Raw genomic sequence first — 106,268 nt, 5'->3', positions numbered from 1 at the left:
TGCACTCGTACTTCCGCTATTTGTATTGATAGAAGCTTTTACTTGCCTGTTCATCACTTAGCATCATGCAGGGGGTCGTACCTACCCAGATACCTGGACCCGAGCCTTTGTTTTTCCTGGTGCTGCGCATTTGCTTTCCTCAACACTCCTGACCTTTTGATGGCCAAGTAATGACATGGGGAGGCAGCTCTTACTCACAAGAGTGACTTGAGTGACTCACGGATCACATCTGTTTCCAAAACCAGCAAAAACAATGCAGATCCAACTCTCTAAAAAACACTGGAACAAGGTGGTCGAAGCCTTACCGTTGTTATTCAGTTCTGTTTGTAAGAACCGTGTACTTGTTTGAGTCAAGAGATCAGTCTGTCAGTGTCTAAGATGAAGATCCCTTTAAAAGGAAAGCATAATGGCAGTTGCATTTTCTCTTCTTCAGAGATGAATGTGTGTTTTACATTAATGGAACTTGCTGAGTGGTAAATGCTGTGCATGCGATTCTGTGTAAATGAGCTATGTGGAATAAGCTCTCTTCATGAACACGATGCTCAGCAATGTGCCCAACATTAGCAGAGCTTACACAGGTCATTTGAAGTATGACGGTTGTTAAACAGTATGTTGTCCGGCTGCAGCAAATTTATACTTTCATACATCAAAACACGCTGCATCATGACTTTTTTTTGTTTAAAGTGGGGCCTGTTGGGGCTTTATATGTCCCACAGTGTTTGTTCATTTGCGTTTGGTTGGAAGGGAGAAACCTCGTTGTGAATGCTTTTTTTCAACGTCAAGCTGAGGTTTCTGATTGCTAACTAGGAAAAAAGAAAGAAAGAAATCTGGCTCTTAATTGCTACTGTGCAAGCTGCAGAGGCCCCACCGCAAAACAGCTTCTCTCAGCATGTTCTGATGGGAAGTGGGTAACATTAACTTCACTGGCTCCGTTTGAAATTATTCCTACTTTTTTTATTTTCAGGTGAAAATCACATTAATCATGAATTTTAGTTGTTTTTTCTTTCATGAACTGAATTGTTAGGTAACTCCCAATCCTCCGGTTTTCCATCATAACAACTTTATGAGCCTTTACTTTGATCCTGCATTAACATATCACTTCTTCATGTCTCTTTCTGCCTCTCTTTTTTTTTTTTTTTTGCTTTCTGTGTACAACTCTGTCAAATATTTGCATAACTGTCATCTTGAAGACAACATATTCGACATGCTCCTGAAATGCCAGGGTAAGCCCAGTAATGCAATGCAAATCCAGAGGTTAAGACTGAGTTTTATATTCTTTCCTTTCATCAGCAGGGAAAAGCAATGCCCTGTACTTAGATGTGTTTTTGTTTTTTTGTTTTTGTTTTTCTAATCGTAATTCATGTCTGCTTGTCTGTGCGGTCGTTGCTGTTCCATTTTCAATAACATCGAAAGTGACCACATGCTCTGCCTTTCTCTTGTGAGGTCAGAAATTGAATGAATCACTTACATGACATCCCATCTGTTTTGCATAAAACAAATTGTTGTACAAAAGTTAAGAGTCAGATAATAACCTCGGTCGGCCAGCTGATTGAGAAGTAGAAGTGTAAGATTTTTTTTTTTCCCACTTCATTTTTTCATATCAATAGCAACAATCAGATCACTAACCAATATCTAGAGACCGAGGGCATAAGGTGATGAACTCCTCCTTCACATATGACAGTGTGGAAGGCGTTTCTCTTTATGCCCCCCCTCCCCCTCTTCTCCCCTCCCTTCCCTCCTCAGCCAGAGAGAGACTTTTTACAAGCTGTTGCTTGCAGGCTTCCAGCACAAGGCGTGGGTGACAGCAGGGAAGGTTGAATCCGCAGCTGCCTCACTGAGCATGAGGGCGCAAGAATGTCCAGTGGAACGGTTTGGAGGATCGGACACGTTTACGCACAAATGAAGAAGTGACTTACTCCCAGAAAGTTTCCACAGTGGGGGGGGAGACTTGGAAATCGGATCTGGGCTTCACTTTTACACTTGGGCACCGAAGTCTTTCCCCCACAAGGTGGTCTTTATTAACCACCAGACATGCGACTAAACTTTTCCAAAAGTTGGATATTCCGAGGCTGGATAATATTTATCCTTGTCACCATCTACGCACAGGTAAATAGAGTTTATTCTATACATGTATTCTTTTATGACTGATATGTTTAGCATCCAAAAGATTTCATGTTATCCGTGTGGTCTCCATGTCATTATTTGGGGTGCGCAATCCGGGGGAACATGAGAAATCGTGGCTTGTAAGAAATCACGTTGGTTTGTTTTTCTAAAGATGAAGGGCATGTAATGGTCTACCAACACAATGTGTCATCGTGTTGCGTTCAGTGGTGAGAAATAGTCAGAAAGAGAAAGAGAGAGCGGAGGATGGATGGAGGGGGGGGGGGGTTATGCACGGATGCTGAATGGAAACAGTCGTGTTTGGTGCGCGTCCACCTCTCCTGTTCTGACCGCAAATACGCTGCTGGCAGTTCTTGACGAACATTCCTCCCGGACAGAAGGGCCAAACATCGGATCATCGGGTCCAACAGAGTTTGCGATAAAGGGGGTGGGGGTAAATAATAGTCACTGACATGTTTTTCTGTCGTCGGTTTAGATGGGGGTGGGGGTGGTGGGGGGGATAACTCCATCCAGGGTCGTTTAGAAGTTGCTGTTGTGGGACTGCCGGGCACCGAGCGTGCGTCTTTACCGGCTTTACGGTAAACCGGCGCCTCATGACCCGGCCGGGAACAGATGCTCCTTCCTCCCTGCTTTACCTCTCAACCCCTCCCGATCCCCACAAGATAATATTCATAGATAAGGATTATTTGGAGTCCAACTGTTGCGCTTATCTATTTACTTATTTAAAGCGCAAAGGGTCCAACATGATTCTTTTATCATCCAAACAAGCTCCAGGTGAGGGAACGCTGAGGGAAAGAGCGCAAGGGAGATTTGTTTTCTATGTTTTGAACGGTGACACTGCAAATCCTTTGGCTGGTTTCTTCTCACCGTGGTCTTGCAATGACTGACTCACTGCTTCCCCCCCCTAAGAATTCCCCCTTCATTTTCTTGGTTTTCACCACTTCACCCGATTCATTCCAAATTCATTTCGAGCAGTCTGTGTGGCATTGAGCAACACACGATTACTTCAAGATGTTGAGGGTTTAAGATATCATGAGCAAACAAACTCTGGTTAAGCTGCTTCTTTCTTATGGTTGTCCGGCTTCTCAATCAATCAATTTTTTCCATGTGCGTTTCCATTGTTTAACCATTCGACCTTGAACTGTCTTAAAATGTTCTCATCTCAGGCTCTCCTCCTTGTTTCTCCATCAATTCACTCGGTGTTATGTCTAAGTCAGAAATACACATCCTCTGCACATCCTGCACATCCAAACTGGACTTATCTACGCTGACGATAAAGAAATGTATGCCCATTGCAACTCATCGAAAAACAAATATGCATCTTGTAGGCAAATCACAGCGTCTCAAACATCTTTAGACCGCAGAGTGTGAGAACACTAGTGCTCCTTCCAGCTCTTCCAGTGGTTCTCCTCCTGCAACCTCAGTTGTCATGAATCAAAAGACAACATAGGATCGACAAAAGAAATGCAAAAATGTTGTTAATCATTCACAGATACTTTGAAAGGCATACATCTTTTAGGAGATTTTTTTAAAGAAACCCTAGCATGCAAAATAATAGAACTGACCATTTGTTCAAATGACATAAAACGTAAACTTGTTTTATATGTGACAAAGAAGAAGTGCAAAATTCTTAGTCATTGGGCAATAGGCTTTTACAGCATCTTATCCTGGATTCATCAAGTCCCCGGAGGCCCTAAAGTCAAAGTTTGCTTCTCTTGGCTCTGCGCCTCTGCTGTGGCCGTTATGCAAATTCTCCCCTACATTGACAGCCAATGGAATGCACTGTGCTGCTCACTCCGGTGTGATACTATCACAAAAATGTTCAAGTTTTTTTTTTTTTTTCATTTTCTTCCCTTTTCTTCCTTTTTTCTTAAACAAAACAGCAAAGAAAATATAATTCAAGAAACACCAGCCAATCAGTAAAATGATTTTTTCCTTTCACAGGAACATTTTCCTCAATGCCTAGTGATTAGCAGAGTAACAAAATCCATAGCTGACACCTGTAGTTTGTGTAAGACATCATACTTTCAATCTGACTGCAAATATAGTCAGTGCTGAGGTTGTATGTTATATGAAAGCCTATAATCATACAGGGTGGATCAACTCTTTTCCTTGCATATATATTTAGTGAGTCAAAACATACTGCCGTATATAACTGAAAGCCAGCTCTGAGATGAGGTTGTAAGAAAATACCCAACATTCTTTTGGCCTCCTGTGGCTTGTGTTTGATGATCCTTCTATCTGTCCGTCAGTGCATCCATCTCAATCTCTGACCAAAGACACGTTTGCTTGTGCTCGGAACCCTGTCTTCTCCCGCACATGGATCTCATTAGTGCTGCGGCATGAGCAATGAGAGCTTTGCGTATCGCCCCCACTGCTTACTGTTCATATGTGTGAGAAGCTGAGTGGAGGTAATTAAACCCCTGCCAGTTTCGAGCTGCTCCTGCCAGAGGCCAGAAGGACAAGCATCGAAACTCAACCGTGCAAATGCTTGAGAAAAAGGCAGAAAGAGACAAAAATCATAATTAAGAGAAGGTGCTCAAGTTAACGGTGTCCCTTGATACTTTAATTTGTAACTTACACTTGGCACTGCCATGTAGGACGAAAAGAGAGCTGGTCAATAAAGGTGTGTGTTTGTGCGTGTGTTTGTGCGTGTGTGTGGGACACACAGGTGGTTGGTGAGCAGCAGTAGGACAGAATGAGAACAGAAAGCAGAACACTTGCTAGAATTGACAAAATATTATTGTACTGTTAATAAAATCTATTGTAGAGTAATGAATGCCAAATTGAAATTTGCATATAATCAGGTTATTGAACCAAAGTAGACAAAAAGTTTAAGAAATTAAAAAAACAAAACTCTGACCCCATCACTTTTTATGGCTGTCAGTTACATTTCGAGGTGTGCTTAAACACAATTTCATATGACTTGGGGATACATTAAATCATAACATGAAGAATTGCTGTAATTATCATGTAACATTTTCAAGCCCTGACTTCATGACTGAAATTGTGTTCGAATTTGTGGGAAAATGAGGTTCTCCGAAGGGCTGGGTGTGTAAAAGAGGTCTTTTAAAGGTCAGAGTGCAGTTAAGCTGTAGGTTGTATTTTTCTACATTAAAATACAGATGTTGTGGCTTTGGCATTGTTTCTGTCATAACAGCTGTTTTTCTTGTTCAGCAATGTGGCAAGAGCTTCACCAGACTCTGACCTAAGGTGCCCAGGGTGTGTGTGTGTGTGTGTGCGTGTGCGTGTGTGCGTGTGTGTGTGTGTGTGTGTGTGTGTTAGCATGCGTTAGCGTGTGTGCGTGTGTGTTTGCGTGTGTGCACGTTACTTGTCAGTTGATTTCGATCCAATTTAGTTTTCCCCTGTAGTCTTCCATCCTGCTCCACAGGATCCACAGACAAGAGAGATCTGTCAAGTGTCTATGAAATTCATAATTTACTCATTGGAAATTGTAAAAAAAATGCGTGACCCTAGCAATAAAACCTCAACTCTACCCTCTTAGTGTCCGTCCATCCATGCGTCCATCCATCATCTGCCGTTATTCTGCACTCAGGGTCGGGGGGATGCTGGAGCCTATCCCAGTTATCATCGGGCACATACAGACAAACATCCATTCACACATTCACTCGTTCACTCGTTCCAGGCAATTTTTCCCAATATTTTCCCGATTAATCGGCTACATGTTTTTGAGCTGTGGGAGGAAACTGGAGAACCCGGAGGAACCCCATGCAGACATGGGGAGAACATGCAAACCCTTGAGTGGTTCTTGAATGAAATAAAAATAGATTTCTGTTGTTTAAGCTTCTATGAACACAGAAGAGATGTTAGAATATAGCACATTATGGTTAGAAATTGAATAGATTGACTTGTTACACAACACAACATACAGTAAGGGCTCACAGTCAGTTTTCAACACCGCACATGTACGTTGTCCCATGCTCAAAATCTTTACTTTAGTATTTTGAAGCACCCACATGTAGACTTCCCGCTTTAACATTCCTGCATAGCCATTGTCATATTCCAAAGTGTCCAATGTAATATAATGGGATATATTTACAGAATAATAATACCCTGAATACTGATATCATATTTCAAGGCATCTGAAGATTGTCCACCGCAAGCTGAGAATCCTGGAATATCCAACCTCACAAGGCATAATATTGTATTTTTTTGATGGACTCTAAGTTGCTAAAGAGAATACCAGAAATATACAATGGATACTCATATCTATGAGGTACACTTGGATTTAAGCATCATGTTAAAAACAATATGTGAATGAATCCATTCATTTCCCATATCAACACTGTATCCATCCAAGTGTCTAGGTCTGACTGATTCTTCTTGGGCCAGTGGAAAGTACTGTGTTACAGACCGACTTGTTGGTTTGAAGGGCAGATGCTGCCGTTGTCAGGTGCCTATGAGCGTGTGGAACACATCCCAGACTTGGAAATATCTCAATGTCCTCTTCCCCTAAGTACTCAGTGCCATCTCAAATAATCGCACCTAGTATGGAAAGATATGTTTGAAGGTGCCAATCATGATAGTATTTCATCCACATGCAGCCAGTGCAAATATTATTGTAACTCAGCTGTAGTTGGATATGAGAATGATTTTCTATTCCATGTTTTATCCCCCAAAAAACAACTTGCAAAAAAATGATTATGTATTTTCTTAATGTCCCCTAGAACACCATCTCTAAGTCTCTCCAATGTGATGAAAAACATTACTTAAAAGGATCCATATGCTGCAACAAGTGTAAACCAGGTAACACACACACACACACACACGACATGAGTCGGATATACATGTATAAATTTGAAGGCTGTTTTTAAAACATATTACCCAAATTATAGGTTTCTCTGTGTCTTCAACTAGAATCTGACATCACAAATAGTACTATTATAATTTAAACGCTTTAATATATTCATAAATGTGATATAGGGCCATTGAAGTGAGCTTGTTTTATGTGTAGTGGTTAGAGTTTAAAATAAAAATAGTAATCCATTCATCCAAAATGATCCATGATGAAAAAAGGAAGTGTGTTTAAAAATACACAAGTGTGGCACAAAGATGTGCAAGTCACACATGACTGGCCTTTACGTCAATGGTAATAGATCCATTAAATCCACCCTCCACTCTAAATGTGGGCAAACTGAGAATTGAGACTATTTCCTTCCTCTTATTGCACAGTTTTTGAGGTTTCTGTTTGTTTGCTGCCTTTTTTTTAAAAAATCCATTCCTTTTATGTCCTCCTTCTGTGGCCTGTCACTCTTTTTCCCTTTTTTTCTAACTTTAGGGCAACGTATGTTTGCTGAGTGTGATGATTCGCCGCTGACAAAATGTGTTGGATGTTCTCATGGCGAATACCAGCCCAACTGGAACGTTGAGACGAGGTGTCTGCAGCAAAAGTTCTGTGATCCAGGTCAGAACATGCAAAGATTTTTTAAAACTGAAATCAGCATTTACACCTAGAAAGTACACCTTTAATACATGATAGATTTACTTGAAAAGCATATGACCAACTTCATTTTATGCAGAATAATACCTATCATGTAGTACATGCCTGTAGATTCTCAAAGTCTTGCCTCGGTTACACAGTTTGATTTATTCAATTATTAAGCACTAAGGAACTTAAATTGGGTGCAGTGACAAGCGCTTCCACCTCACAGCGAGAGAGTCTCTGGTTCAATCCCAACAGTGGGCCTTTCTGTGTGAAGGCTCCATGTTCTCCCTGTATCTGTTTCCTCTGGGTTCTCCTGATATGATCCACAGCCACCAAATTATGCAGTAGATTCACTGGAGACCTTCTTTTGCCCTGTCAGGTGAATGAGAGAGTGAATGGTTATGTCTCTATATGTGGCCCTGTGAGTTTCTGGCAATTGGTTCAGGGTGTACGCCAACTCTTGCCCAATAACATCCGGGATAGACTCCAGCCCCTGGCAATTCCAAGTGCAGGATAAGCAATATAGATAATGAATGAATGAATGGTCATATATCTATTATATATCCCAGTAATCATTTATTTTGCATACATGACCCTTTTTTTTGATGTTTCTCATCTACCCAGTCTATCCTGAGCAGGAAAAAAAAATGCCTTCCCACATATATAACAGAATACTTGTATTTTAAAAATATTCAGATCATCACAAAACATGCGGTTGTTGGTGTGTGAGAATGCACCATGACTTTTCTTGTGAAATCAAAGATGCATCAAAGTATGATCTTTATGACAGAACAAGTCTAAAAGTTGACACAGAGATGCTAAAGACGCATACAGTATTATTTGGCTTGCATCAAGAGGCAAGTCTTATTTTGAATGTTAAACTCCCGATGATCACTGACATTTTCTTAGAGAAATTATATTAATTATAAACTAATTAATAAAGGTATTTGATAAAGCATGTTTCTACACTAAATCATTCCTTCTATGACCCCAAGGGAAGGGTTTCATGTCACGGCCTGATAATCGGGAGAAGGAGGAACCGTGTCGCTGTCTTCCAAACTTCCAGTGCTCTCCAATCAACTGTGAGTACTGTGAGCGGCTTCCCACCTGCAACGCCGGACATGGGCTGGAGGTGGATCCAGGTGAGACCAATACAATATCCTTATTTTCACATCATAAAAAAAAGTTATTGACGCAAACATTTGTTTTCCTCTCCAATCAAAATCCTAATACATCCATAACTGTGTTGGCAGGTTCAGTGTTCCAAAAAGGTTAATCTACTGCAATTTAAGAAAACACTTGCAAAACTCCACAAGCATATTCTTCAGTTTGGCAAATCCCGTGCAAACTTAAAAACATGTGCCGCCGACAATTTCAGTACAAATCCATTAGGAATAGCGGTGTAATTGATCATAACACAGTGGAAGTGTTTCCAGAGGACACATGTCTTGTTTGTGCAGAACAATTACTCCAATTTAAGCTTGCTTTCCACTGATGGACAGCTGACTCCAATCACAACCTGAGTCAAGCAATGTGGGAACAGCTAGTCCATCTCAACAGTTTAGCTTTTTCCTCTGGAAAAAATCCGCTGAGTTGTGGTCAATTTGCAAAGTTTTTTTTGTTTTTGAAACGTTCTATTTTATGCATTGTATTTCCTTGAAGCTGCGAGTGTGCTGTCGAAGTATAGAAGATATTTTTTTGTTGTTGATTGTTTTAGATTGAGATTAACCTTCCACAATGACTGCAGTTTAGGGACGAGGGCTGAGATATGTGTTACACAAGTTTGGTATATCATTTTATGGAATGGACTGTGGCTCTGTATAATTCCTCTGACACACTGCGGTGAATGTAATTAATTCCAGACTCACCAAATAGAAGGAAGATTTGTGTTCCATGTAAGAAAGGATTCTTCTCTAATGAAAACGGTGCCAGTGAATGCAAAAAATGGACGAGGTAAGTCACAGTCAAAGTTGTGATTTCTATGCATTATATTCCACTCTGCTTTCCACTGCCACATCTAAACTGACTGTTCAAAGATGAAATAAGAAAATACATTTGCATTTTTTCTCCATTTTCCCTACAACTTCACAGCCCCAGACAAGTATTCAAGCAATGATATTTTGGTTGGCATATATAATATACTACACAAGAATTTTCTTCTTCTCCAGTTGTAAGGCTGAAGGCAGGAGTGAAACCCAGTCGGGAAGTGCGGAGGCGGACGCAGTGTGTGGGCCTCCTATCTCTGGTAAATCACCCAAATGTGCATTGAAAACTAGCATTTACACAGAAGAAATAGATATGAAATGTTTCAATGAATAGGAAACAAATGAAAATGTCTTATTTTGTGTACCTTAGTAATAAAGCGAACTTTGTGTTTGTGAAAGGTGCAGCCTCGTCCTGGGTTATAGTTTCGGTCCTTTCAGTCATCACTGTCCTCTGTCTCCTCATCCTGCTCCTCTTCTGCTACAAGGACAAGCTGAAATTACTCTCTGGTAGGGTAGAGCCCTTTATTCATCTCTTATAAGATGATTCCTAATGTCGTCTTATATTAATTTCAAGTTACCATGCATTAAACGTTCCTTTCAAATTTTATCCATTTTTCAAGGGGAAGTAAATTGGAGATTTCTTCATGACAGAATATTAACATTTTTGTGATTGCTATAATAATTGTAATCACAATTATTATAGCATTATTGCAATTATTGCCATATTATTATTGTTGCCATAATAATATGGCAACAATTAATCAGTCACATTTACACATTTTACATTTGATGAATATTGTATGACCAAAAGATCAAATCAACGTATTTTTTCTAAAACCACCAATAAGCCTCTTTGTGAAATGCCCTCCCTTGGAATGAAATATGTATATTACAAAATGTTTCTTTCTAGTAAATCTGCGATCCTGTGTTCAGAATCTCAAGAGGACTAGGATACAGCAGGTGAGATGACATCTTGTCGACATTTTATTGAATATCTTTGAAAATATTGCATGGTGTGCTCAAGTGTGTATTAAAATGATTTCTCCATGTTTTTTAACAGGAGACTTTGGCCCCTCTTTACCACAGTGTAGCAGGTGGCGGATTAGGAGGTCCTGGAGGTCCCAAATGTTCACCGTGTGAGGCGACTAAACTCATTTGCCAAGCCCCCCCAAACCTTACTGATGAGCACCCCTGTTCCTACCCCAACTCTAACCAGGAGATGAGGGTCTCTCTACCACTGTCAAGGGAAGTGAGAGAGACAAACAATACACAAGGAGAGAAAGTAATGGAAGAACAGTGCAAAGGAATTGGAGGACCTGAGGAAGTGTCTGAAGAAGAAGTTGTGAGCATGTCTCCATTGATGCCGGGCTCTTGTGTGTGTGGTATCCCAGTCCATGAGCCGCTGGAAGTTGGAGAGAATGAGGACTGTAGCCAGGCTGTCAACCCTGCAACTCCTGGAAAGTGTTTCTGTGGAGGTTTAGATGGAGAGAGGAATGGAGATGAGAGTGAAAAAGTAGACAGCGGTGGGGAAATGGGTGGAGGTGACAGGGAAAAATGTGTTTTGTCCAAAAGTGAAGCAAGCGTCCTGGCTCTTGTCTCTATGTCTCCACCTCTGCTTCATACCTCCTCAGCAAACAATCCATCCAGCCCGCAACCTGAACTCTCCCTGCCAGTGTCTCAAGCAAATGCCGGGCCAGAGGTCAAAAGTTGTCTAAAGGACAGGTCACTGGGAAAGCAGGAAGGATTGTACAGACTGGCAAATGCAGACACAGAGAATTGTGGACCAAGTGGAGCCTCTGCAATGACCTCAGTAAGTCCGCTGATGACCTCCTCATCATCATCAGTTGGAGAGGTCTATCTAGAAAAGCCCTCTGGCTCTTCCGCCCAAGAACAGGGCCAGAGTCTCTGTTGGGGTGACAGTGGAGTAAATAAGCTCTTATCTAGGAGCTCAGAACTCGAGTGCCCCCCCGAAAGTCTTCAGAGTCAGTTGGTAGAACCAACTCTTACCTCAGGTAGGTGAAAATCAATAACTACAATTGGTGACACTCTTTTCTGTCAGGAACAAATCTGTCATCTATATCTGTCAAATATAGATTTCAACAGAAGTGAAAGTTTTTAAATTGATAACCAAATAAAGTTGTAAAATATCCATCCATTTTCCCACAATTATCCAAAGTCGGGTTGTGGGGGCAGCAGCCGGAGCAGTGAAGCCCAGACCTCCCTCTCCCCCGCCACATGGTCCGGTTCCTCTGAGGGGACCCCAAGGTTTTTCCAGGCCAGCCTGGAGACATAGTCTGTCAGGCGTATCCTGGGTCTTCCCTGCGGTCTCCTTCCAGATGGACATGCCCGGTATACCTCCCCTGGGAGGCATCCAGGAGGCATCCTTGCCAGATGCCCGAGTCCTCTCTACCGCATACCTCTCTATGCGGAGGAGCAGCGGCTCTACTCAGAGCTCCTCTCGGCTGACCAAACTTCTCACCCTGTCTGTAAGGGAGAGTCCAGCCATCCTGGAGAGAAATCTCATTTCAGCTGCTCTTATCTGTGATTTTGTTCTTTCGGTCACCACTCACAGCTCATGATCATAGGCGAAGATGGGAATGTAGATTGACTGGTAAATTGAGAGCTTCGCCTTCTGGCTCAGCTCCCTCTTCACCAGAACACACAACAAATCTGCCTGTCCATCTCCCACTCCATCCTTCTCTCACTTGTGGACAAGACCCCGAAGTACTTGAATTCCTCCACTTGTGGCAGGACCTCTTCCCCAACCTGGAGTGGACATTGCACCCATTTTGGGTTAAGCACCATGGTCTCGGATTTGGAGATGCTGATCCTCATCCTGGCCACTTAACACTTGGCTGCGAACCCTTCCAGTGAGAGCTGGAGATCATGGCCCAAAGAAGCCAACAGAACCACATCATCTGCAAAAAGCAGAGACTCGCTCCTGTGGCCACCAAACCGGATCCACACCATGCCCTGGCTGCACCTAGAAATTCTGTCCATAAAAGTTATGGACAGAATCGGTGACAAACGGCAGCCTTGGCAGAGTCCAACTCTCACCGGAAACGGGTCCGACTAACAATCGGCAATGCGGACCAGGCTTTGACACCGATCATATAGGGACTGAACCGCCTGTATAATGGGATGCGTAGCCCCATACTCCCGGAGCACCCCCAACAGGATTGCTCACGGGACAGGGTGGAATGCGGCACTGTCCCCAGCATCCATGCCATGCGGCAGAGGCATTTCAGCCTGGACAGCCCTACAACATCCAGAGCCTTGAGGAACCCAGGGTGGACCTCATCCACCCCTGGGGCTCCGCTTTTGAAGAGCTTTTTGACTGCTTCAGTAACTTCAGCCACGAAATTAGGTCTGCCCACTCCAGAGGCCCACGGCTATGCTTCATCATTGGAAGGCATTTCAATGGCGTTGAGGAGGTCTCAGAAGTATTCCTGCCACTGATCAACAACATCTCGAGTTGACGTCAGCAGTGCCCCACTCCCACTGCACAGTGTTGACGAAGCACTGCTTCTGCCTCCTGAGCTGTTGGATGGTGGAACAGAATCTCCTCAACGCCCACCAGACGTCGTTCTCCATGGTCTCCCCAAACTCCTCCCAGGCCCAAATTTTTGCCTCAGTAAACACCGAAGCTGCATGTCGCTTGACCTCCGGAGCCCCACAGGCCAGAAAGGCCTGATAGGACTCAATCAGGATGCCATCCCTCACCACTGGAGTCCACCAGCGGATTTGAGGGTTGCCACCCCGGCAGGCGCCAGTCTGCTGCTTCGAAATGGAAGCGTGGAAAATGGCCCATTCAGACCCAATGTCCCCTTCTCCCTCAGGACATGGTTGTACCTCTGCTGGAGATGGGATTCGAAACTCCCTCTGACAGGCGACTCGGCCAGATGTTCCCAGCAGACCTCACGTTGTGTGTGGGTCTGTCGTCTCCCAACATCGGAGCCAGCTCACCACTAGATGGTGATCATTTGACAGCTCCGCTCCTCTCTTCACCCAAATGTCCAGGACATATGGCCGCAAATCCGACAACATGACCACAAGGTCAATCAAAGAACTGTGGCCAATGGTGTGGGTGCCAAGTGCACATATGGACACCATTTTGCCTGAACATTATGTTTGTTATGAACAAGTCCCATAACAAATCACCACTCGGGTTCAGATTGGGGTCAGGGGCGTTCCTCCCAAACACGTCCTTCCAAGTTGCACTATCACTTCTCCCAGTAGGATGAGGGAGTCCCCAGTAGGAGCACTTTCTACCAGCCCCTCTGGGGACCAGAAGAAGGGTGGGTGAACTGAACTGTTGTTGGGTGCATAGCCACAAAAAACAGTCAGAACCCGTCCCCCAACCTGAAGGCAGAGGGAGGCTACCCTCTTGTCCACTGGGTTGAACCCCAACGTACAGACGCAGAATCAAGGGGCAATTATTATTATGGGGCAACTCCAGAGTAAAAAAAGAAAAAAGAATCATTCCCCTTTCGAGAGGCCTCGTTCCAGACCCCACACTGTGTGTTGAGGTGAGTCCGACTATATCTAATTGGAATCTCTCAGACTTGCGCACCACCTTGGGCTCCTTCGGGCTCCTTCGCCAGAGAGGTGACATCCCATGTCCCAAGAGCCACCTTCTGCAACCGAGGATCAGACCTCGGCTCACACTGCACAGACCCGCTTGGCCCTTCCTGTGAGTGGTGAGCCTAGGAGAAGAGGGACCCATGCCAGTCCTTTGGGCTGTGGCCACCCGAGCCCCATGGGTGAAGGCCGGGCCACCAGGCGCTCACCATAGAGCCCTGCCCCCAGGCCTGGCTCCGGCCAGGCACTGGTGACCTGTGTTTTGGCAAGGGAAGACAGGATCCAATGTTTTTCTTCTTTATGGGGGTCTTCTGAGCTGCGCTGCACACAAAGTTTTAAATTAGTAAAATTACTATTATTCGTGTGAATTTATGGAAATATTTAACTTGCCAATGCATAATAATTAGTTTCAGTTAAAAGTTCCCTGTTTTATACTTTATACTGACCTTTACTGAAGAGTAAAATGTATTTAATTTGTCCAGAAAAATTCACTTTTCATTTTTTTGACTTTTTTCTGGAAAAAACTCTTCCGCCTCCTCTCTAATCCATTCGATATATTTGGAAAATGGTCTCTGTTTGCAGATTAATTAAGCTTTTTAACCATTAAAGGAGTAACTTGAAGATGTGACCAAGCTGAATATTTCCTTGACATTCTGAACATGACTCAAACCTATTGTAAATAAAAGGCAAAAACACAATGGTTTTTGGTTTTGAGTTCAGTGCCACAGAGCCAGTGGGTCAAACTCAGAGTTAACTTGTTTCACTTGCAGTTTTCTGTTTTCACAGAGGAGGTGAAACAAGCCACCAAGAATAACACAATGAAATTCATGTTGGTTTTGATGGGAAGCTCTGCTTCACATGGCTGAACTTGTATTGTTCTTACAGCCAAAGAAACTTACCCTTGCATTCTGCTTTAAATGCAGAGTGGTTATGGTTACTTTCAAAAGAAGTAATATCAGTGCACTGGGATGGGAACAGCAGCAAACTCAAACTGGGGGATTATTAGGTAATGGGATGAAACAATGTATAAAATCAGTTTAACTACACAATGAGGAATATGTTTGCAACCTTGTCTCCAAGAAATATACATTATAACTGTAGGTAATGATAGCTGGACCACACAGGAAATTCAAAGAAGCAGAATATTTTTGTCTGATCAACTAATGAAATGCCACAAACTCACTCAAATGGACACTTGTGTATCTTTGTGTGTGTGTGTGTGTGTGTGTGTGTGTGTGTGTGTGTGTGTGTGTGTGTGTGTGTGTGTGTGTGTGTGTGTGTGTGTGTGTGTGTGTGTGTCAGTATGAACTATGCCATCTACAAAGCTCCTGTTTACCAAGCGTTCCATTAGGTTGCACAAAAATGCCACAACTTTAATTGAAGCAAGATGTGCACAACTTGAGTAATACATTCAGATCCCTACCAAACCACCAAAAACACACCAACACACACTTGCATACTTTTAAGAGCTTTTATAGAATTCTCACTGAGGATTGGTTACTTTAATTACATGCTTGAAACAAACACCATTTCCCATCACGTGATATAATGATATATGATTAAATAGGCTTCCCGCACAGGCCACTGAAAAGTTGAGCAGCGGTCCAAGGTGTCACCTGCCTACCTAATATGTACGCATATTGTATTTCACATATTAATGCTGCGTTTTTTATGTTTTTATCCAGTGAGAAATAAAAAAAACAGTTGGGTAATAAGAAGCGATGAACAAAATCAAAATGCAGATTCCACCGAGGTTTTAGTGGTGAGGTTACATATTTTTCGACATATTCCAGTAAAGCTTTAAGGATGGGAAAATCAGTGTGTTTGTAGCTCAGTGGTGTTTCACAAGCCTCTGGTGTGCTTTTCATAGACTGTGTATGTGTGTTAGTGCTGTACAGTTCCTGCCCTGTGCGTGCGTGTGCGCGCGCTCGCTTGCCTGCTTCTTTGCTTGCTTGTGCGCGTGCATGAACAGACGAAGCATGAGCTGTGAGTCACTGAGGGTCGGCTTTTTCTTTAGACTGGAAAGTTAGACAGAAGGCTGGATAAAATAAGATCTGGAGGCTTAATGTGGTGAAAGATGGCTCTGAAACAGAAACAATCAATTTGATTCTTTTTATCGGCTTTGATCCACAAGTGAATGTTAAGAAGACAAAGTTACCGTAAATGTTTTTGAATAGGTCACAGAAAATTCTCTACTTAGTTAACATGTTTTTTGGCAGAAAGAAGCTATAATGACTTGAACAGTACTTTTGACTGCATTAATTCAAAATCTATTTTCAATTGGAAAAGGTTGCACGTTTATTCGGTTTTCTTAACAGATATGTTCTTTTTCTCCCCACCAAAATTATCTTCTTAAGGTCAGGTGTCTGGAAACCGTAACACGACCTTCATCTCCAGTGGTCAGGTGATGAACTTCAGCGGTGATGTCATCGTAGTCTACGTCAGCCAGACATCGCTTGGTAGTGATGGAGGTGGTGTTGACAACGAATTCGGGAGTCCGGTCCAAGAACAGGCCAACGAGACGGCTCCGTTTTTTCAGAGCTCCCTGAGGTCGCCAGGGGACTCTATCAACCAGAACACCTTGGAAGAAGATACACTGCCGGTCCAAGAAGCTATGGAGCAGTTTTCGTGCGGAAAGTGAAAGCAGTAGCTGTTTCTTTATTTCAGTAATTCTCCATTTCCTCCCTAACCATCTCTAAGACACTGCGAAATTATAACCTTTCCCTATAATGGACCCGGCACTTCACAACTTTCAAAAATACTTTAAAATGTATTTTGAATGTTTTATCAGCCGAAAAATGAACAGCTTACAGAAGTGAAACTGTCATTCCATTTGTCTATCAGTTTAATGTCCATTCTTTTTTTCCCATAACCCACCTTTGTCACTTAAATTCATCTCTGGCATCCCTTTATTTCCAGTGGAAATCTGCAGGCATTTTTTCAATGGAAACTCCCTCGCTTTCAGTCAATGATGGGGAATTTTGGGGGGAATTGGATATGGAACTAGGGTTCTCGCTGGAACAATATCATGCTTGTACAATTGGATGGAAACTGGACACGGGTTCTTATGCAAAAGCGCTTCGACACTTCTCATTTCCATTTTATAGCCATAATATGAATGAAAGGCTGAAGTTTGCACACTTTGCCACATAAAATCAACCAAACATTTCATTTTTAACTAAACTGAGTTTGACTTTTGGATCATTAGAAAATCTCATACAAAACAAAATATCCTCAGAGTGGAAATCAGTGTGTGATATCCCAAATGATCATGCCATGATAGAAAATATTCTAATTGTGCGTCTACAAATTCAATTTGGATTTGGCAGAGCACAGTCAAATTTTGTTTAAAGAAATGACTATGATTTTCTGGCATTCCCTACAGAGACAATTATTTACTTTGCATGGTCCGAGAAAAAAAATCTATGTTAAAATAAAAAGACACACCCACCTTTGGTACGATGTTTGTTTATCCTGCATGAAGACTTTTTTTTTTTTTCTTTTTTAAAAATCTCTTCATACTGCACCATGTGTGCAGTTTTTGTGTTGGAAAAATGCTATGCATTTGATAAGCTATTTCACTGTTGGTTTATTTTATTTCAGACTGTTTTGACATGCAAGCCTTAATGAAGAAAAATGTCGTACTGTCTATGATCATTTAAAAAAATAATATTACACATTGCGTTGTGTATGTATCATTACTGATTATGAGTATGTGATCAGTGTTTGTATACAGTAAAGACAAGACAAATTTTAAAGGGAACCTTAAGTTACAGCCTCCTCATTTGTATGTAGCTTTACAATAATGCACATATCACTGTAAAGTACTGCCATGAGTGACTTAAATACTATTTTGATTGAAAATTAAAGATGTTTTGCATCTAATCCTTTCAAAGACGGCTGACATCCAGCATTTTGCGGTTTCCCTCTATTGGCGTTGCTATTCTGGGGTTGGCAAACTGCAATGACAGGGCCATTTATCTTAAGATGATCTATAATCTTTGCGAAGGAGAGCTAATTGCACATGTGGCAGCCTTTCTAAGTTCTTTGTCCTCATCTCACCAGACAGGCAGGCTTTCATAAAGCTTGGGGATGGTGAGCAGCTGTGATGAGAAATGAATCTCCGGCAGTCAGACCAGTGAGCGTCAGAGAGAGACCACATGAGAGAAGCTGGCAGCGCTTATTTAAGCCTGGTTTGGGTCAGCAGGAGTGTGTTTATGTGTGTGCATGTGTGTGTGTGTGCTCATGTGTAAGTGCGCGTCTCGTCTCAGCCTATTTTATGCCTGTTTGTGAAAACAGGAAGTTATGACTAGTTTGGTTTTCTTCAGACCTGACTGGCTCACCAACACATAACCTGACTTTAGAGCTCTGTTTCCATGTGAGAAAGCATAGCCTCCGTCAAGTCCTTTAACGCCACAGCTCTACAGTTCACCCTAGTGGTAAATGCATTTAAAACTCTGTGTCATGTCATTTTTTTCTATTATAAGTTAGACAAAATACCAAAAAGGAACTTGTTTGGCAATCTCATCCATTTAACAATATTATTAATACTAATGAAGTCATTTCAAGTCCCTAATGTTTACATAATACATTTCCCTTACTTTGTAAAGTATGTGTTACAAGTTTGCTGGTCCCTTGATCCAGATTGTCTCAAAATCGAGCTCTTTCCTGGTATTATTTAAACATATCCATCTATTAACTGCTCATTTATTCAGTTAGACAAAAAACTACTTGATTCAATTTTCATTTTTTTCCAATTTGAAGTTTAGCTATTGCAAATCAGAGGCATCAATGTCATATAAAAACTAAGCATTGTTTCTGAGAAAGCATTTTCAAATAAAAAAAAATTGGTTTACTGTACTACATTTGAATAATGTAACTGTCATCAGAGAATTATAAACTACTGTATGCGTTGCAAGTGTTGGCAAATGCCGTCATTCAGTATTAGAAACATTTGGTAATTTGTAGTGACTAATGCTGTATATGAACTACTTCCTAAATATGTCATACTTTGTTTTTTTTGTCAGGATTTTCATACATTTGGATGCCCTTTTAAAACAAAAATATGTTGTCAAAGATCAAATATCAAGTTTAAAAGTTGATATGAGTTAGGAGTCTTCAGGGTTGCCAGAGATTAGGGTGGCTGTAAGCGCCTTGATTGATTTACTTATGTTTTACCTTACAGTTCCTTTGTGGCTCACACTGTGGGCTAAAATAATTTCCCCCTCGCTAAACGATGGCACTCTAATTGGAAAAAAACTCCATAAGTATAAGCTGATCTTTTTGTGGAAACCACCAGAAATTCCAGAAAACGGTAAAATGCTGAAATCACAGTTGCCTCACCTGTGGAGGCAGGTTTAGAGTTTCACCACAGGAACTCTGCTCAACAGAGATTAATCGCCTGCATTGAAACAGGAGTTAATACGAGCCTCCAACAAGAAGCACTACTAAAAAAGTGCTGCATATGATCTTGTCTTTTTGTTTGTGGTAGCAATTAGAAAAAAAATACACCCTCATAGTCACCTAAATGAATTTACACCAAATCCTGATGCAAATGATGCAGAAAAACTCATTTGTAGGTTAATACTCATGAATGGTCTGAATCTCACATCCTGCAGGATGGGTTCTGGGAGACTGGAGCCAGTACACTATTTCTATCTATTTCATACTCATCAAAGTGCTTTGTTGACCTCCTTGTGTCCTGTGGATAAGAGACGCACAGTTCTCTTCCTCCTCTGATTTATTTTGCCCTTTTTTCTTTAATGCACCGCCTGTCCATATTTAGTTGAGTCAGTGAGCCTTTGTAAGTTTGAGTACTGACATGAATCACTCTCTGTGATTTTGGCAAGCGCATAGTAATGGAGCAGCACACATAAGATCACCATAATTCATTGGTTACGATAACAGACTTAAAACAGAAGAGGATTTGTATTTCTTAATGACTTCCTGACTCACCCGCCCTTTTAGTATCAAGCTATATTTCCTCTTCGTGTCATTTCTCTGTCTTCTCTTCATCACCTCCAACACTTTCACCTCTAATTTCTGGAATTTATCACAACTCCATCTAAAGACATAAAAGATGCAAACAGTCAGGTAGGACAGATCTCCTATGGGTAACTACCGTCGAAAATGGTTAAAGAGACGAATGGAGTTTTTTTGGACATACTGCTTGTGAGATATGGTAAATGCAAATAGAAATAGTGGGAAAAGTATTTATTAACAAACAAGAGCCTTTAAATAATCAGACTTTCATTATCAACTGCAAAGGTCGCTTCGGATATAAAGCACGGGCTTCACTGAAGCTGACAACTCTATACAAAGCATTTTGAAATTAATGTGTAATAATGGCATTCTCTTTTTGAACTTAGAATATATATATATGTACCATATATAAATACGTTTTTTTTTTTCTTTTTACCTCTTTATTGAACTTTTTTACTTGTGTTGTTGTGCAGTTGAAAAAAAATTGTCCCATCCCTTATCAGGTCCCTGATTATAACCAAGTGGTCTTCAAATACCCGCGTGGATGGGAAGACAGCTATAGTTACGGGTGCCAACACAGGAATAGGCAAAGAAACAGCAAAGGACCTGGCTGGCAGAGGCAAGCAAACACAGCTGCACGGTTTGAGACTGAACAAATTCAGTAGTGCCAAAAATAGTGTTGACTAAGGGTTTTATTTTCATTTTGAAAATAGAAATGTTTTGGAGCAAATACATAAAGATGTCTAACACACTTTCAACCCAAGCTTAATTGGTTTGATTAATTCTATATTTTTCCCCTGGTTGCCTTTTTGTATGTCAGTTATTTTGGATAACTTTAAAAGAACCAGGAAAAGCCTTCAAAAGTAAAGTGATTTTTTTTTTGGAACAAAAAATAAATAAATAGAATCAAGAAAAAAATGTCTCAAAGGCAGTCAGTGGGTTTAATTTCTAGAAATACAAAAACACCATCAACTTGTAAAAAAGAGAAAATGTCTTTAAACAAAACTTTGTGGTAAGTTGACATTTCCATGTGATGTGCAGAAACTCAGTGTCTGAGAAACTTCTTGAAACTACTGGAATAATGGATAAATAGCAGAGCTGTTTCACATTGTCTCTTGTATTATTTTGTACACATTTACATTATGTATGAAATTATCAATTCAAATATAATACATTTTTGTAGCTTGGCTACTATTGTAATGTGATCCACTTCGTATTGGACGGCAACATGACATAGTATAGTGAAATAAAACATAAGTTCTAAATAGAAGTCCGAAATAGTCCAAACTAGAAAGAGAAAAACATAACATTCCCGAGTTTCAGAACCAATGAATATTCCATCATAAGCATTGCAAGGATGAAAACAAGTTTGAAAATGAGCTCATCATCTCTGTGACTCAATTGCCTTGTATATGTTGGCTAACACACACCCACCATTAAATCTCTCAAGGTGCTCGGGTGGTCTTAGCATGCCGAGACATGGCAAGAGGAGAGCAAGCCGCTCGAGACATCATGAGGGAGGTGCCCGGAGCCAAGGTAGTTGCCCGGCATCTCGATCTGGCGGACACCAAATCGATCTGCCAGTTTGCTGAGAACATCTATAATAGTGGGTCTCAAACACACTGTTAATAACACTTAACGTCAGTTTTGACTTACATCCCTATAATGATGTGATTTCTTTCCCAAGCGGAGAGGTCCCTTCACTTTCTGATCAACAACGCCGGTGTGGCTCTTTGTCCTTATTCGACTACGGCCGATGGATATGAGTTGCAGTTTGGAGTCAATCATTTAGGTATGACAGGAGAATTGTACGAAATCCTAACGGGGTTCTATCCTAATTTTGATGTCATAGTCAAGGTGACTTTATTTGTGTAATCACTTGATTTTCCTTTTTTTTTTTCACCTTTGGAACTCAGGACATTTCTTCCTGACCTTCCTGCTACTGGACTTGCTAAAGCATTCCGCTCCATCCCGGATCATCAATGTATCTTCAATGGCTCACACGATGGGCAAGATCCAGTTCGATGACCTCAATAGTGAGAAGTCTTACCATCCTGTTAAAGCCTACGCACAGAGCAAGCTGGCTAATGTTCTTTTTACCAGGGAGCTGGCGAAAAGAACTGAGGGTATGTTGTTTGACGTGGCACTAAATCAATTCAGTTTCTGTGCTTTTCTGTCTCCTCGGCTGTGCATGGAAAATGGATCTGCATCTTTTCTAGTGTGAGAGTCTCATGTTTTAACCACAACTGCTGCAAGCAAAATAGCAAGCGCAAAAAAACAACTTTTCTTTTCCCGTGTACAGACGGATAATAGTTCTGTAAAAAGCAGTCACTATGCTGTCCATTCCACAATGTGCCAATCTCACAATTTGTCTGCAGTTAATCTGCCAACACTCACACGGGAACACACAGTTAAAAAAAAAGCATTTAAGAACAGATAGATAATGCAACAAATTGGTTAGATGGTTGGTTGAAATGCTCACATTTTCATATTGATGAAGGCATTAACTATGGGATATGGTTGTGAAGCATTGCCATTTCTATATTTGGCTGACCATCACATTCTGGTTTTTATTTCTTCTTTTCCTTGCTCTTATCGTGAAGATGGACACATATTTGTAACAATTTCTGAGTCACATTAGAGCTCTCTCCATCTCTGAGAAGAAGAGAGAGAAAGAGAGCGACAGATATAGAAGGGGGGGTCTACGTAGCAAAAGTAATCGACACTGATCAGTGTAATAAGTAAAGAAATTAATAAAAAAAAGTAAAAAGTAACAACAATAATCCTAAAAACACCAAGTGTAATTGAGCCCGCTGTGGCCTCAGCAGGTAAACTGCTGTTAAAACAGTTATTGCAAATGGCTGAGTGAAGTGTCAGAAGCATTTTCACAGCTCACTGAATGTTATTATAAACTTACACGAAAATTTTGAGATGCATTATGGAAATACAGATTGATAAATTAAAGCTCAATTTTATAGTGTAGCCCAAAATAGATATCATCAAAGTTGCACACTTCATGATCTACCAACATGCATTTCATATTATCTTTTTAAAAATTTGTTGCAGATTTATTTCGATATGCAATAACAAATGTATTACTGTGTCATGTCTCCTGATTAGTCAAAATTATATCATTTTTGAGATGCTGTATGACGTAACTTATCAGTGTTTCAACTTGGATTGTTTCACTTGAGCTTGTCTGCCCTGCAAAATGCAATCTGTTATATTGCCTCCAGCTTTAGGTGTGACTGCTTATGCTGTGGATCCCGGCATGGTGAACACTGAAATAACACGGCACATAAGACGCCCTTTTGCAGGGTTCATCAAAAACTTCAATTATCTGCTTAAAACATCAGCAGAGGGAGCCTATACCGTCATCTACTGTGCCGTGACTCCTGAGCAACTGATGCTTAATGGGGGATACTACAAGTGAGTTTGGTGTTCAGTTGCATGTAGTATTAGTATGTATTATAAGCACTTTGCTTTGTGTTGACTTTTGGAGGCCTTTGGTATCACTTAGGTCAATTGACATTACAGGTGGTCCAAAAGCAATATAGAAATGAAAATCGGTCTCAAACTATTCATCATCCTTCGAGCACTACAAATAACAATAAGATTTTACGACGTTAGGTCAGGAAAAACTGTAATCTGTGGTACTTGTGTCCCCTAAAATGTTTTCACATACAACAGTAATATCCAAGCTCCAAATGCAAAGTGTTGAGAAGAAAAGTCCAGAATCGGTCTGAGAATGTTTTAAGCTGCCTGGAAGAAACTGCGGAAGACACCAGACACAAGCCAATAACCCTTAATATTCACTGTTAGCCTACTCGTAGCTGAATACATTTGGCACATGCTGCGCCATATTCATCCCTATGGTGGAACGGCAGATCCTGGTATAAAAAAAAATGTAACTATTGCGGTATATCACACTTTCAACCATTGCTTTGATTGCTTTTTGTGAGAAAACCACCAATTCACTCACTCATTCGGGGCAATTTTTCCCAATTTTCTTCCACTTAACCTGCTGCATGTTTTTGGACCGTGGGAGGAAACCGGAGAACCCGGAGAAACACACACAGACACGGGGAGAACGTGCAAACGCCGCACTGTTAGGCCGAAGCGTTAACCACTGCACCACCGTGCCGCCCCAACATAAAGACTTATCATTATTAATTATTATGTAAGATAAAGGTAATATAAACTTTGAAAAAACATTTCAGTGATCCTGGGAGTTGTATTTAAAACTTCCAATGAGCTGATGTTTTTCATATGCAAGCCTTTTCCTCAGTGAGGTCTGCATTCAATCACTGCAACCCACAACTATGTCCGGGAAGTAGTTCAGCCTGTTTTTGCTTCTGAAATCACAAATCTATTATGATTTCACAAAACTTTATCACAGTCACAAAGAGGTTTGTCAACATGAACATAAGAACATTTCAGGTTATTGGCATGTGAATTCGATCGCTATCATTTACTGTGCAAAAAAGCAGAAAGTAGGTATTTAACTCCTCGGTGCAGCACAAAGAAAGGAACGACATCTGATTTCTGAACAACCGAATAAGTGACTACATGTGAGTAACTTTCTGTGTGTCTCATTGTGTATGCGAGTCTAATTGAGCCAAACATTGTGTGCAAACTGTGTTTCTTTTCTTTTGAAATGTTACTCACAGAAAATAATGACCTTTCGGGCTGGAAAAAAAGACCCTTGTAACTTTCTTTTACAAAATAAATTAAAAACAGGTCAGTTTGTCCTGACCACTGCAAAAGAATTAAGCAATTCAGGGACAGTTAAAGATTTCCCTGATTTATATTTCACCAGTCATAATGAAGGAAGGAGTCTTTAAACCAACAGCACTAAATCAAATTTTATTTTGATTCCCTTTTTTTTCTCAGGGACTGTGCCAGAACAAAGAGCGCCAGAGCAGGTCAAGATGACGGAACGGCCTTGAAGCTTTGGGCTGTTAGCTGCCACCTGCTTGGCATCCGTTGGAGATAAACTCACACCACAACATGCTCATCAGCATCATGTGCACCCGATTCACAAATAGTCCCCAGTGCTGATGCTTATTAATGCTGATAACAATAGCTCTATTGTGTGTAATACTCCCCGTGTGTGGAACATGACTGAAATCTGCACGTAAGAAACAAAGGATGTAAAAAAAAAAAAAAAGATGCAATCCAAAGATGGAAATGGTAAAGCTGATAAAATTCAATGATTAAATAAAGTGGGCGAAAGCTACTGATGGAAAAATAACAAAGAAACAAAAAAATCGCTGTTTCATGTTTAAGACTCGGAGCAAAAAACTGATTTTCCATCGTATTTTTATACTTTATGATGGTGAAGGAGAGCTGGGGTATTTAAAAAGATTTATATTGTGGGAGAGTTATGACTACTAATCACACAGTTTTCATCATCATCATTCATTCACACTCAAGTTCGAAGAAATGTGCGAACATTGATCGCATCTCTAATCTATCTCATTTGATAAGTCGTTCATGCCTTATGTTGTTGCCTCCAGCGTGAGCTTACGATTCTGACGGTTGTACCAACACTCTAAATGGTGCAGTATGGAAAGTGCTATTTATAATTTATGAACGTATGACATTTTGATCTGGACTTCCAAGAAAATACCCGAGGCTAAAGCACATGGGAGAGATTTGTCTCAGATGTCCTCTCTCACGCATCCATTCATCCATCCATCTTCCACCGCTTATCCTGAGTTGGGTCGAAGGGGCAGCAGCCGGAGCAGTGAGGCCCAGACCTCCCTCTTCTTGGCCACAAGAAGGTGTTAAATAGCAGCCTCGATACATAGTCTCTCCAGTGTGTCCTGAGTCTTCCTCGCGCTCTCCTCCCAGATGGACCTCCCGTGGGTGGTGTCCAGGAGGCATCTTGACCAGACGCCCGAGCCACCTCATCTGACTCCTCTCTATGTGGAGGAGCAGCGGCTCTACTCCGAGCTCCTCTCGGGTGACCCAACTTCTCACCCTATCTCTAGGGCAGAGTCCAGCCACCCTACCGAGGAAAACTCATTTCGGCCGCTTGTATGCGCAATATCGTTCTTTCAGTCACCGCCCACAGCTTGTGACCATAGGTGTTGGTGGGAACGTGGATAGACCAGTAAATTGAGAGCTTCGCCTTTTTCCTCAGCTCCCTCTTCACTACGGCAGCCTGGCACAGAGACCGCACCGCTGCAGACGCCGCACTGATCCGCCTGTCGATATCCCATTCCATCCTTCCCCCACTTGTGAACAAGACCCAGAGATACTTGAATTCCTCTACTTGGGGCAGGACCTCTTCCCTGACTCGGAGTGGGCATTCCATCCATTTCTGATTGAGCACCATGGTTTCGGATTTGGAGGTGCTGATCCTCAACCCGGTAGCTTCACACTCGGCTGCAAACCATTCCAGTGAGAGCTGGAGATCATCACCCGATGAAGCCAACAGAAAAGCAGGAACTCGATCCTACGGCCACCAAACCGCATCCCCTCGACGTCCTGGCTGCGCCTAGAAATTCTGTCCATGAAAGTTACTAACAGAGTCGGTGACAAAGGGCAGCTCTAGCAGAGTCCAACTCTCACCAGAAACGGGCCGCACTTACAACCGGCAATGCGGACCAAGTTCCGACACCGATCATTCAGGGTACCCCATACTCTCGGAGCAAACCCCACAGGATTCCCCGCTGGACAGGGTCAAATGCCTTCTCCGGATCTACAAAACACATATAGACTGGTTGGGCAAACTCCAACGCCCCCTTGAGGACACTGCCGAGGGTATAGAGCTGGTCCACTGCTCCACGACCAGAACAAAAAACATGCTGCTCTTCCTGGATATGAGGTTCAACCATCTGGCGGACCCTCTTCTCCAACTACCCTGTCGTTGGAGCACACCCTTTCATGCAAAAAGGTTTCCCAGAAGAAATGGTCTTTGGCTCAGAAAATCTTAAGAGAAGCACAAATAATCACAGATATTTATGTGATATTTATGTGCCCTTTTTTATTTTAGGTAATCAGACATGTTTATTTTACAATGTAAAACAAAGTGGGGTAAATGATAAAGGATGTATCAAGAGTGAAAGAGTTCAGTAGCACCATAGTTCGAATCCGACGGGGGACCTTTCTGTGTGTCGTTTGCATGTTCTCCCCGTGTCTGCGTGGGTTTCCTCCAGGTTCTCCGGTTTCCTCCCACAGTCCAAAAACTTGCAGCGGTTCATTTGGAAAATTGGGAAAATTGGCCATATGTGCAAATGACTGAGTGAATGGTTGTCTGTCTGTGAACCCTGCCTCTCGCCTGATGGCAGCTGGGATGGGCTCCAGCTTCCCCCCATGACACTGAGTAGAATAGGCAGTAGACAATGGATGGGAGGATGGATGGATCGATTCAGTAGGAATCATTTTCTTTTTTTTTTCTTTTGGAATTGTTCTTTGAGACTTATTTCAGTTTTCTGACGACATTTGGTTGAGGTCAGTGGTTACTGATGTACTTCTCTCCAAATATTGGGTTGGGTTTACATCGGACAAATGCATTTATAACAAAAAACCACCAACATTCAAATTTTTTAGTGTTCTAATACAGCAATTTGTCGATTGCCAATAAACAGCCTTGTCTTTGGGCACCCCAGGTTTAGGCAACTGCTTGTTTTGAAAAAGAAGGGAAAAACAATCATCATTGGAATATAAAAACAATATATGTTTACAAAACATGGATTTCAAAGATAAAAGACGCATCTTTTAAAATATACCAAAACATGATATCATCCCTTGCAATCTTTTCCCTTGAACCCGTTTCAACTCCCACGTATGTGTTTAATGCATCTGACCTGGGGTGACCTCTGGTGGCTAAAAAGTAATATTACACCCAAATAATGACAGGTAGCGTGTCAACGTCACAGTATAATTGCTCCCGCACGACTTTTGAGCCTCTCACTTCCGTATCTATCTATTTATAAAGCCTTCAAGATTTTGATATTTCTGGCAGGGGATGGGGAATGGGGGGGAGAGGGAGGTTTTAGACCAGTAACACTCAAATGAGAAAAAAAAACCCAATTATTTTGTTATTTTGACAATCCCCGGTGCAGCCTGTCTCCCAGCCTGGAACTTGCGAATCAATTATGCGTCAGCTCGCTCCTGATTGGCTGAGGCCTGATACTGCGCGCGCCAGCCCGGCGGGTGGAGAGAGATAATAAACGCGACACCCGCTGATGAGAAGTGAGACTGAACTGCGTAGTTCATTTCTTGACGAAGTGTCCTGGAGGCTGGTCCTGAGGAGGAAGCTTCTTGTTCTGGAGGAAGGATGTACTGCAGGTAAGACAAACAAACACGCATAGACCGGTAACCGGAATCCTAAAAAGATTTTAAGACAGATTAGTCGTTGTGTTACAGGGTTTTTCCATGTTCGTTTTATCTGCCTGTCCGTGTTTTGTGTTCACGTTATTTTAAGCAATGAAAAAGCAGTGGAATCTACTGATGTTTTTTTTTTTTTTTTTTTTTTTTTTTTGTTTTGTTTTTGGAAAATTGAGTTTGGAGGAAACAACTGCCTTTAATTAGTTCCATGAAAACACCTGTTACGTTACCCGGGATATGAAATACAAATGTATTCTTTTATTGTTCATTTTTCACCCCAAATTTAAATGTTGTCAAAGGGATTTCAAATATATGCACTTTGGAGGGTCTTCAAAACAAACAGCTTTTCTAGTTAAAAAGACAAATAAGAAAAACAGTACCAGCAGCAGTTTGGGCTTTTGGATTTTGTGTGGGATGATATTTCTGTTATTCTTCGTCCAGGGCCGTGTGCTGTAACCGCTGGTCATCTGAGGAGGGGCTGAATGGGAAAACAGTCATCATCACCGGAGCCAACACTGGTATCGGCAAGGAGACGGCCAGAGACCTGGCAGGGAGAGGTGCTTGTCTGTCTTATGTGTTGCCTGCCTCCTTCTGCGTCCATCTATTTCTGTCTCTGTCCAATTCAATGGTTCTCTCTGCTCGTTATACTTTTTCCTCCCTGGTTCGACTAAACTTTCAAACTCTGATTTATGCATTCCAAACATTTCTGTGGAATGAAGAGCTTCCAAAGATTAAGTGGTTTAAACCTATAAAGCATGTAAACTCCACTCTGTGCTCCCAGACCACCAGAGTCAAGTTTAATCCCTTTCCCATTTTCTCCTTGTGGGATACATTATTCTTTCCTTATGCATCACCCTAAACTCAGTAGATATAGATTTATAAGTTTTAAACTGTTAAAGCACCGTTATGACAGAATAGTATTATTACTTTGGAGAATGCATTTATTCCATAATTAAATCAAAAAGCAGACAGAAATGTCAAGTGAATGAAAAATGTCTGCAACTGAAGACAGGCGAGACATCAGGGGGACAGAGGGAGCATTGTGAGCGTCTCCTCCCCTCCCGAGTTAGACGGGCAACAAAAGAAAGATGGAAGAGTGCACCCAAATGCTCTCTCTCTCTCTCTCTCTCTCTCTCTCTCTCTCTCTTACTCTCTCTCACACACACACACCCACACACACACACGCAGTTTTGTAAAAACCTGTTTTGCATCACTGACGGAGAAGAATGGTAACTCCCCAGTTCCTGTTCTCTGCATAATGCACCGCCGAAGCAGCGTGTCACCTTTCAGTTAAAGTGAATATGTCACATGATGACAGCATGATTGCATTTGCAAAGATTCATGTGAAAACTTGGCTACTCAGGTCACACTTCTCCTCCTTGGAAAATTGCAGTAATTTGTTATCCATTTCAAGACCTTTTGAAAGTATATTTTTCACATTGATGGGGGAAATGAACATATTACTCATCCAGAACAACATGTATTATTTGATTATTGTATTTTTATGTTTTAGAATACCAGGCTTGACTTGAGTCATCATTTGCATCTTCTTACTTCTGTGGCAAAACTATACTAGCTGTGTGATATTTAACTTGGCAGAGTGCAACTCTCTATTCTCTGTGTCTGCTTACTCTTTTATTTAATGGAGTGAACTTGGCTACCAAGGAATTGTGGGAACAATTGAGTTTCCCACATGGGAACAGCGGAGAGAAACAAAGACACTGTGACAGGATACAGACGCTATGTGCCGACTGAGTAATGGTTCTCCTCTTCCATAATTGCTGGCCACTGGAGCTATTATTTGTGAGGAAGCAGTGCTGCTAGTGGAAGATCCTTTCTATTTGTGCAAGCATGTTTGTGTGTGCCAAATCCTAAGAGTTCGTCTCATTAAAAACAATGTATCATAATTGTCTTCTCAGGCGGAATAGGATGAAGTGTTTCTGTGTTGTTTATGTGAGCAAAGCTGAGAGAAAGTATTGGAGAGTAAATATTGAGGATTAAGAAATATTCAAAGTGATTTAGGTTTATTTTAATTTAATGGACATAGCAGATACATTTCTTTGTAGGGTTTTTGAGATTGCTGGTTGGAAGTTTACATGTATCTTTATGTTTATAATACTCGTACTCTGAGGCGTAGGGTACGGAATTCTGGTTATAAGGGGTGATTCCACAGCACAGCACAGGAACACTCTGGTTAAAAGTGTCTCATAATATATGAGACATAGCTAGTATCACAGCGATGGCGCTTGAAAAACATCATTACAACATTATTTCACAGGGGCACGTATCATCATGGCGTGCAGGGACCTGGAGAGAGCAGAGGAGGCCAGGTTGGACATTTTGGAGGACACAGGAAATGAAAACCTGGTCATTAGGAAACTGGATTTATCCGATACCAGGTCCATTAGAGCCTTCGCTGAGCTCATCAAGAGAGGTAAATTACAGGCCCTTAATGATGTTGTTTTTCAAATTGAAGCCTTTTTACAATATAATGCTGACGTGAAAATGACAGCCAGGAACAGATGGGAAATTGTTGCAGAGAATCCTGCAGGATTACTGAGAGATAGTTTATTAGAGATTTCAACTGTGTTCTAAACACCTAAATATGAAGAAAAACCCACTCACATTTGAGGCAGTGATAAATTAGCACATAAGATGCCGGCAGATGAGAAAATACCATCATAACTATTCCTTCATTGTGATGTGATCTGTTTTCAGAGGAGAAACAGGTGAATATTCTGATAAACAATGCTGGCATCATGATGTGTCCCTACTCCAAGACTGCGGATGGGTTTGAGATGCAGTTTGGTGTCAATCACTTGGGTAAGTCATACTGCAAAACATACATTCAACCGCTTGTAATGGAGGGTGCTTATGTGAGGACATTGCTTTGATACTCTCCACACTGTATCTGTCATTCCCTGGGGAACTTGGGATATGGAATATATATCTTTTTTCACATGTAAAATTACAAGAAAATAATCAACTTCTCACGTTTGGTTTGTACATGGTTATTAATGTTTAAAAATTCTTTAATTTGAGACCAAACTCTTAGTGCTATTCTATTAACTGGGATACAATGGAAGCCTGCTTGGAGGACGGCCAAAACTCTTGATTAATTCTGTTTCACTATTATGAATACGTAGAATCATGCATTCCCTCATGCAGGCAAGTTTATTTATCTTAAAAACAAAACAAGCAAAAGTTGCTGTGGCAGGAAACTAAAAGGGAGACTGGCAAATATCCAAAGAACTTTAAATAATAACATTTATTTGACAGATTATCTAATTTATGTAATATATCATACAGTTGTGTGTCAAACAGTAACATGTTTACATTAAGATTGAATTTTCACAAAACAGAAATATAATAATTCTCATTTTATATGTGAAGCATAATTATGCGGTACCACAAGTTGATCAATAGCACCTTAGATAATGAACTAGAATTGGTGTTTAACCTAAGCCTTGAGGGCTCTTGCAATGTTTGCCTCAGCAACATTTCCCTCTATGTCTCACTAGGTGTTGAGAACATGAAGTACTCAGTTGCCCACACACATTTGCACCGAGAAATACGTACACATACTGTCTATCTGGAAATCACAAACATCATTGTTGTGGTATATATATAGTTTAAAATAGTTTAAAGTACTTGGGGTCAGAAAGTAAAACAGGAAAGCCTGAACAATAGTTGAGGGAGCAAAAATATTTATGCAGGACCCTGAGGTGTGTGGCTTCATTTCATTTGTGCAACACAGTTGACTCTTTGTCGGCATGAAGGAAACTTTGCTCTCATTCTGTGTAATCATAAAGAATATTACTTCAATTAAATGCATTTTGAAAAAAAAATTGATCTCAAGTTATAAATGTATAATATCCTATCATATTGAGGCAAAATAAATCAAAGAAATGAAAAATATTCAGCAAAAATATAGCAAAGTAAGATGAAAAAAGTTAGTATCCATCAGTTTTGGGGGGTTTATTTTGTGATTATTTGTTCATTTATGTTTGATAACTTCTTTCTGCTCACCAATTGATTTCTTTTTATAATGAAGATCATTTCTTTGCAATGTTCACTTGGAATTTTTTCATTTGTTTTGAATCGACCCACTGACTTTGCTGAAATGGTAATCAAACAAAAATTACTCACTTTTGGTGTTTCAGTGTGTCATTTAAGTTGCATTTATTTTGCATACATTAATTTACAAAAATCATGCAATAGTATGTTTTTAACTCCCAACGTTGGGGGATGAGTCACTATCTATATCTATATCTCCTGAGAACTGAGCCTTTTATTTATCATACATATTTCCAATCACTACAACACACACAAGTACGAAAACCACAACTAGGAGCCCAACCTCCTTCTCATTTCTTGGTATTTTCTTGCTTGTAGTTTGGCAAACTCCTGCCATTGGAATCATATGGGGTGCAGTTCTATTGATAACTTGCAATTAGGAGAAAAGCAAACAAACACGATGAGAAGACCTCAATGAAATTAAATAAGCAAATAGATAAATAAATGCCACTAAACAAATTCAATTTGATGAACCTCCAAATGTTACTTTAGGATTTCATAGTTTTAATTATTTAGTCAGAAAGTATTAACAAATATTCTGAGATATTTTCTTTTGGTTTTCATGCCTTTTGCTCATTGTGGACTGCAGAGTGGTGCTGATAGTAAGTGTGACATCTTACATTACTTTGAATGTCCTCAGGTCATTTTCTGCTTACATACCTGTTGTTGGATCTCATCAAATGGTCAGCCCCATCCCGTATCGTTGTTGTGGCATCAGTGGCTCACACCTGGACAGGCCTCCGCCTGGATGATATCAACAGTGAGAGAAGTTATGACACCATGAAAGCGTATGGACAGAGCAAGCTTGCTAATGTTCTGTTTGCACGCTCTCTAGCCAAACACTTACAAGGTGATGTAAAACAACATGTTTGGTTTTACAGTGATTTCTAAATATCCTTTTAGCAATGCTATGGTAAACTAAAACGCCACTGTTTCCTGTACAAACTTTATCTTTCTGTCTTAGACCATGTACTTGGAGCATGGACTTGTTGAATGCATTGCTTGATGTAGATGTCAAGATGTTTTCTCTTGGGTTCAATTTGTGAATTATTTTATTACTTTATTGTCATTCATAAGCGTACATGTACCAGAATTTTGAGACAAGTTGTCCAGCACAGATTTCTGTATAAACTTTATATAGAATTTTTGTATTGTATTTTTGATATACTTTATATTAAAAGGTATATCAAAAATACAAGAATAAAAGTAAAAAAGGAAAACTGCAGAGACTATTTCCAAAACTAGCAGTAGATAATTCTGTATTTCTTTAAAAAAACATTGACGGCACTGAAGACAGGTGGGGTGCTGGTTATTTACAAGAATTTAGAATAGAAATGGTAATTTTAACTCCTGCAGGCAACTCAAAAGTGTGCGCAATTTTATCTATTCTTCCTGCTTTCTATATTTTAAAATTTAATGGATACATTTCACCTGAAAACCAGCATCAAAGCCAACAACTTTGTCACATTGTGTTATATTGTTAAAAGCTACAACAACCAAGACAAATATTATCAAGTGATTGTTTTATACATAAAAATTTGCAGCAAATCTTGATTCATCAGATGAAAATAAAGAAATGGATTCCTGGTTTTTAAAATATGTATGCAGGTTTCTATCCTCTGACTTGCTAATGTGTGTGTTGCAGGCACAGGAGTGAGTGTATTCTCGCTGCACCCTGGTGTAGTGCAGTCTGACCTGTGGCGACACCAGCACCAGTGTATTCAAGTAGCGGTGAAGATTTTCAGGATTTTCACCAAGACAACAGTGGAAGGAGCGCAGACCACTATCTACTGTGCTGTGCAACCGGGCTTAGAGACCCAGAGTGGGGGCTACTTCAGGTAAACAGCATTTCACTCAGTCTAGGTCTCACAAGAAATGGGGAGTTACAGCTTTATGCTCTTCAATCCAGGGAATTGCCAGGGAATTGATGTCACATGGTTCCCAAAAGAATTCAGTTGCTAAACAGAGCTGGAGGGGTGCATATGTAGAAAATTCAAAACAAGAAAAGCATGCCCATATTGAGAACCATCCATCCATCCATCCATCCATCCATCCATCCATCCATCCATCCATCCATCCATCCATCCATCCAATGAATCGATTTGTTCATTCATTCCTATTAAATATCACATATCCTGAACTGGGTTAAATTGAAAATTAAATAATAATTTTCATAATTGTTTATGTGTGGGACTATTCACATGTAAATGATAATTATACAATGGTAACACATTTCACTCTTTTCTGTCCCATCTAATTGTTCTGATGATGAGTGCATAATTTGATGCTACTGGCCATAAAGATATCCGCTTACTCACAATAGCAAAGGAAATTAATGGGCTTTTTCCATTTAGTTCTCAATGTACCAGCAACAAGAGCCAACCAATTCATTTCTATTTTCTTGAGAGGAAGCAGACATTTTTCAGCAGACATCTTTTAAAAAAAATCAACAAGTTGTGCTAAAAGGATCTTGACAGATTAATAGTGCTCTTGGCAGCTTTAAAGAAAAAGAGAAAAAACAAAACAACAGAAAAACTTGTTTCATCCATTTTTTGCTGTATTTGCCCATGAACTTGATCACTGATACAGAACAATGTGTGATAGTTGTTCTCTGTGTACTCAGCGACTGCGCCCCTGCAAGATGCTCAAGAACTGCATCTGATGATGATTTGGCCGAGAGACTGTGGGAGATCAGCTGCAAAATGCTTGGAATCACCTGGTAGTGAATAATATCCAATGAATCATACAACCATTTTTTTTCATGTATTTTTGTTTTCATTCAAACAGCACTGTGAAGCACTTTTATAGAGGCATTAATGTTTATGTTGCTGTTGTGTACATTATTATTTGAATTTAATCTACAGTCCAGACCTCATTTTAGTCTTAGGTTAGTCCAAAAAATATGGAACATTATAATGTAATTTATAGCTCAATCGAAAAGGTGTTAAAACTTACCAATAGTAAGTTTTATTTAGCTAAATCTCAAATCTTGTAATTGAGCATTTTTACTACCATTCTATGTAGAAATTATACTCATTTGATTTTGTATTAAAATATTTAAATATGTGCCATGTGGATTCATTTTAGTTCAATTTAGGTTCATCTAGTGTGGCTCTGAATGAAAAATGACCCTCATTTAAGAAGGTGTCTTGTAAATGCTGCTCAACCCCACTTTAACAATGTAAAATGTTGTAACACACAGGGCAACAGAGCAGAATCTTATGTAACGTAATAAGTTTAACCCTCAATTACAGAGCATTAGATGAACTGAATATGTGTTTATTCTGTTGATGTACTGTAGTTCAATATCTAATGTCAGTGATCAATAAAACACAAACCACTGGTTTTAAAATATACATTTGGTTTATTGAAATATGGTTACAAAACTGAGATTATATGTTTTCTCTATGTTAGCATTTTAAGGCTACAGACATTACAATATACAGCTGTTATATTATGTACACCATGTAAATACCCAAACTGGAACACAAATGGTATTATTTTTTGTTTATTTCATTCACATAGAGTATGATGTCTACCTTTTCATATCATATTGATGAAATGTTCCATTGGATTGGTTTTGATCTATTCAGACACAACACAGTGGGGGGGTGTTCACCTTATGTGGCATTTCGCACTCAACGACTATTGATGGGAGAAGGAATAAAGAATAAAAAGTCCCTTCACAAAGTCCTAATCTTAATCACATGAGTAAGTATTAACACCATTGGAATGTAGCATGAGCACGTGAACTGGTGGCATTAGTGTGTGCAGTACAAGTGTTGCCATGAAGTCTGAAATGTAATTGAGAATGATCACAAAAATGCATTTACTTTAATCATTTTTTTGTGTATGTAAATCGTCAACATTATTAACTTACCAAAATTAAATGTAATTCGTAATAGGCACACAGATGTAATGAAAGTCATATTTTTTCCCATTATGTTCGCCCATTCTTGCATTTTCTTCCCTTTCTATCTATTTAATTTCATAACTTTTATTGTATCGATTGTTATACTTTGTATTCTCTGTTGTAAAACTTTCTGCTTGTGCATCCAACATGATACCAAAAATTAATATCAGAAGAGTTTTCATTCACACAAATTACTTGTGGGGCAGAAAGAAACCAAACGTTATCACAATAGGACAATGTTCCTCCAGTACAGGCCGACCTGCTAATAAACCCCCGGCCAGTAGGTGTCAGTGGAGGGACAAATTCAAGTTAGAGTAAGTAAATGACGAAGACATTGCGCATGCGCCCTTAAAAGTCTACGTCAGCTCTTCGCCCACAAACCCACAGAGCTACGTGGCCTTCGTTCTTCTGTCTTCTCCACTGAGACGGTAACAGATAAAGTGAGTATCATTCTTTCATGTTTTCATTTACTTCTTGACTTAAGTTTAACAAATGATTTAACATGTGAATATTTCCTACTGTTCTTTTTTGTTAGTAGTGGTCACACTTTGTAACAAACGCTCGGCATCTCACAAGAGATCGAACTAGCTGTTAACGAAGCTAGATGTTTCCTAATGATTCAACAAGTCGACCTTACTTATTTTAAGGAACAAAAACGTTATTGTGTCATGTAAACAAGAATTGTGAGATGTTACAGTCAATGCTTGTCACTGGGGAGTCGAAAGGCTCGAAATTGTGTAGTCAACGTCAGCCCAGAAACTAGCCAAAATTTCAACTTGAATTTAACACCGTTTTATGTTCATTTTGTCTTAAGACCGAACAACATGGATCAGGTGATGCAGTTTGTTGAGCCCAGCCGGCAATTCGTCAAAGATTCAATCAGGCTCGTGAAGAGATGCACAAAACCCGACAGAAAAGGTAGGTTCACTGCAGTTGGGCAGGTCTTTGCTTTACTGTATAGGCATCAAATTGCCTCCGTCTCAATTAAAACCTTACTCGGCAAAAACATTTTTTGAATCAGATGTGTTTTTATTATGACATTATGCAATTCAATCCCCACAGAATTCCAGAAAATTGCAATGGCCACAGCAATAGGGTTTGCCATTATGGGTTTCATTGGTTTCTTTGTCAAGCTCATCCACATCCCCATTAACAACATCATCGTGTAAGTTTGCCTTTTCTCCCTGTTGACATTATATTTGCAGCTGCACTGGCTGATGTTAGTGAGGCTTCTTAGGACACGCCTTATTTTCTATGATCAATTGTTTTAACCTTCTACATTTTTAGACAAGATAGAAACAGTTGAAATTGGTATGCAATACTGAGTTATTCTGTAATTATATAGAACATGTTTGCAAGTGAAATGCACAGAGGTGTGGTGTTGTGTGTATGTTAAGTCTCCTTTGCACAATTTACTTGTTCACTGCGCATTCTATTCTAGACTGGTTAAAAAAAAACACACAAACTCAAACCAATAATTCATCACATTCTAAAATATAATCAAATCTCAGTGCAAATTTTCTCTTTAGACCAACATTAGTGCAAGAAAAACAAGCCGTTACAGATACATTTTCACCCAAATAAACAAACCTAATTTTTCTTTACTGATTGGTGAACCCTGTGTAGGCCTAACATTTTACTGGAATGACTCCTTGATATATTAAGAGGTGGTTCTACTTCATTTATATAAAGTCATGGCATTGTGTACAGTCACATTTGATGGTTAATTCAGTTTAGATGACACAATTGTTTAGTTGCACAGCAAAATGATGACTTCATATTCGGTTACAGCTTTCACTTCTTTCTTTTCCAGTGGAGGTTAAAGTCAAAAAGAATACAGTTCCAAGATCCATGGATAGAATCATCTGCAGATTTTGACTGGTTATTGGGGTCTGAAGCGATGTCATTTTTACTTTCTGTGTAAATAAACAATCAAATCTGGAAAATTATTAGTTTGTCTTCTTTCCATCCTTGCAATCACAACATTTGCTGTGACCTCTGTTTTTTAAAAAACCCTGAATTGTATGTAAAGGCACTTTCTTTCAACATTAGCCATTTTCAATATGGCTTAAATTGAGACTTTGCATTCAAACAAGATTTTCTTGACAGATCTGATAGGACTTGCATCTTCTACATTTTCTAACGTGCCAAATACTAAGCTGCCTTATAAAAGTGTCTGTTCATACTGAATACACTGGCAAGGACCACTTTCAAAATTAGGTGGCATGAAAGCACATGATCAAATAACTGTTCAACTGTAAACATTCAGCCAGTGTGAACTAAGCGAGAAAGAGATTGCTATGCTTTAACTTCTTGAGACTACAAGATATGTAGCCCAAAAGGCAATTCTCATAGTGGCTTAAACACTGGAAAGAAGACAAATCTATCCTTCCACATTCTTCTTGATGCCCATGGTCCAAACTAGGGGCTTGTCCGTGGTGATGGTGACAGGGTTGCGTGGGGAACCGTCAGCGTAGGTGTTGGAGGTACTCACCAGCTTCCCAAATTCCAGGATCTGGTTGTCTGGACAGGGCAAATAAAATCAACATCAGAAGCGGTAAATGCCAGATGAGTGATAATGTATTCCGTGTCATATCATTGTGTTAGATTATTTAATAGTTCATTATTTTCCTATTAATGTCCATATGGACTTCCTCGACAATGTTTCATTATTGCAAGCATGTTGAAGCCTCATTGGAAATAATTTAGTCTAGATGACTCAAGCAAATACATGCAAAATGACACCCACAATGAATCTTATTAATTTTTGTGTACAACCTTAAAGGTTCCAGCCTTCACCAAATACATTTCTTGATGAGACCATATAGTCAGAGAAAAAGAAAAGTTTGATGACCATTTTTGTTCTTTTTAACTTAAATTTCAATGTTACAAATTTCTGTCTTTGAAAGCAACATCAATGCAAAGTCAGTTGGCCTTGCACATTATTTCTACAAATATATTAGCAGAACACTATTATTTACCATGCAAGTCAATATAAAAACTGGAAGCTATCTAAATTCCATCTTGGAAACACCTCTGATCAACACTGCCTACTACTGGCCAAACCAGGATAATTTGTGCCTGAGGTAAAGGAGCACTGAACTCTACATCTGTAACACTGATTTACAACAACAAGTTGGAAGTAGAGTGTTAAAATGAACCTCAGAGATGACCCAATAGACTGTGTGAGGGATTTAGGTAAGTGAAATGATCATTGTTAAGTTAAATGGAAAATCACACTGCTTCAACATCCCCAATTCACATCAGCAGGTACATTTTTTGTGTGCATCTAATAAATGAAATCCTCATGAGAATGCAGCTGTAGGGTCATGTTGAAAGGAAAATGGGCATTGATTCTAATTCCCTGCTATATTTCAATTCTGGCATGTTCTGTGGCAAATTAGAAAATACATTTTTAAAAGAGGGCTATATTAGCATTTTTTCCCTCACATGTCTTAACATGTTTTCAATATCACTGGTGACCTGAGAATATTTTAGGATATTTCCAGAAGGCATTCACAAGGGTCTTCATAAAACTAGATGTACTAAACTATCAAATCTGTTGTCTGGATAGCATTTGAAATTTACAAACAGCATCAACTTGAATTATTTATTCATTTTTTTTGCCATCTTGATCTTAGTATCTAGTTTGCTTGCTTGCCGTTGAGTGGCTTCGAGCAGTGTTTAAAAGTGAGTTGAAGGATTAGTGCTATGGGTGGCAGAAACCCCAAATTTAACTAATTGGGCCAGGTGAGGTTTTTGTCTACATTTATAAATAATTCACTCCTAATACATACCCGTTTTCTGACCATTGGCTCTAATAAAAACACTGCAGCTGCTTGAACATTTTGTTATAATTATTGTTTCTAACAGAATATTGTATGCTGTAGAGGTAATGGTGTTGAAAAAAAGGAGTACTTTCGCATGCACACAATTAATATATTTATCAATTTGAAAAAAAACTGAAATAATATTGTAAGCGACAGACATTCCTTCTATATTATGCAACGCCAGTTGAGACACATCCCAAATATACATGTTTCAAAAAGTACAATTTAATAATAATGCAGTAAGGAGTAACCCTCTTTCTTTAAAAAAAAACAACACTGGATGTCAGGGGAACATTGAGATATCAGGAGAACAGAATTGACTAACATCCGTTGAAGGTTGTCTGTGGGCCTTGTCCATTTAGACTGATCTTTGACTGATCATAATCAGAGTTATTGTTCACTTTCTCTATTTCACAGTAATAAACTTAAGGCATTGTGCTTTTCTGCTAGCTATTAGAAATGGCTGTGAACTCTTATATCAGACCCAGAAAGATTTACTCCCTCTCATACAACGTTACTTGGAAATTACATCGTTAAAACTTTCTTTGACAGAAAAACAATACAATGCATCAAGAGCAATTGATGGTTATCAATATGCCAAAAACAAAACTATTACTACAATCATTTTATGTCAAAGGGAAAAATGACACACAGGAACAGAGACACGAAAGTGAAGTGAATCGTTTGTCCACAGGTACCAGCATGCACTTAAAACAGGGACAAAAAGACACTATTATCCTTCAAAGACTGCGAAACAAGCATGGCATTAGACCAGCTTGACTCTAACCAATGAAAAGAAAAACTGCATGTGAAGTTAGGCTGCTTAACCATCGACAGAGCCGGAGATGCCACTCTGAGTGTTTTTGTGTTAGTGTATGTATGTATGTGTGAACAATGTCCGACTGTCCAATTCTACACAAAGACACATATATATTGTGTTTATGATTACCATAATGCTTTGACAAAAATAAAATGGAAAAATAGATAGAACTACAATACATGTGGAGCCAATTGAACACCTGGGAAACATCAGTACAGAGAGGACACAATACAAAGAATGAATAAAAAGAACTGAACTAAAAATGAACAAAAAGGAAAACCTTTACCCATGACCTCAGGCACAACACTCCAGCGCTACTGTATATGTTTTCATTGGAATTATTCAAAAATTTCAGACCTATATAAGAGGTACATCAAAGACCTATATCATGCAATAAAAGCCTTTTATTTTTTGCTAAATGTAGTCTATAATTACAGGCTGCAAGACGCACGTGGTTTTCTCTTAGGATGTACAGTCATGGCCAAAAGTTTTGAGAATGACACTTTCACAAAGTCTGTTACTTCAGGATTTTTTGGTGTTTGCTAGATGTTTCTAAGGTTGTGTCATTCTCAAAACTTTTGGCCATGTAGCCATGGGTTGGATTTAATACTCAAAGTGGCCAGCGGAGGCAGCAGAGCACTGCAAAAGAGACGTCCTTCTCATCAAGGCAAAGACCTAACACACTTGTTTTGTCTCTCTCAGACACACTCACATTTCCTGAGGCATGTGGTCATGCAACTTCCACACCCAAGGAGTGTGCAAAGTCTTAACCAGGTGTAGAGGGCTTTCGGATAGATTCATTAGTAATCCCCTCCTCAAAAGCTGATACTGATCAATAGCAGCCCCTGTTGCACAGGGGACCAAAATGAGCATCACATCCTCCATTGATAACAATGGAGATGTTTGCTGCCTGTAATTGGATTGCAGGTATCACTCTCTAAAGGACCTATCAGCTTTACGTAGACCACATTTACACAACTAATTAACCAGGAGAAAAAAAGAGAGCCTCTCAGACATTTATAGTGCAGTGAAAAGGTAGACAGGGGGATTATGGGAGTTTGGGGCTATTTTGTAGCGTGAGAGGATTGTTTGGGATTTTTCTCAGAAGGTGCTGTAAACAAATGTTAATGATCTCTTAATATGACATTTTAAAAGTCTAAAATTACGGCGCTGACTTGAACTAACAAGATATAATCCAGTTTGCTCAAGAATTCAGATCTCAATAAGGCTTCAATTACATTCCTGGAGAGGATGCACATATTTCTGTCACACTTGTCCTAATTATTTGTCACCATTGCAATTGAGAAAAAATCTCTTTGGCACTATTTTTTTGTGGCATGCAGACATTGCTGACCTGAAAATGAGCTGGCCTTTTCGGCTAATATTAATCACTTGTAAATATGTCAAATAAACAATGTTTAATAGGTCCAATCACATTGCACATTCACATTGCCGTCCTGTCAGTCAAAGTAACCCCCGGAGCACGCTGCATAGCAGAAACCGACCCCAATCATATCTGTCCTAACACATCCTCTCCCAACCTTTTTTCACTGCGACTTGTCATGCAGAGGCAATTTGAGTTCATTTTGTCGAGCAGTAGATATTTATTCCTTTAGACCAGTATGCTCTCAAATCTCATCACGCCTCACAGGTTTGAGAGAAAATCATTTTCTACAAATCATATTTGTTCAATACTGAACTGTCCAATTACCAAAAGAATCTGAATGCAGAGATACATTTTGTCCACCTTCAGAAACACTCAGTAACTTGAACAGGAGTGCAAAGATTCGACAATTGTTTAATATGGAACAATAATAAGTAACAGATGTGGCATTTGATAGGAACTAATATGGTCTTGGACTTGATGAATTGTATTTATTTTATAGACTTGTTTTTCTTGGGTGGATTCATTGCAAGCTTGCATTTAAAGGTAGTTTGCCGACTGGCTACAGGTCCAAGGGGTACCTACTTCCTGCTCAATTTCAGCCGGGACTGGCTCCAGCTCCCTGAGTACAGGAGAAGTAATACAGGCAATGAATGGGTGAATAAATAAATAAATCTGCAAGGGGAAAAGAGGGAAATGAGGTTTTTGTTTCCTCCTGTTTTTCTACCATATTTTAGGTTAGCTGTTTGGATGCAAAACTACAAGAGAGCCTCTTGAGAGTTTTGTTTGTATATTCAAATCCTTTGGCGTGTGAACAATTTGACAACACTCGATAACACAACTGCTATCACGTAGATTAGTTTCAATTTTAGTTGAAATAAGAAATTCAAACAATAATACAAGACTGTAAGCAACACTAATAAAAAATGATGGCATGTACAACTACACATATGATTAGCAGTTTATTTGTATTCTTCTGCTTCAAAAAAAAAACAGGTACACCATGATTTCATCCAACTGCTTAACTTCCTCCTTACATCTAAAGCTAATTATTGGTCAAGATATAAGGCAGGGCATGTGCAAGCAGTGTCAGGACCATCTTCTTTGCGATTATATTAACTTCTATTAAGTGCTACACTGGCTTAGCATGAGCTTCAGATTAAAATAAATAAACACAATAACTGAAAAACCATGAACCAGTCTTTGGTGGGCATGAAGCTTCAATCTGGAAACAAAAGTATGGCTGATACAGCTGAAAATACTGTTGATTAGATAAAAGCAGGTGGTTGTTTAAGAGGGATCCTTGTGTTTGGTGTTTGACATGATGAGGACGATGGGGTAAATTTTTTTTAGTATTCAGAACAACTACTGTGTATGATTTTTCCACGCTGCTTCCTTTTCAAACCCCAGTCCACCCTCCCTAACCCCCCCCCCCCCCCCCACTGCCTTCATGTGTGATGTGCTGAGGATCAGAAAATCCATAAATAAAAGCATAAAACAGCAGTTTTTTATCCTGCTGTGACAGTACATGGAAGTTGAATATACATGTTTCATTTACCCCCATTGAGCAGCTTGGTGAGTGTTGGGAGAGGGGGAACTCCCTTGAAAAAAGACGAGTTGGAGTGCAAAAAGGTGTGGAGAAATTCTTAGATCGACAATGTCAGAGAAAAAACAAAAACAAACAAAGGTAATTGAGTTTTTTAATGCTTGAAAGAATGAAACAAAAACTTGAGGCTAAGAGTACAGATAGAAACACAAGGCCACGAAACGAACAGAGCGATATGAAATGAATAGGAGAAGTTCAGGGAGAGTTTGCATTTTTGAAAAAAAAAAAAAAAAAAAAAAAAAAAAAAGGAGCAGTCCTAAAGCAGCGATGTCTGCCTCTGGCAGGGACGAAGGATAAGACCTGACTAAACCAAGTTAGTCAGACACATCTATCTGTTTGACTACAAGATAAAGTACATTGCTTTACCCTCCTCCAAAAACAATTCCTTCCAGTCTTACGATGGCTTCCTGAATACTGAAATCTGGGGCTACAAACACTGCTTAAGCTGTGGTGCTTCATCTCAGAAGCAGAACAGCACGTTTAAGGCAGTGCTGTCAAGATATTGTTTGATTTATTATTTCTGATTCCTTTCAAAGCCATATTTTCTACTCTCTGTTTTACATTTAGAGAACGGGATCCAAATGTCTCGCTTGTGATTCAAATAGGAGTGCTCAAATTCTAAACATAAAACCTCAAAAAAAAAAATCCTTGTGACTTCAGTCAATAGAGGGCTTTATATTAGCGCCTCGGGACAGTGGAGAGGCTGTCAACAGGTGTGGATTATATATCACATGCAAGTCTTAGATGTGGGACAGAAGTACAAACACTCCCATTGTGTCCTTTGTGAAACACGTTCCTAAACCTTCTGCCATGCGGAGTAGTTTGTTTTGACGTTTATTGCTATCTGTTGAAATAAGACATTCCTTTAAGCTCTAATGGCAACTTTATAAATCCAAGTAAAAATATGGCGCATGAAGTGAAGTTCTTATTAAAGCACCGTCTCATTTGCATGCCAATGTGTTTGTGAAAGCCCACATTTCATAAACAGCATGCTCTCATTAACAATAAGGGCAAGCCTTCTAATCTTGTCACAAGTTTACTTTTAATTAAGATTTCTCAATTACTCAGAGACTCTGGTACCAATATCCATCTGTGTTCACATTTGTCTTTTATCAAGCTAAGCACCTGCCTTTGTGTGATTTGTGCAGCCTATGTATCTCATGTTGAAATAGTGTGTGCGCGTGAGTGTGCGGATGCGTGTATGAGTGTGTTTAAAGGCGGCGGGCCCTGAAATGCTGCATATGTCAGTGTATTTGTGTCTTGTGGGTTGAAAGTCCACCATCTGGTGGGTCATATGAAGGTCCTTTGCCATCCCGATTACATATAAAATAAACCACTCTAAGCATTGACATGTGTGTGAGTGTGAGCAAGGCTTTTTGAATGTATGTCAAGATTTGGTGTATTGAGGGGTAAGAAAATGTAACCGCAGATAGATACTGAAAATCTAATGATATATTATTGTTTCGAGTTGTCTATATGCCTGCCACTAATATATAGTACATGATTATATATGTGTGTGTGTGTGTGCGTGCATATGCAACACAGTGATGTTGCATCAGTAAGATTTACATCTGACAGGCTTTAGCCACAATCCTCGATTACAATGTTTATGCCATAAAACAGTGACAGAGATCCCACATCTCACACACTCATCATATATGTCATTTTATAGAAATCCTGTTTTATAAAGTATTTAGGTCTGCATGAACAGCATAGCTTGAGACTCATAATATCATTATGATTATTGTCAAAGAATACTATTGGTAGCAGAAATATACTATTGGTACAGTTATTCCAGCATGTGCTTCCACACTATCTGGAGCAGTTTGTTGTTGATGTTTGTTGATGAGAAGATGCAAACTCCACACAGAAAGGCAACCAATACTTTGTTATTCTGCATTCATAAGCTTATAGTCATTTATATGTTGTTTATTGCACATTTTTTTATATGATAACATTACTATTTAAACATACAGAAAGAATTATACTGGTACTTTGTATTTTCTAACCACAGCTATACTGGAAATGTGTCTTTAGCTGCGCATATGACAAAAACTTCCTTAATGTATTCTTTATGTATTCTTTTCAACACACTTTGTCAAACAAAGGGGAAACCGCAAGTTCTTACCCACAGTATTTGTGAGTGTTCTGTAAAAGAACCCACCAGTCTAGACTACAGGTGGCACCATAAATTTAAAGAACTGCTAGGGTTTATAACTTCCAGAAATGAATAAAAAATTACACTTGAGCATTGGGAAACTAAGATTTCAGAAACTCAATATCAAATGATAGTGCTAACATTTTGATTAATTGCCCTTTTGGTATTGGGTTCTATAAGCCAGTGAGGTGTGGAAAGCTTATTTGCATATCAAGTTGAATGTAAGTCTTGTCAGCCTTTTTGTGACACTAAACAAACATGCACACGCACTCACAAACCCACACTACAATTCAAAACATCTAGCCCCCAAATGCATAAATTAAGGTGTAAAGACACACAAACTACAATACAAATGAATAAATTCAGGCGCAGAGACACACACACGCACACACAAGTACACACTATCTTAGGAAGAGCTGGTTTAAGGATGCCATCAATTTAAATTTCTTATTCATTTTGATCCCCACTAAACTGAGAATATTATGATAAAGCAGATTTTAACACACAGAGTGTGTAGCTACAGGGTGACGCTTTTTAATCCAAAGCTCAGTCAAAAGAAAATAACTAAGGGCTTTCACAAACAACAGTTAACATATTTGTGTTCATGCACCCTGTGTTTGATGGTTAAGTATCTTTGGCCTTGCATGGATATCATCAGGCCTTTGCGCTTGAATTAGAATATTACTATTTTGAGGTAAAATATTTTAAAGTGAAAGAAATGCCCATGTTATCATGACCAGTTGTTAGTTCCTGATCCCATTCAATTCTTAGGGTAAGAAGAGATTGTAGGCAATAAAAATCATAATGGGGAATGAGTGGTATATGTCAAAGCACAAAGCCTGAGGCTGGTGCATTACTGCCACATGTTTGATTACAGTTTGAAATATATGTGTGAGTGAACTTGGATTGACTAACTGTATATTTCTCAAAAACTACCCTCCTGACAATAAAAATGAATACATACTGTGGCAGAGATAGTATTCCTAATCCATTAGTGATAACGGTTGTTCTTCAGAGAGACCAAGGCATAGTTAATCAATTATTTACATGGAAAATGCAAGTGAAATACGACCATTTGTCTTGAGTTGTTTGGCACAAGAGACGGCTATAATATCAATCATACTATGATAGATCATGAAGTGACATAAAACAGCATTTCATTTTGAAACAACTCAGACCCATACAGAATATTCCTTTTTTGAAAAAGTCACTGGAAAGAGCAAAATGTACAGGATTCAAAGCATTTATTCCTTTTCTCAGAGCCATCCTTTTTCACAGCCTCTGTTCACAGAGCATGTGTCCTTTTGTAAATGAAAGAATACGGTTTTTACAGCGCCTTTTAATGAATGCCAGGGAAAGAAAATTATCTCTAAAAAATGCCCTTCATATCACTAATGTGACTGCACAGTGCAGTTCTAAAAAGCAATAACCATAAAAGCAAAGTGGAAAATTAAAAATTAAGCCGTGACCATCTTTACAAAAAATATTTTATAAATCCAAACTTTCCAAAGAATGTCATGTAAAGTATCAAAATCACATGGTACACTTTTGGTACATCTTAAAATTTAACATAAAAGTCTAATGCTTTTTGTTGTCCTCCTTTTGAACATTCTGTTTTGAAATGATTAGTTCTATAATATTCTCTGTGCACATGTATACTGAAATCCATCTTCTCACCTACCAGAGACTATTTTTATGCTGTCAGTGGCAGAATGCGGTGCCTATGTTGTTGTTGTAGTTTATGGGAAGGTGTTACCTTAACAGAGAATTAAACTGTTCCTCAGTGTAAATGCAAACAAGTGCAATTAATTTGTGAGAACATACTGAAATCACTTTACTGCCTTTCTGATCCACAATGTCGTTACTAAACAAATACAACAAACTATTGAGGTAGTAAATACATTTTTTTTTTTTTGGCAGCTATTTAAAAATATCTACGTATTTGGCATGTGGACTATGGTTTTCAGCAGAATGTTTCCACATATGCTTATGACCTCGACTGTCTGGCTTTGTGACATTTTTTCTTACAGTGACTATAAAATGATAAATAAGAAAATAAATAAATGAAAAAAAAAATAAATAATACAGATCATTAACATCAGTGCTTAGTGGAATGAGGCATGCAAAGCTGAACGGGAGTCAGACTGTGTTTGGCATTATATCTTGCACACAACTAAACATTATAATCAGTGTGAATACATTCAGAAGACTAGAGGGAATACGGAGAATATTTGACCTCCAAATAACTCTCGGCATTAATATGGCTGAACCTCACACATGCATATAAGCACAGTTTGATAAGACAGTTGCTGTGCAACACTTGTGCATGTCGGAGGCTTCAAGAGGGTTACTCTTCTGCCATTTTCATGGCTTCAGAGGCTCAATGACATCCCTTTATGTCATATTAATATTGCAAAGGATGATTGCTGTGGGCGGTCCGCTGTCACTTATTTTATGCAGAGCAGCAAGGGCAATGGAATGCATCAACATTAACAACTTAGTATGGATTTTGGTACTGGGGCACAACCAATCAAAGATGCAGAGAACTTAACCTTACTTTCCAAAAATCAGAAGCATCAGCACCATCGTTGGAGCATCAGCAGTAGGGAGAAAACAGTCGGAGTCAGCCGCTGCTTGAGTAAGATAGGCTTGCAACTACATGCAATATTTTTTTTGCATGTCGTAAGACTCTGCAATGTATGTTGCAAACAGTTTAAAAACATATTTGCATGATATTCACAATGGAAAAACCTACAGTCATTCACATTCCATCTTTTATTCATCTTGGGGTATATGCCAGACTAGTGCACCCTGGTGGGTAACACTGCACTTCCATATTGCATTTACCGGGAAAGCTAAAACTAAAATCAGCATGTGATAGAACATCCTGGCCTGTGCAAAATGTATGTGATGAAGCAAACAAAGATAAATTTCTGCGGCTCTAAACTCATGCAGAGTGCAATTCATTCTGTGGTATAACTGAAATGAGTTTTGTGAAAGCTAAAAGTGCCTGCACACTTAATCGCAACTTACATGGATTATATGTCGATAGAATGAATATCATGTCATATTTGAAATGAATATGACAATTCTGAGACATTTTTCACAAAAATACAGATGCTTGGCTTGACATTTTAAATTGAAAAAGAGATGTTGGAGAGAAAATGTACCTATTGTTCGGCAGCAGCACCCTCTGAAGAAACAGATAAAAGTAAAATGTCTGAAAGTTGAATTATAACCTGAAAGTCCCAATAGCTCGCTAATAACAGATCATATATACTACACAGTAAAGATACACACGCAGATATAAAAAGAAAAGGATGACCTGTAGTCAACCAATCTGGTTCATTTAGGGACAAATAGAGGCTGAGTACTGTGATGCACACTATGAACTCTATCTCATCCAGTCTGAAGACAGCAATAGTAGAAAGACAGCATGCCTTACACTTAAACATGTCAGCTCAGAACTATTGGAGATGAGGTAAAGCCCCACAAAAAGCCTCAAATTATGTAAAAAACAAAAAGGCTGTCTGTTAGACCAAAGCAGAGAAGAATAAAAAATAAATTATTGCCAAAGGAAAATGTCTTATTCATCTTAATGGCATCATTTAAAAGTAGGTTTAAAAGTAGTAAGTGCTTGAGGACAGCAGAATATGGGAATACTAGAATGTTTTTTATGGAGTCTGCTATCATTATTTGGACATACAAGTGATTAAATGGTACTCAAAATGTCACCATTGTTGGAGATCCAAGAACATATGATAGCTGGAAAGACTCGAGGATACTATCATGAGCTAGTCTATTGGAAGAAGCTGTGCTCTTCATTTCATACCAAAGACAAACAGCCCTTCACCTAAGTAGCCAAATCAAAAAGCAAATTAAGAAATCCACGATGGATGACAAACATTTTTATACCTGGGCAAGTGGCTTTATTCAACCAATACGCTGGACAGCATCTGTCGTGCCAAAGAATTAACTGCAATAAAAGAGAAAAATAAAGAATATAAGTGGATAACTATCCTCCTATTTGCCATAGGATATCTTTGGCAATATCTAAACAAGTGCAACAAAAAAGAAGTTTATGCAGTGAAGAGAAGGGTGAAGCCTGGGTTCCTGGGAGTTTCTTAAAAATGGAATCCTGGGGAATCATTTATTACAAATACAAAGCAAACTAAATGCTTCCGTATGGTGTGCTTGCACGCCTGAGACAATCTGTGAGCGTATGTTTGTGTGTTCATGTGAGTGTTTGTGTGGGAACAGATGCTCCTCTTAAAAGGTCCAATGCACTTTCTGTAATCCTTCATTTCATGCTGAGTTTTGCATCCTTGTACATCAGATGTCTTATCCTCTCCCTCTCATGTCACCTTGTCATAACATTCTGAGCTCCTTGTCAGAGCTCCTCTCTTAGTTGTCCTTGTTCACATTTACTCTCAAACACTTGATCACTCCCTGTTAGTTGTGGGGCGGCATGAACAGGTGGGGCCAGTCATAATAAATGTACAGGCGGATCGCTAGTACAACACATAAAATATAGCAGGGCAAGGAAATCCAACTGTCTAACAATATGACTTTCTAAGCAACAAAGCCAATCAGAAAAAGGTCAAAATCAAATCTTACAGATGACTAATAAATTGTTTGAGGCATTGGAGGTGATATGCTGAGAAGAAACAAAAAAAAAATCTTCATAGCTCTATGACAATTCTGCCTCACAACACAATGATCATGGTGAATAAACACATTTATTTTTATGAAAACATTTTTCTTATTGGAAGCATGCCCATCTGGTGTCACAATTTAATATTTATGTTCATTGTCTGGACAGTTAATTCATTTTTGTCCAATTTCAGTATTCATTACCACTCTAAATATTCAATATTATTTTGCCTGATTGTTTATAATCCTGTTTTATTCTTGCATAGCACTTAGGAACATTGTTGGAGACAATGTATGATTAGTTTAACTAAATAGCCTTTTAAAAGTAATTATTTTCAAATGCTTATTCTTCCGAATGATAATCTAAAATTTTTGCAACGTCATTCAAAGTTGGTATATTATGTTGTTTTGTTTGTCATTCATCACAAGAATCCCTTAACAACTAACACTTTGGCAGAATTAAATACAGAAGCATACAATCTTATAATCACAAGCACATTGAATAATACACCACATCTAAAGAATGCTCAGCTCTGTGACAGGAGCAGCACATGGACTGCGGGAATGAGAATAGGAACAAAAAGCACACATTAGAAGGAAACAAATGAAATCCACCATAGGAGAAAGAACAAAGAACAAAACAAAACAGTGAAGTATATACTGTAGATGGCATCATATATATATATATATATATACACACACACACACACACATATATGTATATAAATACATATATATACATATATGTATATGTGTATATACATATATACATATATGTATATACACGCACACATATATATGTATATACATACATATGTATACATATATGTATATGTGTATATACATACACATATACATATATATACACACACGTGAGTTCAGACAGTGTCTGTCTGTCCAACCTGTGGACTCAGCGCCACATAATATCCATCCCATTTCATGCAATGTTTACACCTTCATGAACGGCATGGAGTACACCTACTTACAAAAAAGTATGTTTGCATCCTATGATGGTAACTTTCCTGCACTGCAGTCTCTTCATTATTTAGTAGTATTTGACTCTTCGAGCATCATTACTGCATTGCAGCTCTTTCATTAGACAGTGGCCTCAAAAAAGACCCCCTTGAGCCATGACCATCCAGCAACTTCCTCTTGTGATTCTACAGATGGCTGCTCGTCTTCATAATGTGATACACTTATTGAACAGAAAAATGTGTTGGGGGTATAACATCTAAAATTGAGAGCTGTAGCAACACTAGATGGTAGAATCTGGAATAGTTCCAAAAAAAAATCCCGGTATTATCAGTTTTTTATACCAAGGTATGCTTGGGGCTGCAACCCATGCATTTATCGCTTGTAAAACTACTGAATCAATAGGGTTAGTACCAACATAATATTGAGTCAAAAGGCAAAGACCAGGCAGAGACCAGATCACTCTGACTACATTACTAACTATGAATTGCTCACACACACACACACACACACACACACACACACACACACACACACACACACACAATATATATATATAACCAATTCCACAGTCTCTCTCTCTCTCTCTCTCTCTCTCTCTCTCTATATATATATATATATATATATATAAAATAAATACATACAATTCTAAGCAAAGGGGCGTGCCTTGCCTTCCCAGCTTGTCAACTCCCCAGTCCGCAGTCCCAAGTCCACAAAGCAAAGCATGTTTCATTAAGATATTATTGGTAACCCATCCTGCAACTTTGACATGAACTACAGTGGAGACTTATATATGTGTACTCACGCACGCACGAACACACACACACACACACACACACACACACACACAAGCGTATACATATACATATATATGTGTATATATATATATATATATATATATATATATATATATATATATATATATATATATATACATACTTGATTACTAGTGGGAGATTGAATCTCAATTAAAAGCATTGGTGACTTACAAACTATGTCCTTTGCTCCGTAGCATTATACAATTTATACTCTACCACTTCCTGAATGAGTTACAGTTATTCCTAAAAACTTCTACATTGACATACACGGACGCCCACACACACACGCAAAACTTACATGCAGTACTTTTGCATGCTACATAATTCATTTATGTAGAACAGCCTGTTAATGACACTTTCCAAGTTTATCACAGAAAAGTACAGAGCATGTTTCCAAAAATGTCAGTTCTTTTTACTAACATCAGAGACAGAAGGCATCTAAAGCACAAGTTACAAAAATAGAAAAAAAAAAAAAAAACATAAAGCCGGTTTTAATGTGTACAATATCTTATTCGTTGTAGCAGGATAGCAACCCTAAGAAAAATCTGAACAATAAAAAAAAAAAAAAAAGAAAACAAGAATTGAGAAGTTTTCACTCCTCATTCAGTATTTGGAATGTTTAAGTCTTGTCTGATCTAATTTTATTGTACAACAATATCAATTATTGATAAACACATATAAAAGTGGACATAATTATTTTGGCCCAAGCATGTTTGAGCTTATTCTGCAAATTCCCCAAGAGGCCCTGCAAGGGGAAAATACAGTTTCCCCAAAAACTGGCTTCTCACTCCAAATTTAAGTGTTAGATCAAAACAACATTAATCACTCCAGAATTCTACTTTATAAAGCAAGAACTTAAACGAGTTCTTGATGCAAGCAAGGAAAAAAGTCTCCTTTGGGCCACTGAGGGTGTAATGGCTGACAGCCCAAAACGCTTTCTTCAACAGAAGATCATATATTTTTCATCAGAGACAGACTTTGAACCCAAGTGTTGGGGATCATTTCATTAGACTTCTAAAGAGTCTTAGTGTCACCCTAGAGTGGCACAGAGCTGGTTTGCACAACCGGGAGCAAGCTGCACTGAGGACCAAAGAAAAAAAATTACAGCAATGAGGATATTTCAGGAGCATGGCTTCTATAAGAACGGAAAGAAAAAAAAAAAGATATTCCTTATTTCTCATCTTCTTGTCCTTTCTCTCCACCCGGGGGAAATCATTACTTCCAGCCTTCTAAATATGTATGTGATTAATTATGCGTCTTGTTATCACTGGCTAATCTGCATAGGACTCTCATGTATAAAGTCCCTCTCATTACAATTCAGAAGGCCCCCTCACAGGTGTGCTGAGTAAATATACACACTGTAGCTGATTAAATCACACGCACGCACACACACACACACAGAAATGCACACACACACGCGCGCATGCGCACACACACGCGCACACACACACACACACACACACACACACACACACACACACACACACACACACACACACACACACACACACACACTCAAAAACAAGTTAATGAACAAGACTGGGAGTACACAAACTCATTTAAACATGCATACAGACATGTTCAAACAAGGACACATAAGCGTGCTCGCTCAAGTGTATAGACTCATTCACATGCACAAGCCAACCCTTTGAATGGACACTCATGAAGGAGCAGACACATGCAGCACCACTGACAGAAGGTCCAGGTTTCCCTTGTGTGAATGGCAGTTTGGTCCGTGCCAACTCATTAAGAACACAGCTGGCCATAAGGCTTAGATTGGGGTAAGTCCACAGGGTGCCTCAGATGGGTGTACGATTGGATTTGGGGTATTCAAGAATTTGAGTTCCCTGTGATTTGGATATGTCTTCCATTTGTGAAAAACAAAGATTCACCTGACGGCAGAAAATCAAGTAAGTGCCATGTTAACTATCATTATTATGTTGAGGGTACAAGGTAGCAACACTTTGCTTTGCAAAAAGTACTCTGTTGCTTTCAAATCCATTGTGTTCACATTTTCATGTTAAGGTTCATGTTTTATTTTCCAATTTGCCAATTTGGGTTATTTTCTATTATCATTATTATCTTGGGTCTGAAATTAAGAGTATTGGAATCGATTTATTCACTTGAAGGAATAGCGCACATGATGTTTGAGACAAAAATGAACAACAGGGTTCCACTGAAAGACTAAAAAATAAAAACAATGCATAAAATTACGATAACTACTTATTTTAGGAGGTTTATTTGTGCCTGTGTGTGTGTGTTTCCGTGTGAAATTTCAAGGGTTTCAAAGTTCAGAAGCTGTAGGTTAAAAAAAGTAATAACATCAAATTTATAGTTTGAAAGTAAATAAAACAATAAATATACCTGCAATGTTTTCAGAGTTCTCTGGTGAAGCTCAGAGGACAAGCATAAAGGCATGAATAAGCATGGAGCAGAACAGAGTAGTAGAGCTGGGTTCTTAAATCATGTTTACAGTAGAGCAAGAATGTGAATTCAAGCCCACACCAAGATGCAAGGACCTTCTATGTTTACTCAGAGAAGACATCAAAAAGAGACCAAGTGAAAAAAAATTTGCTGGGTGCTGCAAGAGATTCACCCTGCCAGTTTTACATCTCGGATGACTGCCATTCAACCTTAACCATTTATCACCCAGGAGGAACACTACTGCACACAGTGATCTTTTCAAGGCTTTATTGTGGATTCATTTCTCATTCCTTTCCTGCATGTTTCCCTGTTACACTTTTGTGCTTTCGTTGTCTACTAAGTGTTGTAAGATGGGGCTCGCAAGGACGGCAACATACAAAAGATCTACCAACATTGTAGACAGATATGCACCTCCTCATGGAATAAATGTATACAATACATCAATACCAACGCTGTCTACATAACTTTTCGTGTCAGGTTCATGTTAAACTGTAAAAAACTACAAAGGTTTAAGTATGCACCAATGGAGAGATATTATCTATTTCGGCCTGAAAAGTGGGATTGTAAGTAGGAGTGGGAGTGTAAGTGGGATTTGAATAAAGTAAAAAAAAAGGAAAAAGAAAACAAAATAAAGTTATATGCAAAGATGTCAAAAGATTAAAAAAAAAAGAAGAAAAGCATACTCAAACAGATGTTTAGAAAGCACTGTTGCTTCACCATCTGTTAAAACTAAGGTGGGATAAGTATCTATTCTTATTTTCCAATAAGTGAAAACAGGAAAATGAAAAACAAATTATCAACAAGCAATGGCAAAAAATACTTGGTGAGAAAATCATGGGTTTGGCTTGATTACCTGCATATAATTATACATAATGCGAGGAAATGGAGATGATGGGGCTTCTTGAAAGTTGCAAAATTGCATACAAGCCACAAAACAATCCAACACAATGGTCCTTGAACTGCAATGTTCTACACTGAAGATAAGATATTTTCTATTTTTTACGATGTGTGCAGCCTAGTGTTCCACACTCATTATTACTATATTAAAATTCTAAGACAATAATTATATATGTACATATCTAACTGAAAATCCCAGACCATTTTCTTTAAACGTCATCCTTCATTGTACAGTGTAAGCAAAACAGAAATATGCCTCGCTAATGAGCCTGAATACATACATAGCAAGGGAAGTTGGATAGTCATTATTAGCTGTGAAGCTAAAGACAACTTACCAAGATTCCATTTGAGTCCAGTGGTGGTGGTTGTGCAAGGTCCACCCACAGGAATGAGACCACACCAGTCCCCCTCCAGGTCTGTGTTCACCAGCAGTTTGTGGATGCCCTGCAGAAAAAAACACAGGATGAGTGCAGCTACGTGTGTGTGTGTGTGTGTGTGTGTGTCCGCACTAAAATTATCACTCATTAAACCCGGAGTTCTTTTTAAAGTTCCAACATATATTCTGAATGGATGCCTTTCCACTCCGATTTATTATACATTTTACTGAGAGTCACAGGGAATCAAAAGGCTTTACTACCCATGTTCCATCTAACAAGCCTTTTTTTCACATGAGAGGCTGGTGTTATGCACAGTTGTGAATCCTTCATTTGAAGTCAATGAGCCAAATAAATTCCATTAGACTGAACAGCTCTGGTCAATAATGGTTGAAACTGTTTAACAATTGTTTCAGATGGGCAGATGAATAAATTTATTAATGGTTTAGGTGCAAGGTAATGTCATCGTCTTCTTAACTCTCCAGCCTGAAAGTCTGTTTATTCAAGATTGCCTGTCAAAGAGGGTTGACATTATTGCTGAAAAGTTGTGTCCCTACACCACCTCGTCTGGTTGAAACATTTCTTCATCTTTGTCCAGGTTGATAATACTGTGCCATGCTTGTCCTGCACAGCAAAACGTTTAGTCCAGAAACTTTCTGTGAACCATCATGATATATATATCTTTATGTACATATATACACACACACACATTTTGGCTTGCACATGCATATGTGTATGTGTGTTTGAATACATTTTGGCATGCACTGCCATGCATGTTTCAAACTGTCAGACACCCTGGTGGAAAAAAAAATGCTGACGGCTAGAACATCCATCCATCAGCTGAAAGAATCACTTCTACTCAGTGAAGCCAGTAGCACACCCAGTGAAGAGTTTGAATCACTGAAAGTCTGACACGTGAAGCAAAGTTGCAGTACTTGCTGTCTCGAGTTGGGGAGCCAGAGGGTGTGAAAAATAGCAATAATTCTAGGCCTAGCACTGTGTGGTGTAAAGGAAACATCCCTGAAGTCTTTACCAACACACTTTGTTGGTTCAAGTGACTGACAGATGCTTGAGGTAAAGAGAAGAGGAGGATCAACTGTATGTCTTCTTGTTCATGACAGGTCAAATGCATAATGCAATAAGCATCTTTAAGAGGAAGAATATATCTTCTTCTGGCCATTTAATGTTGGTAGATCAACTACACATCTTTTTTAAGCTGAGAAATGAACAATTGTAAAATTAATGTGGGTCCTTCTCTTAAGATGCTTGGTAAAATAATACTGAACTGATAGTTAATTCTTCTCAAATTCTTCTTGCGAAGAGTTTCTGAAAGGAATTCGGAAACTCTCCCCAGGTCTTTTCAATTGAAGAAGCCTCTCAGATGAGGGTTGAAAAATCTTCAAGTGAAGAAATTCAAGTCCAGTTGCCACAACAACAAGATTTTGACATGAATTCACCATGACCTGCATGATAGAGAACCTCCACAGAAATAAACTGATAGTGAACTTACATTTAAAGAACATTCATTAACTCAATCATCTATTGTCTTTACCGCTTATCCTGCAGTTACGGTTCCCTTGGTAGGGCGCCTATTCCAGCTCTCATTGGGCAAGAGGCAGGGTTCACCCTGGACCAGTCGCCGGTCAATTACGCGACCACACATTGAGACATATGACCATTCCCTCGTGCATTCACACAATGTAGGATCTCCAATTAACAGCATGTTTTTGGACAATGGGAGTAACTGAAGAACCTGGAGGAATCCGACAAAAACAAGGGGAGAGCAAGCTTCACATAGAAAGGTCCCCTGTCAAAAAATGAACCAGGAACCTTCTTGCAGTGAGGCAGAAGCGCTAACCACTGCACCATCGTAAAAGAACTCAATGTCTTAAATTTAGACAGAATATGCAAACCCCTTTCCAGAGCCAGGGCATTTTTGTGGCGTATTGCCCTGCTGACACTCAGCACTATTGATCCAGTTGTTTTGATGACCAAGCAGGTTCCTACTACTCCCTGATTGAGGGTGTATGGTTTTCTTGTGGTATCCTTCATTCTTTTACTTCTGCGCTTCTTCTTTCAAAGCCTTATCTGATTGCACTTTGTATTTTTGAGTAACTAATGGAAAGTAATAAATATCGTTCTACATTGTTTTCATAATGTGATCATTTATATATATATAATATATGTATATAATATATGTGTGACTACAAAAAAGCAGATGAGCCAATGCACTTCAGCAACAATATCACAACAGACGGAGAGCCTCTATGACGACCTAGCTGGGGACAATACTAAAAATAATAACAGGCTAATAGAATAAGTAATGGATTTAATATTTTCCAATCAGAGACTAATAGTATTTCAGTAAATCCAATCTGATATAACTTATAGAATTTATCTTTTACAGCTTACAAGGATATTGAGGACATTTGGGGACACAACACAGTGATGCAAGATTGCTGAACATTATAATACATTATCAAACTAATTTTCTATAACTTTCTTTAAATAAACTTACTGCCATCAAATCAATTTCTGGTATTTTTTTGGCTGTATTTTAAGTTTAAATGCCTGCTTTTCTAACTTCTTCCAGCTCAGAAGTGTTATTGGAGGGTTAGCATACCTCAGATATCACACTTTGTCATTTAAATCAGTTCTTGCGGTGACAAGTTTTGTTCCTCAAAAGGGCATCAGGTAAACAAACACAAATAAAATGAGGTTATGGGCCCGAGGGTATGGGTTTACAGAAAGAGTTATAACGCGTATTTGGCTGACACAGCACTATGTATTATATGTGAAGAAAGTAGGCCTCTCATGGGATGCGGTACTTATTTGATGCTAAGTGTAGTTTTTCTGTAACCAAAACAAAGTAGAGCAGACAGTAAAAGACAAAGAGAAAAGTTTTGCTTGCTCATTTTAGACCTTAAATTAGTACATTTACTGTCTCCTTGGGATCTACTGATTAAAACATCTTCTTGTAAGGCAGGGACTCAAAATATACATGTCTGCAACTCTTCTGGTGTCCCAGCCCGTGATTTCACAAACATATGGGAGTTATGTAAGGCCCTGAGATTGTTATAGATAACACAAGACCTTTGCATATTCTCAAAGATAGCATAATAATGCACTGACACTTTGTGAGGAACAAACGGATTGAATTAACACTTGGAATGTTACTCTTGGAAATAAAAAAAAAAAAAGGTTTTACTTTAAGCTCTTTTTAAAACATTCAGTTTCATGGACATTTTGTATTTACATAAAAGTCATAAAATCAAGTGTTTACTGACACATAGTCCCAGTTATTTTCTGTAACATGAGTGAAAGTTTCGAAAAGACCAAGAAATTGCTTTGGTAGGACCACCAAATATACATGATTATACACATAGTAATGTGGAATAAGAGCAGTAAGGACATTTGGTAAAAGTTGTAAACACTTCAATTACAAATGTAACGTGAACAAATAGCCCTCGGCCTTTAGAAGGTTGCGTTCACCTTCATGTACAGGCGTTTGCGTTCATCAGAGGCTGGCGAATTGAAATTGCAGTGACAAATGAGCTTAATTTACCCTAACTGAAGTAAGATTAATTAGAGGTGTCGAGGTATGAAGCAGCAAATGACAACGTGCCTTTTGAATAATGACAAGATGTAAGGGAGTGTGTGAGAGAGTGGTTTACTTAAAATATTACAAATACTATGACAGTAGACTCTTTGTTCTTAGAATCTTGCAAATAAACACCAGAGGAGAAAAGGGGTCATAAAAAGAGCAGCAGTGTGTCCCAAATGGTGGCTGCTCAGCCCACTTGTAAACCCAATCAACTGTGGAGCATGAGGAAGTGGCTGGCATTGAAGAAAAACAATTTGGTTGCATCAAAAGAGGCTCACAACCTCTCATGCAGAACAGCAAATTGGGACACCATAAGAGCAGAGAAGTGCGTGTGTTCTTGATTATTTAATACAGAAACAAGGGGGTTTATACTCAAATCAAGGTGGAAGTCTAGAAAAGAGAATGGTACATAATTACCCACAATGTTATAAAAATTGGAAGCTGACAAGGCCTTATATTCTATGCATGGCAGCTACAATGTTTCAATGAAGGCATAATATGTCACAACATACCATTAAGATGAAACATTATGTTGCTATACATATGGCCAAGCATTTTAATCATCCTTGCCAGATTAAAGGGAACAGGTCTGTTTGTCACGGACTTGAGGAAAAAAATTACATCTCCAATTTCTTTTATATTTGTCTTTGGTCAGCATTAAAAATAAATATGGCCATTCCTAGTCAACCAACATAATAATAGAGCATTTCCAAAAATATACATCATTCTTCTTTGTCTTTTTTTTTTATTCTTCCAGATACTTTGCAACTAATGATGCAAGTGAAGACTGATATACTATGAAGCTGTAATACTGGTGCATATTTACACCACTTTTGTTGTTCCATGTTTTTATAGTAAGCTATGAAACTACATAGCTGGGGCAACACCTGCAACTGCGGCTAATGTGAAATATGAATGAACAAGTATATGTCAAGTAACAAGAAAATAAAGGATATTATGGGATAGCAGTGAGCAGGGTTAGACTGTAATACACTCACCTCCCTGAGGAGATACACAAGGCTGTTCCCTTGGATGATCAGGACTGGTAAATGGGTATAAGCCAAAGCAGTGTGGAGGGTCTCAACAGATGCCATTATTTGGTCAAATCTGTCCTGTAACCCACCGAGTGTCACAATGGCGTCCACCTAAAGAGAGAGAAGTTAATGGGACGAACAACTGCTGTTTGTTGTAAAAAGCTATTCTCGTATTTCTTGCAAGGATCTTCTTGTCTGTACTGCTTATTTGTCCTGCACACAGCATTACCAGAGCCAATCCAAGCTGACACAAGGTGAAAGGCAGGATTTAACCCGGACCCGACGCCTGTCAATCAAAGGGCCGCATAATGCAGAACTAGTCAACCATTGACTCTCTTATTCAGACTTATGGGCAGTATAAAGCCTTCATTAAGGCTGTCTGAATGTTTTTGAACTACGAAAGGGAACTGGAGAACCTTAAAAAAACCCACACAGGCATAGAGGAATATACATGCACCACAAAGAAAAGCCTGAGTAAGAATTGAACAAGAACCCTTCTGACTGTGAGGTGAGTGTGCTAAACGAAGCAGCATCACTATGCCACCACAAGGATCTTCTTGTCACAGCAAATAAACTTGACAGGTTTAAGCTTATAGCAAAGTGGAGGAATAGAGAGAATGGAAGAAAGGAAGAAACCAGTCTTTCAAAATGATTCTCAACATTACACAGGTGGTGTTGGACAGTAACACTGATATTCTTTTAATTTGTTTTCTGAAGAAATATTAAAACGTACTTATGACCTTCTTTTAATCGTGTATTTTTATGCTTCTTTTTTTGTTAATTTGTGTGTGTGTGTGTGTGTGCACACGCATGCGTGTATCAATACCGAAGATTGTCTTCAATTGTTTTTTATCATTAGTTTTCAGATTATTTATGAGAACAGATTCAATTTGTACAAGAGTGTTAATAACTGTGACGCTTTTAGCATCAATACGAACAGTTATAACAGCTATATATCTGGTAAATGCAATCTAACGGGCACTAATGAAAAAGAATGCAAAATGTACATAGAACTTTGAAAAATCAGATGAAAATATTAGCAGGAAATCATATTAAGCTGGAGGAGGTACTTAGACAAAAACCATTTTCTAAAACCTTACAACTGGAAAAAAAGAGGTTTGCTGTAACTTAAATCCACAGTTCACAGTAAGTACAATACTTATGGGTCTAACCAATTATAACCTTAAAGTCCCTCAAGTCCCCATGCTGTCAAGCATCAATGCTGACAGTCTTAAACTCCAAAAAGAGTCACAAGGGCAGTGGAGCTGTCAGATTCTGACAACTAAGCATCACGAAACACAAACACAAAAAATGAAATACTACCATTCCTGTATATTTGACTTACTAAATCAGTGAATTAGCAATACATTTTCACAATTCTCTTACATCTTATTGCTGTGGCAATTACCACCTGGTAGGTAGAAGAGCTAATTATACAGTTATTCTGCATTTATCTAATAACTTATAAACTCGTGGTTTATCCTTTTTAGAAGTGCAAGGGACGAACAAGGACTGTTTTTAATAATTGCTGCTTTTAATAATGTGTGAGTATGTGTGTCCGTGTGTGGGCGGGGGGGCGCAGGGGCAGAGCTGTGAAAGTCTCAAGCTCAACTTTCAATCATATTTAGAGATGTTAATTGATAATTATGGCCGTTAGCTGCAAGAATGTGTGTAGGAGCTTAGGCCAAGGGTTGGGTCTCAAACTCAATTTACCCGGGGCCTGCTGGAGGCAGAGTCTGAGTAAGGCTGGGCCACATCAGGTTTTCCACAAGAAAAGCTTTGTAAAAAAATTCCAATCTTCTCAAATAACTTTATTTTTTAACACAAAATAAGATGAAAAATAAAACCAAATTAAGAATTAATAACAAAATAAATAAACCAATTAGTACCAGAAAAGTATAATAAATATAAAAATGATAATAATGCTAACAATAACAATAAAAAAATTAAATAATAATAATAACAAAAATAATAATGATGATAAGAAGAAGAAGAAGAAGAAGAAGAAGAAGAAGAAGAAGAAGAATGAGAAGAAGAAGAAAAGGAAGATCAAGTATAAGAATAAGAAGAATAATATTTCTCTAGTCAGCGACTATATGTGGTTTCTTCAGTCTTCTATATCTGCTGTTTTCAGATTCAAATGTCATTAATGGTTCTCCGTGCATTCAGCCGACTCATTGAAAATGTCTCAACGCAAGGAGAACGTCATCTCCGCTTCTTTTTCTTGTAATCATAGCAAGGCAGTGGGCGGAAAAAAGCCCAGTAGGAGTCTCCTTTGTTTTTACGCTTGATGTTCATGTCTTTCATGATGACATGAACACCATGGCATTTGTAAATTGTAGAAAGTACCAGGATAGCGAGCGCAAAAAAATCGACTGCTCACGGACTGTTATCCACCGTGCTGTTGTTACCGGAAAAAGAAGCGGAAATGACACTGTGCTGTTATTGATGTCGTTTGTTTTGACTACTTTTAAATCATACAGAATAATGTGTATACTTTATAATAATGTTAATTGTGTGAGGCAATGCAAATAAAAAAAACAATGACCCACAAATAACGGTGTGACCCTGCAATTGGTCTGAGTTACCGGGGACTGTTATTGCCGATGGACGGGTGTCGCTATGTGTCTGCAGACGACATTAGGCTGCATTGATTTCCTTACTTTTCTATTACTTCAATTTACATCCCGTCATAATGCATTACTCTACTTTCCGAGACAGTGTCACACTTTGGATAATTTCATTGGACTATTAGTGAAACAAAGGAGTAAGGAAGCATTTCAGAGTCCCCTTGCTTTCACAAAAACAATTATTTTTTCTTTGCTAATTTCTCCAATGTTTGGCAACTATAACCAACACAGAAGCTACTACTCAACTCATATTGTTATCCAAAGAATAAAAAAATTAAAAAGTTTATTGTTGATATTTATAGTAAACCTAACAGGTTGTGCATTAAAATCTATAACAGAAAGTATTACAGTATATACTGTCGTGCTCTATCCTGCTAGCTATCGCAGGCAATAACTTGAGCATCAACATTGTGGAAGCAGTCTCTCTTATCTTACTTGAAGCTTTGGTTTACATCTTAAGATTATGGCCACAGACAGCCTGGGTGTGTCACAAGGGCAATCTGAATGCGCATATTTTTGAGCAGAAAACTTTCATGGATCATATACTGTCCCAGTAACTGCTTCAGCCAGCTGTCATATTCAGACTTTCAGGTTTTCCCGACAGGTAAAAAAACCTCAAGATCAACAATTCACTGAGGTTGTGGCACAGGAGAATGATTTGTGCATATGTGTGAAGGGTGAGCAAAACAAACAAAACAATACAAAACAAAGCAAGCGAAACAAAAGAAACACAAAAAACCTCATATACTACCTCAGGAGACTAAGTTAAAATAAAACAAAGGTAAAGGAATTGACAAACTCATAAAGTGAAAAATTGAGACCTTTATATTTGTGATATGGAAACTGAGGTTTATTTAAGAAATTGATTTGATAAAATCTTGTATTTTGATCAATAAATGAAAAGTAATCTTTGTGTTACTTCTCGGAGTTGGAGGAAACCATAAACATGCCTTTCTACATGATTTCTATAATTTCCTACAAAGAGGTTGATCATATGCCCATCCATCTACTATTTTTGGTTATAACTTTTGGCTTCAAAGAACAGAAAATTATGCGTTGCCCCGAAAGAAATAAGAGCTGTTACAAGACAGAAATGAGAAAAAGGGTGCTGGGATCAATATATCAATGGAAACATAAAGGGGAAAAAAAGTTTCAGGAGTAAAAAAATTACACAATAAAGTGATTTAAGAACAAAGAACAACCACCCAAAGACAAAGGAAAAAGGTTTATGATTCAACATTCAACATTCAATGACATTCTAGTTTGCTTAACCCTACTGATACGCATAGTGTATCAGAGTCTGGGGTCTCCCATGGATATCAAGCAATGTATTCTGTTCGCATTACTACAAAAACAAATGGGGGAACGAGAATATCATGACTGTGGAAAAAAAGCTTAACAAGCTGACTTAGGGAAACCAGCATCTCTTCTGGGGGAACTGCTCAGAGATCAACAACACGAAATAATTAAATAATGATGTAAATCTCAAGCACTCTTGCTGGTTTGGCAAACGGACAATCGAGGAAAGACAGAAGAAAAGGGCAAGAGCTTGTTATTATTGCTTCAACCAAGGAGGAAAGATCAGCAAGAAAAGAAAGACTTACATGCCAGGACATTTCAAGAAGTACATGGACAATTCATGCACATACACACATATACACAATGGCACTGGATAAAAATAAGTAAACACACACATTATTTCATCTGCTCACATTATAAGATGTTTGCGTGCAAACACACAATGTATAACCAAACAAACAAACATACACAAACATCCACCATAATCCTTTGATACATTCTTTGGGATTTAACCCGACATATTATGAGGCAAATTCGAGCTTGAAGCTGTGAGGAGGAAAACATTGTGCGGCTAATATGATGAATCTTAAATAGCAAAAACAGAAGCACAATGATCAGTAATCTGCAAATCACCCGGTTATTATTTCATTTATGTATTTAATTCATTTAAGCAGGCGGCGTGGATGGAAATGAGTTTAGGTGAGCAGCAAAGGAAAGAATGGCGAGGAATGATATTAAATTATTAGAAGACTTACTACTTTTATAAAACCCTGTATTCACCAACAGCTGAAGAGAACAAAAGTTCAAAAGAGTTGAAGTGGATAAAGAAAAGTGGAAAACACCCTCACAAACAAACAAAAAGTCAACATCAGCAACTCTTATAGTGCTTCAGAAAGTGATTGCCAGGCTACTATCTCTCACAAACAGACGTGTGGACAAACACTCAGCACCAATTCAAAGCCAGAGTAAATATTAGCCAGACCAGGAGAAACGAGACCAAAAAAGGAAGGGTAAGAGCAAGTCTTTTCTTTAAGCCCTAAGCCTAAAAAACACAGGAAAGTGAAAAAATGTTGCAATCTGAATGCATATAAGAAGCTGTCTTTCATCATATTAAAGAAGTGACGTGATTGTGGCCCTAAGCACTGATTGGAACGACACTCAAAAAGTCAATTAACATTTCAAATAAGGGATAAAATAGAAGGATAAGGAAAGAAGGGAATAGCAACAAAAGACACATACATGCTGCTCAACACTACCCCTCATGACATTTCTCATGATATCAGTGACCATTAATGAATTTGGGATTGTACTGAAGAGTAAATTACTGTTCTCATGCGACTTAGATTCTTTGCATTCCAGCCAAAACTGTCAGTCAGACTTGAACCAAATTCATGAATTGTTGTGCTGCAGAAGCAAGTTGGACAAGGACCTTTCATGAGATGGTCATCACATAGCAATGACATGCTTTACATAAGTTGAATGGATCACAATGTAAATGAAATTGATAAATCAAATATCACATTTTTTAAAAGAAATCAAAACATTAACATTTTATGTGTAGATGTTAATGTGAAAAATATGATTCCAGTTTTGCTTTCAGCATTTTTCTTCAGGGAAAATCAACTATTCTTTTTCTTGCGGCACATTGTTTTATATTCATACACCCACAGACACCTGTAATCAGCCTGTAGTCAAGTACAGTGCAACCCCATTGACCTCTGACTAACTCATCTAGAATCAGGACTGAATGTCTTCTTTTAGGGCACAGAATCCTCATTGGTGGAAAGAATGGAAATCTTTATTTGTTCCATGTAGCGAGGGATAAGTAAATTGAATGTGTCTCCATAAAAAGAATGACAAGGGTTACTGGTATGATGATTAAAGACCCCTAAAGTTTATTTCAGGAATACTTAAAACATTTTTTATCTTTCACCTGAGTTCAAGTTTAGGATTAAGATAAGAGGCAGGCAACTTACCCTAGCTTGTGACCAAGCTTAGAATTTTGAATGCACGAATCATAGTGGGTTTAAGGAATACATTAGAGAGCTGAAATGGTGAGCTGCAAATTGTTTGGAAATAAATTGGCAAGCTTGCCCAGATATATAAGCTCCTTTTAATTTTATATGTTGCTCTACACCAAGCAGATATAGTCATTAGATCATGGCTGCATTAACAAGACAGGATACAGGAAGAGCCCAGTGCTATTGGGAGTTGAACTTTGAAAATACAAAATATAGCATCAGTCATTGGGCCTAAAAAGATTGATAGAGAAACAGAAAATCATCTGCTTTGTAAATTGACTACTTCAGCTATTGCAATGCAAATGTTACATTATTGTGGTTTATTCTGAATGGCTCGAACAGCTACAAGTCAATAATTTGATTATTAATTAATTGGAAGGGGCTAAACTGGGTGTTAGCAATATAGGAAGTGCCCACAGACCCACAATGTGGCAGACTGGACCAGGATATAGAATTGTTTTTGCCTCATGTGCTGCTGAGCAAATTGGATGGATATAAATGGATGGAGGCATCACCTCAATTCCTGCATTTAGGTTATACTGGGTGAGAGAAATGGATTAAAGCCAGGATATTTTGGATATAATTCAATAATGACATCATGTCTAATTATGTGAGAATGGGATTGTTACCTTGAGCTTTCTTTTCTCAATCTCTTCCAACATGATGAGCAGACACTTGGTGAAGTCTGTGAAATTCTGGTCAGGTGTATGTTTGATGATGCTTCCCTGTGCACACAGAGCAATAAGTTTAACATACACAAAGAACAAAGAAATCCAATCAGATTGAGGAAGACATTCACAGACATCAAAACAAAAATACCGACAGAGATACCAGATGGTGGGATAACGTTAGAGAAAAACAGAGCATGATGGAGAGAGGTATAAATCAGTGGTTGAGTCTTGTCTGGCTATCCGTGGGCTCTCGCTGAATAATGTAGATGCTTCAGTGGCCCTAAACTATAGCCGCCAGGTAAAAAACATGCTCAGGGTTTCTATCTCTGTATATTTCTCTCTCCACACACAGCCATTTCCCTTATAAAACACATGCACTTCTATTGTGAACACACAAATATGCACACGTACTGGAGTACTCTGTTCGCAAAAACCTGTTCGCTCTGCTCTATTTGATCCCATCCATTCCTTCTCGTCTCATCTCTCTATCCCAGCTTGCTCTTGTCTCGCTCCCTCCCTCGTGTATGCTATTCTGTTTGCTCCCTTCCATTTATGCAGCATTATTCACTGTTTCCAACAAATCTTTAAGGGAGCGCCTCAAACCTTTTCATTGTTCTTCTCCTAAAGCATCGCTATAACCGTCAGTTTACCCTCATTGACAAACGTATTACTTACTTTAAGAGGACGTGTGATATTTTTTGCATTAAAAAAAGGTTAATATAAAAGACAGGGTGATTGCCTAAGAGGAAACAGGTGAAAGGAGGGAGATAAGCATGTTTGGATGTATGGGGGATATGTGTATTGTGGGGTGCATCCACGGAAAATGGTGGATTTGCATTTCAAACCGTTGAAGCAAACCACTACACTGTGAACGCACAGAAAGTGACACAAGGCAAGGATCACTGCTTTGCTGTTTCCCAAGTAAGATGATGCAGATTTCCATGTGTGTGGATGGGTCTGTGTGTGTGTGAGACAGAATGAGACTGGGAGAGAGAGAAAGGTAACTTATTTGTTTCTTGTCAAGTTGCACAAGACAAGTTGGCCTGACAGAAAGATTTATTTTTAATGCTTTGGATATTTATATAAATAGCCTAAATTTGTCAACACAACCTCTCCTGCACAGCTCTAGGAAAGAAGAGTGCCAAAAATCTGACGTCATCAGATGACCTATTGGGCTTTTTGAGGATTTAGTAAGAATACTTTTATAGCTTCAGTTAAAATGTATCATTATGAGAAACAACTATGTACCATTCTGAGTTACAAAATAATTATTGCTATTCTTATTTTATTATTAATCTTAGAAGTAGCAGAAGTAGACTTAATAATAGTGCAATTGTTGCATTTTTTTCTTTTATACAATATAAAGTAAAACATTTTTTAGGAGGTGGATGTGCTTTTGGAGTAGGGACAACCTTCAGCTATTTGCAAAATGTCAGGCACATTTGGGAACACAGCAGTCTGATACGCATGGGATGTGTATATTGAAATAACATTGTTCCTGATATTTTTTATTGGGATGATAAAGACTGAGAAATCATTTGCTGTCTGCTAAACATGCAGTGATTTTATCTTGCATTGACCATTGTGTGACCTATGCTAATTCCTACCTCCTCTAACAGAAGTGCAATTCTATGATGGGATCTAAATGCCTCTGGGGAAGATGACAGTTAAAGCCATGTCAGACTTCTGACTTAGCCCCATTTTGATGATTCAGCCTGCATGTTCTTGTCACGGCAGGTGGAACTGCAGAAGAGTCTAGAATTAACCCAAGTCAACTTTGGATCAGTAACTTATCCGCTCTGGCTGTGTGATTGGAGCTTTGTGACCCTAAAAGATTGCTCACTCTCAGTAATCATGATGCTTTGTCAAAGTCAGCCACTTAGCATTTGTCCTCACATTAGGTTGCCGAGTTTGGCTTTCGGAATGCAGAAGCAACTTTTTATGGGATATTGCAGGATAACGTGTTTGTATGTGCAGGTTTCGCTACACATGGCAGACAATCGCTCTGACAATTGTGAGGGTAACAATTCTTGTGGATAAGCTTCTGTGTGTATTCATTATGCTGCACTCATATTTTCTATTTGCACCCCATGCGTTCGCCTTGTATGAAAATCAGAGATTGTTGTTAAGAAAACTGTAATGTGTTGGGGAGCAGTATACTTTCACCAAAATTGTTTCAAATTAGCACAATGCGTTATTACAACAATGCAGTCCTAAAACTATAATCTATAACTATATAAATAAACTATAAACTATAAAACTATAATCATGGTGGATAACACCACGTCCTGTGAAAGAGGAGGTGTACTGAAATTTACAGAAGTCAGAAAAAGATGGAAGGTATAAATCTGGGGGAGCTGCGGCAGCCTTGGAGATCAAATCAAGTCCATTAATCGATTATCTACACTTAGGGTTGCGAGTATCCCAGCTGCCATGGGGCGAGAGGGCTCTCATTCATACATCTGGGCAATTTTCCCATTTTTTCCAATTAACCCTTTGCATGTTTTGGATTGTGCGAAGAAACCGGAGAACTCGGAGGAAACCCCGCAGACACGGGGAGAGCATGCAAACTCCCCAGAAAACGTCCCCTGTCGGGACTGAACCAGGGTCCTCTGTGCTGTGAGGCAGAGGTGCCAACCACTGCGCCACCATACCACCATCTTATCAAATTTGATTGATTAAAAAAAATGACTGGTTATGAATTCAGCTTTTTTTTTTTTCAACTAAAGGTTTTATTGATAACAGTCTACAGCCTCTATAGGCTGTAAATTTGACCAATGTTTCTACTTACCTTGTCTGCATAGTGGGTTTTAACCTCAGGTCTGATAGAATCAAAGTCCCCGTTAATATAGTCAGGGACAAACCTGGATGGAAGGAAGGAGAGAGAAGACAAGTAACAGAATGAGAAGGTAGAGATTGCAAGACAGACAGAAATTGTGATGTATAAAGAAGAGAAAGGACATCAGGGCATATGTCACTTCTTTGATCAGTGTAGCGAGGGAAAAGAGTGATGGTACAAGGGGAAGAGAGGAAGAAACGTGAATGACAGGATGATTCTCTGTGGCACTGAGTCTTGCCCTGCTGTTCTTTCTGTCTCTCACTCCCAAGCTCCCCCCGCTCTCTCTCTCTCTCTCTCACACACACACACACACAAGCGCGCGCACACACACACATACACACACACACACACACACACACACACACACACACACACACACACACACACACACACACACACACACACACAGAATGACAGGCATACACACTGCAAAGAATGGCCTGAAAACTTTGTGTGCAGGATACACATGCACCAAAATGCAACTTTTATAGTTTGCAATATCCAATCAATTTGTATAGTCCTGTGAGAAGTAGTCAATGCATTAGGTTTAAATGTGGTCCACATGGACCTTTTTTTTATTATATGAATAATGCAACAATACAAGTAGTAAATGGTTTTAATATGTGTTGGATTCATGTAATTAAATGTTCATTGACGTTCATGTTCAGGGGAATATGTGAGATATTTACCAAAGTGGAGGTATGCTGCTGCCCAATATATGTTTAAGAGCTTGGTGCATGGTCAACTAAGGTGGGTTTCCAGGATTTGCAAATGCAGCAATGCATAATCAAAATATGAATAGTTCCAGATAACCCCAAATCTTCAAATGAGAAAAGTAATGCAATACTTCAAATTTAGCAAAATACAAAATGATGCTCCACCTTAATAAACCTGCCAGTAGTATCTTGGAAAGACATCCACTAAAAGCGGGCATAAATGTAAATTGAGGTGGACTGGAGATTTAAACGTATTTTTCCATGGAGGCTTTGCATTCTGAATATAAATTTCACAATAAACCTTGTTCACTCAAATACCACTGTGTTTTGAAGGAAACTAAATTCCTGTAGAATAGGATTTAGCAAGGTCTGTTGCAGATATCAGCCCAAACAGCCACAAGTCTACCAACCACCACTGAGTAGACCATTCCTGTCAGACAAAGACAGATAGCTCTCTGTTATTCCATTTGCGTCTGCGGGTGGATATGTGTGTTTGTAAGAAGACAGACCACACAGGGATTTGATTGCTGCTATCTAGAGGACTGGTTTGACACTACGATTTCATGGTTGGTTGAGTAAGGTGTGTTTGTAGTGTGTGCGCATGCAGGTATGAGTGTGTTTGTAGTTGTACAGTTAATCCTCATAAGGACCAATTTGAGTTCTAAATGTTGGGGCACACCTTTAGATGATGTTTGAACCTTACAATTTCACCTGGGTTTCGCTTCAATTATATAGGGGGCTGTTTGAGGCTTATCACTGTGATAAATGCGTGCAAGGTAACAAGAACTTGGGGCTCTTTTGGAGCCCTACTGCGCCAATGGTTTGAAATTCTCTCGCATGAACAAATATACAAACAAACATGTGTGTTTGTGTGCTCCGCGGTGAGTTAGGCAGCGTTCTGGTTGGGTGAAGAAGACATGCAGAAGGATTGCTCCCTTACTCGCCCTCTTCTTTTTTACACCAATGAGAAAAATAAAGAAAACAGTAACCAAACGCAATCCGCAATCACACACATACACACACACACAAATGAAAAGAAATGCGTGAGCTATGTCCTGTCAGAAAAAAAGAAATAAAATGAAAAATAAAGAAAGTCTCATATCCAATTTTTTTGCCACTAAAATGGTTTCACATGCAGACAGACCACAGACATGCAGACCACATTTACTTTCTGACCCTTGATAATATAGGGTACAACAGGGAGAACCTCCATTCTGTAATAAAACTTCATGTGACAAACGGGGTGTGCTGTGGCGCTGGGCTTGATCAAACACACACACACAAACACATACACACACATTTTTCTGATCTGTGCGAATGACTCATTGGCTGATGGTAATCGACCAGGTGAGAGTCTAAATTTTGCATTTGGAGTTTGTGTGCAAGAACCTAACTGTTGTTTGTGTGTACACTTGTGTGACTGACAGACTTAACATCCACATTAATATTAACTGACACTTTAATTTGGATGGGAAATCGAGCATTTTAACGGCTGTTTGCCTGAGCGGCAGGCAGGAAGTGATAGCATTGCGACCTTTGCCTGTGTGTGTATGTGTCTCTTCGCTTGAATTTTGCCTATCAGCTTGCCTCTGCATGTCTCTCTGCATCTGCCTTATGTGGGCTTTCCCTCGGTCTCCAAATCTGCAGTGCGTGTGCTGTCTGCTTAAGTTAAACCTTCCATCAATCTTACCTCATTTCTGTTTTGCAACAGTTACTGTTCAACATATTCACATATTCAACAACTTCCCTCCATCTAGCCATTTTGTTGAGGATATCTGTTCAAGTCCAGTAAATTCAAGTTAGACGTACCAAAATGTAATAGAAGCTTTTTTTTATAACTAATTTGAAACAGACATAAATTTTGAATAGAACCAGCACTGAGCTGTTGAGAGGTGCTTGGTGGATATCTAGCTATATAACTACTCCCATGTCTATAAATATAATATAACAACTGCTATAATTATTGTTGAATATCATTACCATTGTGCCATACTTTTAAATAAATATACTCCATCTTTCCATACTGATACCTAGTTATAAAAATGCTGTGATCAGGTGTCATTTCATTTTGATAATATTTAACCATGTAAATTATGTGTTATTTTGATTATCGGTTGTATGTTGGTGCTCTTTCAATTGGTTTGTTGTGGTTGACAGTTGCCTAAAGAGATGCATTGGGGAGAAAGTATGCGGGGGTGATTGGTTCTACCTGCCCTTGTTTTGGGGGGAACTGATTTAGAGGACGCACGGGTGAAAGGGCAGGGTGGTTCCGGTTGGCCGCGTGCGCCGGTTGAACCTGACTGGTCCGCAAGTGACTACGAAATAAAGTTTCTCCTGTCCTGCCGGAACAGTGTCCTTTTCCCTTGAAGATTCTTTGGTTCTTTACACTGTGACCCGAAACACCCACGGTCCTGGCACGCTATCTCTTAAAAATTAAGGTTACAATATTGTAATTTACTTTACATGCAAAACATTTGCAACACTTGAGGAGATTGGTCTCCTCTTGGCCTTCCCATGGTCCCCTTCATGTCATGTCTATAAAATGAGGAGACACACACAAACTTCAAAGGCTATTGCTGGGGCCAGATTTCAAGTCCAAATCCAAGCCAGAGATCAACAACTTTTGGGCCATTCTGTCAGAACTAAAGGCCATGGAGATTACTGTACCTGTCACACCAAAATCTTCATTAGAACTGATCAAAAATGAAATGTATATGGAACCATAAGGGTTAAAAAAGATGTCATTAAGCAACAAAAATCAAGTCATTTAGGGCAAAACGAAACACCACAACGTTCACTCAGAAATTAATTATTCCATATATATATATATATATATATATATGCAGAGTTCTAAAAAAAGAAAGGGCTGGGAGTTGTAGATAAAAAATTGCAGGAGCCAAACCTTGGAATTAAAACTGTGGCATCAAACAGTGACTTACAGTAAAAACCAAGAAGCTGCCAAACACTGGATTCCCTTTTCTCCTGACTTGCATCACATGAGAAATGACCCACTTAAACTATTCTGATTTGATTTGTTTCTTCTGACATTTTAGCACTTTAAAGGAACAACAAGATCAAAATAGTTGCTTTTATTTCATGTAGCCGAGGGGTATTTGGATGAAAGTAAAGACATTTCCTGTTGTGCTCATAACAAAAGACTGAACCTGGATGTGCAATATTTATTTTTCCTGCATCATGCAACCCTAGCACCCTTTCTTAACAATGAATTAATGCTTTGCCTTTAACATCTTATCTGTATTGTACTTACTTTGATGGATGTGGACTGCATCTGCAAAAAACAAGCAACTCACACTGAAAAGGTATATGTATGGAGTGTTTCTCTCTATTTTCTTAATTGGTATTAAATTGTTAACTTATGAGCCAGAGATGACATCTTGGCCACACAATAGACGGAGCCTTGTATGTTTTCTTTTTTTTTTTTGAACAAGGTACTGACAGATGAGATGTTGTTCATAATGAAACACATGGTCGGTTTGCAAAATCATGTACTTAACTTGCAGATGTGAGCTGGATTAATGTGTGGTTTTATGTGCTTGGTTTCATAATAAAACACAACTGCAAAGGAGGGGAAGAAACACTCTCAGGAGTTGTAATATCCCACTGCAACAAAGATTCTAATTAACAGAAACTCATGCTGCATGAGACAAGTTTATTTTCATGTTGCTCTAGAAATTTGTTAACATACTTTATTTCTCCTTTACTGACTTGAAAAAAATGTTTGTTACGCATGGTTGGATGTATGATGGTGCACATCTGTGCTGTGATTTGTTCATGTGTTAAATCCAACTCTCTAATCCCAAAGTTAATCAGATAGATGCCCATAGGCAGCCATGCTAATAAACAGTGATAATTCGCACATACAAACACAATCCTTGCTCACCCTTAATATTACTCATAGGGCGAGCAAGGTGTGTGAAACAGAGAAGTCAGGGAATAGGAGATAACGGTAATTTTAATCATTCTCAGTTGCTATATTTTTAATAGGATAAACTTAATTAATTCAGGAGTCTTCAGCACCTTTCTGTCTTTGTAAAACACAGGAGTATATACAATTAATCCTAATACATGATGCATGTTCACAAAGACCATGCTTACATGCTAATAAAAAGACATGAACTAGTTAATCCATTAAAATAACAGTCCCCTGAGTTTTAAGAGTAGTTATAGGGCTGTATTGAAGAAACCATACAGTTGATGATGCTTGAAAAGTAATTTGGAGAGATAAATAATCCATACAATAACACCTGTAAACTTCCAAACATACTTTGGTGAAATCTTTTGTTAATCCAAATATCTTAAGTTATGATGAACTAAGAAAAGTATATTTATTAAAATGGTATGACAGAAAACTGAAAAATATTTAGGTATGTAGTACTACAACGGAATAGAAAATTGGCCAAGAGGTGTATAAATAGCCAGATCATGCTGTGAGCTGAAAATTAAAGAGTATAAAGATGGCAAGTGCAGATATAGGGGAGTTGTACATTTTCACCTTATTTGGTCCATTTTATGCAATAGACTTGGTTTATACCTTACATAGGCTGTAGTAATATTGCAAGTATTGAAAGATAATTACCGAGCAAAGGAGAAAAACAAGTTAAGAGTCTCAACAAAAAGCAATTTGGGAAAAGGGAGCTGTGACTTATCATTCATAGGCTGGTCCAAGATCTTATGAATCTTTCAATCCCCACTGGCTGGCATAACATGTTGAGTAATCCTCTTAATTGATCTAGTCGAGGTCACGCTTCTTGATAATCAAGCAATTAAACAGTTTCCAACTGTACAGCTTATTTGATAAACGGTACAAATGAACTACACTATAGATAAAGGCCGATTTTATGTATTTGATGCTATATTTGACAGAAATGCAAAAATATGTGTTTTTTTTTAAATACAATTGTCTCTGAAACATAGAGCACCCTTCACTAAAGCAAGCAATAATCACTTCATTTAGTGGGCCTTGACAGCGTCATCATCTACAAGCAAAATGCATGAATGATCAGAAGTTTGCACAATCTGACTCCTGCTCCAGGTGCATTTTTTATATACTCCACCATCAGCAATCCAATGTTTGGTTTACATTTTGTCATATGTCTTTAAAATCAAAATAAATTCAAATGTTACTGATGTAGAGAGAAACTTGAAAAAAAAATGTATGAAATGGAAAAAAAGAATTACTGTTAAATTAAAAGTGCAGTAGAATAAACACGATTGTACACATTTGTGTTAGTTAAAATTCCAAAAGAATTTTATCTATTTATTTTATGAATTAATTTATCATTATCATTATACTTATTATCAATAATGACAGATTCACTGTCTGTAATATTCGGGGAATCTCTAATCTTGATCTTAATAACCTTTCCCAAACTCTCAAATGTCACCCACCCCTCCCCCAATCCGTAGATACAAAGGTTGCTTTTTTTCGTATTTGATTTATTTTTTCCTGGTTTTTCATGATACTATCAACTCTATATACACACAGTATACTAAGCCAAACTTTGGCATGAGCAAAAAAAAAACAGGATCAAAACTACACATACAGAAGCATTGTACACATGCACACACACTCCCACAAGCCCACAGACATGCACATACAGGTATACACACATAAAAATTCAACTGTTTCTCACAAATGACCTCCTCCCACATTCAGCTTTGGTTTCCTCTTTCTTTATCTGCTTTTTGACTTCTTACCCTAGAGGAGGATTTGATTATATGCCCTGATTAGATTATGGTAGCTGCAATTTTCAAATGGGACATAGCAGATGTGGGGTCTGATTCACAGAAGTGCTGCAGGATCTCAGTTATACCTGAGCCACCATGAAAACAACATTTTTGCAAATATATTGAAGTAATTGGGCAATTTGTTCTTGAGGTCAGTGGTTCAACCTCTATGGCTGTTGTTTACAAATTTTGTTGGTTATCTTAAAATATGTCACTGTACCTTTTTTGACTGGATGCTTCCATGTGCCAATATTCAACTGACGAGTTGGGAGCGAGTGGGAGTAAAAAGTGAGAAATAGAATAACAGGTGCCGTTTTTGCCACTACCATATTTTCACATGTTCTATGAATATCTGGGGAGACACAGACGGTAAAAACATATATTCAGTTACATGAGATTAATGCTGTTGGAACGCGTTTGAAAGAAAATCTCCATCTCCTATTAATCTAATTTTAAGCGAGGCAAACTCCACATATAGGGAGCCTACAATTCTTTCTTTTTCTCTCTAAATGCAAGACTTGTGTTATTTGTCAAATTTTGGTAATCCATCAATATTTCTTAATTTTAAATGGTATTAAATGCTCAAAAAATGGTGAATTTAATGCATTAATGTAAAACTAAATGAAGTATGGAATAAATCTAAGCATTAATTAACTATTTTTGTAAAAACTTAACTAAAACATGATGCATGTGCATTTTCACTAGAAGCATTGTTTCAACAGTGTGTCCAATAACAAAATAAGATAGCCAAATTAACTGTTTATGATGAAAACACACTAATAACATGATTAAAGAGATTGGTGACAAACAAAAAAATAAAGCTTTGATAATATGCAAGACCGGCTATTAACTTCTTACTACAAACAACAATGTATTCCTACCTGCAAATACCGTAATGGCTTTGTTTACTGCAAGGGTGGTCACTGCATTACAAAGCATGAATTAACATGACATGACCCTGACCAACATTTATTTGCTGTTTTTACCTTCAGTTTTGTATTATTCATAACAGGGTTTGATACCTCTTCGCCTAGCTGACAAGAATACTATAATAAAGCACAATATTCTTTGTTTCATTCATACATGCCAATGATGACGCATGAGCTTTTATGCAGGGAAAGAAATGACAGTAAAGCTGTGGACTTACATTCCAAAGTGACATTTAGAAAATCTCAAGACTCAATCCATCAATGCATATAAGTTTCAGATGAAATGGTAAAATGAAATTACATTGCTGGAGTTAAATTTATCAACAAACAAAAAGGCCAAGTACATGATAACAAAATTGTTAATATGATCCAGAGAATTGTTTCTGATTTTAAGAAGAATATCTTTATATCTGCTGACTCTTCCTGAGACAGATATAATTTGCTGCATTAACACATGCTTGGGACATTTACAAAACCTTGAGCCCTAACTGGCTGAATCCAAATCGTGACTGGACTTCTGTTACTACATTAATAGATCAACCTTTTCTAGTGCCCCTTGTCATGATGTTGCATTTATTAGGTAACATTCATTCATTTACAAGAACACGGACATAAATAAATGTCACTTAAGACATTTAAGGAAGTGAACCTGTTTCACATCCTGGTTTCAAACAGACTTTATGCCATCGGGTCTCTCAAGGCAAACAGCCAAATCTGGTAATTTTGAGCTCAAGTCTCGAGCTTTGCTACTTATCTGGGTAGGAAAAATGACCTACCGGTATTGGATGATTTTACTGTTGTGCAGTTTGGGATGAAGGTATATGAATTCCAAGAATCCTCCAAGCTAATGAAAAAACAACTCAATGTGTTTGTCAACATACAGTAAGTCAGTTGTTGTCCTGGTCTCAGATTAATACTTGTCAACAATCCTGCATTACTTGCTCCTGTTTATCTCTGTCATTGCACTTGGACACTTGGATTAAAAGCCAAAAGAGTTAATACTGCACAGAACTTAGTTTTGAAAGATTGCTCCTTTCTCCTGACAACCCCCTCCCCCAGCTCATTATTTATGGCAATGTTAGGTTAAATACATCTTAACTTGCTGGTCATTGATCGCCACCTATAAGGCCCCCACCCCCATCAATTCCACTCTTTCATCCTTCTTTTCCCAACCTCCTTCCACATGAAATTTATCTTATGGGGATGGTGGCTGTTTTGGTTGGGAGTTGTCAGCCCAAAAGGAGCCATGGCTGTCAACCCATTGTTGCAAGCTGCTGACAAAGCCATGACTTAAGGGTCAGAAGACATATCTGCTCTGTCATGCAAACAGACAGATGTATGAGCAATGCCTCTGCCAGCAGGTCTAATATTCTACGGCACACACTCTGAGTGTGAGATACTTGGTTGATTTTGATACTTAAATGTAGCAACTATTCAGTAGATGCAGTATATCTCCAGAATTGTTTGACCACAGCATATATAAAATTAACAAAGACAAACCATTCTTTGTGTTGCCATAACTAAAGTGAGACAGGATTACAAATTTAATCTATTCCAAGAAATTTTGATTAGAAAACAATAGAACAATGCATTATTTGTATATGCATAAGTTTCATTAAAAACTCACTTCCCTCTCAGCTGTGAAATGGAAAAAAAGATGTTCTTAAATTTCTATTCTAATTTAGCTAACAGAGAGTAGCTGTAGGTAGATTTTCAAGTTGGAAAACTCAATTGTAAAGGACCATCTATAATGTCTAACAGTACATTTACACAGAAATGATGTGCTTACTAATGATTTCAAAATCTTCTATGTGCAAGCCTCATGTAAATGACCTGATCAAGATGTCTAAACTATACCGTTTCAATAAAAATCAACAAATCATATTATGATACACACACAAAATTTTTCGATAGACACATGCACGCATTCATCTGCAGCGTTTTAACCTGCTCACATGGTGTTCACACACCGGGTGTTAATGTGAGTACATCCACACCACAGGGACTCAGTGAACTCCAGATCCATCTCTGTCTGGGTAGCAGACCTCCATTACCCTCAACACTTTGGTTGCACTACACTGCTCTAATAGTCACTGGTCTTTTTTGTTAGAAACCCACACAATGCTACATACAATGTGAGCTTTATTTCAAAAAAGATGAAATTCTACACATTTAGATTCACTGATTAATTCAAATGCAAGTTTACTGCAAGATAGAGTACTGAAAAAACATCAATATAAATAAATAAACAGTGTGCCGCAATAAAATCTTTCCAAAATTAGAGAAATAAAGGCATTAGTTTTTACAGAAGATAAACATACAAATGATCTACCACTTTGCATAAAAGATGGACTCACATTTCATTTCCGGAAGTAAAGTCAAACAGTCGATTGGCACCGCCATCAGCACATGCCTTCAATAGAGCTAGAAAAACACAGGCATGGAAAAACCAAATCACTGATCATTAATTTCAAACCACAATACAACGGATTTAAGAAGTAGCGATAAAAAACAGTTTTTTAATTGAATGATATATCAATTTACTACAGAACAAATTATAGACACAATAATTAGACCTAAACTGTAAAATTAAGGGGTTTCTCATATTATAAACAATGACTGCATTTTATGGGCTTGGGTTTCTTGGTTCTGAAACTCAATACCAATAGCAATGGAATTCTGAGATATGACATTTAACTTTTAAAAAATATCAAACAGCAGGAACAACAACTTTTAGGGACCTCACAAAATGTGAAAAAGATGCTTAAATCACCAACATATTTAAGAATTAGCATGAGTATCTTGTTTATAACCAAATTCTAACCCAGACGTGTGAACATATCTGAGACAGTTTCTATACTCTGTATGCAACATGTGTGAAAAGCCCACCGGGGACAATATTTGGATGCTGCCTTTTAGTCCTGTGAAGCAGTTTTAAATGTTTAGTATGGATCTGATTAGGGTACTTTGACAAACATCAGACAATTAAAGAAATATAAAAGGGAAAGACAATGTGAGATGTAGACACAAGAGTGTAAGTTACTACAAACCTACTTCAGCAAAGACCCAGTACCAAACAGAGCGGCTTTCTACGAGTGAAAATCTTACAATTTAAAGAGATAAGTACTGCAGCCACAAAAATGAAATGGCCCTTTAAAGGGTCTGAGTGGGAAGCCACACATTTTCCATCTTTAAAAAAAGATATAAAAAAAAGAAGGTTATTAATCTGTTTTAAAATTGTGGGCAAGTTCTAAATGAGATGCAAACCATTTGCAAATGTATTCTCTTTCATAGCTTCCATTCTATTCAGATTGAAAAAGGCAGCCAATTTTTAAGACCCCCTTTAATGTTGCGGGCTGTTATGGTGCACACAGGGGGAAGACTTCAAAGAATCAGCTGGTTTTTTTTTTACTGGCACCTAGTGTAGAAGTAATTTAAGACTGCACCAAAGAGACAGTCAACCCTTGTACACATGTTTTCTGCCTAATCTTTTTCCTTTCTGATTGTGGCCATTCCCTAAACACTGTTCCAAAAACAGAGTATACATTATGCGTCAGTAGGGTATACTGTGGGTAGCTCACAACTGGCTCAAACCACTAGGTAATAACTGACACATCTGTGGTACTTTTTCATGACCTTCTAACACAAGGGTTTGTGTGGCGCAGGAGGTAGAGCAGGAAGAACCGAAGACTCCTGGTTTGATTCAAGGCTCCTCTTCGTGTGTCGAAGTGTTGTTGAGCAAGACACTGGACTATAACTGCTTCCCTGGTGCTGGTCGACAGCAGCCTACTGCTCATGGTTCATCCATGATGGGTTAATTGCAGAATAAATTTCCACACGGGGATTAATAAAGCGTAAATTATTATCAATCTCTAAAAACTTTAGCATTTAGGTTGACTTGCTCCATGCTTCCAGTCAAACCAAAATGAATTCTAATCTTGAAGTTAATTTGATCCCGTCTGCTCATTCTAGTGCCCTGGTGTGTTTTGAGGACATACATTGGGATGCTAAACTAAGTACTACAAAGATGCCAAAATATTTCATCTGAGAAGTGACAATATTTGAAAGAGTTGGGTCTTGCTAATATAGACAGAACACTGGAATATCAACAATGTATTGATTGGGCCATGTCTTGTCTGCAGTCCCAGCCCCACAGGTCAGAGTCCAGACCTGACTGTCCTTTTTGCTTACTAATGTTTGCGTTTGAAAAAGCTAGAAGAAAATTTACATTCAATCTACATAATTTGATTGAAAGAAGACAAGTGTATTAAAAGATAAAGCATTTCCATAGGACTGATGAAAGCCAAAGGTTATCAAGGATTGCAGTGTTCATGAGTGACAGAAAACTCAGATTGAGCCAAAGTTAATGGGGCCCTCAGCATATCAAACACTGCAAACAGCACAAAAAGGAAAACTGGGTGAGGAATAAGACAGAATACTTCAAATTTCCAATCCTTTATTTTGCCGTAAATTGAGAAGGAAAGAGTACGGTTTAGAGGAGATGAAATCTAGCATTGTGAAAGTGCTTTAGAACACAGACACATTTTCATTATTGTAAATAAGAAACCTTTCTTCTCAAGCTGGTGCTTTTATTTCTTAACCCCTTCCACCTGCTCTTGGTGTCTCATGCCAGGAATGTAAATGACTCATTATCTGTGAAGGACTGCAAAAGACTGACTAACTTTTTTTTAACAACCTGTGAAACAGAGGAATTCCTCCCAAGTTGGTAATGACAGATTAAGTATTGATGTGTTAAAAAAACAAAACAAGACAAAGACTCCGAAACCGGCCACACCCACACGAATACACATGAAATATTCCTCAAGTTGGGGCTCTTGAGAGTTATTCCTTGCAACTGTCAATCATTTATCTACCTTTATTTGTGGGCCACAAGATACTTATTTGCTCAGAGAATCACACACACTGACACACTCAAATAATTTTTTTGTACTTCCTAAATTACTTAGAATTAAGGTGTTGAAACTGCTTATTTCCGCATGGTGCTATATTCCTGCTATTAACAGATGTTTGTAGATTTTGGAAATGCTAATTTGGAAATAATATTGGATAATATACTGTATTTTGTGGTGAAATTTTCTTATACATTTCTTATATATTTGTACAACTGGAAAACTTTACCAACCATTAACAACCAGTTTGATATTGCTTGGACATAGGATTAACATTGCAGCACTTGCCATGAATCAACTGATGAAAGCATTACTGCGGGGAGAACTGACTTGGTAATAACCAGCTCTGGCTCATCAAATGGCAATGTTACACTGTGATGGGCGCATAGGCCAAAGTGAACTGCTTTGATTAGTCAGGAAGTTACTTAAGTTGCTGTTTTACATGAGAAGTACATCCTATGAGTCAACATTAACAAATGCCAATATTGTACCTCTTATTTATCAAATTGTGAAAGACCAAATAAAAAACTGAGACTAAAGCTCAATAAAGTGTGCAGTTTCAATTGATAAAATGTCATAAACTATTAAAAATTGATAATGTTCCCCTGCTTCAGACAGATTTGGAATGATTTACTGTTTTTGTTGGTCTGATTAACATTAACATTTTTAGGTTAATTACTCTTTTTTTGTTATTCCCCTTGAATGCAAGATTTTTCCATTTTTCCCTCAACACAGGAGGTCATGATCTGGTGAGCTTCTCTTGCCAAGGGCAGTCCTGACATTTTATGTCCTGACATTCTATGTCATAAAGTCAATGTTCCGAGCAAATATAATTTAGATTAGTAAACAAAAGTCTAGAAATCTATCTTTTTCAATGTATCATATTTTCTCAGAGGGGAATTATAAGCATGGTATGATATGTCAAGAGGCCACCCCTACAGATGTGCATGTTGGCCAGACTCATACAAACATACACTTATCAATACCAAATTAAAAGATGTATTGATTAGATTATTATTATTGCTGCTATTATGATATATACCAAAATTGCTAGTAAAACCCTAAATTTCTGTCTTAGTCATCACTGTATTTGGTTTAACCAAAAATTAAAAAATCCAAGTCTGAAACAATGGGTTATACAGATATGTTAAGAAGTGACAGATATATGATGTGAATCGTGGGGGGATAACAGAGACAGCTGGAAGAGATGACCTTGTAAATATACCCACTATCATAATCCCTTCTGACAACTTCAAAACCAAGCTTTTATCGGTCAAAGTGGTGTTTGACAAGGATTCATATATCGCACAGGATTAAGCAGTCAAACCGAATGTTGAACTATAATGTTAGCGCTTTTTAATCACCCATGTTGGTGCTAATTATGATGCTCATACTGTGCAAGAATTACTCGTATCATCGAGGATGGTGGGGAGGGCCAAGAGCTGTCAGCTCAGTGATTGAACACAGTGCAAGAAAAAAAATGTAATGGCAAAAAGATTATTTACTCATTATGGTATGCTGACATCCTGCAATTGATTAGTCCACCTTCTTTATGCTTGACCCTGTTTAACAACCCCATCTCCAACTTAAATTCCTGCATTCTCATTTTATTTCCTCCCTCTCTAGATCTATACTTCCAGGACAGGCACCACCATTTTTTAATTGTTTAGTTACATTTTAAATATTTTAAAATGTATTTTTTTCAAAATATTGTATTAAATGTATGAATATATAAATAAGTAAGTAACTTTAACAATGACTGAGCTGGTTTATCATATGATCGTAGAAAACTTTATATGGTTATTATAAAAGAAAATGTGTCGGAATAGTAAAATTTGGACATCCAAAAACTAGATACAACTCAAAGATACAACAGGCATGAAGAAATTGAATTTTATTTTTTTTTAATTTTAATTTTATTTTTTATTTGACCTATTCCTATGTTGTAAAATATCATAAAACATTTGAGTCAGGCAAATTAAAGAACACTAGATCATACTGGAAAATGATTAACAAAATCAACAAATTAATTTAAATACAAATACATAGAATGAAAACCAAAGATGTGAAATTAAAAACAGGGAGTCAAATAAAATTAAAACAAGGGGGCTGCAATGGTATAAATACAGATAGTAAACAACAATATTGTATGTGTTTTGTTGTTTTTAGGGGATTTAAGAGATTAACGACAAAGGACCTTTAAAAATGACTGCGCTATTGAGTCATATTTTTGATATGATAACACACTCTGTGCACAATTATTAGGCAAGTGATCACTTTGACCATATTATCATTTTATCCATAATTTCCAACTCCAAGCTGTAGAAACTTGAATTCTTACTGGGTTTTATGCATATCTGGTGATGTGTGTTTGTGTAACAAGCGAAGGTGTGACCTAAGGAGATCAACACCCTCTCTCAAGATTTGCATAACTATTAGGCAGATTCTTCTCTTCAGGAAAAATAGACAAAAAAAGTGATTGAAGTGACTCTAAAAAGTCAAAAATTGTAAGAAGTTTTTCCAGCCGGATGCAGCACTCTTGAAATATCTAAGATGTTAGGGCATGATCACAGAACCATCATATGTTTTCTTGCAATAGTCAACAGGGTCGCAAGAAATGTGTTGAAGTACAGATGCAAATTACCTGCCAAAGATTTAAGAAGAATCAAAGATGCTACCAAGAATCCATTATCCTCCAGTGCTGCCATATTCCACAACTGCAACCTACCTAGAGTGTCAAGAAGTACTAAGTGTTCAATTCTCAGAGAAGTGACCAAGGTAAGAAGAACAGCTGGGACTCGACCAAATCTGAACAAGACCCATAAGTTGGAAAATCAACAATGCCCCCCCCCCAAAGGTTTTGTGGACTGATGAGATGAGAGTGACTCTTGACGGTCCAGATGGATGGGCTCGTGGTTGGATCAGTGACGGACACAGAGGTCCAAATCAACTCAGACGCCAGCAAGGTGGAGGTGGGGTACTGGTTTGGGCAGGTGTTATTAAAGATGAGCTAATTGGACCTTTTGAGATTGAAAATGGACTCAAAATCAACTCTCAGACTGGCATGGTCCCCTTCTTCACCTGACTTTAACCCTATTGAGAACTTTAGGGCCCTAAAGCAGGAAATTAACAGTGAATGTAAATAGTACACCTCTCTGAAAACTGTCTGGCCATTCTTACCATAGCAAGAAACTGACTGACTCCGTGAATGGAAGGCTTGTGACAGATAACAAAAAGAAGGGTATATTTGTCACTTGGATTTTTTGTTTTTTTTGTTTTGTTTTGTCTTGGAAATTTCAGAAATGTTTTTGTAAATTTCGCATTTATTATTCTCACTTTAACAGGTGAAAATAAAAGTGATGGGGAAAATCTGTTTCATTTAGTTGCATAATATTTCAGCACACTCATAGTTGCTCCCTAATGGTGTAAATAAAGATCTTTGAGAAAGCCAAAACTTTTACTAAAATGTTCAGGTTTGAGGGTTTAACATTTTGGATTGCCAAGAGCGCTGTAGTTGTACAATAACAAAATGAATCCTCAAAAATACAACATTCCTAATAATTGTGCATGCAGTGTATATACTGTTTGATGAGAATGAGTATTTCATGTAAAACTGGTTTTAAATCATACACAAGGACCAACATAACAATCGAGGTGAAGAGCTTCCTGGATTATTTTTTGCCTAATGATGGACTTGATGAGTCAATTAAATTTCAAGGTAATGTAGTCTGACCCTGCTTTTCATGAACTGCGCTCTAATAAGATAGCAATACAGCGAATGAGCAAAGAAAGAAAACCCATTTGTTGGAAATACAGCTCCAAAATTTTCAGTAACATACCAACCTCGTACGGAGACTAACTAGAAGTCTGGTTACTGGTTCAGTCTCACAAATGCTGGCGAGGACCATGTTGAATTGTATAGGTAGTAATTCCTAGACTGGTCCTGAAACTTCAAGTATTGCAGCAGTGTACATCCATAACTCTGCACACAATTCTTAAACATTGTGCAAAATGATGTATTTCAAGTAGGATTTGCCTGCCTGCTTCTCTTGACTTAGATTATGCTGTACCATGTGATCACTACTGAGCCTTTCAGCTTTTGTTTACTGATCTTATGAAAACTGGTCACCAGTGGATTTTTTTTTTAAAGAGAAAGCTGCAATATCATTTTACTTTTTGGATTAAAAACCGAGATTCACCTCTTGTCATCACAGGGGTTTCTAGATATGGCCAAATGTTCATTTCTGGGTGAACTGTTCCTTTTAAAAGGCAGTGCCATATAAATGTCTATGTAAATGAGTGATGTGTGCATACAGTATTTTTTTTTTGTTTGAGCAAAAGCTGAAGTCCTGTACAATTGATTCTGGATTAAATATATCAAAGAATCTTCACACAGTCAAGAAATTATATGTATATTTTTTTACCAAATGCTACATGTGAGATCAACTTTCCCCATTTACTTCATTGAATTGTGAGTTTGTGTTGTTTAACAGATCAGGTGGCAAAATAGTGAACGATCAAGTAAACTGACAAGTGAGAAACTGACACTTTGGATGAGTGAGAGGGTGTAGACAGAGATAACTTGTTTCTACTTGAGAACATCACACTGAAGACCTGTATGAGTTTCCTTTTGATCAGTGTTATGCTCTTCCAACTCCCATCATTCCTTTCCTCCCTGCTGCTCTACCTCTCTCAGAGGTAATGGACGGGCCCAGGGGAGTCACATCAGAGAACCTGACAGTACTGAGTGTGTGTGGTGTAAGGGTGGAGACCTTGCTTTGGTGCCTCTAGCTGAAAAAACCTCTGGAGAGTGACATGCACCCTGACAGGCTCATGTGCACACCGACATCTGCTTATACCATAAACAACATTAAAAATAAATGGCATATCAAGTGAGTAAAGATAAACTCACTACAAGGGTGTTTACCAGCAGACTTCATAAGAACTATGAATTTCAATTCCAGCACAATCATCGTCCTGTCATAACTTCTTCTGGTCCCATCTGCAAGTCTGCCAAGAGCACAACTAATCAAGACAGCTTTCCCAATATCTGACACACACCCCACAGTATTGCTTGTGGCAATATAGAGATCACCAAAATTGTTGCTCCAGCCTTATTTGAAAAGTAACCTAATCTAAACGAGATGAAATGCCAAAATCTGTCACATCACACCATCATACTGCATCAGGCTGTCAAAGTGCATATGATATGTTCATCTATCTCAAAGTAGTCCCCAATATGTAAAAACTGGCTTGTTTGATTTTTAAAATGAAAAACCTGTTGATCGATCATTGATGTTTGAAACCAAAATGAGTGGAAATCAGAGGTTTAAAATGAAGATCCAATGTCATAGTCAATGAATGACATCTTTATTTTTCAACAAGTTTTGTCAGAATAAACCTCTGGTGATGTGATTTATACAGTACAATATTGATCTGAAAACATTGTCCACACTCTTTGAGTGAATGAAGAATTTATGAATATAGTCCCCTCATATTGCTGCTGTGGAGAGAATCTAAGTAGATGAGTAACAGCATGTGTCTAAACAAATAGAATAATGTGGGGTTTTACATTGCCCAGCAGTCCTGGTGATTTACAGCAGATCAACTTTTATCTTCCCCGAGTTTATCAGTCTGGAAGATATAATTTGACTTTTTTTTTCCAAATATCACTGTTGATTCTATATCACATATACTATAAAATGTGCCTACTTTTCACAGCCTTGTTTAAAAGCCAATTATATATATACATGTAACTTTCTTTCCAAGGCATCGCTTTATTTTTGGTCACTCTTTGATAGCTATAATCACACCTCCCATTTGTTAGTGTATTTGGAGGTCTAAGGTTAAATCCTGTTGAATGATCAAGATGTATTTTCTGCCCTTGATACTTGACTGAAAAGCATTTTTCAAGAGGGAGTTATTTTATCCTTAGAGTATTGGAGATAACTGATCTTCCCACATACTGTAATACTATGTTCCTCCAGTTTTGACCTCCAGCTGAAGCTCTGCTTCAATCTATCTTGTCATTCAGAGACTGGTGTGACTGTGGCATGAAGAAACTCAGCAGTCTCAGAGTCTGAGCCTTTATTTATGAGTCACTGTCAAATGCTCTTCACAAAAAAGGAGCAACTGGGACAAAACATTGAACATCCTATCATGTAGCATTGTGAAGGAGAAGCCTCAACAAACTGACTTACTGAAAATATTCATTTCAGCTTGAGTATGTTGTCATTTTATTTATAAACCAAAACTATTTGTTGGCATTAGAAAGTTAGTCAACTGACATGGATTTGCATCTTCAGATACTAGAATGTAGAATTTAGAAGATGCAACAACTTTCTGGTCATACATCGCATCCCACAGATATCTTCTTCTTTCCTTCTTCTTCTTCCCTTCAGGGGTCGCCACAGTGAATCAACCTTCTCCATTCAACCCTATTCTCTGAATCCTCCTCTCTCACCTTCATATCCTCTCTCACAACGTTCATAAATCTTCTCTTTGGTCTTCCTCGAGAACTCCTGCCTGGCGGCTCCAATTCCAGCATTCGTCTACCAATAAATTCACTATCCCTCCTCTGTACATGACCAGACCATCTCAGTCTGGTGTCTCTGACCTTCTCTCTAAAACATCTAACATGTGCGGTTCCTCTGATAGACTCATTCCTGATCCTATCCATCCTTGTCACTCCCAAAGAGAACCTTAGCATCTTTATCTCTACGACCTCTAGCTCTGCCTCCTGTCTTTTCGTCATTGTAACTGTTTCTTGGCCATGCAGCATCGCTGGTCTCACAACTGCCTTGTACACTTTCCCTTTCATTCTGGCTGATAGTCTACTATCGCTTAATACCCCTGACACTTCTCCACCCATTCCAACCTGCTTGAACCCGTCTCTTCACCTCTTTTCCACACTCTCCGTTGCTCTGGACTGTTGACCCCAAGTACCTGAAATTCTCCAACTTCTTGGTCTCCACTCCCTGTAGCCTCACCGTTCCACTCTAATTCACACCCATATATTCTGTCTTGCTGCGACTAACCTTCATTCACTTCATGCAGCTCATTCCAGAACTTTTCCCTCTCCTAAAACTCACATCCCAGCTGCAGGGCATAGCCATTAACAGCAGTGAGCATCACACCTTCAATTTCCAGTTTCAGACTCATAAGTCTGACATTTTTTTCATGTCCTGAACATTCCTAACAAACTCCTCTTTCAAGATAACTCTTACTCCATTTCTCTTCCTGTAAGTACCATGAAGGTAAAACTTTAAGCCTGCTCCTAAGCTTCTAGCCTTACTACTTTTACACCTGGTCTCCTGGACACACAGTTTATCCACCTTCCTTCTCTGCACCATGTCGACCAACTCTACATTTTCCTATAATAGTCCCAATATTCAAAGTCCCTACTCTCAGTTCCAGTCTCTTGCCTTTCGGCTTCTCGCTTTGCTTCACACGCCTTCCTCCTCTCCTTCTATGATCTACAGTAGCCCAGTTTCCATTGGTACCCTGTAGGTCATTGTTACCAGTGGTGGTCATTGTTAACCAGGGCCTCGACTGATCTGGTATGATCTGGTTATTAGGTTAGATCCAAAAGTTTTACGCCGGATGCCCTTCCTGACGCAAACCTATATGTTATGTGTTATGCAGGCTTGGGACTGGCTCAGGGAGACAGTGGCCCGTGCAGCTATGAGGCTGCATTTGCATCCCATAGATAAGAAGTGTAATATACAGCATGAATGACTACCTTGAGATTAGTTGCAATTTGCTTTATTTTCCTTCACTGCATAATTGCTTGGTTGCCAATGGTAAAGTAATGAACATTAAAGTAGACAAAAGAAAAGCATGAAAAGGAAAGTAAAAGAACCACATGAAACAACAAACACTGAACTGTTTACGACTGTCACCCAAGCACATGTTTCTGTCTATCTAGGGTGAATAATAATCTGGAATTCAAAACTGTGATCCCCCTGATTGTTGGTTCACAGGATCTGTCTTGAACCAATTCTTTCGATTTAAACTTGGGACTGGTCGTGCCTTTGGTAACAGAAATAAGAACAATCATACATATTGGAATGGGTACATTCCTTAAGTAGCTGTTGCCAAGTTCGAACCCAGTAAGAGCTTGTGTGGGGGCTGCTGCACAAAAGATGTTTAATCCTCAGAGTTGGTCAGAGTTATGATCAAGTTATGATCAAGACACTGCAGAGGCCATAGATAAACTGCTATAAAAAGTGACTACTAGAAGGGCTGACATGGCAAATGAGCGCTGAATATTTATGCCTTGTAACCCTGGTTTTAGGCAAATAAAACTATATGGAAGTGAGAGTAAAACCGTTACTGCTGTTGATGGAGGCCGAGGTAAAATGTATTTCAATCCCAATAAAATGTCCACAAAGGGACATCGTTCATGATGAGAAATCTTACCCTAAAAATCCTATGAAAACTATTTAGTCCTTTTGGCAATTACAGTAACTTAGCACCCACATCACATCGGTTTTGAACTAACTCCTAAATTGTGACTACAAGCTATTACTATATATTTTTAAAGAGCACATGGTTAATAATCTTTTGTGTTATGTTGGTTACCTTTCTGTTATTTTTTCTAATCAAGTGGACAGCCAAATTAGTTGTGCATGGATTCAGTTCAAGCTCTGTTTTGATCGAAGAACATGAAGTATCCTAGATTTGTCATTGACTTTTTATACGCACAGATTAATAAGATGGAAAAGAGGAGCTGATAGAAGAAGCTTTATATACATGTATAAAATCTTTGTGCAACTGAATTTGATCAACTATTAAAAGAGCTTTTTCAGTCAATATAGCACACAGAGAATTACTTTTGATGTGTCAACTAAATCTACATTATAATCATATGAAACATATAGTGGGGTGAAAAAGTATTGAGTCATAACAATTGTGCAAGTTCTCCAACTTAAAAAGATGAGGCTTGTAATTGTCATCATAGGTACACTATGAGAGACAATATGAGGGAAAAAAAAACAAAAAACTAGAAAATCACTGATTTTTAAAAATTTGCAAAATACAGTGGAAAATAAGTATTTGATCAAGAACAAAAGTTCATCACAATACTTTGTTATATAACCTTTGTTGGCAAGTCTTCACAAGGTTTTCACACACTGTAGCTGGTATTTTTGCCCATTCTTCCATGCAGATCTCCCCTAGAGCACTGATGTTTTGGGGTTGTCGCTGGGCAACACGGACTTTCAACTCCCTCGAAGATTCTTTAAGGGGTTGAGATCTGGAGATTGGCAAGGCCAATCCAGGACCTCGAAGTGTTTCTTACGAAGCCACTCCTTCGTTGCCCGGGCAGTGTGTTTGGGATGATTGCCATGCTGAAAGATCGAGCCAGGTTTCATCTTCAGTGGCCTTGCTGATGGAAGGAGGTTTTCACTCAAAATCTCTCCTTTACATTGATCGGTCCCTCTGGTCCCTTTGCAGAAAAACAGCCCCACAGCATGATGTTTTCACCCCAATGTTTCACAGTAGGTATGGTGTTATTTGGATGCAATTCAGCATTCCTTCTCCTCCAAACCCAAGTTGACTTTGTAACAGAAAGCCCTATTTTGGTTTCATCTGGCCATAGGACATTCTCCCTATCCTCTTCTGGATCATCCAAATGCTCTCTAAAAAAACTTAGGAGGGGCTTGGACATGCACGTCTGGGACTGCAGGATTTGAGTCCCTGGCGGCGTAGTGCGTTACTGATGGTAGCCTTTGTTACTCTGGTCCAAGCTCTCCGCAGGTCATTCACAAGGTCCCCCTGTGTGGTTCTGGGATTTTGGCTCACCATTATTGTGATCATTTTAACCCCACGGGGTGAGGTCTTGCATGGAGCCCCAGATCGAGGGAGATCATCAGTGGTCTTGTATGGCTTCCATTTTCTAATAATTGCTCCCACAGTCGATTTCTTCAGACCAAGCTGCTTATCTATTGCAGATTCGGTCTTCCCAGCCTGGTGCAGGTCTACAATTATGTTTCTGGTGTCCTATAGCAGCTCTTTTATTGAGGAATTTACCAATTAATTCATTAAAAATCCTACAATGTGATTTCCTGGATTCCTTCAACCCATTCTGTCTCTCATAGTTGAAATGTACCTATGATGAAAATCACTGGCCTCTCTTGTCTTTTTGAAGTATGAGAACATGCACAATTGGTGGCTGACTAAATCCCTTTTTTTGCCTCACTGGACACATAAAAACACATTTCCCCACTAAAAACATTTTCCACATAATTCTGCTCCAATCAATTGTGAGCAGTTCCTTGCAAGGAGCTCACTGACATTTTGATGAAAAAAGAAGCGTTAGAGATTAATACAGGTTAAGATGACACTGTCTGGTTTAAAGGCTCAAAGTCAGATTTCCATATTAAATACATTACAGATAAGTGGTATAACCTGAGCTATGCTGACGAGCAGCATCTCATGCCCTAAGCTCCACTTCTCAAAAATATTTCCCCTTAACTACATATTTTAAATTTTCTTTGTTAAAAGTTTTTAGGGTTTTGGACGTTTGTTCATCTTTGACTCTGACCTTGGGATATTTCTTTTAAAAGATTGCAAATTAAATCTATAGTTTCCAGTGGTATTGATGACAACGTTAAGAATAAGAAAATGTAGGAGACTGCTTTGAACCATTAGCTAACAAAATTATTGCTTCTGTGAAATTGCCCAAGCTTATTTCTTCTCATGTTCAACAATAATAACATCCTTTGAACTGGCACTGACAACTGACTAATTGTTATGGTGGAGTCACTCACAAAGCTGCTCCTTTTTAGCTTGCAAAGAATCAATGAATAACAATGCTCCTTATATCACAGTAAAGACATTGTGTTGTGTTGTTGGTTGTCATGTAAAAAATATATCTCACGATGTCAGTTAAACTATGTTGAGCATGAATGCTAAAAGGCTGGCAGTTACCAATTGAAAGTTGCTCAAGAAGAACAAATATCGAGAAAGACATGGTGAACTATATTAAAAGGGGTCATGGGTCCTGGAAGATCTTACCGTCCGAAGCAGTTTTGTGGAAAAGTTTGGGCTCCTAGTGGACTAAAAAAAGTGATAGGCGTAATTAGGTCAAATGACAGTGTACAGAAAATCCTGGACATTTATTTGTGCATGTGAGAGTTTGAGGGACTGTCTGACATAGAAAGCAGGATATTAGTTGTTAAGTAGCCAGAGTAATGTGGTTTGATGTATGATTTTATTGCGCCACCTGTGACCTGGTCATCCGCCTAAGATTTTTAGATCTAAAAAATAAACACAGTAAAAAGATATTCAAAGGGACACATTGATGCGATAATTCATCAAAGCTACGGATTTTTATGCTGCAGAGAATTAATCAGGGTATATGTACAAGATTCCTGAAGGACCATTACCCAATTTACCTGATCGTGCACCAAAATGACAGAAGTTACTCTGTCACTTTATCTGAGGATTTTGTTATTGATATTGCTACATTATGTCTTGATACTTCTGGTAGATTGCTTTCTTAATCATTTTGAGGTGTTTATTAAATTTAATAAAACATGTGATGCACTCTGGACAATGCAACTGAAACAAAAAAAACAAACAAAAAAAAAGGCCCAAACAAAAAAACTTCAAAACTGATTTATTGAGTTTTGTCACAAAGAATTGTCAAGTGAATGTGCTGCAAACTGAATTTCACTGTTATAGTGACAAGTTAGTTGGGCTGTTGTATCTGCAGCCTCAGAGAAGTGCAGCAACAAAGCACACACCCATTTACTTCATTACATCACTTCAAAATGACAGCATGTGTCTACGTAATAACCATATTAACTTAAAAACCAAAGAATAACAGTGTCTCTGGGCTTAAACTATGTTGCATATGCAGACTGCAAATGCAATGGAAATTTATGTAGTCATTTTTGCTTTGTTTTGAGTGAGGCAAGTGTTCAAGACATGGACAACAAGAGTAATATAAACAAATTTCTCATGCAGAAAGAAAAAAAAAAGACCATCTGTAACTTCCTTAGAACATATCACATCAGGGTGGGGTCATTTTGAGCATTAAAGCAGCTGTTAAGAGTTTGCACAGTGGAGACTACTAAATCTAGAGATTACAAACAACTTGGGAATAGACACTCAATGCAAACCAATGTTGTTGGGGTTTGGGGATTTAAAAAGTGTCTTTCATCTGAACTGGTGATAGGTCAGATATGTACCTTTACTCCAGAGGACTTCCAGGTAGTCGTTATCCAGAGGCTGGTTCAAAAGGATAAGACCGATCTTCCACAATCCTGCAAAAGAGAGGGGGAAAAAATGAAGTGAATCATGAACAGAAGTATCATTCAATTTTCTCATCAAATCTATGTTCACAGAAGACATTTATAAACAAATATCTTCTTCTTCTTTTGGCTTTTCCCTTCAAGGACCCATAGCAAATCGACCTTTTCCATCCAAGCCTATTCTCTGTATCCTCCTCTGTCATTACATCCATAAATGCTCTTTATAAACAAATATCTAAAAGGTAATATTTATGATGCTAAATGTAAAAGGATAAAGTACTGCCTATATGCCCTCATTTAGACCCTCCAAAGCTGGGACAACAGGAGAGAAGAATAAAACATTTCAATATTGTTTGCACCATCAGAAGATAAACTATGTTTACCCACAGATGCAATAATTTTGGAAGGAGAAAGAGATCAATGTGGATTACCCTGCTGTCTGGACTTAAAAGACAGTGGGGAATTTGAATACTGTGACCTTGGTAAAACACCATCTGTGACTACATAAAAACATGACCCTTTAAAAGCAGAAGAAGCAAAATTACTTGTCAGCCCATAGTTCCTTTCTTACATGTCAGTATACCTCCATGTTTCATTGTCAGACTCTCTGTCCCAGGGTGCATCATTTTACTTGCTTTCTTACTCCACCATAAATCTTACCTATAGTGTGTTTTTTATGTTTTCCTGGTATGAATGCAGATCTCTAACCAATTACAGTTCTTAGGAATTGCTTTTTTTCTATCTGCCAGAGATGGAAAAATATGGAAAACAAAGTAAAACTAGAGCTGGTTGAAAAGCCTTGATGGATCACATACTAAAGCACAACTGCTCTTCCCTTTACCTTCACATCTTCATTTCTCTTCCCCTCTCAGGTCTACACTTCTAAATTATTTCTTATGCATTTCTTAAGTTCTTGCCTTTCCCATCAAAGAAAAAATACTTTATGTAAACTTAAACAACCCGTCAGGATCACCCCCAATAATGTAATCTCAATTAAACATTTTGCATAATTAACAAAATGTATCAATTCCATAGTAACATAATATGAAGTAAATGGTCTTCTAGTACCATCTCCCAGCTATATAATGAAGCTAGTTCATAAAAAGTTGCAATACCATAAAAAACAACAAAAGAAATAACAAACACATGTATGTAAATTTGGTCACACCTTATATGCTAAAAATGTAACAAAAACATATTGAAGTTCCAAATTAACATGAAAATTATATCTAAATGATACAAAATTAATATGAATTTACTTTATTATTATATTTTAAAAATCCATATGAAGCTATGAGACCGCTGTAAATCTATGTGGAAAAAAGGGCTCTACAAATTGATTAAAGAATGTGCAATCCTCCTTTCACATCTGTCAAGTATCACTTCCACAGTTTTTTCCTTCTTTTTGCAGGGGTCAAGTTTTCAAAAAAATCTGGTAACTATTACAGACCCTGTTAATTATATTATCAGTTGCAAGAAGAAAATATGATGGCTATGATAATAGTAAAGTGTTGAGAAAACACACAAAAATCTGCCAAGAGCTGAATTAGACCCGATCCCAACATAAATCAAAATTAAAAAGGAGCAATAAAGTATTGGCTTCATAAAAAAATCCAGTGATTTGAAGTGGTCTCTCCCTCATCAGTACAGAGGTTTTCTTTGCCAAGAACTGGGCAAAGAAAAGAGTCCACTATTTAGCAAGTCCGGATGGTTGATTCACTTCCTGGCCCAGATCTGGTTAGATCTGTCCAGTTATATCAAATCAATTATAGTTTGTCTCATTATAGCACGCCAGAAGCAAAATCACCTTTTGAAATTTAAGAATAAGTACATAGTGCATGGGGGGGGCAAACCACGGCCCGTGGGCCACATCCTGCCGGTTGGTCTTTTTAATTCGGCCCACCAAAGATTGGTACAGAATTCATACTTGATGTGGATGACTGAATTGATGAATGTGGGTGCTCAAAAAGGACGTTATTTCTCATTTTCGGAGCTGATTGAGAATTTTTCTGAGTTGAAGGACGCAGATTGGCTTTGTGATTTAGCCTTTATTGTGGACATACTGACACACATGAATGAGTTGGAAATGGAAGCAAACGTCAGAGCCTTCAAAACCAAGCTAGTTTTATTTTCAAAGCAAATGCTAGACAATGTTCAGACAAATGTCAGACAAGTCTGTTATGTACCGTAAAAAAATGCGTTGTTTTTTTTTATATGCGTTGTATCTTGTGCTGACCTGGCCCGTCCGTCAAATTTTAAAGTCAATGCGGCCCCTGAGGCAAAAAGTTTGCCCACTCCTGATATAGTGGAATGCAGTGCTATCTAGTTCCAGAAAGACTATAAACTGTAGAAGCTAACATGACTGATGATTGACAGTGAGCTTGAGCTAGGTGTTTGCAAGTCAATAAGCTGAAGTGGAAGACCTAATCAGCACGTATAAACCCCTACCAACCATAATTACTCTTCAAAGAAAATTGAATTATTCCTTCAAAGACCAACTTTAATGAAATCAGGGTTTATTGAGACAAAAAAAAATGTCATCAAAATAGATAGTTGGTTTATCATTAAAGACAGGACTCGATGGAGGGGTGTAATTTACCCAAATATTTCATTACAATTAAAACAATAAAATCTAGATTCTCCCTTGTACTTGCCCTTAGGTCTTTAGCTGCAGCATCATGAGGAAGAGCAGCATAGAAAAAAACTTTGACCTACATACTGTCAATTTATAAATTATATACAGTTTTTATCCTAAAATTGTACAATGTCCAGTTTTCTCTGCCAGGGCAAAACTGCACTTTATGGACAGCAACTATCAAATGAATTCAATTTTATAGAATGAAAGTACCCTGTCGTTTATAACTTTGTTTTGGGAAGACACTTAATGCTGTTATAAAGTTCACATAACTGGAAGGTCATTTCCCAAAAGAAAGTCAACCCCTGCAGAGAATAGTAAAAAAGGGGTATGAGAGGGTAAAGTGGAGACACAAATGAGGAGCAAAAGAAAGGACACAAGGAGGGGTAGGTGAGGAGGAGGAAGAGGAGGAGTAGATTTGTCAGTCTTGTTTCTTAATTGGCTGGAAGTGTGCAGAGAACAAAAGACTAACTCAACCAGCCGTGGCTTTTCAAAAAAAAACCCTTTGTCACATAAACACTCACCTCAACACACATACACATGCGGGTGCGTAGCCTTTCGGGCGCTCTGTTCAAAGAAATGTCAGCGAGGGATTTTTTAAAAGTGCCAGGCGGCATAAACACACATACACAAACAAAATACAAGCGTACATCCCTAGCACATAGGCAGTGCACAAACAGGAGTATATAACTACATTTTGAAAATTAAAACTCTGCAAACGGGGGATTTTAAAATGCAGCTGAGCTAGAGGCTGTTTTCATATTTTCCAGTGAAACTGTGGAGAAGCATTTCCTCTAAGAGAAACTAAGCAGGCTATAACCTAAGCATATACAGCCAACTTATTTAATGCAGCAGAATATTTCACTACATAGGTATGAGTTAAGGAATTTTGAATGTTTTCAGCTTTTTCCTTTGGTAGCAAGTGACAGATTTATCAACACATTCTATCACCTGGAGGGTGTGGGTGTGCTTGAATTAGATCGCTTCTACAGCCATTCGAGGATTATTTGCTCACACTGGGAAATCTTTAGAATAAATCTTGGATTTGCACTGAGAGTAAACTTGAGACTGTTGCCTGTAATGCTTAGCTAACGCATTTCAGTAAACGCTGGTTTCAGTAGACGCTTCAGAGCTGCTGACAGCTTCCAATCACTCAGTGTGTCTCTTGGCTGATGTTGGCCTTTGTGCTATTGATTTTCCAGCTGTACAAACAGAGAAAATAAACAACAGCTCAACGTTCCCTCCTCTGTACAAATCGCCAACGTGCAAGAATATCAAGTACATACAAGTATATGAACACTAATACAACCCCAATTACAGGGGCCTTTGTAGACTAGCATGTTAATTACAGTGATATTATTCTTCTTGTAACAACAATCTGTCTAGAAAATAAGGGGAAGATAAGAACAAGGAAAAATAAACCATAAATATAGATTATTAAGATAAGCTCACATAAGACAAAACTTTATTGATCCAACATTCGGGAAATTCAAGTGTTGCTGCAGCAGAAGGCACAGTGCCGGAGACCAGGTGGACAAACAAACAAAAATATTTACAAGAACAATTACATCAGTCTTTGCAACAGGGATCTATCTACCTATTAGTGAGTGTTTATAGTGGATATCATGCATATGGTGCTTTACTAACAAGTCACTGTTAAACTTCACACATTATTATACCAGCGATGCACCATAAACAAGGTTGCAATATGACTTTCAAAAAATAATTACCCCTGGATGAAAAATAGAGATTTCTGATTGGACTGAAACCAGGATTTCCATCAAAAAATATTTATTTGGCAGAAAAATATTTGATGAACATGGTTACAATCCTCACGCTGGGGAAACACAAGAGGCAGATAAGAATTAAAGCATTATCTGTAACAGGGTCTCCTTTTCATCTAGTTAGGAACTTTTTTATTCATTCAATGCCCCTCAGTATCTCTGTCCTTGCATTCTTGGATCCATTTTCTAATTTTTTTGTTTTTGTTTGTTTGTTTTGTTTTTGAAACATACTTTTATGTGAATGGAAGTCTTCACCACACGAGGACAACCCATTATACTTCAGTGAAACGCCAGCACAGCTGCTTACAGGATTTCTATTGCAACGCCAGCGATAGCAGGTCAGGGGAGAGGGTGTTAAGCAAGGGCAGCAAATTGTTAAGCAAATTCCAAAAATTCTTTATAAAATAATTCAATAAATGGAACCTGAAACATTGAAGATAGACCCTAATGGAGTGCACTTCATACATGAACAGCATAGGGCATTTTGTTTATAAATCCCGCTAATGAACTACGGTGGGCCAGAGAATGCAAGAAAGAATCGAGAACTTTTCAGAGAGAACGTTATCCTGGTTGATCGATCTGTGTTTGGATAATATTATTCCCCAGCGTCAAAAACCTCAAATCAGAATTGAAATTAGAAAATAATATTGTATCGGTCTTAAGGGGGCTTCTGAAAATTTGGGTAAAATATTCATATATGTAGTGAAACTAGATCACAAAATTCAGTTTCAGAGAAATAATTTGTCTAAGTTAGGCGATATTACAAGACAGACAAGGAGGAAAACAAGTGCTTTCTGTATATACTACAAGCAAACCCCCCTTGACCTTTATAGGTCTGGGTAAAAAGCTGCCTGTAGGCCCACCTCAGCTGTGCCTTCTGAGCACGCTCAAACACAAAGATTACTCAGGAGCTTGCATAAACCTCAACCTGGGATGGATGTGGAAAGGCAGCCATAATCAGTAACCTGCTAAGCCAGTAGGATTTCAAGCCCAACAAACTATGTATGCTTCCTTCTTGCAGTGTTTTTTTTGACAATTACATTAATGTAGTGATGATAATGTGCCTTTTGAAAAGCGGAAAACAGATATAAAAAAAGTTTCCTACTTTCATATCAAATTAATGCCTAAGCGTTCAGTGGGACAAAGTGACAGGAATTTAATTCCAAAGCTTCCATTTACTCTAGGAGTAAAATATCCAAATAATTTAATTGCCTTTAATAGCGGCTATTTATTTCAAAAGCATAAGATTTCAAGAAAACTCATCAAGCCCTTTTGAGGTAGACAGTCATTATGTATACCTGTAAAAGTAAAAACAGTATCACATAGAGAAGATTCTCAGATATAAATACACTGTTATCACCAAATTCCTCTAATTTGTATAATCCCCCAAATCTGCGTGTCACCAGATGATTCAGAAACAACAGAGCAAGGATCACATTGAAAAAGTCTGTGGTTTGACAACATGCATGCATACTTGGTGTGTTTCAATCTGTGTCTATTTCTATTTGTGTTCCTTCACACACAAGCAGACTGCATGTGAATTTGACTGATTGTTTGCCTGTTTGCCCAGGGGAATGAGGGTTTTCAGAGGCAGTACCTGAGGGCAGCAGGCAGTCCAAAGGCGTCAACCCTTCATCCATGGCCACGAGCTGCAGGAGTCTGTCTTCAATCAGCCGACTCACCGGGAACTGAGAAGAAAAGAAGATGTACTGTTGCTATTTTTCCTGCTTCTGTTTTGTTTGTATACACCTCCCCCTTTTAATGTTTTCTTTTTGTAAACAAAGAGCATACATCCATTTTGGGTCACAAACATAAAGCCGATTTTTCTGTATGATGACAACAGAGCTGAAAATTATTCACTATCACTGGTTCTTGAAAAACAACACCAAATTTTAGAATTTAATCAGATTTGAGGTTTTGAGGCTTAGCTGGGAGGTAAAATTCCATTGAGACTTAAAAGTCTATTGATATTAGCTTTAAAAAATCTGAAATTTAAAGTTCAATTCGCTATCAACTAATTTGTCACTCTTTCTCTCGGGAATCATATGTCGACATCATTAAGTATAATGGTGATGTGACATACATTCATTTAGAGAGCCATATTGTCAATAATCTGGACGGTAACCATGGCTGTGAGAGGTCGTTACGGATTTGGAAAGAATGTAGCAATGAAAAGCAAAATGTGATATGCCATAAAATCCACAGACTGCGTACTGATTCAAAGAAAAAAATCTCTTGCAGACATCTCACCTGCCTAGCACAACCCCTTTTCACTCCACAATGAAAAACACTGGAAACAGCCGACTTTTCATTCAAGCATGAAATAGCTACAGCTCTCACAAATTCTTTTCCAAGTCTGGTATGTCTGTATTGGACAGTGAGGATAATTATTTTTAGATGCTACGAGTGGATCTCCAGCACATAAGGTACGGTTTTGTCATCGTATCCATTTGTCTACAGGTAAATGTTCACGTAGCTATCCAGTTTTATAAGAGCTGTTGGTGGAGTTTTTGTGCAACATGTTGTTGGTGTAGCCACGTTGAATTTTGTCTGATTCATTGAGAAATTTTACGGGGATTGAAGTCAGAAGGGAAAATCTATCTTATTCGATAACCAGATGTTGCAAAGGTTTGGTTTGCCCTCAGAAGACATAGGTGATAATGAAATAGAAATCCCTGCATTCTTCACATTCAGTTATACATATGGCACAACTTCAGCAAAATTAGACACTGCATTTAACCCATCATGGATGAACCGTGAGCAGAAGACAGCCACTGAGCAGCATCCAGTTAGGGGGTGAGTTTCTTGCTCAAAAACAATTCAATAGGCTAGGGAGAAACCGGGAATCAAACCAGGAATGCTCGGTTCCAAGAACGGCCACTCTAAACCCCCTGCGCCCAATATGCATTGTGACTTAGGGGAGTGATAAAGTAGAAACCAGGAGGAAAATGGTATCATTAGGCTCTAAAGCAAACACTTAAGTATCCATTCAGTGTTCAGTAAACTGATCCAAAATGGTGCCTTACAAGAATATAAATATTTCATTTCCATTGATTTTCTGAGAATTTGGTTTTGGACATTCATTTGAAAAAAGAGAAAAAAAAAAATAGTGGTCAAACAAGAAAAAATGAAGGTTGCAATTATGCCTGAAAAAAGGTGATTGTCACAAACTATTCATTACAAAGTATTGCATAGATACATCTGTTTGACTGATAATGTTAATAACTGCCCATGGGAGTGCCAGTAATGCCATTGTTGATGTTGCTTTATACAATAATTCAAAGCCGAAAAATTAATTAGACAAAAAAAAAAAAAAACAACTGGGAAACAGGACTACCCTTTGACAAATATAACTCAACAGAATGAACACATATTGATCAACCATCAAAAACAATCATGTTGCAAATATGCAAGTAGTTTACATTGCAAAATCTGTCACTGTTTCACTTTCAAGTGGCATAAAAATCTTCGGGATATTTGAGTCCTGAAAAAAGATAAATACATTGAAATATTCCTTTAAAAAAAGTTTAGGGTAAAGAGTGAATTGGACAAGTTTTACTTCCCTAAATTATCAGATTTATATTCCAATGGTGTCCTTTTACACTCAGTCATACGCAATAAGCTGGTTTATACATGGCACAGGAAAAGTAAAAGACTTGTTTCGCAACAATAACACCAATTTGCGGCGCAACGACTTGAACTAAACGAAAAAAAAATGTGAATAGTTTAATAAAATTAAAATTAAAGTTTAATATGTAGTAGCCAGCAAAAAACACACCGCAGCCCAACCGTGATCGCGCTAGCTTGTCCACTACAGACAGGACGAGAGAAGTAGCCGAGCAAGGGTTTCACAGAACCCTTGGAAAACTGGCTATGAATTTAATGTATTATAAATGCTGTTATCAGGGCATTTAGTGTCAGTTTTCTGGCGCAGTGTGAAACCAGCAGGGAGGCAGAGGTTGCAGGAGTCTTCTCTGCCGATGCTCAAAACAATTTCAAACAGTGTCACTCCAACGGACACACATAAACACAAAAGAAATTCTCCTAATATTGATCTTTCAGAAGCTTTTAGAGGCGGAAAATTCCCCAAAACTGAACAGAAAAACTTACGGATTCATAGAACTTCAAGTCGGGGCTGAAATCAATCAACGAGGTCGCGCTGCACAACGCAGATGAGCTTCGCTGCCGGAAGCAGGAAGAGAAAGGGGCGGAAATAGATAATGGCGCCATCTAGAGGCCCAAAGCGGAAATGCACTGGAGTGTTCGGCCACATTCGCCAGTTTCTGGAGGTTCTTTGACTCGACAACAGTGAGTCTGAAAGCCATTTCTAATACACATACGTGCGATTGATTTTTCAGTGACAAAATAAAAATTTATTTTTCTCATTCTTTACGACAATCGCCCTGATTACTTATCCAGTACCTATATTAAGACAACACAAGGAAATTAACAACATTACATCAACACCCCCCAGCTCCCAAGTAATTGCGCTGTAGATACATGTGAACCTAAAAACCTTCAATGCCAAGATTCTTCAAACTGTGTTAATGCAGTACAAAATGCAACTTCTTAGCCCTTAATTTAGTTTAGTGGCACATCAACAGTTAGATAATTAGATGCTTCAGTGATCTCCACAGGGAGGTCGAGGCATCAATGTCTTACTTAGTGTTTCCAACTTTATCTGCCACCCTGCTGCATGGAGGTTAAAAAGACGAGCAAACTCCACACCGAGTGTACAGTTAATGAAATGAGATTGTTGAGGAAATTATTACAATAAACGCTTAATGTGTACCATGACTCACATCCAAATCTACGATCTTGTACATGGTAAAATTAATTACCAGTACAGCCAGAACATGAAACATGTGAATGTTATATGTTATTTCAAGTCCGTCACAGGCTTAAAATCTGTGAAACCAAATACTATTATTTCTTTCCCCCCAAACTTTTGGTTTGATCACTATTTTCTCTAGTTGACTATATCTCTCTTATAATATCCATACAAAATAAATAATGGATTTAAAATCCAAATGTCAATCATTTCTGTTACAAATCTTTAGTAAATAAAATAAATCCCTCCTGCTGGTGGAATATGTCCCTTGTGCTTGCAACTTTTATTTCTAATGTTTTTAAGGGGAATGTCCAGTTACTCTGCTGATGGTGCTTCAGAAAGCTTTAGAAAGGCAGTTAAGAGAAATGGACTCCTCTTTATTGAAAATCATGAAAATATATGTTATAGTTGTCATTCTTCTTGACAAGTTTGCTATTGTTTTGCTGCTTTATTTTTATTTTTTTGTGGAGCTACTTTTTTTACGTTACTTCAATTTTGTGGTCTGTTACATTTATGAGTTTTTTTGAAAAGCAGATTCTTGTATTTTTATTGATTTGGCCAGAACAAATTCCTGTTCTTGGTATTGTTTTCATTTGTTAGATATTTGTGTAATTTGATTCAACACCAACTAACAAACAAATGACTTTATAAGATGCACAATAGTCCGCTGGGTCACAATAAATGTCACTCATATCTATTAATCATTACGCATCTTCTGAACTCTGACACATTGGACTCATTTGCTCATGTACCTTTGTACATATTTTATGTAATTTGACATTTGAAATAAACACACACATAATTAATCAGTTTCATTGTAAATAAACCTATAACTCTCAATGTGCCAAGAGAGTGATGGTGCTCCAAATATCTCAGGAAATATGCACAATCAATGTAGAACATAAACCAAAGCTTTTTCAAGGTGAATTCACTGTGTTGGCTCACTACAAAAGAAAGAAAGAAACAAAGAAAATACAACCCCCCCATCAATCAGCACTTCTTTCGTCTGGCTATCACAGATACACAAGATTGGTTGTGGACACACACACACACACACACACACACACACACATGCTCAGCTTGGTGCAAACATGTAAAGGCACACAGTATGTTCAGATGCAGGGGAGTCATTCATTCTTCAGGCATGCATTATAAATACCCCTATGAATAAATTCCAGTCTGACTATATTACTCATTGGGAGGGATGTTTTTTTACAAGGCTATACCACCTGAATGTTTGATCAGGAGCTCTCTCTCTCTCCTTTCTCTTTGAATCCATTAAACTATCTCAGCCTTCATTGTTGTCCATCACTTGTTTTAATATTTGCTCTTTTCTTTTGTCGTTATCCTTTTAATGAATTCTCCCATGCATATCTTTCACACATTTTCTCTTACTTAAAGTCTCAAACTTCTTTCACATGCTTTTTCTCTTTCGAATTCAGAAATGATTATTTTGACAATGAACAACATCCATTCAAAATGTGTTTATTGCTATCGCTGCTTGTCATATACCAACACTTTGCCTACAAATATTCAGACCCAGGCCTTTGTACAACAGATCACTTGACATCCCATGGAATAGGGGGTGTTAACATAAAGTTTTCTTTTGGAAATTTCCATTTCCCGATAATTTCTTTGCATGACATTCAACCACACACTTCAACCAGAATAAAATGGAGGATGAGTAACATTTACTGCTCAGTAATATTTACTGTCGAGTAACATTTACTGCTGGCAGATGGTAGAACCTCAGAAAAACACCATTCAAAGAGGTTAACATGAGCCAGGGTCTCATTTGTGTCTTCTGTGAACTGTTTCAGATGATAAAACTATATAAAATCTCTTACTTCCTGCGTGCTTTTTAGTTATCTCCTTTCAAATAAAGTGAGGTTGTGCTCAAGGTTTTATTTATCAAGGATTTTCTTATGCAGCTAAATGATGACTTCATTATTTCAATACAGAATCTGCCTAAAGTG

The 106,268-nt window shown here is 38.3% G+C and overlaps 5 protein-coding genes across 10 annotated transcripts; 4 read left to right on the top strand and 1 right to left on the bottom strand.

Annotated features, from left to right (window-relative positions):
• Positions 1–1,808: 1,808 nt before the first annotated feature.
• On the top strand, positions 1,809–17,978 carry tnfrsf11a (tumor necrosis factor receptor superfamily, member 11a, NFKB activator). Of its 2 annotated transcripts, none has more exons than XM_086150401.1 (10): positions 1,809–2,106; positions 6,810–6,888; positions 7,421–7,546; positions 8,563–8,709; positions 9,430–9,520; positions 9,736–9,812; positions 9,958–10,059; positions 10,463–10,512; positions 10,613–11,564; positions 16,491–17,978. In XM_086150401.1, exons 1-10 carry the CDS (start codon positions 2,032–2,034, stop codon positions 16,772–16,774), a joined length of 1,983 nt encoding a protein of 660 aa, XP_086006527.1. In that variant the 5' UTR covers positions 1,809–2,031; the 3' UTR covers positions 16,775–17,978. The 2 variants fall into 2 exon arrangements, with proteins under 2 accessions (XP_086006527.1, XP_086006526.1); XM_086150400.1 differs by having other exon boundaries at positions 9,952–10,059.
• A 2,159-nt stretch (positions 17,979–20,137) lies between these two features.
• LOC147232081 (retinol dehydrogenase 12) lies at positions 20,138–25,404 on the top strand. 3 transcript variants are annotated; one of them, XM_086151354.1, is made up of 7 exons: positions 20,138–20,226; positions 20,619–20,734; positions 21,566–21,721; positions 21,803–21,907; positions 22,032–22,241; positions 23,352–23,544; positions 25,009–25,404. In XM_086151354.1, exons 1-7 carry the CDS (start codon positions 20,213–20,215, stop codon positions 25,109–25,111), a joined length of 897 nt encoding a protein of 298 aa, XP_086007480.1. In that variant the 5' UTR covers positions 20,138–20,212; the 3' UTR covers positions 25,112–25,404. The 3 variants fall into 3 exon arrangements, with proteins under 3 accessions (XP_086007480.1, XP_086007481.1, XP_086007482.1); XM_086151355.1 differs by having other exon boundaries at positions 20,176–20,314; positions 21,566–21,651; XM_086151356.1 differs by lacking the exon at positions 20,138–20,226 and adding an exon at positions 20,296–20,314.
• A 2,903-nt stretch (positions 25,405–28,307) lies between these two features.
• LOC147232080 (retinol dehydrogenase 12) lies at positions 28,308–35,883 on the top strand. The gene is made up of 7 exons (XM_086151358.1): positions 28,308–28,416; positions 28,897–29,012; positions 30,734–30,889; positions 31,174–31,278; positions 33,173–33,382; positions 34,178–34,370; positions 35,156–35,883. Exons 1-7 carry the CDS (start codon positions 28,406–28,408, stop codon positions 35,253–35,255), a joined length of 891 nt encoding a protein of 296 aa, XP_086007484.1. The 5' UTR covers positions 28,308–28,405; the 3' UTR covers positions 35,256–35,883.
• An 845-nt stretch (positions 35,884–36,728) lies between these two features.
• On the top strand, positions 36,729–38,394 carry sec61g (SEC61 translocon subunit gamma). Of its 2 annotated transcripts, XM_086151361.1 has the most exons (4): positions 36,730–36,885; positions 37,260–37,363; positions 37,508–37,610; positions 38,259–38,394. In XM_086151361.1, exons 2-4 carry the CDS (start codon positions 37,270–37,272, stop codon positions 38,266–38,268), a joined length of 207 nt encoding a protein of 68 aa, XP_086007487.1. In that variant the 5' UTR covers positions 36,730–36,885; positions 37,260–37,269; the 3' UTR covers positions 38,269–38,394. The 2 variants fall into 2 exon arrangements, with proteins under 2 accessions (XP_086007488.1, XP_086007487.1); XM_086151362.1 differs by lacking the exon at positions 38,259–38,394 and having other exon boundaries at positions 36,729–36,885; positions 37,508–37,614.
• tpk1 (thiamin pyrophosphokinase 1) lies at positions 37,454–103,651 on the bottom strand. Of its 2 annotated transcripts, XM_086151360.1 has the most exons (10): positions 103,572–103,651; positions 101,059–101,149; positions 94,980–95,054; positions 80,230–80,296; positions 70,432–70,504; positions 67,599–67,694; positions 60,984–61,130; positions 56,343–56,451; positions 50,159–50,219; positions 38,865–38,968 (listed from the first exon to the last, which is right to left on the bottom strand). In XM_086151360.1, exons 2-9 carry the CDS (start codon positions 101,099–101,101, stop codon positions 50,173–50,175), a joined length of 657 nt encoding a protein of 218 aa, XP_086007486.1. In that variant the 5' UTR covers positions 101,102–101,149; positions 103,572–103,651; the 3' UTR covers positions 38,865–38,968; positions 50,159–50,172. The 2 variants fall into 2 exon arrangements, with proteins under 2 accessions (XP_086007485.1, XP_086007486.1); XM_086151359.1 differs by lacking the exon at positions 50,159–50,219 and having other exon boundaries at positions 37,454–38,968.
• Positions 103,652–106,268: the final 2,617 nt, after the last annotated feature.

This window comes from Fistularia commersonii, chromosome 8, assembly GCF_037954325.1.
Source record: "Fistularia commersonii isolate RoL2024-O1a breed Wild chromosome 8, RoL_Fcom_v1.0, whole genome shotgun sequence".
Lineage (NCBI taxonomy): Eukaryota > Metazoa > Chordata > Actinopteri > Syngnathiformes > Fistulariidae > Fistularia > Fistularia commersonii.
The sequence above is the reverse complement of the archived record's forward strand: the minus strand, read 5'-3'. Positions and strand labels throughout refer to the sequence as shown.

Bases quoted from the DNA above. Each gene is read 5' to 3' on its own strand.
- tnfrsf11a (XM_086150400.1), top strand. From the start codon at position 2,032: ATGCGACTAAACTTTTCCAAAAGTTGGATATTCCGAGGCTGGATAATA. The intron at 7,547-8,562 runs GTCAGAACATGC...TATGACCCCAAG, and splicing joins GCAAAAGTTCTGTGATCCAG to GGAAGGGTTTCATGTCACGG. The intron at 11,565-16,490 runs GTAGGTGAAAAT...TATCTTCTTAAG, and splicing joins AGAACCAACTCTTACCTCAG to GTCAGGTGTCTGGAAACCGT.
- sec61g (XM_086151361.1), top strand. From the start codon at position 37,270: ATGGATCAGGTGATGCAGTTTGTTGAGCCCAGCCGGCAATTCGTCAAA. The intron at 37,364-37,507 runs GTAGGTTCACTG...CAATCCCCACAG, and splicing joins CACAAAACCCGACAGAAAAG to AATTCCAGAAAATTGCAATG.
- tpk1 (XM_086151359.1), bottom strand. From the start codon at position 101,101: ATGGATGAAGGGTTGACGCCTTTGGACTGCCTGCTGCCCTCAG. The intron at 67,695-70,431 runs GTAAGTAGAAAC...CTGTGTGCACAG, and splicing joins AAACCCACTATGCAGACAAG to GGAAGCATCATCAAACATAC. The intron at 56,452-60,983 runs GTGAGTGTATTA...TTTTTTCTGCAG, and splicing joins TTGTGTATCTCCTCAGGGAG to GGCATCCACAAACTGCTGGT.
- LOC147232081 (XM_086151354.1), top strand. The intron at 21,722-21,802 runs GTGGGTCTCAAA...TTCTTTCCCAAG, and splicing joins TGCTGAGAACATCTATAATA to CGGAGAGGTCCCTTCACTTT. The intron at 21,908-22,031 runs GTATGACAGGAG...TTTGGAACTCAG, and splicing joins GTTTGGAGTCAATCATTTAG to GACATTTCTTCCTGACCTTC.
- LOC147232080 (XM_086151358.1), top strand. The intron at 29,013-30,733 runs GTGCTTGTCTGT...ATTATTTCACAG, and splicing joins CAGAGACCTGGCAGGGAGAG to GGGCACGTATCATCATGGCG. The intron at 34,371-35,155 runs GTAAACAGCATT...CTGTGTACTCAG, and splicing joins CAGAGTGGGGGCTACTTCAG to CGACTGCGCCCCTGCAAGAT.